The sequence below is a fragment of the Phyllostomus hastatus genome, unplaced genomic scaffold (assembly GCF_019186645.2).
Source record: "Phyllostomus hastatus isolate PE091 unplaced genomic scaffold, TTU_PhHast_1.1 phas_scaffold_501, whole genome shotgun sequence".
NCBI lineage: Eukaryota > Metazoa > Chordata > Mammalia > Chiroptera > Phyllostomidae > Phyllostomus > Phyllostomus hastatus.
In genome coordinates this window covers 37530950-37675128 of record NW_025334033.1, presented here as the reverse complement: position 1 = coordinate 37675128, position 144179 = coordinate 37530950, and the positions used below count along the sequence as shown (strand labels likewise).

At 41.4% G+C, this 144179-nt stretch overlaps 1 protein-coding gene across 7 annotated transcripts; it reads right to left on the bottom strand.

Annotated features, from left to right (window-relative positions):
* Positions 1-50403: 50403 nt before the first annotated feature.
* Positions 50404-107344, bottom strand: TMEM260 (transmembrane protein 260). Of its 7 annotated transcripts, XM_045823224.1 has the most exons (17): positions 107050-107344; positions 101695-101726; positions 100811-100962; positions 84747-84924; positions 83469-83582; positions 77331-77510; positions 75798-75838; positions 72759-72842; positions 71465-71579; positions 69797-69966; positions 67489-67660; positions 64384-64532; positions 58215-58391; positions 56818-56871; positions 55188-55278; positions 54231-54334; positions 50404-51334 (listed from the first exon to the last, which is right to left on the bottom strand). In XM_045823224.1, exons 1-17 carry the CDS (start codon positions 107207-107209, stop codon positions 51130-51132), a joined length of 2178 nt encoding a protein of 725 aa, XP_045679180.1. In that variant the 5' UTR covers positions 107210-107344; the 3' UTR covers positions 50404-51129. The 7 variants fall into 7 exon arrangements, 4 of the variants coding, with proteins under 4 accessions (XP_045679180.1, XP_045679181.1, XP_045679182.1 ...); XM_045823225.1 differs by lacking the exon at positions 54231-54334; XM_045823226.1 differs by lacking the exon at positions 54231-54334 and having other exon boundaries at positions 50404-51304.
* Positions 107345-144179: the final 36835 nt, after the last annotated feature.

The following is a 144179-nucleotide window of genomic DNA, read 5'->3' as shown; positions in this document are numbered from 1 at the left end:
ATGTCATCGTTTAAAAAAAAATTTAGTTTGTTTGAGTCAGAATCCAAATAAAGTCCACACACTGCAAATAATTGATATGCTTATGTTTGCTTTTGATATTGTTTTTCACACATTGATTCTGCTGAATTGGCTATTATAAATGTGTTTGTATGTAACTTTCCACTAAAGGATTTATAAAAAATGTAATGAAGGTTTGCAAGGCCACGTTCTGTGATTATATTAGAAGTTAGCTTGATATAGTAAGTCTTATAAACAGCTAAATTCTGTCAAAGAAAAATCCACTTTTTAATGCATGATTGAATATTGATAATTAATGGGAACTATGAGGAAGTCATATGCAAAGATTAATTACCAACTGAGCTCTGAGAACGTTTTTCTTCCTTTGTAATCTTACCTCCTGAGAGAAATAGTCTATATTGGTCCTAGAGTGAATTGACAGATATGTCCAGGAAAAAAAGCCAGACTTTAATCTTTATTGGTCATGCTTAATTGGATGTACTATTATTTTTTATTTGCAGAGAGAATATTTTGCAGTTAATTCTTTCTGTTATGCTGCAATGGGGAGGTTGGGGGTGGTGAGGTCCTTTTCACTGTACTTACTGGATGCCTGAGGTTATGAATTCTGGGATTCTAAATATTCCTCCTTTTTTGGAAGTGTTTGAAATCAACTTCTTACAATGGGAAATCAAATGGTGTACATCCAGGTCATCCTCCACAGGCCGGCTCTCTTCACAGAGGTCACTGAACACGGGCAAAAAAGGATGCCCTTCCCGCTTTAGAAAGAACTTGAGTGAAACTGACCCCTGGAATGAAATCCAAGTTTATTAAAATGAGGAAAAATATTGTGAGTCTATCAAATAAGAAACCAGACAAGTACAGCCTTTGCACCTGCTGGTGTGCGTTGCCCTTGGGCACCTACCTAGGCTTCTAAGAGGCATCCACAGGCCACTCTGTGGCTGGCGGCAGCTCCGGTTCAGTTTGCAAAGGTGGCTGGTAGCCGGTGGCTAATTGCATGTTTGATGAACTTGTTGTTAAGACAATGCCGCATGTATCCTCCCCCAGCTGCAAATTGCCAGGTTACTGGAGAGTTTCCTGCATGGATACTAATTATACCTAATTTGGTCCTGAGATTTCTGCATTTGTCTTTCTGTCACAAAGTTTGTGATTATAAATCGCTCATGTTGATTGGGAATGAGGCTAAATTTATGATGGTTGACACATGTAATAAAGCCATTCATGAGACCAGCAGTGTTTAGCCGTCTTTACAAAACACAGAACATCCACGGTTATTTGCATCCCTGAGAAAAGTTTGCTTTCTCTAGGTATTTGTTTTCACAAGGAATTAATTACCTGAAAACCGTGGACAAAGCTTCCAAATGTGACATTGTGTAGAAAGGACAGCCACATGCTCCCTGGGAAGGGACAGCCATTACATTCTTGAGGGGTGTGTATTTAACCCACGCAGGCAGGCAGGAGGGACAACCTCGTTCTCCGGAGGGGGCGTTGGGCAGATGTCACCCTGGCCCTGGGATGCCCTAGAGCAGAGTGCTCACCCTGAGTACCAGAAACAGCAGGCAGCTCCTTGACAGCAGCTTCACTAACCAGGGGTTTTCCCAGCCAGGGGCCCCACTGCCGGCCGGGTGCCTGTCTGTGGGAGCACAGGCAAGAGCTGGGGCCCATAAGTGGGGCTTGGGCCCTCTTGCTTCTCTTCATATTTGCCTAAAGGCTTTGCAAGGAGCCTGGTCAAGACACTGACTCTCAAATATTTTTCTCCTAAGACACTCTAACACTTCCTCTCCTCCCCCAAAAGAGCCTGGTGAGTATCCCTGCTGCTGCCGAGAGGATGGAAGGCCCTGGTTACAAGCCTGAGATGAAGAGTGGTGAGGGAGGGAGGTGAGGAAGCATCAGGGGAGAGCAGAGGTGCAGATGGTTGGCCATGCTGGTGGAGTTTTGGGGACAGGGAACAGAGGCAGAAACGGGGGTGAGAGGGCCCTACCAGAGCTGATCTGGCTGCAGGGAGGGTGGACAAGTTGGAGCACATGCTGTAATGCCACCAGGGAGAAAATAGTCAGTTGAGAACTGCTCCAGTCCAGGTCCAGGGGCCAGATCTGCTCTTTGTCCTTGCCAGGTCCATGAGCTGGGCCTCGGGTTTTCCATCTTTATCCATCTTCAGTGAACTGCAAGTATCTGGAAACAGAGCCATGAACTAGAGAGCTGCTTCTGAGGACAACCCTGTGTGCTACCTTCCTGTCAACTCAATCTCTAGGTGCTTTGAGAGAGATTTTTAGTCAGTTAAGTTGCTGTCAGTTTGAGAGACAGTTTTGTTTGTTGAGTCGCTCTGAATTGATTTTATTTGTACTTACAGGGTGGTCTGCTCACCCAAGAGATGGAGGTCGCCTTTGTGGCTCTGTCCAAAAAGCCTTCTGTGTGACCACAAAAGTCAGAAATCAGAGAGGTCCAAGGTGTTCTTTCCCATGTTAGCATAACCAGAAATAAACAGCTCATTTGTTCTATATATGTAGTCTCTCTTCCATAGGTGGTCATAGATCCATACAGAGTAACTCAAAGCATCCATGTTACCCTAGAGGTGAGGAAACCAGTCTGGTTAACTAATAGCACAGAGGTGTTCAACTTCCTTGACTACCAAGATTGGTCAAGCGGCTACTCACAAACCCATGGAGAAAAGCTCAGACAACCTTGTCTTCCCTTAAGAATGGCAAGGGTTAGCCCTGGCTGGGTGGCTCAGTTGGTTAGAGTGTCATCCCATGCACCAAAAAGTTACAAGTTCGGTCCCTGGTCAGGGCACGTACCTAGGTTGTGAGTTCAATCCCTGGTCACGGTGCAACTGATCATTCTTTCTCTCTCTTTTTCTCCCTTCCTCTCCTTCTAAAATCAATAAACATATCCTCAGGTGAGGATTTTTTTAAATTAAAAAAAAAAAAGAATGGCAAGGGCCAGTGACTTTAAAGTCTGTAATTGTGTCCCTCTCAAAAACTTGCCTGACTCTTGCCTAACCCTTGCCTAACTAGGGTTAAATATAAATCATAATTATAATAACATTAAGCAAGTTCAAGCCACAGTGGCCTTCTCAACCACTGGGTTGGAAATTCCGTAAGGGCAGAGACTCTTTTTTTTTTTTGTACCATTGTATTCTTATTTCCTGAAACAGTTCCTAGTACATAGTAGATGCTCAATAAAGTTATGCATCAATGAAATGAATGATGTGCTGAAAAATAGTGAGGCTTAGTGATGCCAATACTTACAAGTAACCTGACTATGTACAAGTTTTATTATTCCACTTAGCCTCAGTTTTTAAACTACAAAATGGAAATCTTATCTGCGGGTTGTGAGAATTAAAATTAAATGGGGTTATTTTGTAAAGCCTCTGGTCTATAATGGCTATGCAAGAAAAGTTTCTCCCTACATGCCCTCCACTTTGATCCTTAGATAGTCAAGGCTGAGTTCCAGCTCTGATCTTAGTGATTCAAACTATATTGTCAGTTTCATCCAGCTTCCCATGAAGGAAAAGGTTTTAAATGTCAGAGAATTAGTTTTCATGGTAAGAATTGCATCTTATTTTATTTTCTAAGATTTTATTTATTTGTTTTTGGAGAGAAGGAAAGGGAAGGAGGAGAGGGAAAGAAACATCAATGTGTTGTCTCTTGCATGCCCCCTACTGGGGACATGGACTGCAACCAGGCATGTGCTCTGATTGGGAATTGAACCAGTGACCTTTTGGTTCACAGGCCAGCACTCAATCCACTGAGCCACACCAGCCAGGGTATAACTGCATTTTATAAAATGCTTTGATAATGTAAAATAATGAGATTACTAAGGACAACTTCAGAAAAGAACCATATAACATTTTCTAAATGCAAACAGCACATAGTAAGCTTTTGATAATATTTGAATATATGAATGGACAGTGAGATAAATCTAGCCTTAAAGTAAAGGCTTTCCTAAATCTTGCCCTTGATTATCAGTAAATTTCATTTTAATCAAAGTATCCTATCCTGTTTTCAAGTGCTCTCATTTTGTCATTGGGCTTTCCTTTGATCACACTAAAATGCAAAATTTACATTTTTGCATTGAAAAAAAATTTCATTCCAAATTTCTTTAATTTTCCACGCAAAAACGTTAAGTCCTTAGTAATTATGCATGAGGTTTAAGCCCTTCAAACATCCTTCATTCTACCCTGTCTTTTTTGTGTGGTTCTATACTGCACAGAAGACATTTCTGTCTACTTACAAGATTTTCAATAGTGCCCAGGGAAGTTCTGGGCATGGAATAAATACAAGGAAATGGTGCCAAGAGGAAGGCTGTGATGTTTGCCATCAGTAAGGGAATAACAGTGTGCTCAGGAGAGGCTGCGGGAGAAGCTTCTTGCGTCTCAGTTCCAGAAGGGAAAATTGAAGACTAATTTTAAAAGCTGCTTCTGATGCAAGAACTTACCTCCAGGAGGTTGGGGGTGAGTGGGTAGGGCTCTACTTTGAGATTACTTTCCTAGGGCAAATGGACTGTGACTCAAAATCTGTGAAAAGGAAGAGAGACAGACAGACAGCACTTCTTGGCTTGAGACATCCCATGCCAAATTTCTTCCCACTGCAAATTTTCATGGCAAAGCCAGGAAACAATGGCCCAGCCTAAGCTGTGCTATTGAAAATAGCAGCCTGTGGAAGAGAACTACAAAAGCAGATTCAACTGGGACAGGTTGGGGGGGCCATCCAGAAGCAGTGCCCACCCTGACTGGTCTCCCTCCAACCCACCGACCCTCACCTTCACCCACATGTGTGCATACATCCCTGTCCATACCTCTTAGTCTCCGAGTCTGCTCTATGTCAGGTCAGGCCCACCAGGAGAGGCAGCAACCTGCTCCCTGAGAACGTCTGCAGCTGTAGGCCCCCTGCATCTTCCACTCAGGAGAACTTGGACAGGCCTGGAGACTGAAGTTTTCATGTGGAATGGGCCTGGAGCAGGTGGAGAGACAATAATAATATCTTTAAGGAACATCTGTTTTTACAGGCGATGGGCTTAATTCTCTCTTCTGCTGCAGGACAAGGATACAGGGCATCCCAGAGATTTCTCAATGGGCAGAACGAGTTCGAATGTCTCCCCAAGGGATCACATCTGGGAAGCAGGGCTGGAGGGAGCAGCTTGCCCAGCTCATTCATTAAGTTCTGATGGCCTCAGTCTGGGAGCCACAGGGTGGTAACAGTTTCCTTACACTTCTTATCATGTAATCTGCACAAGTCTCTGAGGCAAAAGTGGTCTTTTACATGGATTAGGGAATCAAACACATGGAGACTTTTGGATGCTTTTCCCCAATCAAATAACTAGTATGTGGTAGAAGATCCTGGAATCAAAACGCAATGCCCAATTCAGGCTCCCAGTGCATTTTCTCTCCCCATCCAGCAGATGAGAAAACAATAGATTCAGCAGGGTTTTCAAACAGAGAAGGCCATGCCAGGTCATCCAGTAACCCCTGCACCTTCCCCACTCCCTCCAGATGTATTAAATCCAAAGGAAAACTCAACAGCAACTTTGAGTTGTGTTTTTTAAAGAAAGCAAACTTGATTCTTGCTGATTTAATTCCAATTCCAAAATTAACCTGGAGAAAACACATATCCCCACAGAGCCATTACGTTGGACAGTGGTGAGGAGATGAAGAAAAATAAAGCAGGGTGAGGGGATGGAGAATGGAAAGGTAGAGATGGCTCTCTCTCTCCAAGTCAGGCATCTCTAGCAGTGTGCACAGTTACCAATCTCTTTCTTGGATGAGAAGAGAGAGAATGTGTGGGAGTGCCTGTAGGCACATATGTGGGTGCCTGCACTGCATGGAAAGTTGTTTGAAAGCTGAGAAGAAATATATCTGTCAAAATAGACTTCTTGTGGTTAAATGGGCCCAAATTCATAACCCTAGTCTAGCAGCTATTACTGACAGAGGCCTCTTCATGCTCTCTTCATTTTGGAAACAGCCACAGACTAAGTTTTCAACCTCCTGTACTAGGTATGCTCCTGCAACCTAAGTCAACCACTATAAGGGAGTTCCTGGTTGTGTTTGTACCAATGGACAGAGACTTACCCTTCCAATCAGAATTGCATAACTATACCTTCATTTGCATCTATACCGACTAATCAGAATGCAAGATGCCGACCAATCAGAGCTGTATTTTGGAAACATCATTTGCATTAAATGTACCTAATTGGGAACCTGGGCAGGAGCTTTCCCTATAAAAGACAGCCCCCCTCCCCTGCTTTGGCTTGAGGAAGTATACTTTCAGTTTCTGCTATGAGTGCTGCTTTTCTCTGGTTTGCAATGTCTTTCACCGGAAGAAAGTCTCTCTGTTTTCTAATATTCTTTTTGCAAAATTTTGTTGACGGCTGGGAGTGAGGACAAGGAAGAGTGGGGTGGAACAAAGGATTAAGCAAAGTTTGCAAAGGGCAATTGTTCCTTGGCTTCCCTTTCTGTTCTCTTTCAATTCTTTAATGATCTCCCAGCACACCCAATTTTTCTTGTCTGCACCTGCGACCTTTGCTACATCCTCTGCTTCCTGGGCAATTCTGCCCTGAAGATGACAGTCCTCACCTCCTCTCCCCCCACATCCCTCAGATGTCACCATTTCCTTGCCTTGCCTCCTTCAGAATGTACACATCCTGTGTTTCAATCCTCCAGGGCCCATTAAACAACCAGATAGCCAGTTTTTCTCTGAACCAAGTTAGTGGACTTTGCATTCGTGTTACATTTTGAGAGGCAGCAAATGTGCCCTCGTGGAAGTGCCCCGAGACCTCTTTGTCTCTTCACGCTCACCTCCTCGGCACTCTCGCCCAGTTTCAAGGCTTTAAATACACCCCTGAACGGATGGCTCTAGAACTTGTGTTGCATGCAGACTGCTCCCTGTGCCTATCCGACTTTTCCACTTTTCCACTGAGAAGCCTGATATATATATCAAAATGGAGACTGACCAATCCTGGCTTCCGTCTTCAGCCTTCTCCATCTAAGTAAATGGCAACTCTATTTTTCCAGCTGCTCGGGATAACACGTGTGGGGGCATCCTTTACTCTTCCTTTATTCTCACACCCTGACAGGACTAGTTCACCTTTGAAAGAATTTAACCTTTTCTCACACCTCTGCTACCACTTGGGTTTAAATCACCATCAGGCCTTTTTTTTTTCAGATTTTTTTTTATTTTAAGAGAGAAGGGAAAGGAGGGAGAAAGAGGAGAAGAAACAATCGATGTGTGAGAAAAAATATCCACTAGTTGCCTCTTGCATACCCCCAACTAGGGGTCCTGGCCTGTAACTCAGGTATCCATCCTGACTGGGAATCGAACAGGCGACCCTTTAGTTAGTAGGCTGGTGTGCAATCACTGAACCACACAAACCAGGGCCAAATCACCACCATGTCTTGCTTTAGCTATTCTAACATCCTTCTAACCCTTTCTTCCTTTGGTCTGCTCTTTGCTCAGCAGCCAGACTGATCTTATTAAAAAGCAAACCTGATCACCTGGCTTTTCATTTACACCGCCCAGTGCCTCTCACCTCACTCCGAGGAGTCGAGCTGGAAACTCTGCTGCTTTGGAAAAAAAACAAAATAAAAGAACACACCCTGTCAGCTCTAAGGCTTTTTTCCTTTTGTTCTCTCTCCTTTTCTAGAGGAGTGTCAGGGCTGCTGATGTTCTCAGGGCCACACCTTGGCTGCAGACTTACCCTCACGTGCTAATGAGTCAGTCATTTTAAAGTTGGTCAAGATTAGATATGCTAAAAAATGTCTTTTTCTGATATATGAAAAGTCTCCCTAGTAGTCCCGCAAGAAAAAACCTTCAAGTGGCCTTATCTAATGACGGGTGACCTTTCGTCCCCACCCTACAGGTGTCACCACTGTGTCACCCTCAAGGCGCTCAGCCCACACCTATGGGAAATGCCCATGATTTGTTTCCAGTAACATTGAACCCAGCAGCTTTCTTCTACTTGGGCCTTCAACCACTTTTCCCCTTTTTTATGTCCCTTTAAGAAAACTAAGTCCATTTTAATTTTACGGGCTTCACAGAACTAGGACAATAGGACAATGTTTGCTCGGATCAAGTTTTTTTTGTGCGAATTTTTCTGGCAGAATCAGTGTTTGCAAGAAGCAGATAAAACTTGACTGTTGGAGAACCTCGCTGTAGCAGGCAGCTGCCTGCCAGCAAATCTCCAGTCAGCAACGGAGCTGGAGTCATTGTTAGCCAGGTGGGAGAGACGGGGGGAAGAGAAAACCCTAGAGCTTCCTTGTTAGGCTCCAAATGAAATGAATCGTTGTTTAGCAATTACTGTAAGACAGCAGACCTGGGTACATGAGCTCTCTAAAGATAACATCTCAGCTTGGTTTGCCCTCCTTACACAACGCAGGTGCATATGCATCGAGGAAGCCCCACAGCCCCAAGATATTTCATTCACCTCACACTCGAAGGAGTTCACTGACGAGAATTCAATAGAAACGGTTCTCTGTGTGAAAGTAATTTCAGAAAGTAATCTAGTTTATGGAAATGAAAGGCATCAAAACACAAAAAAACACTGTTTCTCTACAAGTGCTTTGCCTCAAATATTTGACATGGAAATTTGTATAATCCCTCTGGGGGCACGTGGGTTTCACCAGTGTTAACATCTTTTGAAATGAATTTCACAAATGTTTATTTGCCGTGCCAGGCTGACAAATAATTTAGAATATTGAGGCAGCTTACCGGAATCAAACTTAATGATATGGATCTCGGAAGATTGTGGAGGTTAAAAGTGTGAATTTTAATTGGGTGTGTGGGGTGACTTCACTTTCAAATACTGCACCTCGGGGAGCAAAGGTGCCACCTGGCTGCCCTGGGCCCCCAAGTCTCCTTGCTCTGCGATACACCTCAGAAATGAATAACAATGGATGTCCACCGCTACTTAATTTCTCACGTCGGAAATAAGTCTTACTGCACCTGTCTGGAGGGGGGAGGGGAAGAAAGTGAAGCCATGAGCAGGCTCAGGTGCGATGCAGGCACCTAGTGACATGGGGAGGCCGCTTCTCACCACTCCTTAAGAGTAGGCACAACATAAGCCCTTAAGAAGACAGGCTCTACGTTAGAAGAGAATCCAGGAAGAGCAAGAGCAGGAAGCTTATGTTTCTCATTATCTGAACCTGAGTGCCCACGGAACCCTCTCTTTTCTTCCTTTGGAGGGAGTGCTTTAGAGAACCCCTGTGCTTCCGTGAAATCCTCATGAGGAGGGTCCTTCCTGGGAGCCATGGCCCCAGTCCAAGTCGTTGTTTAAGCACCCTTCTTTCACAGAGGTCGGCAGTTTGGCTGGGTCTGCAGGGGGTGTGAGGAGGAGGTTTGCTGCTCCTCGGTCCAGCATCCTCCCTGCCCCGTATTCACCCTTCTCAGCCTTGATGGCCACTGAATGCTGGGGGCTGTGCCCAGGCACGAGGGAGGTCTGCCGTTGCAGGGAGTCATAATACTACTTATATAAAACCTAAAGTGGGGGTGCTCAGCCCCTGCAGGCGGTGGAAACCACGGGTGGGATAGTGGGCTTTTCCACACTTCCACCTCGGGACCTATCTTCCGAGTGACTGCCGTCCTGCTTTCTGGAAGCCTCCTGAGCACCTCACTCTTCAGCTGCCACCCGAGCCTGTTCCCCTTCCTGGAGTTCCATCTCGGTTTATGACACTAGTCATCAAATCTAGAAACGTTATACCTCGCTTTTTACTCTATCTCAACTCAATCACTTGCTGAGTTCTATTGTGGAATCTTCTATCTTAATAGGTTTTTCAACAGGTCATAGTGGATAGGATAACTCCTCACTGTGTGGGACTGTCCTCTGCGTCACAGGTTACTTAACCTGGCTGACCCCTGCCACCCAATGCCAGTAATGCCCCCCAGTCCCCGTGACAATCAGAAACAGCTCTAGACATTCCCAAATGTCCCCCAGGCTCAATGTCATCCTTGTTGAAGAACACGGGAACTTTTCTTCTGGTTTTCTGTCACTAGCCTGGATTCCGGCAATTTACTTTTCGTCTGAGATTTTGGATTTGGGATCATCAAACTGGCCCTCTCACGCCTAATCTCTCCTTTCCCCAATCCGTTTTGCACAAAGCTGTTAAGTAACGTTTCCAAAGCACGGCTCTGATTGTGTTACTCCCTGTTCTAAACATTTAGTGGCTCCCGGCTGCCTCTGTAACAATCTCACCCCTCGGCTTCGAATTCAAGACTTTTACAAATTGATTTTAATATTCTTTACTCTTCACTGCTTCCTTATGTGCCCAAAGGAATGATGAGTGACTATTTGGTATAAGCACTGATAGCTCCTTGCAAACGGAGCCTACAGCAGATGATTTGCGGGTTTTCTGATGAACTAATGCTGCAGCGTAAACCACCCAAAACTCAGTGGCTGAGGACATCAACCATTTTCACTTCCATGATAAAACTTTGGGTTGGGTATTTGGGCAGTGTTCTGCTGGGCAGTTGTTTTTCCCATGTGGTGTGAGCTGGGGTCCGTGGTGGTATCAGCTGGTGGCCGGAGTGGTCTGGGGGACCCAAGATGACTTTATCTGTGTGTCCTGGCACCTTAGTGTGAACGGTTGACAGGTTGGACTCAACTGATTTCCTCTCCTCCGTGTGGCCTCCAGGCCTCCGCAGAGAGGGGGTGGAAGTTCTTCCATGATGGTCCAAGGCTCTGGAGGAAGGAAGAACAGACTGTCAGTCCTCTTAAATCCTAGACCCGGACTGGCAGAGCAGCTGCAGAGCCTGCCCAGGCTCAAGGGGGTGGGGGGCACAGACCACCTCCTGATGGCAGGAGTCTCAAGAGCTGGCAGCTGACTCCAATTTCCACAACGGGGTAGATTACACTGTGTGGGTGACATAATAGCATGAACATCACTCTGCGGCTTCCATCTTTACGATTCTGCAAGTTTCTTTCAGACATAGCCCTGAAGTGGGAGAAAATCTTTGCTTCTGCCTTACTCTACCTCTGTCCTTTGCCTAGTCTGAGCTACTCTCCCCTTCAGCTTCGGAAAAGCTTTAATCAATGAGGCATCATGGCCACACTCCGGACTGCCACTGGGCAGCAGGGTCTGGAGCAGCTCCATCCAACAGAAACGCCATGTGAGCCACGTGAGTTACTCAGAATTTCCTTGTAGCTACATGAGGAAGTGAAAAGAAACAGGTGTATTAACATCTTTTTTAACCCAGTGTATGATGAAATTATCATTTCAACATATAGAACATAAATACTATTTTTAAGATACTTTACATTTTTTCACATGGAGTCTTTAAAACCCAATGTGTAACTTACACAACAGAGCCCAACTCCGTCAGTCCAGTTGGGTCCAACTCGCTCTTGGGTGCTCAGCAGCCACACGTGGCTAGTGGCTACCACATTAGACAGTGCTGGTCTAAAGCTGTTACCATTATTCCCCTCTTTACCACGCAGGTGAATGCTGACTCTCCAACTGGAGTCCTGCTAAAATAACCACATAGGCATCCTCAAAGCGGACAGGCCACCCAAGGATGTACAGGTGAAGGAAAATTCTCCCTTGTCATTGAGGTGGGAGTGGGATAGATCGAGGCCTCTGGTACAATTCCTAGCGCTGCAGACCCCTCACCTTCTTCCTCAGTGGTTGTCTTTCCAAGAAGGAACCCTGAGTCTCTCCATCTTAAGCGAAGCACTCTACATAAAAATGCAGATTTGCTAAGGAGCTAAGTGACTATTCAATTTAAATAAGCTTCTGCTTCAGAATTGCTTGAGCCAGAGCATTCTGCTTGTGTATGTCAAATAAATTCATTTATTTTTAAAAGATCTAATCATATTTCACCATCACCCTTTAAACGAAATAAATGATCCCTACACATGAAGTTTTCCTAGAGTTCACTTTGAGGATGAGCTTGAGCACAGAGAAGGCGTTCTCCTAGAACGGTAGGACTGGGAGAACACTCGGAGCTCTCAGGATCGAGGCCCGGGATGGCCAACTCAGGCACCTGCGCCGTCACTCCTCATGGCAAACAGCACGGTGCCTGCCTTCCTGACAGTCCAGAGCGGCTCCAGACATCTCTACCCTTCCTTTTGGGCAGAGGCTGCCAATACCCCCGAAGCAGCAGCAGCAGCATGCAATCTGCTAGCGCTGTTCTTACAACAGGCAGGGCAGCTGGGGCATTATGTGCTGGGCCCCACCAGTATTCTGGAATCCGCCCCGGCCCCCAGCCAGGGTTGGTTAGTTTAGAATGGGCACCTGACCTCAGCTGAGCCAGCGAGGTCATTTAGGAGACCAGCTCTGACATTTAGGAGACCAAGTGTGTGTCCGGCCACGAGCCTCTCTGCTGGCTGAAGCTGTGAGATGGAAAACTCAGAAGCTGTCTGGTTCCGTTTTATCTTCAGGGTAGGTCTAAAGGAAGAGCACGAAGCTACTGCCCTGAGGAGACCAGAGACGAGAGAACAGAGTCCCGGGCACATCTCTTGGGCCCCTCGGTTTTTCGACTGCCCCTTGTTTTCCACAGTAACAGCATAACTGCTCACTAAATTTATCTTTTTGTGGAAAGAGCGTGACGTGGCTTCTCTCATTTGTAAACCCAGAGTCATAAGTTAACACACAGGGCAGGACTCACAGGCATGAGACCTAGCCTTTCACCCAGGCCCTGGGCTCAGACCCGCATTGCGCTTGGGCTAAGGCTCTGCTGTCACCATCTTGAAATTCTTAATTTCTGGGGGCCCTGAATTTTCACTTTGTTGTGGGCCCTAAAAATTATGTCATTGGTCCTGCAAACACAGCTTTACTGAGGAGGGAACAGACTGAGGAGGTGACAGTAATTCATTTCAAGTCGCAGAGCTGGGTACAGAATTCATTTTCAGTCGACTCCGGGTCGGACCGAGAAACTGACACACACAGGTGAAAGGAGGTGGGGGATAGTTTGGTTTCTGTTGCTACTTCCACCACACAGACACTCCTTAACTGCCCACCTTAATGGCCATTGTTTTGCTTCTCCATTTTTCTATGAACAAGCAGGAGAAAGGGCAAGTGGAAAAAGGCTGGCTGGTGTCACAGAGCAATTGTTCTGAGAGAAGGAAACATTTGCCATGTTGCCAAAGCCGGCCTCATTTCCCAATTTCCCAAAGACCCAATTTCCCCAGCTGCTTTGTTGACATAGCAACAGTGAATTCTGAAAGGGTTGTTATAATATTAATATGTGTTTCATGGTGGGCTTTCCCTGTGTTCTTCCCTAACCTTGTGATCCCGGTCTGAAAAGAGGTGCTTTTGGCATCTGGCCACTGAAAATAAGAAACCCGAGGCCCAATTCTCCGAGTGGGATAAGAGGTAAGGAGCAGGTGCCTCCATCAGCACGTTCAGACAATCGGTGGAAAGGTGGAGTACCCAGGCGCCCCAGGCTTCTCGGCCCTCCCCAGAGTGAAGGGGCTGACACAGATATTTTAAGTACAGGCTGCACCTCAGGGAAACATTTCCATCCTCCTCCTACTCAGGGTGTTAAATGTAGCACCTGTGAGCTTTTGCTTAGAAAATCAATTATACCTTGGGCCCAGTGATAAGAATTCATCCCCCCTGAGCTCAATTTTCAAAAGGCTTCAAAAGGCCTCCCACCTCTTTCCCTTTTTCCAATGCAAATGAGCAACACTCAGGAAATTTGCATGCCAAATTCCAACAAGGGTTTCAAGCGAGTAAATGGTCATATTTATTAGTGATTGCAGTAGTAGATGAGTAAGAGGCATTTAATAAATGCATGTTGAATGTATAGCATTTCTACAGCTCTTCACAATTTTTAAAGCTTCCCCACCCTGTGCATCATCTGTTTGATTCTTTTTAAATGTAATTTATTGGAATGACATTAGTTAATAATAGATAGTTATATAGATTAATAATAGTTAGTTATATAGATTTCAGGTACATAATTATGCAATACATCGTCCGTATACTGCATTGTGTGTTCACCCCCCTAAGTCAAGTCTCCTTCCATCACTATTTATCCTCCATGTACCTTCTCCTACCACCCTCTACCCTCCTTTCCCTCTGGTAATCACCAGACTGTTTGTGTCTATGAGTTGTTTCCTTCTTTTTTTTTTTTGGCTTAATCCTTTTACCTTTATCACCCAATGCCCCAACCCCTCTCCCTCCACCCCCCCCCCCCACAGCTCTCAGTCTGTTCTCTGTATCTATGAATCTGTTTCTACTTTGTTTGTTAGTTTATTTTGTTCATTATAGTCTTCATATGAGTGAGATCATATGGTACTTGTCTTTCTCTGCCTGGCTTATTTTACTTAGCATAATATTCTCCAGGTCCATCCATGCTGTCCCAAGGGTAAGTAAGATTTCCTTCTTTTCTTTTATGGGCAAGTAGTATTCCATTGTGTAAATGTACCACAGCTTTTCTATCCACTCATCTACCAATGGACACTTGGGCTGCTTCCAAATCTTAGCAATTGAAAACAATGCTGCAATGAACTAAGGGCTGCATATAGTCTTTCAAGTTAGTGTTTTGGATTTCTTCAGATATATTCCCAGAAGTGGAATCACCGGGTCATAAGGCAGCTCCATTTTTAATTTTCTGTGCTAACTCCATACTGCTCTCCACAGTGGCTGCACCAGTCGGCATTTCCACCAATAGTGCACTAGAGTTCCCTTTTCTCCACATCCTTTCCAACATTTGTTTGTTGATTTATCTATGATAGCCATTCTGACAGGTGTGAGGTGATACCTCATTGCAGCTTTAATTTGCATTTTTCTGGTGATTAGTGACATCTTTTCATATGTGTATTGGCCATCTGTCTGTCCTCTTTGGAGAAGTGTCTATTCAGGACCTTTGCCCATTTTTTAATTGAATTGTTTTTGTTTTTGTTTTGGTGTTCAGTTTTATAAGTTCTTTATAAATTTTGGCCATTAACCCCTTATCAGATGTGTCACTGGTGAATATGGTCTCCTATTCAGTGGGCTGTCTTTTCATTTTTGTGATGGTTTCCTTTGCTGTGCAAAAACTTTTTAGTTTGAGGTAATCCCATTTGTTTATCTTTTCTTTTGTTTCCCCTCGCCCAAGGAGATAGATATATCAGAAAAAATACTGTTTAGTGAAATGTCTGAGATTTTTATTGCCTATGTTTTCTTCTAGGATTTTTATGGTTTTGAGTCTTAACATTTAAGTCTTTAATCCGTTTTGAGTTTATTTTTGTGTATGGTGTAACTAGGTGGTATAGCTTCATTTTTTTTGCACGTATCTGTCCTATTTTTCCAATGCTACTTATTGAATAACCTATTTTACCCCATCGTATGTTTTTGCCTCCTTTGTCAAATATTAATTGACTATAAAGGTGTGGGTTTATTTCTGGGCTCTTTATTCTGTTCCATTGATCTGTATGTCTGTTTTTATGCTAGTACCATGCTGTTCGGATTACTATGGCCATGTAATATAGTTTGATATCAGGTAATACAATTCCTCCAACTTTGTTCTTCTTTCTCAATATTGCTGTGGCTATTTTGGGTCTTTTGTGGTTCCATGTAAATTTAAGAAGATACAAATAAGTGGAAGAATATACTATGTTCATGGACAGGAAGACTTAACATCATTAAAATGTTGATACAGCCCAGAGCAATCTATAGATTCAACACAATTCCTGTCAAGATACCAATGGCTTATTTCACAGAACTAGAGCAAATATTCCAAAAACTTATATTTGATTCTTAACCAAGCACACAAACCCCAAAGCCCTGTGACCAGGGCAGAGGGGAATAATATTATCCTCATTTCTTTGATGAACAAAGTAAGGTTCGAGAAAGATTTTATCTTGCCCAATGTCACAGCTGGTGCAATAAGTGTCAGTTATGACAAGAACTTGAACGTGCCTCCAGCGAGCATTGCCTCACAGCTGTAACGCACGGCCTCACGGCCTCTCAGAGGGGACAGAAGGACAAAACAGGAGCGGCATCCAGCTATTGCAGGAAAGTGCAATCAATAATGATTAAAATGTATTAAAGGCTTACTATGTGCCTGTCATCAATATTAACTCATTTAATTTTTCACTAAATTTTTAATTTGAGATAAATGTCCATTCACATGCAGTTGTAGAAAACAAGAGGAGAGAGTCTACATCCTTTACCTGGTTTCTCCCAGGGGTAACGTCTTGCAGAAGTATATTGACAGGTTGCTGTCAAGAAACACAGTATTTCCATCACCCGCAAATCCCTCATGTCCTTTTAGAGACACACCTACTTCCCTCACCCCCTCACCCCTTCCTAACCATTGGCAGCCACTAGTCTGTTTTCTATTTCTATAAATTTGTCATTTCAAGAATGTGATACAAATGGAATTACACAGTATATAATCTTTTTTGTTTTGTGCCACTTAACATAATTGTCTGGAGATTCATTCAGATTGTTCATGCATCAGTAGTTCCTCCCTCTTTATTGCTGAGTAGTACTCTCTGGCATGGATGTGCCACAATCTGTCTAACCATCCACCTGCTGAAGGACATCTGCCTTGCGTCCAGTTTTTGGCTATTACGACTAAAGCTTCTGTAAACATTTGTCGTGTACAGGTTTGTATGGGAACATAGTTCATTTGTCTGGGATAAATGCCCAAGAGTGTAACGATTGGGTTGTATGGCAGTTGCATGTTTAGTTTCTTAGTCAATTGTCAGACTGTTTCACATTCCCACCGGCGATGCATGAGCAATTCAGCTTCTCCACACACTCACCAGCATTTGGTGTTTGTTGTCAGCTCTTCTACTTCAGTCTTTCTGATAGCTGTGTGCTGATAATTCACTGGAGTTTTATTTTACATTTCCCTCATGATGTAAAACATCTTTTGATGTGCTTATCATTTGTATATTCTTTTCGATGAAATATCTCTTCAAGTCTTTTGTCCATTTTCTAGTGGATTATTGTTCATTTTCTACCATCCTTTTGAGTTTTATATAGGCATTCTAGGTACTAGGCCTTTATCAGATACATGACTTGCAATATTTTCTCCCACCATGTGGCTTGTTTCTTCATTGTCTTAATAGTCTTTTGCAGAGAAACCTTTTAATTTTGATGAAGTACAGCGTATTGATTTTTCTTCTTTTGTGGATCATACTTTTGGTGCCAAGTTAAAGAACTCCTTGCCTAGCTTTAGAGCCTAAAGATTTCCTCTTATGTTTGTTCCTAAAAGTTTTATAGTTTTCCACATTCTATTTAAGACTATGAGCCACGTTGAGTTCACTTTTGTAGAAGATGGAAGACTGAGGTCTTTCCTCCCACTCACATATCCCCCGTGGATATCCAGTTGCTCCAGCATCAGCAACCCGGCAAAGCCCATTTTCCTGTATTGAATTCTTTTTTTACACCTTTGTGGAACTGCAGTTGCACGTACTTGTGTGGTTCTATTTCTAGGTTTTCTGTTCTATCTTGTTTAATTTTTAACAGCCCTGCGTGAGAGATGCTATTGCTAACTCCATTTTACAGATGAGTAAACGGAGGTGTCAAGAGCGGAAGCCTTGCTTCCATGATTCAATATTTGCTATGGTAAAGGGCAAGCAATGAACTGTAGCAAACATTTCTGTTTACAATGAGAGAAGTATCAGTTCAAGATGGGCTCAATTCCATTAAAATTTATCCTATCAGGAGTCAAATCAGAAAGAAGCTTCTATGATTCCTTTAGAGACAGTGTCACTGTTTAGAGACATCCTCATTCAGCTTATCAGAAAAGTATCAAAAAACAAAATAACCTATGACACAAAGTGACTACAGAGTAGATTTATTATTTTATTATGCTCAATAAACATCACTTTGTTGCCCTGGTGACCTAATGAAGACCATCATTGGTTAAATAAACTAACCATCAGGTGACAGAAACACGATCAACAGGGGCCCTTTACCTGCTGATAGACAGCTGTGATGTAGAACCTGGCAGCACATCTTGATTACTTGAGAGTAATCAAGTTGATTGGCTTTTAAAAAAACACAGATTCCTGAACCACATACTATGGCTACTCCAGCCAAATCCCCAGACTTCAGATGGCAGAAGAGAACGAACCTGGATCCTTGATGACATCTTTGAGCTGCTGACTCTACCTGCTCTGGAACTCACCATACCTCTTTCGTAGCCAAAAGCACCCTAATGATAAACTATGGCTGTTGACAAGGCAAGATTAAACCTTCTTCAGTTCTCTGAAACCACAACTCTTGTTGCAGAGATATTTCCAAAAGCTCAGTTTCTCATTTAACAAAGTGAGAAGCTGAATTTAAAATAAACTGATGTACAAACTTGCAATTGTTCCAAATGCCTTATAGTCACTAAGTCTTTAAGACTCCGCTTAAGCCAGTGAGAGAATCTGCCTTCCACCTGCGGGGATGACACAGATGTGCTGAGCCTTCCTGGCCGCACGGGGGGGCTCAGCCAGTGCAGCTCACTCTCCCATTGAAGTCCTGCCTCCTGGCCCGCTGGGCTCAGGATCTCCCCAAATGGAATGCATGGATTTTGCAGGAAAATCTTACAGTTGCACATGGTGTTTTAGACAGAAGATAAGGGAATCTGAAGAGAGCTTGTTGGCACCCCAGGATGCCTTTCAAAACGAGTTTCTCTTCTTGATGCCAGTTTCCCATCATGGCTTGGTCTTATGTTATGTGGAGTCCAGGTAAAGTATGTGCATTGCTTCAGTCCAAAGTGGTTCTCAAACTTTATGGAAAAGACCTGACCCTAGAGCAATCCCTGAAGAAACGTCCATACAGATGCAATGACACCTAAAGGATCAGCCTGGGAAGGCAGGAAAAAGGGACCAAGAGGGGACCAGCTACTGAGTAGCCGGCAGAAGGGGCTCAACAACAGTAAAGGAGGGGCACCATGGAAAGGGGGTGTGCACGACCAAAGTGGTTTTTCTATGTGAGGGGCATTATCCGTTTAAGTTTTTCTTCTTTACTTCCCTGAAATTTCACTTAAAATTGTTCAATTTTTACGTTGCATTTTGTTTGTAGTTTGAGGGCTATAGATGGGGTTTAGGTAAAGAGTGAACTAGGATGTGTGCTATGGGGCAGCCGTGGTTCTCTTGTATTCATTCACTCATTCATTCATTCACTCCATTCATTTAATTCAACCATCAAAAACACACTTAGTGTACCTACTGCACACCAGACACTGCGCTCAGAACACAGCTACGGAGAGAGAGATACTGCCCCTGAATTCGTATAAAGGGGAGACAAACAAATAAACAGGTCATGACAACCGAATGTGATGAAGCCTTTGGAGATGACACCTCGACAGCTAGGGGAGCTCAGATGAAGAGTCCCCCCCACCACCCCATTTATCCCACGGCACAGAAACTCCCCCTGTGGAGATGTACTGTCTCAGGTTAGGGGAGCTTTTTAAGAAGTTCTCTGTTGGAAAAATGTCTTACCTTGGCTTCTCCCCAAAAGGAGAGTCCAAGATGGGGCCTGGGTGCAGGCAGTTTATTTCAAGAAGGGAACTTAGGGATCTGGAGTGAGGCAACCAGGGAGAATGGAACAAGGAGGCAGGGAAAGCCAGTCAAGGGAGTGTCGGGGCTGGTCACCACTGCAGGCTAGTGGAGTTGGTCCCCTGGGGCAGCTTCTCAGGAACCGTGTGAAAGACAAGGGCAAGGGGAGTCGTTCTCATTGGCTCTTGTCTCCACTGGTCAAAGTCTGCCCTGGGGAGGGCTGACTGCCCGCACCCCCAGGATCGTGCCTGGGTTTGTGAGCAGGGCTGCGACAGGTCCCACAGGCAGTGGGAGGAGAGCGGCCCCGGGCAAAAAGTGTGGGGAATCGGGAAAAGTGCTATAGTTGGGCACAGGTGTGGCCACAGTAACAGCTGGAGCTCCAGGGTGGCCTCCGTCCTTGTGAGAAAGGGCACCAAAGCTGTCTGGTGCAAATGTTCTCTGAGGGAGAATGCCACTCTTCCCTTAGCCTAATGTCAGTCACTGAATACATAAATCAAAGTCTGATCAAGCTTTTATTGAGCTGTCTACTTGAGCGCCAGGTTTCTCCCTCAGGGTCCTTCCAAGGAAATGGAGCAGAAGATAGGTAAATTTTGGTAAGTCAGTGGGAGGTGAACCATTTGGGGGCAGCAAGTGATGGTGGAGAGGGAAGTTACACAAGGCCTACTCAAGTCACCAATACCTGAGGACGGTGTGGAAAGAAGTCTGGGTCACTGGTGGAAAGGAGGAGAAACGCACCCTGGCAAATCCGTCTGCTCAGGGGGACTCCCTCTAAGAGGAGTTCAAATCTAGGTTTCTAAAGACAGGAGGACCTTCGGTACTTCGGGAAGAAGTGGGTTGACAAGTGTGTGAGCGGTCTGGGAAGTCTGCATCCTTAGCATGGTTTCTGAGCTAGCTCTACATTGCCAACCCAGGCTATTACACATGCTTGAAACATGAGACATGTTTGCCCAGAGGCGAGGCCAGATTCCATAAAGACTGGTCATGCTGGATAGCCTTCTCATTGCTTCACCAAACTTGGGTTTCATTGGAATTGAGTTACACTTTGCTGCTTTGAGCATACAATACTCCTCAGCTGGGAGCTAACACACACCTCTGTGGCCATAACTCTGCACTATAATAGAATAGCTGTCAGAACCACTAGGCTTCAGTTCTGACTCCTCTTTCCTTATTGGTGTTGAAAAACACCTTAGATGTGTTTAAAAACAAATGCCCTGATATTCTATTCCAGGAGGCCAAACATAGCTTGGAATTCCTCAGGCAACCTGGGCCCTTGCAGACCCCACTCGATTTCTTTTTTGCATGTGCAAACCTACAGTCACAAATATCCATATGCATGGGCTGCAATGCCCAAACCAGGGGAGGATAAAAGGGCTCTCTATATCCAGAGATTCAGATCTCAAGTCCTCACTATATAAACTAGAGCTGTGAGTCCTTGCAGGCTTACTATGTGCCTGACACCCCGCACACCATGCAGTGATCTCATTTAACCCTCACAGCAACAGCACCAAGTAGGTGTCAGTTTCCCCATTTTACAATCAAGGACATTTGCTTAACTTGTCCAAGATCACACAGCGTGAAGGGGAAGTGCTGGGATTTACATTTAGGTCTGATTCTGAAGCTTAAGACACTGAGTGGGGGAAAAAATATTTACAAAAAAAGAATAAAAACACCCCCCATGGAAACACTGCTCCAAAAGGATAAGGGTTGAAACGTTTCTAACAATTTGTTGTAACTGCACCACTTTCTTGGATTCAGGAGCAGAGATGATACCCTCTTTCCTCCTAGCTTGTTCTGCAAAACCAGACCAACCAGCCACCCTCTCCCCCAACCCCCCAGTCCTACACACTCTTGTTCATTACACCCAGTTTTTTAGGTCCTTTTGGAGACAGAGGGAGACAGGGGGACCGGTTGGCTATACAATATCTTTCTTCTGTGAATATTCCTCTCTGGGGCTGAAGACTCTTCTTGGCTGCCCAGAACTGGGAACTCGGTAACGGCCCTGAGCTGGGTAGAGGGACTTTATCTTCCTGTTTGACTCTAAAGATGTTTGATTGCATCCCCTGGAGCCGAAAGGAGAACAGACTGGGCAGATTAGTTGTCAATTTTGATTCCTGTCTCTGGTTCGGCGGTGGAATGATTGATTCGCCTCTCTGTATCACGGAGACTTCCTCTTTCACACACATGGATGCCTACTGAACCCTTCAGAGGCCACTTGTCAAGTAAAATGAGGCACTTGAAAACAACCGAATGAACAACCTCCTGCTTCTTAAAATTTTAATCGATTCTTTCATTTTGCCCTTGCTCTTGGTGGGTGACTTAGCATTTTAAATGCACACCTTTTCTCCATTATGCCCTCTTACCTGCTCATGGTGACTTTCACCTCCTTCTTGTGGAGCAGAATCAATACTCTGTTATTCGCTGTCACTTAGATGTTACTTTGTGCAAACAGTAGTTTAAAAAAAAATTATGTCAGGAGCTCTGCTGCCTCCCAAATCGACAACAACGGGAAACAAGAAGTGGATTACTACCGAAATCCTTTTTGTTCTAAATTGTAATCAACTATATTGGATGTGAGGTTTGTCCATTTTAAAAATTTAATAATGGGGTTTGGTCCTCTTGGTTCTATAAAAAGGGCATTTATAAATATTAATATGGGATACCAGGGAAAGAACAATACATAACAATAATGAGAATCACCAAATCCCATCACATTTGACACTGTCATATCACCAGCTTAAGGATTAGCAGGTTAACCTTAGAGTTAAAAATATTGCTTCATGATTAAAAAAAAATCACAGAATAAAAAAAGCTCCTTGTTGCATTATATATTCCTTTTGGCTTCCTCATTTTTCTTCAGGTTATGGGATCACTGCTTCGATTAGCATCTTTGGGGAGAGTGGGCTGAGGGGAAGGTGGTGGGTTGACTTATCTGCACTCTTTCCTTGCCCGGGTCCCACTGTGCTCGGCTTTTGTCTAACTCCTACCCCTGACACTGCTTGAGTCAAAGGCCTGGTGACTAATACCCCCTTTTAGCTGCTTCTTTTTTTATTCACTCGAAGCTCCATTTTAAATGATAAAGTTACCCAAGGTGTCAGTTTTCACCAGTATTTCCAAATACATCTAGTAAAAATGCAGCAATTTCATAGAAAATCCAAGCTATTGAGATCTAATCACTGCTTAAGCTGTGGCTTTATTCAAATCTGGATCACCAATATGGCTTAAGATGTAAATGAAGTGCAGAGAGAAATAAAGCAAGAAAATCTCCGATGGCCTTTCTCTCTGCTATTTGATGCCTGGGCCCTTATCAGTCAATTAATGCCGTTAAACTTCAGTGCCAGCATCCATGTAAAAGCCCAATAGCTGCTGTCCTCCTCCAGCCTCAGCCAAACAAAACACACTTTCAGTAGCCTTAATATGAAACGGAAAAAAAGGTCAAAATAGACGGGCTTTGCCAAATAAATCCCGAAGATCCATTCTAATTTCCACCCGTGGATCTTTTAAGTCCTCCTGGATGCTCTTTATGATACGTTGATCCACACTTAGTTTCATTAAAACTTTGTGACTTGGTATTTTTCAACCCGATAGCTTCACTAAACTACTTCTCAGAGTGCTCGCTAAGCCGCTATGCAAAAAACTACTTTGCTGTCATGGTGGCTTCTAATATCACCCAAACGCAGGCAGCAGCCATTCTGGAAATGAACCTGATCTACATGCATTCCATCTGAGCTCGGAATTACTCTGCCTTTGCTTTTACTGGATGTCTTATGAGGAAGAGGTGCTGTCCTCTGCGGCCCCCACCCTAAGCCCTCCTGAAACCGAATGCTAAATTATCTACCACCCGTGTTTGTTCTGGAAGCAATCTACACAGAACAAGACTTTTATCTGCTAAGGTTTCCAACTGGGATTAACAGATGCTAAAACATTTGGGAAGGAGGGAGAGAAGGAGGGGCCCAGAGAAGAGAAGAGAATTAAAATTAAGGTCTCTTCCGACAATGGTATGGCAAATGCACAGGAGATTCAAACTAAGCTAAAAAAGCGAGAGGTTTCTCAGAGGGGTGCACCAAGAAACTGGCTTTACTAACATAAATTTTAAAATGATAGAAAGGAAAAAAAATCACTCTGGACTCCTGGCTGTCCTGAATTTGACTCCCAAGCTGGTGGGGTCTCCGCGCTGACAGAGGCCCAGTGCTTCCCTCCACCCTGCGTGTGACAGACCCTTTATTTCTTTATCAAGTGCTGTGGGCAGTCTACATTACTGCCATCAGCAGAACTAGTGGCAAAGGGTTTCCAGAGGGGCAGATCACTTTTCTAGGGGAAAAGGAGATTAAACATGAAGTAAGTCAGCAAGGAATAATAACAAACGTCCAGCCCCAGTTGAACGGCAGTCGCCATGTGTTAGGTAACATGGTGTCCCCGAACGTTCCACCCAAACTGACAGGTGGGCAGCCTTGCTCAGCAGCCTCTCGCTGGGGTGCAAGGTGGGAAGACAGTCCTCACTTTAGCTGCCCTTGCTTTCTCCATGAGCTTTGTCTGAGGCATAGGGGTATATAGGCTAAGATCTGACACCAGGCCTGCATATACACCTACAAACTGCCAGGCTTTGCAGTCAAATCGACCTGGATTGGCCCCATGGGTACCTTCCTGAGAAACTGAGTCTCAGTTTCTTCATCTGTGAATGGAGATGATAACTATGCTCTCTACCGGAGTAGATTAGATAAGTTATGTGAAGCACCTAGCCTGGTGCCTGGCACACACTTGATGCTTAATACATGACAGTTAATATGATGAAACGTTATTGTATTATGACTCTGCAGATGCAGAGAGCTGGGCTGAGCATGACTGTTCACTGGGCCTACTGAACAAAACCAAATACATCCTGAAGCATAAACCTTCACTTTGTTGTTGAAAGCCTTTCACTGTAACCAAACTGCACCTGGATGCCTCCCATTAGTTGGGAATCAAGGGTATTTAATTCTCCACTCTCCACTCCCCATCCCTCACCTGATTGTATATTGTAGAAAGATGTGCCCACCACAGGCAGGCTTGCATTTACAGGAATGTTGGGGGAAAGTGCAAGGGCCTTTAAGAGAACTTGGAAAGCACAGCAGGCTCTGCTTGCGGACTGTAACTCCACCTGCCTTACCCTATTTGCTCTCCCTGTGACACCCCAGCCACCCAATAGCTATAGAGTGTGCTCAGTTCTGCTTTCCTGGTTGAGAATCAGTAATCTCTGTGAACCTTATGGTGAGAAATCGATGGGTATAAAAATCAGAAGGTTGGAGAGGAGTCAGCCATGGGGTGTTTCCTGGAAGAATGCAGTGCTGAGGTGTAGCTCTGGTTCCCAGAGAAGTGTGCGGACCACCTCTACGGATGTGTGGGAAATGATTTTGTCGTCTCCTTGTTGGCAGCATCAAAGCTTCTGGCAACTGGGGTGCTAAGGCCTCCTTCAGAGTCACAGGTGGAGAAAGCAGTGGGCTGAGAGGTGGGGACCCCACCTTGGCTCTGCCACAGAAGCACTGACTTCACCTTTCTGAACCCTAGTGTCTTGAAAATGAGGTGGTTGACACCGTTAAGAGGGATTATCTCTGAAGGGGGAGATTATAGGGAGAGCTTCCACTCTCCACTTTCAACCCCTCTACCTGTTTAAAAAAAATTTTTTAACAACATAGAATACTTGTATTACATTTATAGTAGAAACTTGTCACTGCAAATGAAACTAAAAGGCCAGAACTAAATGTTTTATAAAATCCAGACAAAAGGGTGGGTCTGGGTCATAAAAGGGGCTAGGGAAAGACACACTCTGGGGCAGCTGAGGTAGTCTCTGAGCTCTGGTCGTGACCAAGGCAAGACAGGACCTGGAATCTTATGTCCAAAGTCATCAGATGAAATTGAGCCTGTGAAACCCAGATTCTACAGAGACCTGCTTCTCACAAATGGGTAGTCACATGACCCACTTATGCCCTGCCCTAATTCTGCTGGTCCTTTTGAACATTTCCTGGCATCACAAAATAGGCTTCTTTGGGGGAAAGAGAGCTGCCCTGCAGTCTCTGTTGGTTTGAAGAATGGCCCCTATTGCACAGGCGAGGTTTATAGATGATCCTTCAAGGTGAAGTTTTGTCTGTACTTTGCAAAGAGTACCTCTGCTTCCTAACAGCTTTTGTCTGTGCCTGAAGGCCATGGGCTTACTACCTTGTTACCAGCCTTTTCTGGCCCAAGGTGATCCCCACGGGGTACCCAAGCCTTTCTCCCTACTTCATGCCCGTGTCCTTTCACCAAAAAGTCCCCAAATGGTTTAGATCAGTAGTTATGCAAATCAAACCTGGCTGCATGTCAGAAGCACCTAGATGGTGAGTTGACACATTCCTGAGTCCCATCCTAGGAGGTTCTGGTTTCATAGGTCTGGGTGGGACCCAGACACCCTCATTTATTATGAAGCACTCCAGGTATTTTTGATGTCACCAGGCCAATACACTGATATCTACTGTGACCCATTACCAGATGATTTCTTTAAGGCTTCCCCAGCGCAGTGGTCTGGGCCTGAAACACAGTCACTTGTGGACAAACCATTCAGACAGGTGAACGTAAACACTAATCCCAACCTGCCAATGCACCGTGTGCAGGTGGGTGTTAGCAATGGGAACTGCACCGGAGGCTGTGCGTGTTTTGACAATACTGAGAGTGCCTCCCCCTACCCCACCCACAATGCACTTCTTCCCCCTCTGCCCTCCCGCCTCCACCCAATGGCAAGTTAATGCGCAGATGGAACAAACCTCCAAAAACAAGAAAATCTCTGTATAAAGCATCTTGGCTTCCAGAGACCTCAGTCCAATTTGCCACCAATATCAAGGCTGGCTGTTGATTATGTTGATGATTAGGACTGTAAACAAAACAGCCTTTCTCTACTAATTAATTCCCTTCGAAGAACTCTAAAGGTCTTTAATTACCCAGTTTGAAAAGCAGCAGCCACCCGATCGGGCCTATGGGCCTGTGCGCTCCACTCTCTGCCCACCTGAACACAGCATTTTCTTATTCTCACCGCTCCACACGCCTAGGATGGGCCACAGCAAATCCTGTCAACTAAACACCTGACAAAAGTGCTCTGATGTCAGGTATAAAGAATCCCACCTACAGCTTAATGTCTGAAAAAAAATTCTGAGGGCTGCACACAATGAAGGTTTTTGTCTTCTTAATGCCCAGTATGCAATCGAGTGGAAATGCTACTTCCATCAGTAATCTACAAATGAAATTAAAGTTGTTGAAAGACACTGAGTGAACCAGAAGCCTTTGTTTCTTTGCAGAACAGGAAAAATTTAAACCACTAAATGTTTTAGCAGATTTACTAAATTTCCAATTAAATCGTGAAATCTATTATGGCAGAGCTCTGAGAGGGCAATGTCTTCTCTCTCCTCCTCCTGCATTTCCCCCCCTCAATACACACATGATATCAGCAAACCAGCTCTGCCCTCCCCACCCCCGCATTTAGCCTCATTCTATTCCACCTGTGGGAAAATTGGGGCGCAGAGAGGGGACACACCAGTGTGAAGGGGAATGAGGCCAGCTCAGCAGTGATTTTGCAGCATGGCTTAGGCTAGCCTTTGAGGGGTAAAAAAAAAAGCAATTTGCCCCACATGAAGGTTCCAGGGTCCACAGCGGGTGGAGGCAGCCTGGCTAGAGCATTGTGGGGAGGGAGCCCGATCCGCTATACAAGAGCACCCTCTGTCAGTTGGCACAGAGGGCCGGCTGGAGAGGCCTGTGGCCCAAAGCTGGAAAAAGGACACAAGAGTCTGCGTGCAAAGCCAGTGGGGCTGGGGGCCAGGCAGGAGGGAGATTCTATCTTCAAAACTAGACAGAACACTCACCTCTGGAACAATAGCCGGTGCAGGCAGGGGCGATGCTGATTTTCCAAGGGCTCTCCATGTTAATCCGCCCCACCAAATCCAGCCACTAGGAGCCTGAATGGTCCTCCAGACACCCATTCAGTAGAAAATGACGGGTGATTTTTGCCCTTGTCTCCGGAGATCTCCGGTGAGCACCGCTACTCTGGCTGACATGTGTTTATAAAGATAAAGCACCAGGCTACTTTAGGGGCCCTCCCAGGCTATTACAAAGAACAAGTGGTGCCAACTCTGTCTCTGCATGGTTTTTTAGAATTGAGCTGTTAATTTTTTTATATATATGCACCTCCTTCTGAAAAGGATTTGAAGCAACTTACTATAAAGGCAAACATAATAAGTTCATTCAACTAAAATTAGAAAAGCAAAGCCATGGAAAGAGGGAAGAAGCCAGCACTGACTGTGAAGTGTAATAGTTATTGTGATTTAGCATCAAATTAGATTCTGAGCTTCCTGGCAGCCATGGCAAAAATGACACTGAATTAGTCCATACACCCTAATAGAAGGAAGCAGAATAATTCTCCAAAGACATATTTTTTTCTGGCATTAAGAGTTTCTTTTCAGAGACTTAGTATAGTTACTCTGAAAACATCATACAGTGTGTTTGACAATCATTTTGTATAGCAAATGCAGAGGCTATTCTGATATAGCTATTTCTCACTATAATCTTTGGTACTTGTCACAGGCGTACAAGGGGGGACTCCCAAAACCCGGAATTAATTAATTAATTATTAAAAGATTTTGCTTTTTTACTTTTAGAGAGAGGGCAAGGGAGGGAGAAAGAGAGGGAGAGAAACATCAATTGGTTGCCTCTGACACAAAGGAAATGAACCAGTGACCTTTTGGTTTGAAGGCCAGCACTCAATCCACTGAGGCACACCAGTCAGGGCTCAATGGTAAATTTTAGTGAAAGAAAACAGCAAGGGATGGGGACTAGCTAGGCAAACGCAACTCAGATTGTAGCTCTTTGGCATTTTAGTTATTCAGGGTACATTACAGTTAAGTGCCTAGTAAATGTCAGGTTCTAGATGTGGAGGTTCCCCTTGAGGTGCGATGTAACAAAATACTTTGAAAAATTTTAGTATTTTAGAAGGGTGAGTGGATAGCAGGCAAACCTGCTTTAGCTTAGTTGCTAAATAAGGACAAGTATAAAAGGATGCTTTCAGATATAAGTCTCAGAAATCCCACCTTATGTTGCCTTCAGTAAGAAAGAAATGTGGTTCCTTTTGGTTCAGCAGCTCAACAACCACTTTCTCCACCTTCACTGCTGGCTTCATCCTCAGGCTTATAGCCACATGGCTGCAGCAGTTCTGGGAGTCACAGAGACATGGCAACCTGCGGAGCAAGGCGGGAGACCATTTCTTTCTGTGGCCTTCACTTGGGGTGGAGGAAGTAATCAGCTCACATGCCCAATCCTGATCCAGTCTTGGCAAGGGGGATGGGGTCACTCTTAGGTCAATCAGGCCACCCCTGGAGCTGGAGCTGGTGCTGGAGCTGGTGCTGGAGCTAGCTTCCCTGTAGTACTTGGCCAGGTGGAGAAGAGGGATACTTGAGCAAAATTGGGGTTATGTTAGGCAGGAAAAAAAGTAGGCTGGGGAAATAAAGGAATGCTGGACCAGGCAGCTAACACTGCCATTTTGGTCTTTAAATATCGCTTCCCTGGGATGTCAAGGTTAGTAAAGGAGGTGAACAGTTGTCAAGGCTGTTGGGGAGTCTGTTTGCTTGGTTTTCTCAGAAAAAGAACATTCTTACTAGTGCCTTACTTTTTGAGTTACACTTACCATTGCTCATTCCTTCTGCCAGTTTAGGTCTTCACTGCCATTTGTGCCATTAAAAATACATTCACCTAACTGGTCTTCCTGTCTCCAGTTTTACTCAAATCTAATCCAGCTTCTACATTGTTAGTACATTCTTCTTAAAAATATATATACGGCCCTGGTAGGTGTGGCTCAGTGGATTGAGTGCTGGCCTGCAAACCAAAGGGTCACTTGTTTGATACCCAATCAGAACACACGCCTGGGTTGCAGGCCAGGTCCCCAGTAGGGGGTGCTTGAGAGGCAACCACACATTGATGTTTTTCCCCCTCTCTTTCTCCCTCCCTCTCCCTCTTTCTAAAAATAAATAAATAAAATCTTTAAATATATATATATATACACACACACATATATACACACGATATTACCCCTCTGCTTAGCAACCTCTTTGATTTGCTATCGCCTATAGTATAACATTAACAATCTTCACATTAGCACACATAAGTGAAATATTTATGTGTATATTTAACAAATATATACAAGATCTATATGAGGAAAATAATAAAAATACTCTGATAAGAAATCAAAGATCTTAAAAATAGAGAGATATTTATGATTATGGATAGGAAGACTCAATATTATTAAGATAGCAGTTCCTCCCAACTTGATCTATAAATTTAAATTAATCTCAGTCAAAACCCCAAGTTATTTTGTGAATATATGCAAATTGATTAGAAAGTTTATATGGAAAGGCAAAAGACCCAGAGAGTCGACACAATATTGAAGAAGAATGAAGTTGGAAGACTGGTACTACCTGCCTTCAAGACGTACAATAAAGCTACAGTAAGTTGAGATAGTGTTGTTTTGGTGAAAGAACTGATTAATAGATCAATGAAACAGAATGAATCCCCCACCCCCCAAGGCAGACTCATATAAATATAGTCAACTGATCTTTGACAAAGGAGCACAAGTAATTCCATGGAGAAAGAATAGTTTTTTCAACAAATGGTGCTAGAACAAGTGGACAACCACGTGAAAAAAATGAATCTAGACACAGGTTTATACCTTCATAAAAATTAACTCCAAATGGATCATTGACACAGGTGCAAAATGCAACACTGTGGAACTTTTGGAAGATAACACAGGAGAGAACATTCAGGCGACCTTGGGTTAGGTGACGGCTTTAGATACAACACATAACCTATAAAAAATGGATAAGTTGAACTTTATTAGAATTTAGAAATTCTGCTCTGGAAAACATACTGGTAAGAGAATGAAGACACAAGCCACCGAATAGGAGAAAATATTTGCAAAACACATATCTGATAAAGGACTTGTATCCAAAATACATGAAGAGCTCTTAAAATACAAACATAAGAAAACAAACAGCCTGATTAAAAAATGGTTGGAAGGTCTGAACAGATACCCCACCAGAGAAGATATATGGGTGGAAAATAAGCATATGAAAAGATGGTCAGCATCTTTTGACATTAGGGAAATGATAATTAAAACAAGATACCTCTACATGCCTATTAAAATGGCCCAAATTCAGAACACTGATAATACCAAATACTGATTAGGGTATGTAGCCACAGGAATTGTCATTCATCACTGATAAGAATGTAGAATGGTACCGCTGCTTTGGAAGACAGTTTGTCAGTTCCTTACAAAGCTGAACATAGCCTTACTATATGATCCAGCAATTGAGTTCTTTGGTATTTTAACCCAAATGATTAAAAACTTTATGGCCATGCAAACTCAGCTGTATTTATAGTTGCTGAAAACTTGGAATCAATCAAAACATCTTCCAATAGGTGAAGAGATAAGCAGAGGCACGCCCATACAACGGAATGGTATGCTATGATGAAAGAATGAACAATCGAGCCACGAGAAGGCAATGGGGCGGGGGTGGTCCTTAAATGCATGTTGCTAAGTGAAAGGAGCCAGGCGGAAAAGGCTACCTACTGTATCATTCCAGCTATACGACATCTTGGAAAAGGCAAAGCTCTGGAAGTAGTAAAAGGACCAGTGATTATCAGGGATTTTGTGGGGAAGGATGGATAGGTGGAGCACAGAGCACTTTTAGGGAGGTGAAGCTATTTTGTGTGATACCATAATGGTGGGTACATGACATCATGCATCGGTCAAAACCCATCTAACATACAACACCATGATTGAACCTAACGTAAATGATGGACTTCAGTTAATATTAATGTATCAGCTCATAGATTGTAACAAATGCACCACACCAATGCGAGACGTTACTAGCAGGGGGAACAGTGTGCTTTGCAGGGAGAGCAAGGAAAGGAGGCAGAACAAGGAACTCTGTGCTCTTTCCCTGGGAACCTAAAATGGCTCTAAACAGACTAGTTTTCAGCAGGACTCGACGGACATGCTCTGTCTGGGCAGTGCCGTTCTTCCCAGCTTCTGCTGCACAAATCCTCTTACACAGCCTTCAAGATTTTGGACTTCTCCTTGTCCTTGAACATGCTGTGCCATTTTTTGAGTCTACATGTACTATTGTACTTTGCTTATGACACCGTTTTCTTTACTCATTGACTGGCAAACTCCTATTCATTAAAGTAAATATTGCTTGCTGGTCTGCTATGTGCCAGACTATCTAAGTCCTTATCTCAGAGAAGCCCACAGTCTATGGGAGAGACAAATCAGACAACCATTATAAATGTCTTACTAAAGTATTCAGCTTTACTTGGTTTTGCTGATAAGTCTACAGTGTCAGAATTATCCTTATAGTTATAAGATGGCTTCTGGAAGCTTCCATGTTTCTTCAGATGGCAACACTGTCACTACTGGATGGAGGAGGGATAAAATGGATGTGGGAGGGTCAGCCACCACCTGTATTACCAATGCGTGAATCCCCATGCAGGCAGGGTGCCCATTCTGCAGGGTAGCAAGTGAGGCTCAGGGAAGCTCAGGGATCTGGGTAATACTGCTCAACTAGCAGAAGGCAGAGTTGGTATTCAGACCCAAGGCGTTGGAAGCACCGTGGCCTGGCTCCATGACCTTGGGAATAGTCAAGCTGTCGCTAGAGCTGCTCTGGCCTGAAAGCGAGGTACGTTCACGATACCGGGCACCCAAACTGAGCCTGAATCAGAGCTTGAGCCAAAAGGGGAAATAAACCAGCTAAGAACCAGGGAAGGAAGGGAAGAGAGTCGGAGGGGAGCCGCTGCCGAACTCGTGGACGTGCGTGCAATGGCGATGGGCGGTGACTGGGCACGTAACGGTGGGCCGGGGGCATCTCCTTCATCGTGTGATTCTTCAAACCTCTGCGGAGCAAACATCACTGGCCACATTTTACAGGTGAAGACACCGCCGCCACTCAGAAAGGTTAGGAAACTGGCTGAAGACCCCCAGGGGGCAAATGAGATGGGAAGATGGAATCTCAAGTGCCCAGGGCTCAGAGCTCCAGCCCCTGACCGCGTGCCGCACGCCAGCCCCTCACCCTGGGACAGTGCTTCTGGAGAGGGGGGCCGTGAGACGCAAAGCCTCAAGGCCGGGGTGGGCAGGCTCAGCTCCAGCGTGAGAATCAGTGAAACACGCTATCATCTCAAGGAAGCAAACAGGTTTGGCGGCGCAACAAAAAAGGCGTGTTGGGTAACAGGCTCAGCGAGGAATGTTTGAAGGCTCGGTGTGGTTCACTGACCTCCCCCAGACACATCTCAGTTTACAATAAAATTACACATTTCATTCTAAATGTGTAAATAGAAAGCCATGTGGGAAGCTTTCTGCCAGTCTCTGAAGGCGAAGAAACAGGGCTGTGGCCAGAGAGCAGTGCTTTGCCGAAGGAAGCATTGCTCTGTGGGGACCCGGGGAACTGCCGAGGCCGCAGTGTCCTGCCTCGGCCGGGGCCAGCCGATGAGAGAGAGGAAGGCTGTGTACAGTGCAGCGAGCACAGGGCCGGGGCGTGGAGAACCTGGGAGCAGTGGGGCAGCGCCGTGAGCCTCCAGCACCCCTGCTTCGATCTAAGACAGAAAGGCCAACCGCATGTGAACAACATAGCAAAGGAAACAGTATCAGGATGCTGAGGTCTCCTTCTCTTTTCTCCTATGAGGACCCTACAGACGGGACCTGCAAATACTTTGGAAAGATGGAAGAAGATGAAATATTTTCCATGCCTCTAGATTAGGGATACATTGAAGATCAAGCCTAAGTTAACAGAGCCTAAAAATATAGTTCATCCTCGGCTGCCATGGGCAGGAATGAAGAGGGCCCTAAAGGTGTTGCCACAGCCCTGCCCCTGCATGGGGGGTCACTGTTCAACATCCTGGGGGGTGGCCCGGACAGAGAATCTGGGAGAGTCTGAGATGGGAAACTGCTCAGTCACCTCGCAGCTGAGACCTCCCAATCTCGACAGCGGGCTGTGGAAAAGCACAGGCCTCTCACTATGCACCAACACTTGGCCACCATTTGGAAGGTGAACACTACCTTTTCCCCTCTGTGCCCTTCTCTTCTTATAAGGACACCAGTCATTGGGTTAGGACCCACCTTATTCCAGTACTGTTACAGAACAAACAAGGGGGGCCTGGGATGACATACTGTTACTGAAAGAAGCCCCCAGGTCTATTATGTCCGCCACCCAAGGAAAGACATCTCTCAATGCCAGAGATTCGTGAAAAGGAAAGGAAATGTTTATTTAATGCTATACAGACTTAAAGTAGTGACCTAATGTCTTCACCAAAATCCCAAAGTCCCTTAAAACACCCACAAACAGACACAGTCCTTCCTTCCTTCCCCCCTTTGCCCAGTCCAGAGTACCATATCTCAGGAAAGGAAATAGAAGTCCATGGCTCAGGCAGTCCTCTGGTTCTTCCCAGTTAGTACTCCATCTCGACTGGGAGACCTCCCTGGGTTCCCGGCACCCTCAGCTGAGTCGCTGGGATCTCTGCTAAAACCAGGTGGTGGTTCCCCCTTCTAAAGCTGTGGGGGGTCCCCACTCTGGCAAAGGCACGTGGTCCTTTCTCCCAGGGCCACGGGAGCCCCCTTCTGCCAGAGCCGCGTGGTTCTCTCTCTCAGGGCTGCAGTAGTCTCCACTCTGTCAAGGCCGCGTGGTTCTCTCTTCAATGCTGTGGGAAGGGGGAGTCCCCACTCTGCCCAGGCCGCGTCTGGGTTTAAATCCCCACGCCAATCTTCTTCTGTAGCCCCATTTCCGACTCCTCCTACACTCGGGCATACTTGCCCTCAATCTGCTGTCTTCTCCAGCTTTTCTGGTTGCCATCGTGGGTCTGGGCAGGTGTGACCCCGTGTTCTGGAGCCAATCTTCTCCGAGCTCCCACTCAGGCACTGTAACTCGGGGGACCTGTCCCCCAGTCACATCTTGGGGGGAGGTCCCTTTCCATCCCCCTGGCCTTGAGCATGGCCATAGCTATTTAGCATATCTAAATGACCAGCCAAAGGCTATAGGTATGTTAAATGACCATGCCATGGATTAGCTGCAAAGCTGCCCTGCATGTTCTTGCTCTGGGTGCCCTTTCCCCCAACTCACACCTGTGCGGGAAGGGGTGAAGACACCTTAAAATCTTCTGGACACCTTGAGTTCTGGACCCCATTTCAAATGCCCATTTGGGGTCCCCCCTCTTGGTTGCACCCTCTAACAGTACCAACTTGTCTTAATTAATTACAGCTACAAAGACTATTTCCAGATAAGGTCACATTCTGTGGTTCTGGGTGGACATGAATTTTGGGAGACACTATTCAACCCAGTGCAAATGGTAAATCCTTCTCAGGCAGATGGAGCAGTTTTTGCGTTTGGAGTGTTTGGGGCCAGTGTGCCTAAAGTGCAGGTTTAAGGAATAGAACAGAAGCAGGGGATGTGGGAGAAGCAAAGTCAGATCACAGAGGGGAGAGGGAGAAGAATGAGACACCAACGATGTAGACACAAAGGGACCTAGAGGAGCAGGGTCCTTGAGAAGGTGGCCGGCATAGGGTTTCAGGGGTGGCTAGTGACTGGGGGAGGGTTCAGCTGTGGGGAAGGGGAACACTGATACAGGAGCAGGTTGGTCTGACGGCAAGAAGGAAGAAATCCTTTCTAATGGCTTTCAGTGTTTCAACTAAACAGGAGATGGCTAAGAGGTTGGAGGAACAGGAGCTGGAGTTGGGATTTGAGAAGAAAGCTTGTGATGGTTGTCCCAGGGAGCAGAGATGGTGCTTACCAGGACCTTTTCAAGTCTCGAGGTTCGCTGGAATATGCCCACCCTTCCTCATTTCCAGTCAGTTACCGGGCTCAGACCACAGCGTCCCCTCTATGTGACGGCGACCACCTCCGACTGGTTTATCCTCTTCCTGTGTTGCTCCTACTCATAGTCTAGTCTCTATACTGTGGTCACCCCGGTCATGTGGTGTCACACCCCACTTTAACACACTTCCAGCAGTTTCCTATTGTGGGCCAGATGCAACCCAAATTCTTTTTTAAATTTTGTTAAAGTTTATTTTTCAATACCATCAATACACAACATTGTATCCGTTTCAGGTGTAATAACCCAGACTCTTCCATGTGGCTCCGAAGATCCTTGTTGGCTGGTCCCCGCTTGCTTCGTAGGTGCACTTCTGGCCATTTTCACTTCAAACTCTGCCTTTCAACCACCAGAATTCCCATCAATTCTTGGAACTCGCTGTAACCCCTCTCCACTCTGGGGCTTTGCACTGTGATTCCCTCTTCCTGAAATACTCCTTCTCCTCCTACCCCTGTCTCCTCCCCTGCCTGCCTGGCCAGTTCTCCCCTTCACCCCTTACTGCAGCTTGGTCTCCTCCCACCCCCCAGCCACCACCCCAGCTTTTGGGACATTTCCCCCCTTTGAGTTTGGGTAGGTTTCCTCTATGTTTTCCTGGTTATCAGTTACTACACTATAATGGAAGTGCTTTTTATTTAGATTTGGCCCTGATAAAACAATGATGCCCCTGAAATACCACACCTTTTTTTATTTCTGACATGGAGTTCAGTAGATATTTAAAAAATTCTGTTACAGTTACTTTCTGAGTAAATGAGAAGATTAAAATAGTTCATGTCTACACTGCAGGCCACTCAGGGCAGTAGAGCCGTTGACTCTGCTTCCCCTCAAGGTGGTACGATTGAATGGGGTGCTGGTGACTCTGGTGGCCATCAGGACCAGCTACTGTGTCACGCTCGGGTCCGCAGCTGGGCTTTGACTTTCCACTGGAAGCTGCAGGAGGCTTCGTGAGGGTTCCCTGCAGGACAATCTCCGCCATGGCTCTCTGCTCCTCCCTCCTCCAATCTCTTCCACGATCTGTGGCTTCTGTTATTCAGTTACAGGTTAAGTTTTTCTTTATAAGTCATCTTCCAGCTTCTAAAAGCCTTGGAGTAATGCATGTATTGTAGATTCTTGGTTCATTTAATTTTGAATTTCCAGAAATTCTTTTTTGAAGCTGCTCTTTAGCGTGAACAACTTTGTCGCAGTCCTGACACTTGAGTGGCACTTCCTACTCTGCCCTCCTGCAGGGTCCCAAAGATACGCTGCACCCACGCCCAAAGGTCCTAAGATGGCTCTCAAGTGGCAATAAAAAGGCAGAAGATGCACTGGTTTGTCTTGTTTCTTTCCTACTGGTAGGCCCTCTGATCTCTGTGGAAGCATGTTGATTCCATTGTGCACGCATGCAGACCCAGGTCCTGCAGACTGACCAGACTCACTGTGCGCCTTTAACCCATCCCACTGATGATGCAATAGTTTCCTTTCTCAGTTCTTGACTTCATGGCAGGGCAGTCCCCACCAGCTTTTGTGTTCTTAGCGGCTAAACTCAGCCCCCTTTTGCCCTTCTGCACCATGTTCTAATCATGTATTGATTAACATGCTCTGGATATCCCACAAACGGATGCCATGCATTGACCTTTGCAATTTCCTCTATTGCTAGGATGGATGAAATAAAATAATTCCCATCCTCCCCTTTTTGTGCCAACCTCAGGTCCTACAAATTCTTTAAGCAACCGGGTGCTGCTCAAACCTTGTTTGGCCAGGGAGGGAGTCGTTGACCCGGCTCTCTCCCAAGAACCCTGTGGCAGACCCGGCAGGTGCCGGGCCTGGGGCTGCAGCCTCTGTGGTCCCGGGGACCTTATTGTCCTGAAACACTCTCCTTACCGTCTGGTTTTTCAATGTCCACTACAATTTTTGGTCTCCTATCTTCATATATGCTTGGGTACTGTTGTCTGTTTGCTCTGTTCCTCCGTAGATTGGCTAGGTTTTTCTCCCGTGTGTAGGGGGAAATGGGACCTGCTTCCTCCTAACTCACTGCCATCTTCCCTCCAGGTCCATTCTTGTTGGGATGGTTCTGCATTACTAGTTCGTCCATTTCTGAATGCACACTTGCTTTGGTTCAAAAGAAACCATTGGCTCTTGTGTACAGGTTTTTTTTAAACATTATTTTTAAAAGACATTTCTTGAGAGAAGGGAGGGGGAGAGAGAGAGAGAGAGAGAGAGAGAGAAACATCAATGTGCGGTTGCTGGGGGCTGTGGCCTGCAACCCAGGCATGTGCCCTGGCTGGGAATTGAACCTGCGATACTTTGGTTCGCAGCCTGCACTCAAGCCACTGAGCTACCAGGGTTTGTTTTTTTTTTAAACATGTTTTCTTCTCTTTAATTTGAAGTGTAGCAGATAGTGCATTGATGTTCAACATTTACTCCACCCACCTTCCATACCACAGAGGCTGGGAAATGCAGACCGGGGTTCTGGCCGTGAGAACAGTTCAGCCACTCAGATGCCCTCATGAGGGATTTGGAAGGTGGCAGTGAGACACAGTCCTCATCCCTGTGCTTTTTGCTGGTGAGCACAGTCATGACGCGCATGTAATTTTGCTGAGTCGGATCACTAGCTTTGTGTGTATTGAAAGCAGTGGTGGGCCAGCCATTTGCTGGTGTGGATTCTTGTGGGCGTGTAGGTGGTTCGGGCTATAGCAAATGCAGGAACTTCCTGACCATGGTGGCTTTCCGAGGGTGGCAGTGGTGTCATGGTTCTGGAGTTGGGGGCATGAGCAGCAGCTTCCCGTTTTGGCACAGAGCTCCCTGGTTGTACAAAAGGAGGCCACAGCTCCGTGGGTGACTGGGTTCTGCAGGGTAGTGTTGGGGTCATCCTGGAAAGGGTCAGCTCAGAGCTTGTCTTGTCAGCCCTCCCAGTAATTCTGTGAGCTGTCTTCTGCCTTGTAATAAGTCCCATCCTGCTGAAACTAGCTGGAATAAAATCTGTTCATTGCAACAGGACCCTGACCGATACACCATGAGAGCAGTTACTTGCAATATTAAATATAACTTCTGGTTACAAAGATTTTAAGGCAAGAGAATCAGCTGTTAGAATGTACCAGGACCTGGAGGACCTAAGCAGCCACCCTATGCTAGACAAAGATGGTATGCGTCACCAGCTAAATACCTGACCTCAGATTACCCATTAACGGAAGAACTGAGGCATAGCCGTGGGCATCCTGCCGGAAACCAGCTGAATCCTCGCTACCCTTCCCTGCTCCCTTGAGCTTTTCCCAGAAACAAGGCCTATAAATCTCCCAGACTTTCTGTCCCTGAATCAGCCATCCCTAATCAGAGGACACTGTCTCGCAAACACCTGTACCCTGGACACCTGGGGCAGATCAGCAGGGTGACCCATGCTGTCTGGGTGTCTGCTACACACCCTTGAAAGCCCTTCTGCCCTTTTTCTTGCTGCTGCCGACGGCTTGGACTCAGCCTGCCTGATGGCAGTGTCCCGCCTTGAATAAAAGCCCTTCATTGTACCTCTTTGGCTTCCGATCTTTTCTTAAACACCTCGGCTACCTTACACTATCCAAGATGAGAGGCAATATTTGTACTTTGTATGGGCAGCTCAGCTGTGTAGGAGCTAAATTGTGGCTTTTGCCATTTTGGGTACATATACAACCTTCTGTGACACTACTACCAGTAGGACTTTGGAGGGTTGGATGAGAGGCAGAGCTTTGGAAACCTTAACTTTCACATTAAACTTGAACTCATCCTCTGATTTCATCCCCTAAAACTCAACCCTTAACTTTAAAAGCCTGTAGGTCGAATTCTTCTGCCACAACCCTTCTGATGACGAAGGGCTTCTCCCCACTCTCTCCCTGGTGTCTCTCACAGACCCTCCCTCCACAGGCATCCTTCAGCAACCCCCCCCCCCCCCCACCTACCACACGCTCGGGGGAGGAGTGCATTTGTAAAGAAACACTGAGATAGGAACAACCAAGGAGCTAGCCTTTCAAAGGAGCAGTGATCAAAGTATCTCCAGTAGAGTAGGGTCCTGGAAGAAATGATCGTTATTCCACTGTGAAAAGCAGGAGAGGGGGGAAGGGACACACTCGCGTGGTGGGGAGTGGGGTTGACCACAGGGGCAGGTCCAGGAAAGGGCAGGCCACACTTTACCCGTTGGTCCAGGGTCCATTTCTCCACAATTTTTGATTGGGCAGTACTTGCTCATGGGACAAAATTCAGAGCTAGAAGGGGCACACGAGGAAGTTCCTGCCACCTCAGAGCCCACATGCCTGCCCCCCAGCCCCCAGCCCCAGAGGACAGCTCTGTGGGGAGTCTCTTCCCCAGCTCATTTTCCCAGTGGGGGGTGTCTGATCTGGGGCTTGTGTGGAAGGCTCCAAAATGGGGGGTGGGGAGCTAGGAAGAGCCCCAGAGGGGAGAGTCTGTGGTGGGGGCAGGGGCGGGATGGGGGCAGAACAGCCAGGACTCCAGCCCCACCTGGCTGGTGCCTAGCTGAGGGTCCGATCACACAGTGCGGACAGGACAGTTCCTGGTTGCCCACTCCTGGCCACTCGGTTCTCAGGAAACAGCCGGTTCCCTGGCAGGAGGCAGGCCTATGACTTTTTCTTTAGGATTATTGTCTATTAAGCTTTATGATGTTGTAGTTTACTTCCACAGCTTTCACTTCAGCTGCAAATTGTAGTGCTTAGGGATGAATGTTTATATCTGTCATGTTTCTGTCCTTTAGCATCCAAATATGCGCATCTGAGGCAGGAAACTTGTTTGTTTTATAAACTAAGTGGAACTGCCAAACACCCTTTACCTAGACTGTGGAAAGTTGCCCTATAAGGAGTTTACACAAGAGAAATCCATGCCAGAGAGAGACAGAGAGAGGAACCTCTCTAATCCGTTGGCAATTCTGAGTGTGACACAGATTCTCTTCTTTCTTAGTTAGCATTTCTGTGCCTTGCTCTTGACCATTTTAGGGTCTGCTACATCTCTTGCTATGAGAATTAGCATCAGCAGCTTTCAAAATGACTTACCAGTTAACCCCTCCAGAAATCTTAAGACATTATTCTTTTCTTCTCCAAATTTCCCATCTCTAAGCCTTCTAATTCTTCAAATTTCCATCTCTAAAGTTAATACAATCCAATAAGAAAATAATGTGCTCTTGAGACGTTGACATGCTCAGAGCCATTTTATCCTGCCCTGAAGCCTGGAAAGTTTGAATTTTCCTTAGGATAAAAAAAGTCAGAAATAATAGAATAATTCACTGTACTGTAACAACAATTAAATCCAGCAATTTAACATCGTGCATTGGTAAATATAATGCTCGCAACAACCAAAAGTCTCCCACGTATTGACAGACAAAACCAAACTTATAAATCTAAACCTCCTATTCTGAACCACATTCCTAAATGTAAATAAGCATCCAAGCATGTTGCTACATATCTTTACAGAAGCAATTACAAACAAGCCTTATCAGCCCCCAAGTCACCGACGCACACAACGCTTATCTGCTGTGCCCTCTGCTGGATAGAGTACACAAGGCAAGCCGCATCATTTCCAATTAATTTTTGGCATCATCACTCTGCATCTGCTTTAGGAATGCAAGGCGTGAAATTCATAGTAGCAGGTTTAATATTCCATTCAGCCAAAATTATTTTGCTATAAGGACTTACCTTTGGTGGAATATTTCAGATTGGCATTTTTTTGTTTCGTTTTTGGGGTTTTTTTTGAATATGTAGATTGCTTCTCTCCTTCTTGCAACCCACTGTCCAAATTCTCAAGCTGTCACCAAACTTAGTACGTGGCAGGGATAATTTCAAGCTGAGGAAAATGTGTTTAATTTCACATCGTGTAAGAATAATTACTTAACATAATGCCATTTAAATGTATTTCTATCTAGAAATGCTAATGAAGCTACCAAAATGAGACTCATCTTTGGAAAGAATTAGGGTATCATGGGTGCTTTGCCTTCACCCCCTCTTCTCCTGCAGTGATGGCTCCAAGAGAGAAGCCCAGACCACAGGAATAATCCGAGACAGATCCCGCCACTTTCTGGCTGGGTGTGAGTCCACTGGCTTTGCGGGGCATTTAATCCCACGGACCTTTCCTGAGCCTCCACAAGGCACTGGAAACACAGCCCTGGGCTCCCTGGAGATGTCCGCCCTTGGCCAGGTCCCACTGGACAGTCACGAGGAGGGGGCTCAGGACCCAGCCAACAAGGACCACTCACCCTAAGCAGCACTGGGGGCAGGCCTGTGGCCTTTGGCCTCAAGCAGCTTGTCTCTTTGATCGTCTGTGCGCCCAAGTAATAAAGACCACTGTTGTATCTCTTGCTCACCTTGGGGCTTACGACAGTCAACAAAGAATGACAAAGAGTAAGAGGAAAAAGGAGCATTTTGCCTTTAACATGTTTTTAATAAAGAAACTCTTTGATTTTGAAATAATTTTAGAATTACAGAAAAGTTGTAAAAATAGTTGAATGCTTACTCAACCTTTCCCCAACTTCCCCTAATTAAGTACCTTGCATGACTCTAGTGCAATGATGAAAACCAAGAAACTACTGGCAGTAGGACACTACTAGCTACACTGCAGACTCCGTTCTGAGCTCACCAGGTTCCTGCCGGTGCCCTCCTTCTGTTCTCAGATCCCACCCAGGATCCCGCATGCAGGACCCCGTTTCCATTTGGCTGTCCTGTGTCCTCAGCCTCCTTCAGTCTAGGACGCTCTCTGTCCTTCCTCATCTTCCACGACTTTGACACTATTCATTGAAGAGTTCCCATCAGGTATTTCATAGAGTGTCCCTCAGTTTGGGTTTGTGTGATGTTTTCTCGAGGCTAAACTGCGGTTATACATTTTTTGGCAAGAATTCTACAGATGCATCGATGCCTTCTCATCGCTCTGTGGAAGTGGGCCCCGCTTTTCCAGCAACGAGGGTCAGCAAGGGTGTGCGACGGGGCTCATGAGTCAGGACGCCTCTAGGAACCGAGACTTTAGGAAGAGCACGTGACTTGCTTTTCTCACGTGTATCTTCCTTTCTCTGTAGCTACGGGTGGCCGTGGAAGAACTGAGAGCCCTCTTTGCTACAGGTGGACGGTGAGAAGTGCTGTTGTTGTTGTTGTTTCTTTCCTGTGCTATTCAGATCAGCACGGGAAGGCGGAGGATTGCGGACGCTGGTGCGGAGAAGGGGCGAGGGGAGGGGAGGACCAAAATGACGTGTCGGTGAAGTGACCATTCCGTGGCGCAGTGCAGCCCTCTGTGGATTCAGGGGGCTCTAGATAACCCAAGAATGAGATGCAGACGTCTCTGTGGGTGGGAAACTTGTTAATTTGTGGTGAGGGGGTGGTGGCCAACCTCCTCCATCAGCATCTGTAGCAATGAGAAGGTGGATTTGGTTTCTTGCACAGGGTGAACCACGGTGCTACTGAGAGAAAAATCTTTGGGCAAATTTTTAAGACTTGCAATTTGGCTCCCCCCCCTCCAAAATCTGGAAGCTCCTTAGGGTCAGGCCCTTGTCTGTCTTGCTTCCCCTCTCCCTCTGAACCTAGTACCTGGGCCTGCCTTGTTGTAGGAGCTCAGGAAATGTATACTGCTTAAATGAATAAAATAAGCAAGTGGATGGGGTGCTCATTTACAAAGCACGTTGATGGGCACTCTACTCATGCCCACTTGGAAATCTAGGGCCCTGTCCTCCAGCATGGCTTTGGAAGCCTGTCGGTGGCCCTGAGGTCAGGACTCCAAGCTTTCTGTCCAACGTCAGTCCCTGAAGTGCCCAGACAAGCTGTGCTGGGAGGAGACTATTTTTTGAGAGGTCTCTGGGACCAACGGAATCCACGCTGTTTAAGAAAAGATACAATCAGATCAAATATACAGATGGCAAAAAGTAAGCGTGGGGAGGGGAGGCAAACAGTGATGATGAAGCCTCCTCCCAGCTGGGCGGTGGCGTGAGGAGGCCAGCAGAGAGGGACGGGCAGGCGCTCTCACTAACTGTCCGTGGAGTGGAAGTTGTGGGTGCCCATGCATGAGTGCAGGCTGACGTGTTTACTGATTGATTGGTTGGACTGGTTTCTTCATCTGCTCAGTGCTTCTTGTTACTTTCTTGTAATTGCCAGGTTTCCACGTAATTTAAATAACGTAATTGTAATTACCATTGTAATTTAAATTGAATCATATGTTTTTCAGACACGTATTTAGTGAGGACTTTTTTAAACATACAAGAGAGAAGCAAAGCAGGTGGCTCTGAAAACTTTTTCACTCAGGTGTTTAAAGCAGATGAGAACTGGTTTCACAGGCATATGAATGAAAACAGTCAGCAGTATGAGTTGTTACGTACCAAGACACTGTTCAATGCACTTTCTATGTATCAACTCATTTTATTCTTGCAGACACACCAGGACGTAAGTCCGTTCCTTATATCCCCGATCTACAGAAAAGGAAATTAAAGCCCAAAGACACTGCTCTGAGTTACCCAGCCAGCAGGTGGCAGAGCTGGGAGTCTAGCACTAACCAATACACAGGACTTCTGGGGGTACTTAGAAAGGGGAGGCCTGTGCTCTGTAAAGAGACTGTAACCAGGGATGGGAATGGGAGGGGCGGGAAGGCCCTGGTGCCTGCTCTTGGCTCCTTTAGGGACCAAACAAGTCCGAGAGCCACACAGCCTGGAGTGTTCGTCCTCATGCAGGCAGCGAGCACTGCTGCTGTCCTGCCCTCAAGGGCAGACTCCGGCGAGTCCTGCGGGAGCAGGCACTCTGTCCTGGGAGCTTTCAGGACGCACTGAAGGTGTTTGCTACGGTACTTATTTACTCCACCAGCACTGTAATAAACAAGGAACATAGACTCTGTATCTCATCAACAGTCTAAGCAGTCACGTGTCCCACATGACAGGGCAAGCACAACGATTATGGAACCTCTTGGCATGGCTCTAACACAAAGCTCTGGTTTTGTTTGATTCTTGTACAGGTTTACACATTTACCTCGACAGATTAGCTCACAGTAGTCAACAGGTTTGGGCTCTGTGCATCAATTACGCCATTGTTCACAAGGGGACACGTGAAAGGAGGAAAGTATCATCACGCGAATGCTAACCCTGTAAGACAGGCCATCTAAACAAATGCTCATGCCGCCAGCCATGTGGTCTGCGTCGGGAGTCACTGTCCGGCGAGCGACCCCACGTGCGCGCGCCTCCCAGAGACGAAGGGCCAGAGCACTTCCGACCCTCCCAGCAAATGCAGGCAGTTTAGGACATTTTAGACCATTGAAGCCAGTCGGCAGACACTGAGTGGGATTAGTTGTTGCAATAATAGTAATTATTGTTATTTTTGTGTATTTTTACAAATCACACATATGACTCAAGAGCCAAATTTAGAAGCCATTATCACTCAAACATTGAACTGGTAAGGTTCATGATTAAGAAACCAGACATTTGGGTCTTCAGAGCCCTCTGCCCCTCTGGACACTGTTAAAATTCTTTAACAGAGTGGCTGAGCCAGACAGAACCATCCCGAACCGTGGCTCTAGCTGGTCTCGGATTCTGGGAGGAGAAGTCGAATCCCCAGCTCAGTGAACATTCCGGTGGAGCTGGGACGCGTTCCGTCTGCGAACCAGAAAGGCTATCAAGTTTTGAACCCTGCTCGGGATGGGGAAGGAATACATCAACAAGGGCGGCCTTTATTTCTTTATTTTTTCAACTACATGTGACATATAATGTTATATTAGTTTATATTAGTACTCGGAGACTTTAAACGACAAAGCTGATAGTAGGACGTAGCTGGTTTCATTTAACTGTGACAGAAGCGGGGAAAGTATCCAGATAGAGCCAAGAACCCTGTGGTAGAATCCTGTCAGGACCAGCTGTGCCACTGCCTGGCTGTGTGACATTCATCAAGTCATTTACTTGGTATAGGGCTCAGTTTCTTCATTCACTGAACTAGATTAGTCACGCTAGTTATACCACATGATCCCTTACCAGATAACCTTTTTGGCATTAACATCCAATCAAGGTGGTTTAAGTTCTCCTAGGCCGGCATGTCATATGTGTATGTATAACATGTATACTGTGTGCACATATAGTATGCACACTATACATACAACCACACATATATATGAAATAAGTTACATGAAACAGTAGTTACCCTTGTTACCTCAGATGCATTATTTTTTTATTGTGTAAGAAAATCCGTTCAGTGTGCACTAAACTGACTCAGTGACCGAGCCTGACGATCACCACAGCTGGCACAACCTGCGCTGCGAAGGCCTGCGCCCCGGGGGCGCGGGTGACGGCAGAGTCCAGCGGTCCCAACTCTGGGCGCCGGAAGGAAATGAACACTGTGTGCGCAGCAGAGCACGTGTTGAAGGAACATGCCCCAACTGCGGTGACACGTTATGACCCAGTGAGTAACCACCACTGCTCAGCACGAGTGCTCCCCATCGCTGAGCTTGCCTGTTTTATGCTCCGTGTGAATAAGCCCTGGTCTTCGTTCCTCAATCAAAGGAACCCTGTGTTTTGATAAATGTATCATCTTCCGTTTATAAACAACTCCGTTTAAAGTGTCTGTAGTTTTTGCTAGAGTATTTTAAATGAGCCTTTGACTTTTTGAAATATTAACTTTTAAAAGCACTCTTAACAGTACAACCATGATGTTTCCTTCCACTTTCAAAACCTGTTCTGAGGGAAGACACTGTAAGAAGACTGTAGTCCTCGCATTCTTCACCTTGTCCTTGAATCCTCCTTGGCACACCAGGGTGTTACCGGGATTTCCTGTGTCTTAGATGATGCTCAAGGGTCTAGGGCACTTCACTGATGCCCCATCACACCATAATCCAAGGATGAGAAAACTGGGTCAGCCCTGGTGGTGTGGCTCAGAGGACTGAACTGAAAGGTCTCCAGTTTGATTCCTTGTCAGGGCACAGGCCTGGGTTGCGGGCCAGGTCGCAGTCAGGTTGAGGGATTGTGAGAGGCAACTGACTCAATCACAGTGACGTTTCTCCCCCTCTCTGTCTCTGTCTTTTCCCCTCTCTCTGAAAGTAGGTAAGTAAAATCTTAAAAAAAAAAAAAAGAAAAGAGAAAGAAAACTGGGTCTGATTTCCTGAGCAGTGTTCCCTCTTTTACTTTAATCATACACACTTCTGCATAAAAGCAACAACCACAATGATTAGGGATGCTTCCAACGGTTCAGCCATTGGGAATATTTCATTTAAGTAAGGAAAATCTCAAAAATATCTTCTTTAAAAGGTTAATTACAAAATAACCGCTTTTCAGGCAATAGTTCTAAGTAGAAGATAATTATGGTCTGTGTGTACATTTAAAAAATAGCATACAAGCTCCATATATTAGTTTATAATATAATATTTAATAAACATAACAACACAAGGATTATACTCCTTCAGTTATACTTCCCCCCATACTTTTTATGCAGATTTATAAAAATTCTAAACAATTCTAAAAGGGTGAAATATTAGATTTGGCTTATGTCTATTTATCTTTCATTAGACCTTTATCCAGCACCATCCCCATCCAATCATCCAATGGCACCTATGTACAAAACACCGGGATCCCGTGGCTGTTCTGTGAAGTTGGTTGGCTGGGATGGGAACGTGGTCCAACTACTCGCCTGTGTATCTTTGATCTCTATCTTGGAACCTTCTCAACCTTCTCAACTTGACTTTTCTAAAATCATCACAATACTCGTATTTATATCACCGAAAATTAAGCCTCAGCAATAACACTCGGGGTTTGTGCACAAGACTCAGTTAACTCCACACACGAAGGTGAGCAACTGTGGGTTCCATGGTTACAGTCCTGGCACCTTTACCCATCCCCCCATTCTTTTGTTTTCAACAGGACATAAGCTAACCTTTCCAGTACATACAATTTCCACCACACATATATGTTACATTGTTGAAAAGCAACTGGATTTTATTTTTCTGGAAAATATCCCTTTCCCAAGATATGTTCCATTAGTTTACTTTCCTAGATCCAGGTAAGCACATCGTGGTCTTCCTGAGGGTTTTTGTTTTTATACCATCCACGCTGATCCGAATCAAACAGACCTTTAGAAGGTACTGACAATGACGTCTTCATTGAATATGATTGCTGCCTAAAGCTTCAGCCCCCTGTTTGCTCTGTAATGCTGTGCCAAGATCCCGGCCTTCAGATATTCCCAGAACCCCTGGAAACGTTACTCAGTTGTTTGTGAGTATAAGCCTTGGAATGGTTTTCTATCCACAACAAAATATGAGGAGGAACAAAGCAGTGTGAATCTATCACTTTCTTTACTTACCATGGGACTTGGAGCCAGCTAGAAGAACAGAATTTTAAGTAATACCCCACTTTGTGCATTTTGAAAACACACCAGAATTAAAAAGAGTAAAAGGATTTGCTGTAACAGGATCTGTTCTTTTTCAACCTTTGCAATTAACCTTTTTCCTTAATATTAAAAGTACTAACACTATTAAATTCTGAGGGATATTGGTGGGAACAGATTAAGGATTCACATTATTTAAAATTTAAAATATAAATTAAAACAACTACTCTGTATATCTTAGCCTGATGCTTTCAAGAAATCGCTAGGGTATCGAAAATAACCCTGGCCCTGAAAATGGGCTTTATTTAAATATGATAAAGGCTAAACATCATGCTTCAATGATCAGCAAATCCTAAGAATATGGACAGAAATCACATTTCATAACTTTTCTTTGAAGATTTTAAAACAGTACACGAGTAACTGATTCCCTTCTATTTTGGCTGCATTTTGAGTAATAGAACAAAAGAATTTTCAAAAAAATGGTCCTTTCAAAAAACAAAGACAAGAGGAAAGTTAATAGCCAGAGCCCAGCATACCTCCCATCGGCGGAAACAGGGCCGGGAGGTTCGCTGGAGATCACGGAGCCAGGCGGCCCCCTCTCCACGGCCCCCGGTGTGCGCCAGCCTCGGGGCCGGGCAGCAGGGCACAGCAGCATGTGCACAGGCAGACAGCGTTGCTGGCTCCCACTTGTTCCTCGGGCCAAAGTCCAGGCAGAAGTCAGCCTTGTGGGGTTCCTGTCGTCCTGCCAACCCCTGGCACTCCAGGGACTCTGCTAGGAAAATGCTGGCCAAATCCTGCATGAGAAGTCACCTCTTCACATTCTCTTCCATGTCAGGGGGTTGGACTAAAGGAAGCCCTTCTGTCGGATGTGGTGTTTGTTCACTCGCCAAGGAAACGTAAGAGAAAGAAGAAGAAAGCAACTTTTTAAACCTCACACAATAGAAAGGAAAGGATTCTTCAAAGTAGTTGACCTGGGAATGATACCCAACATCCCCAAATCTCAGCTCAAGTTTCCTATTTTTTTTTCATTTACCAATGGTTTTCAGAAATTTACAAGTATGATTCTATCTACTTTGGGCCATCATATCATTGCTTTCTCAAAGGCAGAGTGGTCCAAAGCCAATGTTGGACAAATACAGAATAATCTGTGCACCATTTGACGACAGTCCATACAAAAGGCACAGTCCAATGTGTGTGTGTGTGTGTGTGTGTGTGTATATATATCTCCACAGTATAGACAAGTTTAAAAAGCAGATATTCTCAAAAAGACATCTTCATCGGCCATTAAGGGTCTAAGTAGGAAAAGCTACTTTTAGTAAGGTCCCTCCAACCCCACGTGCACGCGCAGATGCTCAGGTGAAGGGCACCACCGTGTGTGTGCAGGTGTTCGGAAACAAACATGATCCTCTCAGGGATGCAATCTCTTCTCTGACCAGTAAAGACAGTGCATTTCTAGGGAATGTTCCCATGATTTTTATTCTACTTTTCAAAAAAGAAAAAGGGAAATCACAATCTGACATAATTTCTTTCAGATGGATCAACTTCAAGAATTTATCAATGCTTCCTTAAGTTTTTACACCACACCGGACTCCGACAGGTTTTTGTTTTAAGGTAAACCAGGTTTTCGGTTCCTCCCTGTGGAGAAGTTACTTTCAAGTCAGTGAAAGTTCTTGGCCCGTGATTAAAAGTCTTTGCCAATTAGTACTCAACAACTTCAATTCATTTTTTTCTGGTTCAAGATGAGTAGGAGCCTAATAAGGCTGTGATAAAAGGGCAAAAGGCACTGAGAGCCAAAAGCGGATTAATGAGCTCCTCCATTTATTTGTCTTCCTAACAGCTGAACTGTTACAACTATTGACACTCTTCAAAAGGTTCCGCTCTGAACCCTGTCCAGGCACTGCAGGCTCCAATGGACATCTTCAAATCCAGAGAATGGAGGGGCAAGAGCTTCCCCTGTGTGGTGCCAAAACCAACAAAGCCCCATGGATCAGGTAATGAAACTTCAGCTTTTCCCCCTTTGAGATTTATTTACTGGCAGCTGACAAGGGGCAAATGCAGCTCGAATTGTGCAGTCAAGGCCCTGTCAAGCTTTTAGAGGCACCCTTGTCTTGAAGCACCTTCATGACTGGCATTTCACTCAAAAGCCCTCGGCCCTGGTCCTTAACAGCTTATGACATCACAAAGGACACTCCAGACAGATGCCTACATGGCATCCTGCAGCATTTTAAAAGAGAATTAGTGGTTTTAATTATGGTCGTAGTATGAAAGGGAACCATGCAAGCTCCACAGGAGACCTTTGATCAGACCCTTTTGCTAGTACAATGCCACGGAACTGTGACTATTCCTGGTAAGGGGCCTTTTCTTGCTGAATGACTCACCAGTGATCTTTGAATGCAGACAAGCTTCTAGCCCTCCCTCTTCATTAGTGAGCATTTCTATACAGGGGCCTATATAGTGCTCGGAGTCTAGGAGCTATACAATCGGGGGGAAAAGAATCCCTACAGATTCGGGCCTCTACTTAGGAAGTGCTGAAGGACTCTGAGTGACTTTATTCATTAAAACAGGTTGCTATTAATTAACTGTCATAATAAAATAAAGAACTATTATTTGCATTTCTTACTATGTTCTCTTTAGTAATATGTATAAAAGATGCTTGTAACAGAAATGAATTTATTGAACCACCTCCCCATTTCCCCCCTCAAATCCCTGTTCCCCCCCTCTTTTGCATTTTGGCAGCAGGAGCCTACTAATTATTGGGCCCAGATTTATGAGCCCAAATAGAAGGAAAACACAAATATAAAATTAATTAAGGAACGACAAAATCCTTTTACTTGCCAATCAGTTTATGCAACTGAAAAATGCAACAACGAATTAGCTTTATTTTCAGTGCTTCCAGAGAATTACCTAAGACAATAAAAACACAATTTTCTTCAAAATATCACCCGGTTGGTGTTAGCTTGAAGCATGAGATTATGTAACAACCACAGCTTAAAAAAAAAAAGAGAGATTCTAACTTGCAGTATAACAAGATTCACTCTTTTTTAAAAAGTTCACTTTTAGGAAACAGAACATGTCTTTGGTCTGATATTGTTTGAAGAATTTAACCTACAAAACTGATCCCAATAGGTAGGGCCCTTAGAAGATTTATAGTGGATATTTTAAGTATATGAATAGAGTCCATTCTCTTTTAAAATCTAATCAAACAAAATTATTAGGTGAAAGACTGTGAAAGTAGGAGGAATGTTCAAAAGATTCTCACTGAAATGCTAATTTGGGGACACGGGATAAACAGATTTTGCATAAATAGCACAACTCAGTCACTAAACCCCCCACGGAAAGCTACTGCTACACTGTGTTACTTCTATCTGGGAAGTGACTTAGTCTTCAATTTTTTAATCCAGTTTCTTTTCTTGGAGGAAGAAGTTTTGGACCTCGAAATTTTAGAAGCAGGATGACAAGCAGGTTCTCCACGTTTTGCTGTCTCAGACATTTTTCATATTTCTCAGACTTTGCAGTTCTTTTCTGAGGTGCTTCAGAGCGACTGAAATATCAGCCAGCTGGGGGTCGCTCGGCACCTTCTGCGTGTACAGACGTAGGTGTCTGATGGTCTCCGACAGCAAGCGCTCGGGGTCCGCGCCTCGGTCCCGCAGGTGCAGCATCCGCTCGCAGGCGATGGCGTAGTTCTTGTGCCAGTTCGCTGGGTGTTCCTTTTGTAAATAAACAATCTCCTTATAAAGCTGGAAGGCAGCAAAAATGTTGGTATTTCATTATTAAACCTGGACTGTTCTTCAAAAATCGGGAAACACAGACAAATTAAAAACACGAGAAAAATGAAAGTCCCAAGCAGCCCATAGTAAACGTCTAATCGTTGCTAGGCCGTGCAGAAAATGCGGGGATGCTGCTGTAATTACTGCAGTAGCAGCAGGCGCGTGTGCTTCATCTAAAACTGCTTCTGGGGTTTTTCAGATGGCGCAGAGGGAACCTAGGACACAGTGTGTCAGGACAAAATGCTCTTCCTCCAGAAAGATGTTCTGGGAAAGGGGATTTAGTTCTAATTCATGGAAAGCTATTTACTCAATAGGCAGAAGGTTGAAACTCTAAATTTAGCTGTTGGAGGAAAAAAATAGCTTTCTTTAGAAAACTGCATGGAAAAAGAACTTGAAGGAATGTAAATTTAGTCCCTCACGTTCACATGAATTTCTCCCTACATTAAAAACAACAGTAATAATGACAGTAACAGTAAAACTCGAACAAATCCAGCACTGACAAGGCTGGGCATGATAGAATTTAAGAGACATCCTTAAAGCAAGATATTAAAAATCTTCATAGTCTCCTATAATTACAATTTTGGTAGTGAAAACTTTGCTCACATATATTAGGAATTTTATTTCTCAACATCGGAGACAGTATTAATTGGACAGACTTAGAATTTTTGATACAGAATTTTCTGGTGGAAAAACATGAAAATTTAACAGAAGTAGACACGTATCTGCAGAACGGGAGGCTATACCTGGTCATTTGGGGGTTTCACAGCCTTCTCGGGGACTGCCGAGTTGGAGACGGAGCCACAGGCATTTGAGTTTGCCCGTGGACTCCATGAGAGCGTGGAACAAGCAAGGATGCTTTCTCTAGGGACAGTGCTTTTTCATTAGAGATGTATTTGTCCTATTATTCAATGGAAAGGGACCCAATATATTATCTATTTCCCCAACACCTACTCCAGGGCAGACCAATTCATATCTAACTTTTTAATTTTAAATAGCACCCATTGAAAATTTCTACAATCCTTGTTTGGTATGCCATTTTGATATTTAATAATCTTCCTTGTTTAAGCTGTCTTTTAAAGCAATTTTCCCGTAAGTTTCCTTCACTCCACAAGACAGGGAAGTCATCTTGTACTTTCGTGAATACATTTTCATTTTAAAATACTCTAAAACCAAGAAGTGAGCCCCCTTTCATTCGCTTGGTAAAATACTGTGTTTCTCTCCCTTTCCTCACAGTCTTTTCCCTCTGCCTGTTGCTTGTCTTCCTGGGGCTCCCTGGACAAGGACGTGTAGGACGTGCCTGGCGTGCCGCCCCGCACACAGCAGGCACTCAGGGGCCGCTCCTGTTCTTTATTTCCCCACATTTTTGAAATCCTTCTGAGGTTTTGGAGTTCAAAGCCTCGGCCAGCACCTCAGTGAGCATTTCTGTAGTGGCTCCCGAGAACGAGAAGCTCAGTCATGACCCCCTGCTATGGTCCCCAGACATCAGGATAACCCTACACCCTTTTCCAGGACACTCCTCTACTGATGCATCAACTCATTCTGGTGGTCACATGTGCCATACCTTAAGAAGCCAGTCGTTTCTCCTCACATGGAATGATGTTCCCTCCTGTGTGTGTGTGTGCATGTGCGTATGTGTGTGTTACTGTTGACAATAGTCTTGGTGGACTGTATTCTCTTTATTGGGGAGATCTTGAATTCCTCAAATGTATTCCTAAAGATAGCAGGGATACTCTGTGCTCCCCCACTACACCTGAACTTAATGTCCCCTGAGCTTAATAATTCTGCGTAAGCTACTGAGCAGGATAATGTAAATAATAACAAAAAATATATTTTACACCCAACAAGAATGTTTTTGAACAATCAGTACTGGAGGATGGATTTGTGTCAGTCCATCAAGTATTGGGCCTCATTTGTCTTTCAAACAATGTCACCCATCTGGAGACACACGCTAAGGAGATACCCATGGATTGCTGTGGATTCCTGTTAATGCAAAAGAGGAAATCGTATGGGCCCAACGGGACAATAAAGCTACCAATTAGCTTCAGCAGGGGCCTAACAACTGACCGTGAAACAGACTGCCGATGAGAATATGAAACATTAGTAAGTCTCAGATTTCTCCCAACTAAACACTGCTTGTTTTTCACAGAATCACAGGGTACTACTGATGAACAGGATATGATATGACCAGGATATGAGAAGAAATCTCTAAAGTTTAAAGCCCACTTTTTTAAAAAAGAAAAGAGGGCTGGAAAGGGTAATTGACTACAGGTGACAATCAATGGTAGAGTGAGCCTTGAACCTGGACCTCCGACTACCAGCCAGAATTCCAGCATGCTGTCCCCTATAATCCGTCCCTTGCTGTCCTTAAGTGGGCAGGCACCCCAAGGGTTGGGCCTCCCCCCCTCTCTCACTACTCTCTGACTAGCTCCTTCTGCTCTTCAAGATGAAACTCCCGAGGCATCTCTGCGGGAAGCCTCCCAGCCCTTCCCCCCCACTGTCCCTTGCAGGAGGGCGTGCTCCCTGTCCCCACAGTACCTCTGCAAATGTCTCACATCACTCACAAGAGTGGACTTAACTAGGGACTTCATCTCCTAGCTCCCTCTCTAGCTTGCCACCTCCTTGAGAGCAGGGCCCATGCTCGATCATCCCCGCCACAGTACTTGGTGCAGACTGGCTGCTCAGTAAATGGTCTGTGAGTGGCGACTAAATGAATAAACAGTGGACCAATGATCACAGAAGTTGGAAGTAAAATTAGTCATACTGACTGGACACCATGCTATTTTGACTTAGCACCAAACAAATGCCCTGGCTGAGCGGGCCCATAGCAGCCTCAAGACAGGACAGGAGAAATGCCTGGGTTGCTCACATATGTAGCTCCTGGGCTCTGTTCTCATTGGCCCATGCCAGCAGATCTGTTTCCCATATAGCAGGCTCCAAAACTATCTCTGAAGGTGTCTGAAGAGCCCAGTGCTAAAAATCACAGAAAAGAGGGGACTTGTTAAAATAGTTTGAAAGCAAACCTCTGTTCTGTACTCCCCTTTCCCATCAGAAAGCACTGACCGTGCAAGAGCCTTGGTGCGGCTGTGTCTTAAGGATCATGACTTTTGCAATAGAGGGCAACCTGTCAGAACATCTTTTTTAACTAAAGCCATTATATTAGTTTCCCGTTACTGTTGTGACAAATCACTACAAACATAGTGGCATAAAAAAATGTAAATTTATTATTTGATACTTTTGGAGGTGAAAAGTCATCGAATCAAGGGGTTTGTAACACGGGCAGGGCTGTGTTCCTTCTGAAGGCTCTAGAAGCTGTGTCTCTGCCCTCCCCAGCTTCCAGAGGCTGTGTATGCTCCCTAACCCATGGTCCCCTCCTCCAGCATCCAGGCCACACACACAGCATCTTCAAATCATTCTCTCTGACCTCTGCCTGCACTGTCCCTTCTCCTTCTCCAACTCAGACCCTCCTCCTCCTCCTTTATAAGGATGCCTTGATTACATGGGCCCGCCAGCATGTGATGCGGTATAGTCTCCCCACCTCAAGACCCTTAATCATATCTGCAAAGCCCCCCTGCCGTGCAAGGTCACATATTCACAGGTTCTGGAGGTCAGGACATGGACATCTTTAGGGGGACCACTGTTTGGCCAACTATAGCCATTTACTTTAGACATACTTGTGATTCATATGAGTATCTTCCCACTTACACCACTTTATAACGCCAAATCCAGCCGGAAACAAGTCAAAGCTCTACTGTGTTGTACCCTCTCTCCAGCAAGCACCCCCTCTCCCACCCAATACACTGATATATGTGAAGGTACAACGTACATCATGCGCGTGAGTGTAGAGCTGAGCTTTCACATTTGCAGGCATGTTCGCAGTCTCCGCCAGGTTAAAGATGAAGAATGGTGTTTTCATCCTGCAAGGGGGGACTTCATCAAAATCATGTTGTCAGTGGCATATTCAAAGTTAAATCTGCCAGACTTTTCCTTTGATAAGGAACATATAAAACCCTTTACTGCATTATTTTCGCTTTTCTCACATCCATAGACGTTTTCTCTGGACCAAGAGCATCCCCTTCTTCCCCTACTGCCAAGACACTGCTTTCACACTGACTTCCAGAACAAAGCTTCAGAACAAAGCTTATGTTCATCATCACCATGACACATGATTTTCCCTCCAGATGTGCATTATTGTTCTGCAAGAGCAGCTGGGAACTGGGAGATCTGCCGAGTTTGTCAGCACGTCCCTGAAGGTGCCCGCCGCGGCGGCTCACGCCGTGAGCAATCAGCTCCTCAGAGGTGGCTGCACTCTGACCACGTGAATGCAGCCCAGTTGTATTCAGCACACCAATTCACTAATACCTGCCCAGACAGCAACCTGCTTTCCTCTTCATGGGATTGCTCCCCTGGCCTTCCCACAATCAATCACAGTGAAGAACTGTGTGAACACATGGTACATCTTTGTGCAGGTCTTCAAAGCAAGTTTTCGTCTCTATACCTAGGCTGATAACTTGAAATATGCCATTTCTGACATTTTCAAAAACACTGCTGCATAAACTACAGTATGCATATTTTTATAATTGTTATTTTGGAGCTATATTTCTTGACAATTAAAAAAAGCCCTTTTAATACTTATAAGTAAACCCTTTATACACCATAAGTCAAGGCTCAGTGCAATGCACAGTCCAATGCAATGGCCCAGAGTGGGCTTCCTTCCATTGCTGCAGGAAGTACATCTTACGTACACGGTACCCCGCATCTGTATCATTTATAACTTGTACATTAACATTTAGGGCAAAGTCTGTTAGCATTAGGTGCTTTAAATATTTAAAAATGACAGAAACCTAGAGAGTCAATAGTATCTCCATGAAGTATTCGGACAGGAACGACAGAAAAGTACAGCTTCTAGCACATTAATACTCAAGTCTCCTTTAACATGTGTGATCGCTCCCTTAGTCTGTGAGCCACTCACGGGAAGGAACTTGGTCATGTTCATACGTGCAGTCTCCATGCCTGGCACAATGCCCGGCCTCCAGGAAGTACTCAGTAAGTGCTTAACTAATCAACTCGCACAGTACACATGGAGACAAGGCAATTATCAACTTCTCCTCAATTACGCTCACTTTGGTTCAGCTGAGGCAGGAGGGGATCGAAGTTACGAGTGTTCCAGAGTCAGACTCCATCCTCGTGGCTATGTGGCCTTGGACAAGTGACCTCTCCACCTCCAGTGCGGTCTTCGGTAAAGCGGAGGTAACACTAACTTCTTGACAGGTTGTTGTGAGGATAAAATGAGCCTATTCAGTACAGTGATTAGTGTACTACCTCAAACAAAATGATTGCCCGTGAATGTTTTTTATTATCACCCACCACCCCTACTCCCGAAATGAAAAGTGCCACAGGCTACTTCTCTGTCCTGTTAGAAACAGATCGAAAACACGAAACTGTAGAGTAGTCACCTTGCTTGCCACATCTCCTCATTGGCCACAGATTCCCAAGACGATGGATCAAACCTGTAGTTATAAGAAAACAGTAACTTTTTTCTGCCAGCTACATTTATTGCTATGGATATGTAATCTTTGTTTTATAATCTTACAAGGCAAATAAAATAGACTGGACCTTGAAGTACTGATAGAGATCGAAATAAAACTTTGCTAGACAAGTTGGATTATTAGTAATTTGAAGTTTTGGCAAATGTGTTCTTAATCTGCATAATGAGCCCCAGTGCCTCGTGGGAGCAAACAAAGGACTGGCGAGAAGAGGCTGGAGGCTTCTGGGGAGCCAGCTGTTCTAAGAACTGTCAGGCAGGCAGAGGGGCGAGGCTCAGGCCTCGCCTGCCCTACAGACACAGCTAAGAGCCAGCGAGCCCGGAGGCAAGGGGAGAGGCCTGACCGGGGCGTGCTCCTGGCTTTGCTAAGGCACTGCTGGAGCAGGATGCTCCTCAAAGGATGCTGGCTAAACCATTTGTTAATTTTTTTCCTTCTCTTAATTAAAATTTCTCTTATGCATCTATTCTGACTGAACAAAGATAACGAGCTGCGTTGTGTACTTGTGCTGTCATCAGCTCTTTACAGAACAGGCTGTTCTCTAACCTCTGATGATGGTCTCAGAGTGCCCTGTGCAGACAGACCTACTTTACTTATCCATCTCCGGCAGGTGCACAGCAACAGGTCCATTTGCTCAATTTCATTAACTCTTTATAGCATTTTTTCATAGGATCATGTCTGTTGTCCATGAATTAGAAGCAATAATTATCTAATCTTTAAATAATTCACATTTTTAAACATCGGCAGTGGAGGCACCTTTCTTTAGACGGAACTCATTTTCCATGTGAGAAGAAGTTCCTTCAAGCAAGAAGACTAATCAGGCCCAAAACAACACAACCAGGCTGATGATAAACTATTGTGAAGAAAAAGCTCCTCAAGTCCCAGTCTTCCCTATAGAGAATTTATCTACCACTCTTTTAGGAAAGAAAACTATGAAAAGTGCATGACGTGGAGATTATCACAGGCAACAGAGTGGCTTTTAAAGCTCTGCTGCTGTTAATGAATCTATTCCACCTGAGGGCACGAGACAGGCTGGCGGACAACACGCACTACAAGACCGGGAAGTGGGAGTCCCATGGTCCAACTCTGTGTGCGCTCAGCCACAGCCTCCCTGCCCTCCCGTCGCCCACTGCCCTTCAACCCGAGGACAGGAAATTCCCATTCTCCTTCTCTATTGTGATACTCTGTGGGCAGCAAATGACAATATCAATAACAAAAATATCCAAAAAATGTAAAGACACCTCAAAATTTAGTGTTTTTAGGCACACAAATTGTTATATACTAGTGAAAAATATAATTGTTATTCATACCGTCCATATTCTTCAGTCCAGTTATAGATATTTCTTGTACGTTTAATCCATTCCTCAGGGTTGAATACAATCTCTGAAGAAACTAATTTGTCACAAGAACCCCACGGCCAAAGTGAATAGCTTTTTTTCCAGGTTGGGTCACCTTCATGAATTCCTATGCAAGCAAATGTTTCTTTCCTATTGAAAACAGAAAAAAAAAGATGTATTTTCCCCTTAAAGTTCTAAATGTTAAATAAATGTAACTGATGAAGGTCACTTTTGACCCTTTAAAACTATTCACCAATAAGTCATTTGCAAACATTTTGGTCTATTTAAATCTGTCTGGAATAGACTGTTTGAAATTAGTGTGAAAAAGCTGTTTGGGGGACTGGGCAGAAGTATACAGACATAAATGATAAAACCTATGTGTTTGTAACATTATAAGAAATCACCTGTGGGACAAAACATTCATACAATCAGAATCCCAAACCAAGAGAAAAACTGTAGAGCAGGAAAAATGTTATTTTTGGAAAAGACACACCTTACAGATTCAAGAAACTCAGTGACAAGTTAAACTCAAAGAAATCCATGCCCGTACACACTGTAATCCAACTTCTGAAATCTAAAGGCAAATGATCTTGAAAACAGCCAGAGAAAAACCACACCTTTTATACAGATACAATGATTTGTATCTGTGTACAAATCAGATTTGAAAGACTCTGAATTTCTCAACAGAAACCATGCAGGTCCAAAGTATGTAAAATAACATTTTTAAAGTGCTGGGGGAAAAGAAAAGAATTATCAACTTATTATTCCATATCTAGGAATGAAGGTGAAATACATTTTCAGATCAAGGAAAACTAAGAACATTCACTGCCAATAGTCTTGCTCTAAAAGAAACACTGAGGGAATATCTTCAGACGGAAGGGAAATGATACAAGAGGGAAACTTGGAACATCAGGATTGAAGGGAGAACAACAGATCTGGCAAATACCTGGATTAATATTGTAGATTATTTTTTATCTGAAGTGTTACGAATACACGCACGACAGTTGAAAATGAACACGATCGCGTCTGATGCGACACACACGATGACACAATCGAAGGGGGTGGTGAAAGGGACACAGGGCAGCGGGCTTTCTGCATCCCACCCGCAGCACTGAAGCATCCACCCTAAACAGGCTGTGAAGAGTTAAGTGTGTGCGCTGGAATCCCAAGAGCAACCACTAAAAATAATTTACCAAGAAACATAGTAAAAATCCCAATAAATAATTTAAGATGGAATGCTAAAAAAAATCAATTTATCTAAAAGAAGGCAGGAAAGGGGAAACAGTGGAATAAAAAATAGAGGGAAAAAACAATAAGCAAATAATAAATGGGAAACGTACATCTGAAAAAATTAATATTTATGTTAAATGTAAATGGTCTAAGTATACCAATAAAAAGTAGACACTGTCAGAATGGATAATAAAACCAGACCCCAAGTGTATGATATCTGTAAGAAACCCACTTTAAATATGACATAGGTGGTTAAAAGCAAGAGGACAAAGAAAGATACAAGATGAAAACACTAATCAAATTAAAAGCAAGCAAGAACCCCAGAAGGATTAAAAAAAATAAATACAGAGAAAGGCACAAAAGCAATTCAATGAGGAAAGGATAATACTTTCAACAAATAATATTAGGACAATTTGACACTCATATGCAAAAAAAGCCCCTTGTCCTAACCCCTGTCTCATTACAAAAATTAATTCAAAATGAATCATTGGTCTGAAATCTAAAACACAAAACTATAAAACTCATAGAAAAAAAATGAGGAAATCTTTGTAACCTGGCATTAGACAAAGAATATCTAAGATATGATAAGAAAAAGTATGATTCATATGAGAAAAAATGATAATTGGAATTCATCTAAATAAAAAAATCTTTGACCTTCAAAATACATTTTGAAAATAATAACATAGCAAGCTACAAACTGGGAAAAATATTTATAAATAATATATTGGCCAATGGATTTGTATTTAGAATATTTAAAGAACTCTTAAAGCTCAATGGCAAAAAACAAACAATCCAGTAATCCCACTCTAAGGTATGAAAATATATTCATGCAAACCCATACATAAATGTTCACAGCAGCTCTATTCACAAATGCCCCAAATTGGGAACACCCCAAATGTCCTTAAGAGATGAAGAATACATAAATGGTAGTACAGCCACACAGTGGAATACTGCTCAACAGTGAAAAGGAATAAACTATTGGTACACACAAAAACTTAGATGGATCTTGAGGCATTATGCTAAGTGAAATATGCCAGTTGTCAAAAGGTTACCATATTTTTCGGACTCAAGACGCACCTAGGTTTTAGAGGAAGAAACCATAGGAAAAAAATTTTTGAAGCAAAAAATGTGGTAAAATATTTATAACATAAATAACATAATATTTCACCAATGTAAATGTAAACAGAACTCAACAGCAGCATTAAGAACCATCATTCCTCCCAAATTTGGGGGAAAGAAAAAAATGTGTCTTATAGTATATGAGTACATTTATGTGATGTTCTGGAAAAGGTGAAACCACAGCATCAGGGAACAGACCAGTGGCTGCAGGGGTTAGGGCTTCGGGGACAGCAGGACTGCACAGGGACAGCACACGGGAGTTTCCGGGGGGCATGGGTCTGCTCTGTGTCCTGACTGTTGCCAGGGTTACACAAACGTATACACATGTTAAAATTCATAGACCTGTACACCAAAAAAAGGGTGAATTTTTGCACATTAAAAAACCAAATAATAGGTGTTCAATAAATATTAACTTTCTTCTTTTTAAAAAGTACCAATTCAGAAAGCTTTCATTTAATGCCAATAGTCCAATGCTTCAGGGGGGAAAAAATCTGTATTCAGTGTCTTTCAATTGTTCATGTCTTCTGACTTAAACTTTTACTTCTGAGAATTTACCTTAATAATTCAAATTTCCACCTCCTCCACAAGAAAACTATATACACAAAGGCATTTGTTGTAGCCTATAATCTTATGATGGGCAAAATTAAGATATCATATTAACTACCTACAAATAATTCAATTCATCTATGATTAAATAATAGTACATGTACCCACTAAAAACATTTTAAATGATTTGTAAAAAGGTTAAGAAAATAGTTTTGTAATATTCAATGCAAAAATAAAATTTTTCCATATTGTGATTTCAACTTTGTAAAAAATATGCATTTTTATATACTTGTTATTTCTGAGTGATAGAATCATACTTTTTCTAGTTAAAAATAATTTACTATTCTATAATAAATACATACTACATTTTAAACTAAAGACTTTATTTTAAAAACTGATACCATCCTCTTCATACCTGTCAGAATGGCCATCATAAACAAATCAACAAACAAATGCTGGCGAGGTTGTAGAGAAAAGGGAACCCTAGTGCACTGGTGGTGGGATTGCAGACTGGTGCAGCCACTGTGGGAAACAATATGGAGTTTCCTCAAGAAATGAAAAATGGAACTGCCTTTTGACCTGGCAATCCCACTGCTGGGATTATATCCTAAGAATCCTGAAACACCAATTCAAAAGAACCTATGCACCCCAATGTTCATAGCAGTGCTATTTACAATAGTCCAGTGCTAAAAACAACCTAAGTACCCATCAGTAAATGAATGGATCAAAAAACTATGGTACATTTACACAATGGAGCACTATGCAGTAGAAAGAAAGAAGGGACACTTTCCCTTCACAGCAGCATGGATGGAACTGGAGGGTATTATGCTAAGTGAAATAAGCCAGGTGGTGAAAGACAAATACCATATGATCTCACCTTTAACTGGAACCTAATCAACAAAGCAAATAAGTGAGCAAAATAGAACTGAAGACATGGAAGCAAAGAACAAACTGCAGTAACTAGAGGGAAGGGGAGGGGGACAATGGGGGAAAGAAGGGGAAAAGTCAGGTCAAGGAACATGTATAAAGGACCCAAGGACAAAGACAACGGGGGTGGGAGGTTGGGGGTAGGTAGGGCAGGGGAGAGTAATGGGGGAAAAGTGAGGACAAATGTAACTGAATAACAAAAAAATTAAAAAATAAAAACCTATACCAATAAACAATATTTATCCTGTGGCCTTGCTTAGTCAAAAATATTAACAAAAATTTATGGGCCAGAATGTTCATCACTATGCTGTATTACAATAGAAAAGATCTAGAAACAATAACAATGTCCAACAATAAAATACTTGTTAAGTTATCATGAGTCTACTGGAGAATATTATACAGCCCAAAAAGATGTTAAGGAAGACTTTTTATTGAGTGCACAGGAAAATGCTCATAATAAGGTATTTGGTGAAGAAATAATTGACAGGAAACTGAGTATTATTCCAGTAATGTAAAATATATTATGCAAGGGTATATATGTGTATATATAAAGAAACAATTTCTGTTAAAAATAAATAGAATCCCAAAAAGTTTCCTAAAGTGTCAATAGTGGTTGTCCTCAAAAGACAGATGATAATGATGTTTTTTATACTTGTCTGTATCATCCTAGGGTTTTCACAAGGAGGGTGAGATACTTATTTCCGTAGGAGGAAGTGTGGGGAAATGCCTCATCCGTGCCTACAGAACAAATCCCCCCATGCCCTGGGGCCCACCATCTCGCCACACTCATCCCCTCACCTAGCAGCCTGCTAAGCCCTGAGCTTTAAGCACACTGGGCCATCCCAAGTTTCCCTGGAGCCCAGCACATCCTCTCCATGACTTTGCACATGCAATTCCCTTAAATCAGCCTTCTCCCACCCACTTGAAAAATGCTACTTAGTCTTTAGGTCTCCAACATTTTGTACATACTAACATCATCACACTTAACAGATGATACTATAATTTATCTGTTTCATAGTGAAGATAACACCTGAAACCGTATTTAAAAGGAGTAATAGCAGGGATCATGTCTATGCAACTGTGGCTAGTATAGTTGTCTGGATTCTTTGGACACCCAATACTTATTAAATAAATGCTGAATGAATGCCCCAAGGCAGAATTAATTGCTTCCCCAACCATGCTCACAGAACACTTGGATAATACTGTCAGTTAAATCCTCCATTCAGCAGACACACGCTGAACACTTACTGTATCTCACACTGTACAAGGCTTTGCTAGTATAGAGCTTATCTCATCATATCATGGCCAGCTGTATTCATATCTGTGCATACATACAACTGGATTGTGGTCCACTTAAATTTGGAACTGACTCTCATTATATTGCCGGGGCCTGATATAAGCTGGAACATGGTAGAGTCAATAAATTTTTGTGAGGCTGAATTAAACACAATTAACACACACATACACACAAATGCCTATTTGGGGATGTTAATGGTTCTTGGCATTTCATTCCAATACAGGACAATTATGTGCTATTCTCACAGCACATTTATATCCATTGCCTTCGTATTACTTCCTAAGCCACAGTAAACTTCAGACTCTGAACACCAAAGCTATATTATTATGTTCTTAGTAAGGGATAATTTAACTTTGCAATTCATAAAAAATTTCTTAAGTCCCCTTTATAAGATAATAGAAATTATGAGATAAGTTTTTCTTCCTCACACTCTGGACAATCCCAAGCATTTCGTGGACAGGAGACATGTTCAACACTATACTATAGAAGGAGTTACTTATTCTTGATCTTAACTATGAATAATTTAAGTTCTTAAGCATAGAATTTACAACTCTCACATGTTATCTCTCAGCCAATATAACTGTAGGTGTTTTTCTTATTTATAAAAATGCCTTATCCTTTATTTAAAAAATCCTTAAGCTATTTTTATGTAGTGATTCTTCCCGGAAAACATTTCCTTTAAAGGGGGCATAGTGTTGATCAGGGGAACTAGAATTGCTTGCAATCTACCTGCAATGACTTCAAGTAGGCAGGCACATCTCCAATTTCTCTGAATTATACTAAGATCTTATTTGCTATTCTTGCTAATCTGTCTTTATTTTTCCTTTACCCAGAACAATAACATTTATTTCTGCCTGGCCTTATTTATGCACAGATATTCAATTTAATTACAAAGATAATCTCACCGGTGACAGGAAAATAGGTGTAGAAAATTGGTCTTTTGGATGAAGCACAGCTGCCACATAAACAATTTTAGAACAGCTTAAGATTTTAGAAAAGCTATTATATAAAAAGAATGCTTACTGTTTATTTGTTTCAAGAAAATGATAAAGATTAAATGTGACCATTCCACTAGGTAATATTCCTTCCACAGGATTCCACCGGTTCCCAGGAAAGTTGACACCGGGTAAATGCTTTGCCATCTTGGGTAAATACCACTCATAAGTCATCATCTGACAGAAAAACAACATATGATATCATGCTTCTATTATACTTCTTTAAAGAAAATCAAATTCCGCAAGTACAACAAAAAAAGTTCTAAAATGTAGATACAGGCTCATCAAGGTATGTGGCACTGATCACTCTTGTGATGTCTTAAACCTTAGATTTCATGTCTTAAGTCATGACTGTCATTGGTAAGGTCAGCATCTAGTTTCATTCTGACTCCATGCATTTCACAGATTATCCAGAATGACCTCCCCCCTTCTTAGACCTAGAGAATGTGTACGCAACTTTCAAAACCAACTTAAATATCACTTCTTCTACGATGGCCTCCCCAGCTTCCACAGCAGAATGGTATGCTCCTGGGGCACTGGTGCCTCCTCTACTATAGCTCCTAGCCCATTTCTGGCTACACTGTGAACTCCTAGAGGGAAGGGACTGCTTCTTCTCATCCCTGTGCCCCTGCACCTAGCACACTGCTTGGCATAGAACAGTTCTCAAATTATGTTCGCTGAAGCTGATGTCTTTGATGGTGAGACTAGACAACCTAGGCAAAATGAAGCTGTGTCATTACTCCATTCTTTCATTCATTCAAAAGACAGGAATGCTCACCTCATGAAGAAGATGCAATCCCTGCCCCGCAGGGACGCTCAATCATATGATCATCTAGGCTTCAAAGATAAAAACCTTTTTGGCTAAATTATCTGAATCTATTAGTATCTCCAAATTAATTATATATCCTGACATTTAAAGTAAATCATTAATACCAGAAAAAGTCATTTTCTTAGTTCTATAGTTACCTGCAGAAAAGCTGCCCCAGACTCTGTCACCATTGAACTGTTTAGAGTATCCCAATGCCAACTACCTGCAGACTCCTTGTTATTTGAGATTAAAAAACTCCATAGACTAAGCTATTCTTAATCAGGTATTTTGTTTCTTGCATTCACAAGCATTCTATCTATATGGTGATCATTTCAATTTTATAAATAAGAACGCAGAGGCTCTGAGAAGACAAACCTTAGCTCCCTGTCACAGAGTCAGGAAGTGACAGGATGAAGACTTGAATTTGGGTCTAATTAACTCTGAAGTCTATGGGGGAGCTGGGGTGGAGATGGCAGAGGGGACGGGGGGATAAATGGTGATGGAAAAAGTACAATAAAAATATACAAAAAACCCCCAAACATTGAAATCCATGCCTTTCAACTATAGTATCTGCCATCCCAAACAGTATTTAAAAACATACTGTGATACCATATTATCAACAAATAACCTAGCTTTTGTCAGAAACTAGCCTGCAGATCAAATTAATAGGTATACTAGATATAAATGTAAACTGCTTATAAAAACGTGTCATTTGTAAATTTCCCTAGATTTGCACATGTGTTTATAAAGTTTTATCCAAAAAGTTTTAGCTGTTTATTAATTCAACAAAATCTATTAAATAAATATTGTGCCTTATGATTTACTCAACCAAACTAATCATAGTATTTTTTTAAGTTTAAAAATTTCTCTTTTCCTGGGGACTGCTCTAAAAACAACTGAGCATCAAAAAAACAAATAATCCAATTACAAAATGGGCAAAGGACCTGAACAGACACTTCTCCAAACAGGACACACCAATAGACATATGAAAAGATGCTCAACGTCACTAATCATCAGAGAAATGCACATTAAAACAACAATGAAATATCACCTCACACCTGTCAGAATGGCTGTCATTAATAAATCAACAAACCACAAGTGCAGGTGAGGAGGTGCAGAATGTGGAACCCTTTTGCATTGTTGGTGGGAATATGACCCGGTGAAACCACTATAGAAAGCACTATGGAGACACCTCAAAAAATTAAAATGAAACTGCCTTTTGTCCCAGTGATTCCACTTCTGGGAATATATCCAAACAAACCCAAAACACTAATTCCAAAGAACATAAGCATCCCTAAGTTCACTGCAGTTTTATTCATTAATCACCAAGATATGGGAGCAGCCCAAATGTCTTATCAGTAGATGAGTGGATAAAACAATTATGGGACATTTACACATGGACTACTACTCGGCCATAAAAACAAAGAAAATTTTACCCTTTGCAACAGCATGAATGGACCTGGAGAACATGATGCTACGTGAAACAAGCCAGTCAGAGCAAGACAAATAACATATGATTTCACTCATGTGTGGTATCTAATGAAAAAACTGAAATAACAAGGAAAATGGAAACAGACTCATAGATGGAGAGCAGGATGACAGCTACTGTGGTGGGGAAGTTGGGGTGAGGGATTGAGCGAAAAGGAAAAAGGACTCACGGACACGGACAACAGTGTGGTGACTGCTGCAGGGAGGAGGGTATAACAGAGTTAAATGGTAATGGAAAAATAAAATAAAAAATTTTAAAAAATCAGATTTGTTCCCTTTTAAGTATTTATGGTTTAATAATAAATCTTATAATTTAAATATAATCAGTTCCAGAGATTGTTTTAATAAACTTCAACATTTTCACAAGCCTCTCCAACAATATTTTTTCGATAAGACAACAAAGTTTACACAAAAATTCTATAGCAGAGTTGTGGTTAATAATAGCTATTTTGAGCAAAATGTTTACTTACCTGCAGTCTGACTGATTTTATATTCAACCTAATTTATTTTAATCCTTGGACCAGTGGGCAATGTTAATTTGAATGTAACAAAACCGTTTAAAAATATTTTCATGGTTTGTCATGCGAACTAGGGACCTAGGATATTATTCGAATCTAACATGAAACACATTCTTAAAACATTCAATTTAAATAATGAAAAGATAACTCATATGACTTATATCATTAGTTAAAATTAGCAAAAAAATGTAATATACATTCTACCTAAGAGTGATTATGGTTACTGTATCCATACACTATTAAAAAGTTTTTTTAAACAAATTTTTGAATGATTATAATTCCTATATTCTAAATACTAGTAGATTTTTCATATACTTACTTCTTGATCCACTAGTGAAATGTCTGGCCTCAGTCCCTCACAATAATGCATGTAACGGAGAGAATTTCCTGGCAAATCTCCTCTGAGTAAGATAATTGCATCAGGAGGCATAGAGGCTAGGAGGTTCTTTGCAAATTTATCAATCACATAGTTGGTCTTTTGGTCACAAATGCTAAATAAGAAGATGAAAAACACATTAAAATAGCAACACATTGCTTCAGTTTTAATAAGATAGGGCTTATTTTCTGCCCCATTCCTTTCCCATCATACAGTCTGTATTTACTGCTTCAGAGTATTCAACTTTATATTTTCTAAGAACATGCTTATATTTGAAAAGTGAACACTATCATGTGGGAAAAAAGGAGCTAATTGTGCAATTAAAAAAATGTATTGTAGAATTTATAATTGTTTTCATCAAAAGGAAATCATTTAGTGCTCAAGAACTTTATTTTCCTAAAAGTGTATCCAATTCACTAAAAAGACATAAGGTTTCTGATTCCACTTAGAATTTAAGGTAATTTCATGTTAATTCCCTTTAGGAACATTCAGAAATGCAAAAAGAGCCCTGGCCAGTGTGGCTCAGTGGATCAAGCACCCGCCTGTGAACTGAAAGGTTGCCAGTTTGCTTCCCAGTCAGGGCACGTGCCTGGGATGCAGGCCAGGTCCCCAGTTGAGGGTGTGTGAGAGTCAACCAGTTGATCGATGTTTCTCTTGCACATCAGTGTTTCTCGCCCTCTCTTTCTCCCTCCCTTCCACTCTCTCTAAAAGTAAATAAATATAATCTTAAAAAGAAAAAAGAAATCTGCCAGTTTCTGGAAAACAGGGTGACATCTAATTCTTGCAAAGTTGATCCTTTGCACCACTCCCTCCCTTGAGCCACAGGCTCCCTGTGTTCCTCACCCCCTTCCCCTCCCTCACAGACCAAGAAGTCGTTAGGGAATGAGACCAATGAGAAGGGAGGCAAGCAAGAGGGGGCTCGGTTGCTACTTCTCTTCAGGCATGGTAACAAAAGCAGTCCAACTCCCTTCAATGATTAAGTGCATGTTCTACTTTCAAGAAAAACTAGCGTGGATTCTGAGCACTTCCCATAAAAGAAGACCAAAAGAGTAAAAGTTTAAGAAAAAACTGAACAAGCCATGTCCTTCCTGTTCTTACCAGGCCCATTACATTTAATGGTACTGAGAAACACAGCCTAGATCTGAATCACCAGGGTAGTACCACAAAGCAAACAAACACTTCCAGGGACAAAATACTATCCTTGCTTTTGTAACCGATGAAACAGTTTCCTCATGGGAATCCTCACTTTGCAGGGTGATGCGTCACATTTCACCAGCCGGCAATGTTCCTATCTATTCCAGCCACCAGCGGCAAATAAAAGAATCGAAACAAGATCAAACCACCCAGCCTGTGCTGACATCCCTGGTCTTGAACGTGGACTGCCCTGAAGACCCGAGCCGGGTGGAGACTGGGATGAGGAAAGGTTGGGTGAGCACACACTGCAGGCCTGGCAAACCCTTCTCGAGGGAGCGAGGGAGCGGCTGCGTTTGGGGATCCCACTCGGCCTCTCCTGGTGACGTAGCATTCCTAGCACTGGCTCCACGCAGGCATCACAAAGAACATCAGCTTTTTTTAGAGTTAAGTTGGAAGAGGAAATTTAACCTTGTAAAATACCAATCAAATCTTACTATAACAAAATTCCAATGGACTCTTCTTCCTCTGCAATGTTTACTCAATACTGCTGGAAACAAATGAACTGTCATTTAAAACTCGGACATCTTTTATCATAGACTGAGATTTTTCGTTAAAATCGTTATTTAAAAGATTTTGAAAAATACACAGAATACTAACGATGCCTAAGGGTTAAGAAACTTTTAGAACTTTATTTCAAAATAATTAATATTCACTACTACAGATGAACTAGCTAGGGACCAGGTACCACTCAGAAGATGAAATCCTTGAAGCACAGAGTGAATCACCTGTGGGCATACAAGAAGCCCCAGATATCTTTACTCTCCATCTAAGTGGTCTTTTACATGCACTGCAGATTCCATAAGCTATCTCTAGGGCTCCTCAGAGGAAAATATACAAACAGTGCACATGCAGCCCCGGAACCTTTGTTTGCAATGCCCTGAACCACACGACACTCACGCTGGGAGTGCGGTTCAAAAGTTGAAGAACCACGGCATTCAGACCATGCTGTCTCCCTTTGAAAACCAGTGGAAGTCAGAGATGAAATAAAGTCCTAGAACCTAACTATCCAAAGTCTCTAGCTTGAGTGCTTCCTTTTGTAAAAATAACCACTTCTTACCTGTAATTAGAATATATTTGGTAAATCACAAAAAGAGCTGCTGAAAGCCATTCCAGACACTGAAGCCCCTTGGTGTTCAGCACTCGGTTACTCTCAGACACAAGTGCAGCCAGCCCGATGCCAGCGAGGACGGCCACCACTGCATTGCTCTGCATCCAGAACCGCTCCACCTGCCAAAGGGGCACACAAACAGTACGTCCAGTTGGCTGGTTTGCAAACAATCTGGTACTTGTCTATTTTTAAAATACACTGTATACACCTAGTTGCTTATGGCTGCTGTCACTCAGGTCTTGTTAATGGACTTCCCCAATCCAGCTTTATGTTACTTTAGTTTTCGATTTTCAAACATTCCTTCTTTCCAGTTTGACATGTGAATCTCTCTTTTTGGATCTATACATTCTTTTCAGTACTATGGACTTCACATTGAACTCCTGCAATATGGGATCCACAAAGCAGATCCTTACTCCTGATGTTCCCTTCCATGTGCAGAAGTTCCGCTGGTTTAACACCCCTGGCCTCTCGCTCTGCCCTCTCACTTACTTCTTCCTGTAGGACTGCAGGGACTGAGCTGACTGGGCAGTCTGGGAGCTGGGACTGGGCCTGCATAGCCCTCCTCTTTCCTCTCTCTTTCACCTGGGAATGAGCTGCCCACTGGAAGCACTTGTCCACTGGAAGAACCAGTGGGGTGGGGAAGGCTGGCCCTGGGCAGCACTACCTGTGACTACTGGGAAGGTCTGCCTATTCTGGATGCAGGATGAGGAAGCCCTCTTGCTCACAGACATAAACCACATTCTCCAGTCTCAGCATTATCAGTAATAAAGGTGGTTCTCCCACTCGTTGTACTAGTCTACCTTGTTTCTTAAATGATTCAGAACTCAGGTGACTAAATAGGCTATTTTACCAGGCCACTTGAACACCCCAAAAATTGTTTCAGCTGTCAGAAAAGAGCTATCTACATTTACAGAGTTTCTATTATAAGGAGAACCCCAGAAATGGCAGCCAGGAAGAAACAGAAATGTGACCGCTCTTTTGCATGGGCCTGAACTGGTGAAGTAAGAAATAATAAGTACAATGTGTTGATAAGAACCCCTGATTACAATTCATATTTCTTTGCGCTTTAAAAAAGTTTCAGTTGAAATACAGTAGTACCTGTATCTATCTATAAGTACACACATAAAATGACTAACTTAAATCTACCTTACATGGATTTTTCTATTTAACTATTGTGTTACCTAAACAATACATTTTTTTTTCCCTAAAAAGAGGCCTTTGCCTTATTGGTTCAGTTTAATTTTTAAAAAAGACTGTATTTATTTATTTTTAGAGAGGGGGAAGAAAGGGAGAAAGAGAGGGAGAGAAACATCAGTGTGCGAGAGATACATCAATTGGTTGCCTCTCAAATATCCCCAGCTGGGGACCTGGCCCACAGCCAGGCATATACCCTGACCAGGAACTGAACCAGCAACTTTTCCTGACCTGCACAGGTCAGGACTCAATCCACCCAGCCACACCAGCCAGGGCATAACATTTGATTTATAACAATGTATATGCAATTTTAACTATTTCTGAGATAACCTTCCTTTCCACAGGATTTATGAGAGACAAGAATCAAATTGGTACATGCTTCACAAACTTTCTGGTCAAAGGATATATCTAAATAAAACTTACCACACCCATGAAAAGTGGTTTTGAAATATCTAAATTTGCCCTCCAAGCAAAAAACAATGAGTAAATGCAAAACATTCCAGTAAAAAGCCATACTAATGATGCATTCTGTCTGTCCCTATAAAAAAGGTAAAATATGTCCAAAATTATTTATGTACATAAATATCACCAATAATATTACATAGTTTTAAACTATAGGAAAATATTTAAAACTTTCCATTTTTAAATAGGAATAACAAAGGATCTCAGTTTTTCAAATCTGAATTGGAATAAATAACTAAAATATAGTGATAAACTAGACTGTATATGTACTACAGACAACAGAAAGTATGCAGCAAAGGTATAAAGTTAAAATTTGCAGAAGATATACAAATGATTGATCTGGTTAAATTTAAGATACACTTAACACATGCAAAACAAAAGGATAATTTTATGTATCGAAATAATACAATGACAAATTTCAATATTGTCGAGAATAAGTTATATAAAAATGTATATTGATATGATATTTAAGAAAAGTAAATTTGATACTTTACATCAAGAGCCTTAAAAATATTCACATTCATTGACTCAGTAATTTCACATGTATGCATTAATCTTTACATAATAACCAGAAAAGTGGATAAAGATTAATCTGTAAAAATGCTTTGATATCACTTACAATAGTGAAAAAAAGTAGAAGCTATCTAAAGATCTTCAAATAGAATGTTTATTTTCTTAGGTTATAAGATGGACTATTATACAGACATTTATGTGATTTTAAATGTTTTTTATGATATAGGGAAATGCTTAAAATATAATGTTAAGTATTAAGGAAATGAAACTATAAATGTATATATATGTATACATTTACATAAAAATACATTTGACAGGCTAGAAAGTAAAGGAACAAATCAATGCAGGTTAATAGTGCTATTTTTTTTGGTTTTCTTTTATCATTGGAGGTCACTTTTACCTTCAAAGAAATTCAAATAATTGTTTGCTTCTTTTGCAAAGCAATAATAATAATTGGATATGGGCAGAGTAAGGGATCAAACCAAAGTTTAAGATATTAAATGACTTTCCTAGTTAAATTGTATTGTGTTGTAGTACTTGGTTCAATCTTTCAAAACCACCAATTTGTAATCAGAAAAAAAAAACCTAGCAAGAAAGTAATACATATTTGCTTACGTAGAAGTGGTTAGAGTCATTTATTTGGAATATAAAATACTAGTGGTAATGTTCTACAATAACATATTGAACATATTAATTTAATTAATAAACATAGGGAAAATAATGGAAAAAATATATTACTTACTTTCTTACTAAGCATATATTAGCCCAAACTGCAAGGGCTTGAATGTTGAATGAGAGTTCAGTCCTCATATTTGTTGCTTGAGAGCTGTAAAAGACAATCCAGGTTTTTGTTTGCAGAAAACAAATTTGCTTATTCCAAATAAAACTTTCTTTGTATAATACATCAGATTATTGAATAATAATCTGAATAATAATGAATAATATTACTGAATAATTTTAAAGGTTGAAGTCAGACTTGAAAATTATTTTGTCTTCTTTCAAATTCAGGAGAAAAAGTGCCATAAGAAAGAGTTAAAAAGTTTTAAGATGTTTTCCAGTTGTAACATTTGGTCACCGACTTGTATAATTTGGGATAGCATCAAAACAAATAATTCTTCAGTGTTTGTGATACTGGGGTACACCTGACTGGTTTGATAAGAAGTCATCTGAAATGGGTTTGTGAACTTCACAGCCTCCAGGGTTAGTAACTGAAGACAAAATTAATTCAAATCATTTTTTGGAGATTCAATCATGAATAAAAAAAGAGAAATGATCTCCAATCATTCTTTCCTGGGTTACCTTCTTCCTTAAAAGGTTTCCTTGTTTTCTATATTATTTGGTTCAAAAAATGTTCAAGGAATCTCTAAGAAATGTATCCTTTATTCTTTACAATTAAACTAAATTCTTCTATTAGGAGCTCCATAAACTAATTAACTAATGAGCATGTTCCAAGTGGTATCTGAGTTCTAAGATAGCTCTAGCAGTCTCCATTTTTTGAAAAAGAAATGATTCTATACACCATCTCCAAGAACTTTCTTCTCCCTACCGGCAATTTCACTGGAGAAAATGTGATGCCGTAATTATGGAAGCCACACAATGTGCATTTTACTAATGGAGACTCATCTACTATGGGAAGATGTCCTTACTCATTTTCAAATACACTTGAAAAATTGATTCCAGAATGGGGCCCATTTCCGGCCATTCTTCAAAAGGAGTGAAGTCAGTCTCAAAATTGATTCTTGGAGATCTGTTGCTTAAATGTAAGCTCTAAAACACGGTCACTGCCTAGGGTTAGATTCAATAATTGCCTTGTACAGGATTGCAATTTAGAGATACGCGTGGGGAAAGAATTTAATTTGCTTGACTGGCAAAGGGTAGATGATTAGGCTCCATCATTTTGAAGGATTTTCTAGTAAGTTAATTATGAGTTCCCTTTCTCAACACTCTTGTCCACCTGAAACAATTAGACATTAGAGATTCTCTCACTCAATCAGAGTGCAAAGATTATGCCTCCATTTTCACATTATGATTTGGTTCAAACAAACAGTGAGTGGTCCTCATTTTTGTTCGGTGTTTTTTCTAGGCATGTAACCAAACTGCTATTATTTCAATGAAAAGGAGACCTCTACTTCCCCAATAGATGACTTTTAAGTGCAACTTATAAAAGTTAGATGTGTGGTCTAGGATTGCTCTCGAGAGTTCTTTGGAGTTCATGTGAGATTTGTGAACGTAAAATACACCAGCCATCCCGAGTGTGATAGCAACCCCAAAAGGCAGGTAGAACAGAGCAAAGTCCCTTGGTGTGGAGCAAAGCAGGACAAAGTAAAAGCCCAGAGGCATTGGCAAATCTGCCTTTGTCTTTCAAAGGGAAACTGAGCAAGATGCTACCTTCTCCGGCAAAAGAGAAAAAGAGGACATAAAGGTCTCCATCAGACATACAAAGAAATATTTAAAATCAACTGTGAGAACCACCAAAGGTTAATAAGAATAAATTGGTGGCAGGAACATATTTTTCTTATAAGATACAGTATAAACTAAAAAACAAGAGGCCATAAATCATCTGTGTACTGTGGGCAAATGTAGGTTTACAGTTGTGAGTATACAAAACAGAGTTTACTCTTACATTACTATTTATTTATTATTTTTCCATACAAAACACTGTAAACTTACTTTTGTCCACCTTTGTATATTATGATTCCATTTTTAAAAATAAAAAATATTAAAAATATTGAAAGAATACATAAAAACCTTAATGGATTAATAATAATGGTTATCTCTGCATGTTGAAATTACAGTAAGTTTCATTTTATTATTTTTGCTTAACTATATTATTTAAACTTTTCATAATGAGTGTATATTCTTTTTAAGGAAAGAAGGGGAAAAGGTCATCTAAAAAGAAAAGAAGGAAAGATGGAAGGAAGAAAGCAAGCTAGCAAATAAACAAGATAGAAATTGTGAAAACCTATAACTAATTCATATATAGAGTTGAAATATTCTTCCCATATTTTTAAAATGGTTTTTGAAAAGTCCTGAGAATTCCTAATTAATAATTAGATATCACTTTAGTGTTGTAGAAAACTATTCTTCCCTAATTTTATATTGAAAATTACTATACAAATATTACAGGCTTGGTAAGGATATTTTTCAAATTGTCTTGATCTGTGTAGGTTTAAAAAAATATATTAACCCATTTTCCAAAAAATGCTCGCAGATCCTATGGATGAAATATATTTTCTTGAGCTGGCTTTCAGTAAGGTTGAATGTTAAAAATCTGTGAGTCAAAAGAAGAGCTTAAGGACAGCCTAAAGGAAAACGTTTAAGAGACATTTAATCAACTCAGCTCTAAGAATTAAAAAAGAAAGCACAGCCAATCCAAGATACCAAGAAAATAATTGTTCGAGTGAATAAATACCATGTTATAAAATGTCTGTGGAAGAAAGAAGATACATAAAATCAGGCTAAGGCATAATTTTTTTATAAAGCAACACTACATTGGCTAATTTTCTATCAAGTGAAACTTGAAACATTTTAGTTTTGTAGGTTCTTTGTAGTCTCCTAATAGCCTCACTTGCTGTTGCATTTATTGCTCATTTTAAGTTTTCTCTTATTGAAGGAAATGGTAGAATATTTGACAATATGCAAAACAACTGCTAGCTGTATGGCTAAAAACTACTCACAGACACACCACTTCACAAAGACAGAAACTCAGAAACCCCGAAAACCATTTAAAGAAACAAATAGAAAATTAATTTAAAAATAGTTTCAAATATTTCATACTCACAGTAAAATTTTAGACATACTGGATCCTATTTCAGATTTAGCCTAAGCATAAATGAAAAAAGTTTATTTACATAAGCATTACACTAAAGCTCTGTTGGGATAATGTATCTATCTTGATTTAAAAGGTAACATGCTTTAAATACATAATGCAACATCTCTCTTCATTCAAAGTCTTTACTTCAGAGTCTTACTGAATTTTTAAAGCAAAATCAGTGCAAACTAAACATGGACATCCTTTAGGAAGAATTTCAGAAATAACAGTTGGCTAAAAATCAGTTTAACTATTCCAGAAGAAATGATTAACACCTTACTGAATTGACAGAGTTCACACTTTTGTTAGAATCTCTTTAAGCTCTTTTTGGGGCACTTTGATTAGAGCTCATTATCACCTGTTAGTCTATAATGTCACAATTATGTGTCAATTATACAAATTTCAAATCTGGAATGGTCCTCATGCAAAACTTTAATGGAATGACCAACATAAATAAACAAGAATATACATTTAAAGTGTCAAACTCTTAAGTAAAAAGTAATTATCCTTTTATTACCCTATTTTATTATGAAGCATTTCTGACTTACAAACAACACATCACTTAAAAAGTGATAGTTTTAAAAACTCTACAGACCCACCCTCATTTAAGAAGCAGAACTGCACGAGGACCACAAGGTGCCCCACGCAGCCTTGCCGGCTTCATCCCCCAGCGGTAACTGTTACCGTGAACCTTGTGTGAATTACTCTCCTACTTTCTAAAATCATACAGTTTTACTGCCTTTGCATGGCTTAGAATTTTGTATAAATGGTGTCATTTAATATGCACTCTTCTGAGATTTGCCTTCTTAAGACACAAAAAGCATGAACCATGAAAAAAAAATCTGGTACAACTATCTGTATTAAAACTTTATTTATAAAAAACCCAGCTGTTTATCCTTTTATTTTTTCAGATAACCTTTACTGCAACCACTTTAATGTTTTCCCCTAATTTATGTTTTAGGGAAAATAAGCGCCTTTGAACTTCTAAACTTTAGAACATACTAAATTCCACATGTTTAGTGAAATTACATTTTATAAAGCATTTACACATAGGAATTACACTAAACACTAATATGAACACTATTCATCAACTATGTGAGAAGAAAGTTTTGGTCAAGGTAAATTAAAGATTTTGAGGGTTTTTTTTTCTTTAATCTTTTCCAAACACTTTAAATCCAAGACCGAGAGCTCAAAGAGACACCCAACACCGCGGAAGGGCTCCGAGGGCCGGCAGCAGTCTTTCTAACACTGGTCATCCTAAAAATACATTCACAATACACGACAGTGTGATGTCAGGTTAAGTGACTCTATTTTTTTCTTGCATATATTAAAGGCCACATTTCAATGGGATAGTTTGTTACATAAATAACTGAAATGAAAATTCTACATACTGTCATTAACAAACTTGTTTTCTTTCTTTCTTTCTTTTTTTCAATAGAGATCCAGGCAAAACACAGAAATTTTGGCACTTATTCCTTAAAAGGGATTTAAATATAAATTTACCAGGTTGAATGTTCCATATTCTTCTCTGAGAAAATGAGTCAAAAATCCCAGCAACGTCGTCTGGTCTCCCCAGGTCCAGCGGGCTTGGTTGAGGTAGGACGAGACGGGGAGGTAGACATAGGGCAGCAAACCCGCAGAGAAGTACAGACTCAACGTCACCAAAGATCCCAGGGACAGTTCCTGCATCAGAGCACATTGTGTTGTATGTCAATGTTTATCCTAGTTGACTCATCCTGGAACTTCAAAAACACATCAAGAAAACTATCAAATATGTTTACTCAGAGCTGATCTCTCAATTTATATTAAGTCACCACAGAATACTATGTTAAACCTTCTGATTACCATGGATTACTAGAAAATTGCATCAGCCTGAACGCCTCTGCATGGCACATAAAATCTGAATGAAGCAAATATTATAAGCAAAGACTCATAAGTACCATGTTTACTGCACCTTTCACATCTAAAACCATGTCACAATAGCTGCACTGAACAACTGAGAGGACCTGCGTGGAGGTGATGAAGCCGTTCGACTGATTTTGAATATGCCCAAAATACTGTCCTAACACCAACTCGCTTCATCATCTCATCAGGAATAGACTTTAGCTCTATTATGATTATACATTGATAATATAATTCTTCCTACAGGAGTTTTGGGCATTTCATGGAAATATTTGGCACAAATGAAGCTAACTTTTAAATAACCTACTAACTTACCTAAATGCTCTTTATTCTCAATTTACATTTAGAATGGAGTACTAAAGGCAATTTGTTGTTTTATGTAACAATGTTGTCTCTATGAGAATATATTTCTCATCTGCACATTTCTAAGACAAGGGATAATATTGACAAATTCTTATAAAGGTTAAGCCCAAAAGAATTCTGATGTACTACTAGAAAGATTCAAATAGTGGTCACTTTAGTAATTGGGAAAGGGGGTCTCTTACAGATATTATCATTGGAACTTCCTAATTTTTCCTTTAAAAAAGGGAATTCACACGTGACAATAAATGTAAGAACCAAGATTCACATTCACCAGTTGTAGGATAAGCAGTTGCCTTATATTAGCATTTTCAAATAAACATTCTTAATTGATTATGGAGTGCTTTTATTATTGTACTGATTTCATTTGATATTTATAAAGTGGTAATGAGATGCATAAAAATGATGGCATCAAAAGAGTGTAAGAAATAACTAACCAAACAACATGCCTTTGCTATTCTTAAAAGTAGTCTTAAAGAAAGTGAATGTTTGTATTTTGGCAGTTTATACATATTATAAAAATCAATTTAGAATGGGAAGAAGCAATTGCTGCAGGATTTTCCTTTTGCAGGAAATAATCAGGGAGACAGTTCCGTGCGAGCTACTTCGCAGGGTCCAGGAGAATGCTTCCCAGCTGTACGTGTACTAGAACCACTGGAAGGGCTTTTCAAGAGTATCAATGTCTGGGCCTCAGCCCGGATCAAGTCAGAATTATTTTAGGGTGGCATCACACATACATATATACACACATATAAATACACATACACAGATATATACACACATTAATATATGTTTACACATATCCACACACACTTTCTTTTTTAAAGCTTCCCAGATAATTGAAGGAGCAGCCAGAATTGCAACCAGCTGACTCAGGACTTCTTCCTCTGCCTCAGATCCAACTACCCTGTGACATGATGGGTGGGCTTTCTTTTCTGGCCTCTATTATTTAAAGAATAGAAAGAAAAGGTCCTTTGAAGAGTCATACTTCCGAAAATGTCATCCTTCACTAGTAGCTGACCTCAGTACAAGGCCAACAGGCTCTCAAAGCAGCCTCCTAACTTGTCAGCTCTGAGTCCTGCATGTTTTATACAAAGCATACAGGCCTCCTCTCAATCAACTAACACAAAATACTTGGCTGTTAGGTTCTTGCCAGGGAATGCACTTCTCTGACATCTGAATGTACCTTCTCCAATGTCAGAAGCCTGGCTAAGAGTGACACCACTCAGCCAGCAACACAGATCATTCCTAACTTCCACCCTCCTCACAAAAAGACCAACCAACAATGATCCATAGATGAAACACCGTTGTGAAAATACCGGAATCCAGGGGGAGGCGGAAGCACGCCCCTGGAACACAGAGCCTGAGAAGGACGGCATCAGAAGTGACTGCATTGCACCTTCTCCAGCCCAGCACAGCGCTGCACAAGGAGGGCACCTCTGGGGCTGTGGTTTTTGCAGGGGGGAAAAAGAGCCCAGGGGGACATCCAGCTCCTCCAGCATTGAAGGACGCTTTCCAGGAAGCCCACTCTAGTGTCACCTCATGGGAACCACTGGGAACATTTGCAGGGCTGAACCACTGAGGATCAGACAGATAGAGAAGGGAAGCTGGGCTTACAAAGCAACTGGTGCTCCGATCTTGGGGAACTGTATTCCTGCATACCTGAGCAGAGATTCCAGCCAGCGAGATTCCAGCCAGCAATTCTGCCCATCTGCAGAGCACCCTAAAAAATTCTGATTTAATTGATCTAGGGCAGACCTTAGCACAATACAAGCCATATACGACAAGTCCAAAGCTAACATCACACTCAATAATGAAAGGTTGAAAGCTTTTCCTCTAAGATCAGGAAAAATATAAGGGTGCCTGTTCTCACCACTCCTATTCAACATAGTATTGGAAGTCCTAGCCAGATTAATTAGGCAAGAAAAAGAAATAAAAAAGTACAAATCAGAAAGGAAGAAGTAAAATGGTCTCTGTTTGCAGATAACATGATCTTACATATAGAAAATCTTAAAGACTTTACAGAAAACTGTTAAAACTAATAAACAGATTCAGTGAAGTTGCAGAATTCAAAATCAACATGCAAAAATTAGTTGTATTTCTACATACTAACAATTAACTACCCAGAAAAAAAGAAAATGATCCCATTTATAATAGCATCAAAAATAATAAAACACTCAGAAATAGAATTAACCAAAGATATGATAGATCTGTACACTGAAAACTCTATGACACTGATAAAAGAAATTGAAGAAGCAAATACATAGAAAGATATCCTATATTCATGGATTGAAATAATTAGTATCATTAAAATGTCCATACTACCCAAAGCCATCTACAGATTCAATGCAATACCTATCAAGATTCTAATGGCATTTTTTTAACAAAAAAATATTAAAAAGAACCCTAAACTGTATACGGAACCACAAAAGATCCTAAATAGCCAAAGAAATCCTGATGGAAAAAAAAAACAAAGCTGGATGCATCACACTTCCTAATTCCAAACTGTATTATAAAATTGCATGGTACTAGCATAAAAACTGACACAAAGACCATGAAAAATGAGATATTCACATGCAAAAGAATGAAATTGGACCCCTATCTTACATTCCTCAGAAAAATTACCTCGAAATGGATCAAAAACTTAAATGTAAGTTCTGGAACCATAAAGCTCCTAGAAGAAAATGCAGGAAAAAAGCTCCTTGACTCTCATCTTGGCAATGATTGGTTGGTCGTGACCCCAGGAGCACAGGCCGTGAACGCAGAAACAAGTAAGTGGGGCCGCATCAAAGTGAAAGAGCTGTGCGAAGAAGCAGCACGTGTCAACAAAATGAAAAGGCAGCCTGTGGAGTGAGAGAACGTATTTGCAAACCACATATCTGATAGGGGGTTAACATTCTAAATATATAAAGAACTCATCAAACTCAACAGCAAACAAATGAACAAATAAAAACAAATAGTCTGACTAAAAAAAAAATGAGTGAAGGATCTGAATAGACATTTTTCCAAAGAAGATATTCAAATTGCCAGTAGATATATGAAAAGGTGCTCAACATCACTAATCATCAGGGAAAGGCAACTCAAAACCACAATGAGATATCACCTCACACCTATTATAATGGCTATTATTTAAAAGACATGAAATAACAAGAGCTGATGAGGACATGGAGAAAAGAAACTCTTAGGCACTGTTGGTGGGAATGTAAATTGATGTAGTCACTTTGAAAAACAGTATGGAGATTCCTCAAAAAATTAAATATACCACTACCATGTGATCCATCAATTCCACTTCTGGGTATACGTGTGTATCCTAAGGAAGTGAAATCACTACCTCTGCATGCTCCTGTTCATTGCATCATTATTTATAATAGCCAAGACATGAAAATAACCTCAGTGCCCACTGACAAATAAAGGGATAAGGAAATATGGTAACTATATCTCTATCTATATGCATACACATTGGAATACTGTTCAGCCATAAAAAGAAGGAAATCTTGCCATGTTGCCACACAACATGGATGGGCCTTGAGGGCATCATGCTCAGTGGAATAAGTCAGAGAGAGAAAGACAGATGCTGTATGATCTCACTTGTATGTGGAATCTAAAAAACTGAACTCCTAGAAACAGAGTAATTGGTGGTTGCCAGAGATGGGGGTTATACAGTGAGGGAAATAGATGAAAGTAGCCAAAGGGTACAAAGTTCTAGCTATAAGATGAATAGGTTCTGAGGATACAATGCACAGCATGATATATACTCACCGATACTGCACCGTATATGTGAGAGATGCTAAGAGAGTAGATCTCAAAAGTTCTCAACACGCACCAATACACACATAATAGTAACTGTGAGGTAATGAAGTTGTTGTAATCATTTTGCAATATATACATATGGTAAATAATCACATTGTGTACTTTAAAGTTACATCATATCTCAATAAAGCTGAAAAAAACGAAAAGAAGCCTGGCTGAGATTACTGATATCAGGATGTCAATGCATCCCTCTCAATGGATCCATCAATTCACAAGAAAAATGTATGGGCCTCCTGAAGTCTTTGCTGAGTTATATTTTTTAATTTTATATCTTCACTTATTTATCAAGAGCTTATATAATAAAAGACCATAAATGGAACTTGCTGTACTCGATAAGACCATTATTAAATTACAGTGCTTATTACACTGTTTACTATCCATTACATAAAGTCTTATACAATTCACAATAAAATTCAGTTCCAAGAAGTTCATCTTTCCTGTTATGCTTCCCTTTTATTTCTTTTTATCATATAATAAAAATTTTATAACTCCATATTACTCTTTTTGCTTTGTTGCCAAGAAGCTAGCAAATAAAATGTATTAAAGTACAATAAATACAATTATCTAAAGCTTTGATAGAATTATTTCCATCTTTCTGTATAATTTATTATATGTGTTTTTCTAATATAATTCTGATGATAGCTGGGTGTATGTGACAAATAATAAAATGATCAAAGTGCCTGAGGTATAATTAACAAATAAGCAATAAAGTAAGTAAAATCACTCCAGCACTAGCTTTGTACATAGACTGTTTCAACCTCTGGGAGAAAGACAAACAGAATAAAGAGCTTCTCTCTTTCCGAGCACTTGCATCTAACTCAGCTCCCTCTCTTCTCTTTACCTACACGGCCCATGCCCTGATGACGTAACTTTTCTATATTGCTTTATACCGCCATTTCTTCCAGAGAAAAAACTAAAATAATCATTTTAATTCTAGGGAAATCTGAGAAAACAGAATAGGTATTTACCAGAGACTTATTATTTATCTCACAATAGTAGTGATGGGTCTGTTTTGTTGGGAGCTGAATCTCTAGCACCTAGAGCAGCATCTGGCACACAGCAGGCACTCAACAAACAGCTGGATGAAAGAATGCGCTGTTATTAATACACTATCCATTGTCTTAGAATGTATAATAAAACAGTTAAGAAATTTTACTTTCGGCCTATTTTCATCAAAGGGCCATTCAGAATCCGCAAGAAAATAATGAAATAGGCTAGATGCCATTGCAATCAATACTACATAATCGTCGTAAACCTTATTTTTTTTTTAATATATTTTTTAAAATATTTTATTTATTTATTTTTAGAGAGGGAAGGGAGGGCGATAGAGAGAGAGAGAGAGAAACATCGATGTGCGGTTGCTGGGGTTTATGGCCTGCAACCCAGGAATGTACCCTGGCTGGGAATCGAACCTGGGACACTGTAAACCTTATTTTTAAAATATTGTTAGAGCCTAACATAATTTATGTAATATGTAAAACTGAAAAAAAATTAAAGCCCCATGATATGTTATCCTGGGCCTAAATAAAATATTTTGAATTTTTAATTTTACAAAATTTCAAAACCTACCTTCTCTTTTAAAAGTCGAAAGAGAATCCAAGGTATTATGCACAAAACATAGAGTACTATTGTGTGCTGATTACATAAGCTAAGGCCACAGCAGAAAGCACCGATTTTAGCTATCTGAAAATAAACAAGCGAAAAATCAGGTTAAATGCTCACCTAAAACTCTAAGCAAGCACAACAGTAAAAGGCCATTCTTTATAGTAAAACCAGGCATACCACAGGGCAGGTTAAAAATAAATCGCTTAGATGATTTACCAGTCACTAATATTTATCACCATTATTTTTTACTAATATTTTTCATTCTCATCAAATTATTGCGATTTGACCTTAAATGACTGTCTTCCAACTGAATTTCAGAAAGTCCCGTATGATAACTAGATAAGTCCTAACAGTAATAGGATATTGTATAATTCTTATTCAAGCAAAATCTGTAACTAAAATTCAGCAATTCTTTGCTTTACTTTTTCTCCTATTAAATTAAATAAATGAAATATAACACATGTAACATATTTAGAATCTGGTTACTGATGAGTAGTGTTTTCACTTTTTTTGAACATGTGTTATTTTCATAATCAGAAAAAAAAATTTACTTTAAACAAACAAATGAAAACCCTCGAAGAGCAGCACAGACCTGTCTCCAGAAACTACAGACAAACCACAGTGGTTTTTGTCCCTACATTCTCTGATGGCGCGGTGCTGCCTGCACTAAGGTGGTCTGGCACGGCGTGGACTGGAAGCTCTCAGGAGACAGGTGTCCTTTGTGTTTCAGAGTATCTTGATGATAGGGCCTGCCTTAGAATTTATTGTCATCTTTTCTGAACTACTTTATTTCACATTTGATATCTTCCTTTAAAAAGTACAAATGTGTTTTGTTTTTGTTTTTTTTGCAACTAGGGAATAAGTCAAGGTACCATATGGTATATAATTTAAAGTGGTTAGTCTAGAGCTTGGCATCTTACGATCACACATGCACACGCACACACACACACGTGGAGGAGCTAACCAACAGGCCCGTCTTTCCCACAGGACTCAAAGGGGGTTTGAGAACCTCTGATTCTCCAAAAGACTTCTGAACTCCAAGGGGGGAAAAGCCCATTTTTATAAAGTCTCTCATGGTTCACGGTAAAAGACCTGTGAATATTCTCTCTCCCAACATGCCTAAATTACCTTGACAGTAATCAGAACACATAAACAGTTACCTAAAACAAAGTTAAAAAGAAATTCAGCATGTATGTAAAAGTTAAAACAAAAAGTGATTTCATTTTGATCAAAATAGGTTACCTTTGATCTCTCTTGTGCAGTTGCTGCCTCCTCAAAGTGTACAGTAAGAGCCATAAGCAGCCCCACAAACAGATTGTTTAAGCTAAAAACCTCTGCTGCAATGGACCACTGCCATGTTAGACGAGAGAATGAAAACACCCCCGCAGCAAGGATTCCTCCAGCATATGAGCCAGAAAGCCTGCAAATACAGATAACATGAAATCTTCTTTCCCAACAAAAAGAACTGACTTTATTTTCCTTTTTATAAACTGTAGCAGCAGAATTTATGACAGTCACCCAGCACTCTCCCAACACATTACATGGCTAGTACATTCCTTCATGTAATAGTATTTTTCAACAGATTTTAATTAGGGAGTCCATATATTAACCTATTAACAAACAAATGAACAAACCTGTTTGGTGTCCTGTGGATGAAATGAGGTTTAGTTCTCAGATGTAACCTCTAGGATTCAAGCCAGTTCAGAAAGCCTGAAGAGATAGTAGCTAGAGAGATAACAAACCTGTGTCATTTTTCTTGCTATATCCACAAAGACTGATAATCTGGTTAAGACTGAAATGTGTTTAATTGTAAAAATGAATGAAATGCCAAAATATCAATTCAGGAACTCTTCATTCTCACTTCCTGGGAGTGTTTGGACCTAGGCACTTTCTACACTCACCTCCCAATGTATGGCAAAGCATGTTTTGGTCACAATATTTATGACCAAATATTCGGTGAGTTTAAGATTTTTGTTAGCTAAGTTCTTAATTTCTGATGATTTCTTTCTTACACAGAGTTAAAGTTAAAAATGATAATATTTTTTGAAAACAGGAACAGGTATGGGAATTTAATAATACAAAAGGAATCAAATGCTACACTTGGAAACAATATTCTCACTCCCCCAAATGCCAACCAGAGCCTTATATTTCAAATCTGTCAGGAACCTAGATTTCAATTCAGAGACAGGATTTGAAACTTGGTAACATGGTTGAATATACTAGTGCATATCAAAACAAAAAAACCTTCCTATTTCATTATGAATCTAAAGCTATGGAAATTAAAGCTATTACAAATATCTTTGTCTAACAAGTGTTATGAAATTCAGCAAGCATTAGTGTATCTAATAATTATGATATTATATGGCTCCACGGCATTACTTTTTAATTGTATTGTTTTGTATAAAAAGTTATGGGGTAATTCTATGGTTCTTAATTAACCCTTATAGGAAAAAAGTTAAATAAAAATTTTGTTATCACCAAACTTGTTTTTCTTTCAGTTTCTCTTTGCAACTTGTTTTCTTTCTTTAATAAAAATCATCATTTTCTTATTTCATCAGTGTCCATTCTCCCAGTTATCCTGATTCAAGAAACTGAAGTCATTTCTTCCTACCAAATTCCTTTCAATTTGTATTCCTAAGGACTTTCACTCAATTATTTCATTTTATTTTTAATATTTTATTTATTTATTTTTAGAGAGAAGGGAAGGAAGGAGAAAGAGGGAAAGAAACATCAATGTGAGAGAGAAACATGGATAGATTGCTTCCCGTACGCGTCCCAGTCAGGGACTAAAGCCGCAGCCCAGGCGTGTGCCCTGACTGGGGAGTGAACCGCATCCTTTTGCTTTGTGAGATGACACTCCAACCAAATGAGCCACACTGGTCAAGGCCGACTCAGTTATTTTAAGAGGTATCTAACTTGTCTTGTTTTTCTATCTATTCTGCAATATTACATCAGATTAAACTTCCTAAACATACTCTTTATTACCACCTGGCCCCCAAACTTTGGGACTCTTCATTGCCTGCAGGATAAATTTTTAATGAGTTGGCCTAAAGTCCAGGCTCCTGATAAACTGAACTCCACCCACCTAGCCACTAACTATCAACATTGTTTTCTCCACCAACTAGTCAGTCTTCTCAGAATTCTCTAGTGAAACATGCCTGTTGACAGTGTTATACCTTTGCTCAAGCTGTACCCTTGAATGGAAGCTATGTCCTCTCTGCTCCTTTGTATTTATTCAAACTCTATTCTTTTCTCAAATTTCTCTTCAATTCCCAGGTTTCTAGCCCATATCCGAACAGTATTTAATTGTCTGTAACCATTATTTTGACATTGTTTTTGAAATGTGAATTGGAGCTCAACTTCACCTATATTGGGAGCATCTAGCCCTAAACACAGACAGGAAACATAGTGAAATGAGAGAATGAATTATTCTTAAAGTATTAATACATTTTTAAAGGAACTTCTACAGTTCATCTGTTAATATTACTTTGGAAAGTCAATATAAGATACAAGGTTCCTTCCTCTACTTAAATATCATTTAGCATCTTCGGAGAAGTGGCTGATTCCAAGGCTGGGGTAGCTCGAGTACAGAATGAACCTGAACCACCTTGTGCCAGAAAGAAAGGGAGTGCTCGGAGATGTAACAAGGGACACGGGAGCCAGCTTAAGGTGGCTCCCACTAGACAATTTGGGAATAATTTGAGCATCAAAATAATTACAGTAATAGATTGTAATCCAATGAATAGATAAGACTCTATGAATGTATAGTGATATACATAAATGGGAGAGGAGAGAAAGTCCATAGGATGCCAACTAATAACTGTATAAGAAACGATGAAATTAGAAATCAGCATTGCACAACCATAATACTAATCAATGCGTACTAAACTAGTGGGTAAAGTTTTGCAGTGCCAGAAACATGTGCAGAGTCTAAAGGTATCCCCCCATAAACAGACTAATTATGAAAGGGAAAATGTTAACTTTACAGGGGCAGACGCCATCTAATCCACAGGATCACAGTGAACAGCCCAGTAATGGGACAAACAAACGACGTGTGCTTCCTGACCTCTTCAAGGAGAAGAATGCAACAGTGTATCTACGATGTTCCTGCCAAAAATACTTTACCTGAGTCTAACCAGGAAGGAAAAGACAAACTCAAATTGAAGGACGTTCTATAAAATCACTGGCTTATATGTATCAAAAAATGTAAAGGTCTTAAAAAACAAACAAAAAAAAACTCTATGAGGAACTGTTCCAGATTAAGAATTAACAGACACAACAATAGAACAAAAGGCAAATCTGAGATGTTCTTCTATGAAGTGCGTTGTTGGGACAACTGGCAAAATATGAGCCAAGTCTACAGATTAGATAATAATGTCATATCAATGATCATTCCCTGATTTTGAGAACTGCACTGTGGATATTGAAAAAAATAATCTTGTTTTTAAGAAACATACCCCAAGCCCTGGCTGGCGTAGCTCAGTGGATTGAGCGCGGGCTGGGAACCAAAGTGTCCCAGGTTCAATTCCCAGCCAGGGTACATGCCTGGGTTGCAGGCCATAACCCCCAGCAACCGCACATTAACATTTCTCTCTCTCTCTCTCTCTCTCTCTCTCTCTCTCTCTCTCTCTCCCCCTCCCTTCCCTCTCTAAAAATAAATAAATAAAATATTAAAAAAAAAAGAAACATACCCCAAAGTATAGTTATGGGTAAAAGAGTAGCATCCACTGTAGCTTACAAACAAAATAAATCAATGATGAAGAAAGTGCAGTAAAATATCACCATTTGGGGAACCTGGGTGAAGGTTATACAAAAATTGGGCCATTCTTGCCACTTCTCTATAAACCTAAAATTATCTTAAAAATAAAAAGTTAAAAAAATAAAATCAATAAATTCCTCAGATAATTTGCTAACATTTATTGACTTTTTTTGCCTGCCATGTGCCAGGTATTGTTCTAAGTGCTTACCATATATAATACCATATAATTTTAATCATATTCCACGTAAAGATACTGTTGATTTATTTTCAAATGAAGAAATGGAATCCCAGAGAGGCAAAGCGATTTTTCCAAGGTCCTATGACAATTAACCAGGATTCAAATTGTTAGTCTAGCTATTTAGTACCACTGAATTATAGGGTAAAAGATGGTCATTTTAGTTTTAATGTCAAATAATTTATTCTGTATTAATGATATAAAGTACTTTTATTTGGTTAGATATGCACCCCCTGGAGTGAAGAACAGACTAGAATAAAAGTTATGTCAACTATTAGAATTGTGTTTATTTCTCTCTTATCAAAACAACACACTATCTGCTTGAATTGTGTTCAACATTTCTCAAGACTGGTTTTTACCTTTCCCTCTCCCGCCAACCCAGGAAAGAGCAATCAGTCAAAATTTAAAACCACCAGTTAATTAAAGAGAACTGAAAGAGGTGACAGTCCTGAAACGTATGAATTCTCAGGAAAAAAAACTCAAGACTCATTAATCTACAATGATTTTTAACACGTTATTATGCTCAGGAAGACATCCTGAAGTGTTTGAATTGCTGGCATGAATTATTGGAATTAACTGCCTTCTCAATTATTTCATAAGGTTTTAAAAATTGAAGAGTAAAGTAAAATGATCAACTTCAGTGACAAAATTTATCCAGTCACCTTAGACTATTAGTTAGTTGCATACATTAGCATTTTATCGAAGACTAATCCTACATTAGCAAGGCCTATAATCTGAATCTCTGCCCATCCCCCATGCTAAGGTCAGGATGGTCTTGCAAAGAATAATTCACAGATTCTTACAATTGATCTTCCTTGATATCAGCGAAATAATTTGTTAGACTGCTGAGGAAAGTTATAGAAGAGTGGTAACTGATTATAAAACCATTAATGGAAATGAAAGCTATAATCTTGATCTTTTTAGCATCTAAATGAGCTTGCTTAGAAATCAAAGTAAGTCTTACAGGAGCTTGTACTGTAGTCCTAATATAAAGTAAAAACAAAAGGGTGATCTTTTGTTTTTAAACTTTCTGCTCAACATTCATAATCCCTTTCTATGCTTGAGGCATACCCAGCTTATAAGGCATAGTACCCTCCTATTATACATGCTGAAAATACAACATACCATCCAGCCTCCCTTGCAGCTACAGCATGAGGTGTGTGACCTGGGCTCTGCCTGTCAGAAGCACCCATTCCATTCTTTCAACTGGAAACTGGTGAGGCAAGGAAGCAGGTATGGGGATAGTATACAGTCAGACATGGCTGGTGGCATTTCTATAACATTTCCATAGAAAACAATGGCAGCACTTTCAGGGCAATGTTCAGAATCCAGGTAACCTGGGGGCCTGGTGCCCAGAGATGACAGCCCGTGGTGGTTTCACTAGAACATACCTGCCTAGGACTATAGATGTTCTAGGCTCAGAGACTAGTAATCCAGCCCTTTTAGAAATTCCCTGGGCTCTCCAATTTCCCTTTTTCTTTTTTTTAAATTCTAGATTTGAATGTTTCATTTTGTAAAAAACAACTTTATCGAGATGATTTATATGCTATATAATTCAACCATTTAAAATGTACAATAAAGGTTTTTAGTATATTTTATAAATCAAACTGTGAACGTCCCTTAAAATGCACCTACTGCCTTTAAAGGTTTGCTTTATGCTAAGATTCAGAATCCACCGACATTTACTGACCGTGTAACATGTACAGACTAGTGGATCAGGAAAAGTCGAGATGCTCTGAGACACCTGTTGAGGGAAAGCTCCGCAAGCTGCAGAGGGATACACAAGGACTTGATGGTAGCCCTCAACGCTCAGCAGAGGCAGGAGACCACAGGGACTGGACTGTGGATGTGGAGTGGCCGCATTGGTCTGCATGGCTGTGGAGAAGTCAGCAGCAGTCTGAGCCTAGGTTAGGGGCTTCACCAGGTAGGTAAGTCAGAATGACAAGAGGGGAAGGGAGCTAAAGTCATGAATCGTGGGGCCTGCATTGGATAGAGAGGGAGGTAAAACCACAGGGGGCAGATGGAGGAGACAAAAAGACTGAACAAAGCATTCTCGGTCTCAGTTAAATGGAAGACAAGTGGAGGGGCATCTAGGAAATGCGTGAACTGAAGGCCGAAGTCATGCAGGGAGTGAAAAGTGACTGGGGGAGGGGACATAGACTTGAAGGGTGCAACAGCCCTGTTAAACAAGACTGGATGCTTCTACTGTTGAAAGCAGTCCGTGATAGAAAAGAGTTTAATAAAGCTGTTCTCAAAATCTTAAAATTTTCATTAAAACTAAGTATTGGTCCTGAAGGACAAGCAGTAAACCATACATGAATAAATCTTCAGGGTGAGTGCCACGTAGGAAGACAGGTGTGCGGCCCAGTGCCAAGACATCACATGCATTCTAACAAGGAGGTGTGACGCCCCATGTCAGTGCTCAGCAAGCTGAGTCTGAGCCTTGCTGACAAGCCAAAGAATGATGCCAGCAGTGGTAAGAACGAGGACTATCTGAAGTCTTTGGAGAACGCCTTCAAGTCCTTCATGGACTCTGTAGGTAGCCAGTCCCATTATATTGTTCAAGGCATGTTGCGCTATCTGAGCATGCTTCCTTTCACTTTACTGAGTCAGAGATAAGTGACTACAGAGCAAGCAGATGTCAGGGTGCTTTCACAAAGTGAAGTTTCAGGGTCATGGCTAGGCACAGTGTTAGCCTCTCATGGTCCACATCAGCAGCCTCTATACTCTGTTCTCACCATAGCACTCTATTGATTTGCTCTTGCTGAGGTCCTCAGTGGCCATCTAACAGCCACATACAATAGGCTTTTGGGGCCTCTCTGCTGTGTCCATCACAGCCTTGGCCAAGCTCCACTGTGTTGACATCTGGGACCTCTCATCCCTCCGGTTTTCAATCTGTAGCTCTGGATCTGCCTTCTGTATTTTCTCCGAATGGTTCCTCTTCTTGCTTCAACCCCTTTAAAGCCAGTGCTTCCCAAGATTTCACTCCCAGGCAATTGTTCTCCTCACTCTACTTATTCCGCCTGGGTGGCTTAATCTACTCTCTTGATGTCAACTGCCAGCTACAAACTGAAGAAACCAAATCTGTCCCTAGCACTGCCTCTCCCTTAATTCAGGACTTACATGTCTCTGACTGACGGCTGTACACCGGGCCACAGAGCCACTCCAGCTCTGGATATCCCAGACAACTGCAATGTCAACACGTGCAAAATCAATTTCTCATCCTCTTTCCTGAAATGGCTCCTGCTCTTATGTTCTCTTAGTGATTTTCATCACCTGCCTAGTTGCCTAAGAGATCTAGGAGCCACCATTAAAGATCCCTTCCCCCTCTCCCTGTTAACACATCACAACCCGCCAATTTTACTTCATAAATATTCGAAAAACTCATCTTCTGTTCTCCACCCATACCACCACTGCCCTATTTCAGCTGCTATCATCACCCCAGGCTCACACCAATGCAACAGCTTTGTACACTGTCTGCCTCCAGAGCAATGGATCTAAAACATACCTGATCTTGTACTTTTCTGCCTCAGACCCTTGAATGACTCATTTTTCATTATAAAATACTACAAGCTCCTCATCACCATAGGCAAAACCTTTTATGATCTGATCTCAGCCCACCTGTAGCTTCATTTTTTAATGTAACACATCTCAGACTTTGTGTTTCAGCAACACTAAATGACTTCCAAGTCCCTGTACTTAAAAACTGCTTCTCTCCCTTTCGGGACTTCTTTGCATATGACGTTCTCTGTCCAGAACTGTTTTGCCTTCACTTGGGCAATTCCCACTGATTGTGTATAATTCGTCATAAGCATCACTTTCCCAAGAAGTATTTCTTACTTTTGCTAAGACTAGCATGGTTGCCCCTGTTCCAGATTCTTATTAAATGTATTAAATGGGTACTGAATAGAAACGGGCACCCAGAGACCAAAGTGTAGTGGCTTTTTTTTTATTAAAAATGACATAATTGGAAAACACCATTGTGTTTTCACTTGGCAATCCAGAAGTCCTACCTTCAATTTTCATTTTATTGTTTTAAATAAATGTGCTTAATTATTGTTTTTAAAAAAGCAACCAAGGAATTAATGTTTATTTATTTATACATAATGTGTAGAGTGACATCTTAAAATTAAAAGACACATATTTTTCTACTTAAATTGATGAAACTACTTCAATAAAACTAATAGTTTGGGAGAAAAAGAAGAAAAATTCAAATGAGATGGTAAATAAATTGAAGTCTTTCCACCAGAACTCACTACTAAATTGCCAAATAGTCTAAACTATCTTCCATGGTAATTTAAGAACACTTATGATAAATTAGATACAAGATGAGAAAAAAATGTTACTATTCTCAAGCTAATTCTCATAGAACTTCATAGGAGAAGATCAAAGGAGACATTTCTTCAAATGAAGTACAAATTTTTTGTACCTAACCTGACTTATAGAGATAACATCTAATGAGGCTATATAAAGATCACACATCAAATACCATTACTATGATTATTTTCATAACACAACTATTGTACTGTAAAAGACAGTCACACATCAACACTAATGATCAAAATTGCAGTTTTACACTATCACCGAGGCATGCTCAGTTTTCAAGGTCTCATACTAACAGAGTAAATCAATGATATGATGATTCAAAATAGCAATCCAAAGTTTATTAAAGTATCTTCTATTTTATATAAATAAATATTTTACATTACATATTTTATTTACTACTTATTTATTTTTAAAGTATAAAATATATTTTGCAGTATATTTACAGTAAATACATCTACCTAATTGCTTTTTACTTGGGTTGACACTAAAATCTTGTAGCTCATATTCTATAAGATATGGTTAATCAGTGAGGAAAGATACACCCTAACTGTAATAGCTAGTATGGGAAGGGTGATCAACTATTTAAAACTCACCCAGACAATGCAAACGCCAGAGATTCTCCACTGGCAGGAGAGCAGGGTAAGGAATATGCAATATTAAGAGCATCCCAACAAAGGTGAAGCTCAGAATTCTATGGTTAACTGCCTTCTCTTCGGTCCACAAAATCCATGAGACCTAGATAAGATTCCTTATAAAGGTACTGTACATGCAGTCGTTTTCTCACTGATAGAATACTATTCATCTGTTGACACAATGGATAAATCAAGAGGTTGCAATTTACACCATTGACACAGCTTTGCTATTGACGATAAGGTATATTTTTCTTTCCACTACACGGTATTTGATTTTCATGTGTAGTCACATGTTTGTCTAACCCTCCATCAAAAGACAAATAACAGAAACCTGAAATTCTTTCAGAAAACACATTTGACGTGCTTCATAAAATCCATGAACATATCTGCCTTTGGTGTTGCTTGCATGCAGAGAACCCCACATGGAGAGCACACTACCTTCCTTCTACATGGAAAATTCCTTGAAGTAAGTGGAGTCCAGCAGACAGGCCACAGTGCAGCACCCAGGCACGACTGTTAAATAATTACTGTTAGTGTCAACTCTAATTGACAACTTAAAAAAATGCAATGGATGACAGTGTGGTGACAGCAAGAAACAATTAATACCAAACGTACCACCTCCATCCTCCCAATTCTTATCTTTCTGGGCCTTATTCATGAAAATTATATAAATGTTACCTTCTAACTCATTCACATAATTAACACTTATATATTTATTTCTTCAGTGTACCTGCAGAATGGTCAAACTGGAAAGCCAACCTACTGGAAAGAAAGGTGCACTGCTGGACCTTTCTCTTTTGGTGGCAATTAACTCAACACTCAGCAAACACACGCTGAGCATCTAGTATGTACCAAGTGCGCTGTATGCAAATTGTAGTTGCTGGCCATTTAGAGAGTAGTAGAATCTAATTTTTCAGATCTAATGAACATAAATCAATAACTTATAACTTTAATATACTGTGTCTTATCTATTTCTGAAGCCACCAATGACTGCACCTAAAAAATGTAAAATATTTCCATCTTTAATAAATTTGCAAATAAGTCCGTATTTTATAAAGATTTACTTTCACTCCAGATACAATCCTACCAAGGTTTGTTCTATTTCATGAGTGTCAATCAAAAGGAAAAGAATTGTTCTACCTTGAATTTTCAGCTACATAAATATCAACCACCAGTACACTAAAAGGAAAAGTACAAAGTAATATTCCTGATTTTAAACCAGTAAATAAAACGGGGTAGGGGGGACTTAAAAGCTTTAAAAAAAAAAAGAAAAAAAGCACCACTGAAATGGAGGAAATAAGATTATGAATAGCTTCCATAAATAAAATATAATCACACAATTTCCATTACAAGTAAGATTTATACATTAGCCAATAAATGAGAAAGCTATTCATAGTTTAGAACAATTCATCTTATTATATCCCATCAACTTATACCTGAATATCCAACAGAAAAACACTGAACTGGGCTTTATAGAAATCACCATTATTTACATTTTACTAAGTTCTCATAGTATGCCAAATGACTTGCACAACGGGGGCATTATCTTCTTAAGCACAGCCCAGTTTAAAATAACTCCCAAATTACAGATTTTCGTCAATATTGTTTGAAATGTTTAAAAACACACAAGACCTCAGTATTACTCAATTTTGACAGTGTATTTTGTATTCAGGAGCAAAATCAAAATTGGCTGAAAGTCTATTCCAGTGTATTATTCTCAAAGGCACTGGCCAAGGCAGCACATTAAGTCCTTCTTAACTCAAAGTTAGAAAATGCTGCATAATTTTTAAAATGTTAAGATCCTAAAGGTATATGAAGTAAACTTAAGATTGAAATAACAAAAATCAATAAAGTGAGAGTATTAAATTACTTTCATTAGTAACCCTAACCAAATTAATAAACAACAGAAAATTAGAATTAAGTCGTCTTGTTATGTAAAGTTATGAAGTATGTCTTAGTGTCATGAAGCCTGTTTTCTATTTCTATAGGAGGTATGATCTATAATTTTATTTGAAGGTTTAAGAAATATATGCATTTATTATTATAGCCATAATAACTGATGACTAGTTCCAGTGGCAAAATCTCGGCAGGAAACAGATTTAGCAATTTAAATGTTTCATAAGTTTTTGTAATTGAGGAAACTTTTCATAATCTGACATTTGTTAAAACCACTTATTAGAAATTATGCAGCACAGTAGCTGTGGAAATATGAGCTAGCTTCACAATTATAAAGTCAGCCTATGTAGCCCTTTCCCATTGTATATAGTGGCATAAACCCCACGGCGGCCTATCAGCTAACTGGCAGGCAGGGGGCTGCTCTATTCAAAGTGAGAGATACAAGCTGCAGGGCAAAAACCTGGCAGCTCCCATCTGACCCCACAATCCCCTACTGGTGACAGCTCCAAGCTCCATGGCAAATTAGGCCTTCTCATATTACAATTGGAGAAGACAGATTCCATTAGCAGTATCTGAAATTGAGTGGAGAGCTGCACTGTTATCAGACTTGACTCATAAGCACTGCTATTAATCAGAGCTATGATAGCATTTATATATTTCAAGCTATCTGCTGCCGCTGTGATATTCTGCTACAAAGGGTTGATGGGACTTAGGAAAGTGAACAATAGAGCTTTCTGGGAAAAGCAGAGTAAATCAAGAAAGTCTATGACTTCCGCACATTCTGAAGGGATTGTGGTTTACATAAATTTTCTCCCAATTGGAGATTGAGCTCTTCCTCATCTTACACATGGGATTTAGTTGTCACTCAATGGTAACAGCTGTGAAAAGGTGAAGCGGCCCACCGCTCAGAATATTGCCTTGGCTTTTAAAGCAATTAACCCATGAACAGGAGGATACCTGGTGATATCAAAGGGATTAGGCCAGGCAGTGCATTATTAACATTTCCTTGAACTAATTCTAACTCTGACTAGCTGTCAGAAAAGACTCTACAGTCTTAAAAAAAAGAGTTTTTGCCCTGCTTTTTTCCCTTCAAAATGAAGTGCTCTATTTGAGCCTAATATGTCCCTCTACTTATAAGAAAATGCAAATGAACCAAACTCTTAATATGCTTAACCAGTCTGAGTCAATGCAATTTTAATACAAGTATGAGAGAAATATATGATCAATTAACCATGGATCAAGACAGATATTCTCTGAAGGGAAATCAAGGCTCCAGTACTTTCCATCCTTCTTCAACTGCAAAAACTTGGTGACTATTTGTTACCTCTGAAATTAGGCCGGGCTTCATATTATTCTCTGTGGTAATAATCTAAAATACTCTTTGAGTTGAAAAATCCAAACGTTCCTTAAGCAGGAGATTCTACATTCTCTAAGGTATGTCACTTTTCTGTTCATCATTGAATGGACTCTTAGCTGAAGTTACAACAGTAGCAGATACAGCACTCAGAATCAAGTGTCCCTTTTCCGAAACTATCATCAAATTAACTTTTAGCAGCAGCACAATGTTTAGAAATATATAACTTACAAAGAATGAAATACCCCATAAATAAAATACTGGCCTAAAATAATCCTTGAGAAGATATTTAAATATTACTAAAGTTGGTTGCAGGTTCTTTGGAAAAAACAGACATAGTTTCAATACACTTTTAATTATTATTAATACTCATATATTCTAGGTAAACTGCTTAACATTAAGAGATCTGATTTCTTATTGAACATCAGTGGTGTTAGAAGATTTTTTATGCAAGTTTCCTAAAACAGTGCCTTTTAGAAAAAAAATTTGAAAAACTGCTTAGGTAATGGTTAGTGAATTTGTCTTTCTTTAACATAAACACTGAATTTTGATTACAAAAGCTTAAACAAGTTTACTTTCAATTCACGTGGGTGCTCAACAAACACTGCGGAATGAATCCTTCTGTAGCCCCAGTTGGCCTCTGGGAGTCTGAAAAGGACACGCTGCCTCTCGGGCCTGGGGAGGTTGTATTCCCTGCCTTGTCACAACCGAAATAAATGACCAAGTACGCCCTCATCAGAGATCAGAAACAACTGAAATCCTTCCCGAGGTAAAGGATTTTTATGCAATGCTATCAACACCATCCCCTTTCAGCGCTGCCAGCACACGGAGTGTAAGCCCACTGACGTCTGACGACAGCGCTCTCAGGGCTCCCTCCTCATGCAGCACAGGAACCCACTCTGGCGGTCCTTAGGAAGTCTGAATTCAAGTGCAAGGCATGCTCAGTGCTATTCCTATTAGTGATTTACATTATAACTTTTAGTCTGCATTAATGGGATTCGTGAATTTCAAATCTAACCCTTTAAATGTCATACTATCAGACTCAAAAATCATTTACTTTAATGACCTTAACAGAGAAATTCCCATTTCCTGTAAAACACTAACTGTATTACAGTCTTAAATGCACAGATGTACACATTAATAAAATGAGTACTATTTCACATAAATTAAATGTACTACATTAAACTCCCTTAACATAAACCATGCTTAGTACTACATAAATACAGAAACAACTGGCACAGTCTTACTACTTTAAATTCAGTAAACTACAGTGATACAGATAGCTTTCAATGTGCTGTTTTACTCATACACTTTCCCCATTAGGGCAAAGCAAATATAAATGAGTTCTTGCCAACCATTAGGAAAGAATGACAAAAAATGCAGTGTTAATGACATCTGACTGCTTTTAAAAGCAAGAGATAGAAGAAAAACAAAAATTACATGGTAATTAGAAACAATGAATAAATCGTTTTATCTAAGTCATGTTTACTGGAAAAAAATGGAGCTTTTAACACCAACACATTTAAACAGAAATTTGCTTCTGAAATACAATCTTTGTTTAAAAGGTACAGAAGGTCTTTATGTCCACCCCAAGAACTAAATATAGTGAATGCTATGTGAACAATTACCTGAAAAAAAACCTAAACCTGTTAAAAGAATTAATTGAATGCACACCAGTCAGCATCAATCCCACATGTACAGTAATGTTTTCTTAAGTGGTGGGGGAAAGAAAGAATAAAACGGTTTTGTGAATTAAAACCCTTCAACATTCAACAACAAAACAGAATGACGATCTGGTGTGTAAGTGAATAAAGTAGTAAGACGTCTCCCGAACGCATTCTGATAAAGGAGTCCACCTGCAAAGGGAGACATGGCTGTGTGCTGGGACTACGAAAAGCCGCCACTGTAATGGCTGCTCAGAAACTGTCCTGCTGTTGGGTTTACAGTCACAGAAGAAAGGTTTTAAAGGTTAAGTTCAGGTCATACAACAAATGAAATTGTAACAAGCCAGCTGACATTGTATAATGTCTTCTTCCACTCAATCAATAGGCTACTGTTAGTCCTATTACCATAGAGATGGCTTGCTCTTTCCTGAAGGGTGTCTATTGTTTGACAAAACAGATTTGCCACTTGAACTAGGCTGTTCCCAAAGGACGTGTACCTTGTCAATTATTTGTATTCAAAATAATGAAGTATTTTCATATTAAAATGTGTATAAGAGATAATATTGTTAGATTCCTTTTCTGAAAGAAAGCAACTTTTCCAAAGTATTATATTTCTAAAACTACTCAAATATCCAGTTTAGTCATATTAAGAGTTTTTTATTTAAAACATGTATCAGCAAGTATAAACATTTATTATTAAGACTATATATTAAAAGAAAAGGGTTACAGGCTAGTGTGCTACTCTACAACCCATTACAGTCAAGAATAATAATTAATAAGAGCTATTTTAAAATATGGAAAACTCTAAGGGAAACAAACTATTGTCCAAAGGTATTTAGATTCTATAAAAATAAAGATTTTTATATATGACTTTTATAGTGGTTTTCATGTGGCATGGCATCAACAATTAATATTCTGAAAAACATGGAGAAGTACTAGAAAACAAATCCCTTATTTGCATAAAAGCTATTTATATCCACATAGAATTCAAATATATGTGTATGTTACATAAATGATCTTCTAAAATATAAATGAAATATCTAAATACAAGCATTTTCTTTAAAGGCCTTTGTCTTAAATGTCTTGTGAAAATTAATAGCTCACACATTCAGGTAATGTGTTACTTTTAGAACAGGAAATTCTAAATTTCAACCTAAATATTTAAAAATAAAAAAGTTTTCCTATCGACAAAAATAATGACAGATCCTTAATTACAAAAGATTCAGAAGAAACAATTCTTATAAAGATTATTCTAATCATTAAGAAAAAGAAAACATCCATAACATCCACAACAGAAATCACTCCAAGTGGAGACGTCACTTTAACATTTCATGCTTAAAAATGTGGCTACCACTGAAAACCTGTAAGACTAAGATAAAAACAAATTAAATAATATTGATAATAATTTAGTCAACAGCCAAAAATTATAACATCTGAATCTGAAAGTTTTCTACAAATAGATTTAAAAGTATATAGAGTCATAATTATGTTAACCTTTACCTTATTAAAAATAATTAAAAGAGAATTTAGAAAAGAATTTAGCTTAAGGGCAATATTATGACTAATACAAATAAAAACACTGGCATCCAAAATGACATTTGATATTATGTCTACTCAAACTACCCTATATTTACATATTAAAGTTATTTATTTTATAATCAAACCTGCAATAGCTTTTGAAAGAAGTGTTTTAATTTGGTTTTCCCTTTATAGGAAGTATAATTTGTATTTTTCACTTTAATCCGCTTAGGCATAGGTCAGATTGAGTTAAGAACAAAGGAAACAGAAACAGCAAAGACAAATGAGTTTATCAATATCCTAAACAAATGACCCATTTTTTAAAAGCAGGGGAGCCTTCAAAACTCAGAAAGACTTCCATCAGTGAAATAAGTGGGGACTAATTTGCCTATTTTCCCCACAGCTATACTGGAACAAAGTGAAACCTTACTAAAACCACATCCCAAATTGATTTCCTTAGTTAATAGCCTCATTTTAAAAAGTATACAACATGTGCATATTCAAATATGATGTCATTAGGTATTAGCTCAGAAACTGATAGGCAGCTGCCTATCAACGATACTGCGTGTAATTAAAGAATATTTACCATTTACTCAAAGATGAACTTCATATTGTTGAATTAAATTGGCCCATCTGCATCTTCATAAAATGACAAACCTTATTAGTTCTGCCTAACCAGAGAATTGTGATAATGAACTGGTGACACCTTCGCTCCACTGTATGAAGCAGAACCAATTGTGTTATCACTTAAGGGGTCAAAGGCATACGGAATTACTGTAAATTAAGAAAGTGAAATCACCTGAGTGATATTGGAAACCCATTCAAACAACAACAAAGATCATTTTTAATGTACGTATTTGGGCTGTAAGAAAACTACATCTCCAATTAGTCAAAATGGATCTTAACTAATCAACTACTTTACCTGAAAACGGTGAAAAAAAGGAATGAGGCAGCTACTGCTCCCAATAAGCCACACAGAAGATTGACTCGGTAGGCAACGGAACCAAAAGGAAACAGTGTAATTGCCAGTTTAGCCACCAATGTGAACAAAGGATAGCCAGGAGGATGGGCAACCTACGGAAAAATTCGCAACAGTTAGAAGGAATTCATCTATTAGTAAAGGAAGGATCACACTGGCTTTAATTGAAAAGTAGTCCTTTCCTCGGGCAAGTATAAAGATTACGAGCCAATGACTAACTGTTTAAATAGTTTTCTATTGTAATCCTTTTGTGCCAATACAAATAAATATTTTCTTTAGTGGATTTGGGAGCGGCCTCTATCACATGGTGTGTCACCTAGAGAAAGGGTGACATATTTCATTGTCAACTCTTAAGCAGTTTGTTCTCTGGGTTCACAGTACATTAGGGTCTTTTAAAAGGCTATTGAAAAAAAAGCAGGTTCTGAAATATCGCACTGGTTGGGAAGCCGAGAGACCACACTGCTATCGGATTACCGCCATGCTGACAGTCCTAAGGTCTTGCCTAAAGGGATCATGTGCCATAATAAAGTTTATTAAATAATAAACTTATTAAAACTGTTAACCCGATTTATTTTATTCTCCACAGCTTATACGAAATTTGGGGTGATAATAAGCCAGCTACTGTATATATAGTAAAGGCTTTGCTTTATAATTTAGTTTAATTGGATTTAAAACTTAAAGTAAATTGTCACATACTGTACTTATAAGTTACTAAAAACTGGGGTTTAAAAATAAATTAATCTACTTTATTCCATGCTTAATTAAACTTTCTTAATTCCTAAAACTGTTAATGAGAGCATTGATTAAACAATAAAACTAATACTTACTCCAAGCTCATGTGCGGCTGTGATCAGTTCCCCTGTGAAAAAATAATGTAAAACCAATAATTACTATTAGAAAATGACACTCCTCCAAAGTTTTCAAAATCCAAATGCTTGCATTGGGGTTTTGCATTAATTTGACTGGATAAAATGGTAAATCTGCAGAGATTTAACAGCATGAATAGTCTAAGAATATTTTCTACCTTAGGTCCTATTGAACAAACTATCTTTGGTAGCTTTTAATAACTGGTCAGTAAAATATATAGGTGAATTCTATTTTTACAAAAATGCTTATTTCCCCTCCTAAAAGCTGTAGACACTTACAAATAGATTTTTAAAAACTCTTACAGAGCCTTAGTATAATATGCTGTGTTACCTCTCAACAGTTTAGTACAAAGCTGTCTGTGAAGATGGGACCTTATGAAATGTATGCTGTGCAGACTCCGAGGTTCGGACGCTCCCAACAGTGTGCGTGCTGCCCTAAACCTGACATTGGAACACCATCTCTGCATTAATTAGGCCGGATACCTCTACACAATTTCCAAGTGGGTCTTTGCTCCAGGCTATTTTGGTAAACTCCAAGTATCATGACATATTTTTTCAAGCTATTATGTCATTATACTATTTACACGGTCCTTTATATTCCTAAAATTATAATGCATTCATTCAATGTCTGTTTGGTTAATATTTTAAGTATCCAAAACATAGGGACTATTTTTGGCTCATCCCTATACACTGTAGTACAGTACAATTTAAGAAATCAATCAATATTAATTGATGATTTATGAATGTTATTATCTATTAGGACATGTATTAATGTCCACTTGCTATCCCTAAATGAATACCAATACTCTTACTGTTTACTGACTGCGCCAGCCACAGTGCAGGCCTCTACCCTCTCTGGCCTGGACTGTGGCAGTAGCATTGACCAATCCTCTACTTCAATTCCTCTTCATACTGAAATCACTTACGCCACCCCATAGTCACTCTCTTACCCCCCAAAAAGGCCAGACCGCATCTCTCGTCTGAAACTTCTCAGTGGCTGCCCTCTGCTTCCTCAGTGAAGTTCAGATTCCTCAGCATGACAAGCAAGCCCTCTATGGCTTCAAGTTCCCTTTATAAGGGTCCTAGCCGTGAAACCCACGCTCACCTCGGTCAGACATGATTACCCACTGCCCCTCTGGAATGGTCCTCTTTTGTGCCTCTTGTCACTCCTTTTCTCACCCAGTATTCTGTCCTAAATCCTTCAAGGCCCAGTTCAACTGCCACCTTCTCACTGATAGTTTCCTTACATATACCCTCTCCCAAGCCAATTTCCCCCCAAAAATTGATCACTTCTTTCATAGAACCTGCTTGAACCTCTCTATTTAGCCCTTAGATTGCCTTATATCCCAGCTACTTGCTTTCCTTCCTGCCTTCTCCATTAAGTTATTTAAAGATATTATCCTATCCATTTTGGGATCCTATTAAGACATCACCACCTCTCCCTCCTCTGACCACAGACTCTAATTCAAGCTCCGAACAGGGGCTGGCAGAAAGACATTATCACATTGTCATCTTGCTACTCACACACCCCTCTTCAGTGAATGACTGCTTCCATCATGGAGCCCCCATAAAGGCACGCACCCAAAGATAGCTTCTGCTCCCCTAAGTCAGTTACTTAAGGGCATCTTTCAAGTTTTCTGGAGGTAGTCAAGAAAACCATAGAAACCAAAAGTACTTTCTGTATCTTACATATTTTTTAAAGAAATTATTTATGGTCTAAAAATGTTTAAAATAACTGTTCCCTTTGCAACTACTGTCAAGTACAGTCTTACTCTAGAATGAGATAGCTCTTGTGTCTTCAGTCCAAAACTGTTTTAATCAGTTTCTTGTTCTTAAATTTCTGTACGTGTGATGAAGTACAGTGAAGTTCAGAATTTCAAAGTCACAAGTCACTCTCCTCCATTTAACAAAAATAGCCCATTTACTCTAACTTCTTTTTACCATTAAAAAGTCAATAGGTTGTAACTCTTTGCTGGAGTTCTGTTAGTATAAGGATAAATCTGGAATGTGACAAATTTCCATCAACTCTTATAAAATGTTAAACTAAAATTTATACATAGATGTCACTACTATTCAAAGCCTATAACTGCACCTTTGATAAAGAGCTAAATGGAAATATTACCCTTAAAATTGAATATAATAAAGAGAAGAGGGCAAGTGAATAGTGAAACATAAAGACAAGGGCCCCCTGGGCCCTTGCTTTCTCCCAGCCTTTTACACTAGGATTTCCTGAAACTGAAGTCCTACTCCCATCTGCAGTCAGAATTATCTGGGTGCTTTATACAAATGAGAATCTCCTGACTACACCCCAAACCCACACCTACACTAGGACCCTCTGGCATCAGGGCTGAAGTTGCCCAGGTAACTCGGAAGTACTTTCCAGTTTATGGACCACACCTTTTCTTTCGTCTGGGACACAAATGGATGGCAAGCTCAGAGTTGTTAGCAGAGGCTTAACATTTCAAAAAAAAAAATTAGGTTCCTTTATACTTTTTATAGTTATTATATTGTCATATATCAAGTCTGTTAAAGACGGTATCCTAGTGTGAATTTCCTTTCCCCAAGAATAACAAACTGAAGCGAAGGCCTGATTCCCACCCTTTCCTCCCAAGGACTACAAGCACTGCTGCCCGTAAATCAACTGTGCGCATCCAGTCGTGCAAGACTCTGGCAAGGCCACACAATGTGATGGATTCATGGAGTGTAGTTTAAGACTCATCAGTTAGAAGAATACATGCTTTATATTGGTTTTGAGATGGGTTCTGTTTATTGATAGAAAATATATTTCATAAACACAAACATTGAAGAACAGTCCATTCAACATACACAAAATCATCAAGATATGATTATACACATTTTACTGGGGATACTTGGACTAGTTTATTTATCATTCCCCAAAATGAATAAACATATTAGAAGCAACCACTATTTACAGTCAAACTATACAAATTACAGCACCTCGAAAGTTTGGTAACTCAAAGTAAAATAGATAACTTTATTCTTTTGGAAGAAATTAAAACAGTATTAATAAAGACAAGGCAACAATCATAGATTTTAAATACCACTATATATGTAATGATGGACTTAACAATTTTGTGAAATTCTTTCACAGAGAGTAGAGGTTCAGAGATTGTGTTTTAAAGCCACTCTTTTTGCATTCTTTCCTTCACTGTCCCTACTTTCTAGATAAATGATTCTAGACAAAACTTAGTTTTAATTTTGTCATCTACAAAAAGAAGATATTGACAGTACCTACTTGACAGGGTAGCAGCTGGGGGATTAAAATAACAATCCATGCAAAGCACTTAGAACTGTGCCCGGCACATAGTAAGTGCTCAGTAAGTGTTAATTATTGTTCAGCCTACCGCCATACTTCAGGCTCCGTCAACCATGGTAATTGTCAGTAGTTTTCTTTTTGGAAAGGTGCAGAACTACCCAGCCTCTGACTAATGCTCTCCACTCTCAAAACTATAAAACCTTGGAAACATGGTAACTCTGTTCCCTACTAATGAAATAATCCTCCTACATGTTCAATAGGACCTGAAATAAAGGTAATAGCATGAAAATGAAACTTCAAGGATCCTCAAACGTGGCAGGCAGCCTTGAGGATGACTCCTAATGATCTCCAACTCCTGGTTTTCTCCCTATCTGAGTGTGGGCTGGAGTTACTGAGTAACTTCCATGACTCAAATAGGGCAGTGGTATATCACTTCCAAGATTAGGTTACCAAATGACCAAGGGGCCATCTCTTCCTCCTGACGGAAGTTAGCTCACCCAGACCCACTTGGCAAAGAACTAGATTAAGCTTAGAAGCAAATCCTCCCCAAGTTGAGCCTGGAGAGGACTGCAGCCCAGACCTACACCCTGATGGCAACCTTGTCCTGAGAAAGAGCACCCAGCTAAAGGGCACCCAGATTCCAGATCTACATAAAATATGAGATAATGAACGTTCTTTGTTTTAAGCCACTAAATTTGGGAGTAGCTTGTTATGCAGCAAAAGATAACTAGTGCCCTCAGCCTTGTCAATTCACCATCGGAAGTTAGGGTGCTGACAAAATTCCTGGCCCTTATTAGGCTTCATTGGATGGTCACTCAAGTTGGCAGCAAAAAGAAAAATCTGGACCTTGTTTCTCATACCAAATACAAAACAATAATGTATGTGATTTAAATGGTCCATGAAGCATGGCTTTCTTTTTAATAGAAGTAGCTTGCTTTAAGCCATGACCTGACTTTCACTATTTTAAGTGTTCTCTCCCAGGTATTATGCAAGGCTGGTTCCTTCTCAACATTCAGGAAAATATCACCTCTTCAGAGGTCATTCCTGACTAGCCATTCAGAAGGAGCCACTAGATAAAAAAGCTGTGGTACATTTACAGAATGGAATACTACTCAGCTGTACAGAAAAGGGAGGGACGGAGGCACGGAGGAAGAAAATTTTACTCTTCGAAACAGCTTGGATGGACCCAGAGAACATTATGCTAAGTGCAGTAAGCCAGTCAGAGAGAGACAAATGCCATATGGTTTCACTTACATGTGGAATCTAATGAACAAAATAAACTAACAAACATAAAAACAGAATAGATACGGGAGAACAGACTGACAGCTGTGAGAGAGGAGGGGGTTCCAGGGCTGGGTGAGAAGGGTGAAGGGATTAAACAAACAAACAAAACCTCACAGACAACAGACAGCAGTGTGGCAATTATCAGAGGGAAAGCAGGTTGGGGGGAGATAGAAGAGGGTAAAGGGGGTTTAAATGGTGATAGGCGACTTGACTTGGGGTGTATTATAAATGATGTATATAATTGTATACCCCAAACCTTGTAATTTTATTAACCAATGTCACCCCATAAACTCAATAAAAAAGGGAAAAGAGCTACTAGCCACCCCCTTCTCAAACACATTTCCCTGTCAACATTAATTTATCACCACTTAATATGCAGCAGTTTATTCAGTAGCTTGTGTATTGTCTCTACCAGCTCTGGAATACTCTCCTCGATCCTTGTTCACCACTACTGTTCTTTTGTCCAGAGCACATCAAGCACGAAGTAATACATGTGCACTACACGGACTGAAAAGCAAAACTCAGGTCCAGAAAAGTGAACTGGGGCAGTGGAGAGGTCGGCGAGTCCCATCAGACGAAACTAACAAGCCCCATGTCAAAAGCCTGAGAACTAGAGTAATCAGAGTTGGTTCTGGAACGCAGAACCCTGGGCACAAGGAGGTGAGCTGGATGGAGGGTGTAAAGTGACCAGACCTGGTGAGAAGAGTGTGGACCCGGGGAAAAGGGTAGGACAGCCGACCCTGAGAGTACTTTACCCGAGTCTCCCCCCGGCACCGAGGGGGGCAGCGTGTGGGTGTACACGGCGGCCACAGCGGTGAACACAGCGACAGCGCCGCACAGGCCCCCGGAGCTCCGCGGCCCCACTCGGGCTGCCCGCCCCGGGGCCGGGCCCCTGCCGCCGCTTTGCAGCCCCATGGGCCAGTGAGGCTCAGGAAGGGGCACCCAGGAAGGAGGACCCGGGAAGGAGGACCGGGTGAGCCCTAGGACTCCGGTCAGTCTGGAGCTTCCCGGGCAAAGTGGGAGGAGGACACAGTCCCTGCAGCGGTGTGACTTCCGGGTTGGTTCGCGAAAGGTAGGGCCGCACCATTCTCCGGAGGAGCAGGGGGAGCAGAAAAATGCTAGGCCTCACAAGAACCAGGCCTGGGGAGCTTTCTCACGTGATGAAATTTAAAGAATTATACTATGGCTTGAGAAGATTCTAGTGGGGATAAAATTTTTCTTAAGAAAGCAAGCCTGAACACAGGGCTGACCTCCCTTGACAAATCCCCCTTTCTTACTGACTTGGTAGAGTCTGATAGAGACAGAAGCTGGGTCGAAAACTGCGAGTGAGAAAAGGCTGCTTCTGCCTCCTGTGGCGCGGGGTGGAACTACTCATGAGGACCAAGATTAGGAGGCCAGAGCCCAAACTGCGTTAAAGCAAGGGGATATGTGCATACAGTATGTGCAAGTAAGTAGATAACTACTTTGATCGCATGTGTTTACTGTGAGTAATTATAAACCCGTGTGCTAATTATTAAATCGCTCAGTAATCTGTAGGGAGATTGAAATAAGCCAATTGGACTGTTTTTTTTTTCTTATGGCATGAGGAAATCTCAGCAGATGAGCTGAGAAAGGTGAGTTTCTGCTTTAATAGAAATAATTCATATCCTTATAATATTGTCTCCTACTTTAACGAAGACGAGTGTTTTGAAGGAGTTTTGACCACAAAGTGGTGAATGAAATACACTGTACTCTCCAACTAGCAGCAATGGAAAAGAGAATGGGGACTATTGCATGACCACATAGCACACTCGGATTTTTAGGCTTACATTTCACATTATTGTAGCAATTATTCTGGAGTGGATGGGGAGGAGGGCAACCTCTGTGAAATTCATCTCAAAGTGCACTGGAGATCAGTGACCAGCTAAAACTTGTTATAAGCCATCTGACAGGAGCCCATTGTCTCAGCTGGAGATGAACACACATCTACATTGATTGGCAGTCATTGTGCCAGCATACCTTAGTCTTTCTCAGGTACCTGCACAATGCTTTCTCACCTATACTGTGCATTCCTGGAGAGCAGGAGCTGTGCAATAGGCTACTCCTAAAGTGGCTTCCAGTGATCCCTTACTCCTAAAGTGGCTTCCAGTGATCCCTTACTCCAGTGATCCCTTTGTGTAACTCCTACTGGTTGTGGGCTGGACCTAGTGACTCCCTTCTATCAGTAGAATAACACAACAGTGATGGCTGTCACTTTGGACTGACTTTCATCTTGCTTGCATGTTCTCTTGTGGTCACTACATCTCTTGACCTCTCACTTGCTCACTCTGATGAAGCAAGCCATCTACCATGTTGTGAGCTACTTTGTGGAAAGGCCCACATGGCAATGAACTGAGGGTCATCTCCAACTCACAGCCAGTAAGGAACTAGGGCCCTCAGTCCACCAACCTGAGAGGAATTAAATCTGGCCTGTGCCATTTGAAGGAGGTAGGGAATGATTCCCTTCTCATATGAGCCTTAGATGATGATAACTCCTTTCAAGACATTGATTGCAGCTTGTGAGGATCCCACAGATGGCTCTCCTATAGAAACTAGGTTTGGGGGGGGGGCGGGAATCACTGCTATTGTTTTAGTCCACTAAATATTGGGGTAATTTATTATTCAGCAGTAGATTACTAAGACAGGCTGTATCCTATTTATTTTCTACAAGAATATGCCAATGAGTAATACTGACTGGGCCAAGCATATATTTCTTTCCTTTTTTATCCATCTCATCTTTTTCCTGCTCATGAACTTTATAAAAAGATAAATGTTTAGCATGGCAATTACTTTCAAAAAGGCATAATTCTTTGCCTGTGTTTGGGAGATGAAGGTCAGTACTGGAAGTATGAACTTGGGAATTGTTCCTGTAAGGATGATATGAATGAATATAAGAGAACAGTGGAAGAGAGGGATGCGTCACAGAAGCGAAGGAAGAAATAATGTCAATGAAATATATGTGGTCAAGTTGTCATGGAGAGGTGAAGGACGATGAAGAGGAATGACACATCTAGGTTTTATGGGGCTTGAGTTTATACCATTTGGAGAGCCATCTAAGCAAAAGAATATAAAACTACAGATACAAAATTAGGTACAGATGTTCAAAGGAGCCTGTGCTAGTGATCCTCTGTGAAACTTAGGCTTCATTAATTTCAGTTAATTTCCTTTGAGGATGAAGAATGGCCAGTTCCCTGTGTCCAACTCCCTCTCAGTAGCATGCTGACACTCGACCCCTCTCTGGAGCCTTCCTCCTCCAGCTTCAACGACGGCATGTTCCTTTGGCCTTCCATCCCCCCTGGCCTCTCCACCCGGCTCTGCCTCCGTCAGACCTCCAGTGTACCCGGGCTGAATCGTGGGCTTACCTCCTCTCTTTCTGCCTTCTTTCCCACAATTGTTTTAGTGAAACTGTAACTAGTAACCACAGGCTGATAAGTCTCAAAAGTACATACCACCAACCTCTTCTTTAAGCTACAACTTTTTTTTTAAAACCCAACTGTGATTTCTTTATTCCTATGTCTAAACAGCATGTCAAACCTGGAAGATTGTATCTATCTTATTTCCACTGTATACCTGTGTCTAAAGTGGTACCGGGAACAAAATAGTACTTAAATATTTATGCACTGAATGAATAGAAGAATAATAATAGACCATTGTTGTACCCATTAGGGATCACATTTAGCTACTAGCTACTAGTAACAGAGACCCTGCTATGGTGGTTTAAACATGCAAGTGTTTATTCCCTTATGTAAAAGAGTCTGGAGGAAGTCAGTCCAACACTGACTTGGCAACTCCTTGATGTCATTCAGGACAAAACTGAGGTCTTTATATCTTCCTGCACCATCCCACTCACCGTGAATCTTCAAGGCCATGCCCTGAATCCAAGATGGCTGCTAATGCTCTAGACAATCCCCCTTTATCTGAGGAAGGAAAAGATGGGAAGAGAAGGGCATGCCCTATCCCTTTTAACAAGCACTCTAGAAATGTCATTCCACAATTCTGCTACATCTCGCTGGCCACAATTGAGTAGGCCACTTCCAGGGGCAAAGGCAGCTAAGAAATGTACCTTTTCAGCCTGATGAATTTCCAGGATTCTATTACAAAAGGAAGAAGGAGAGAATGGATATTGGGAGGTAACTAGAAGGCACTGCTATAGCTACATTTGGTGACATGGAGGTATCTTAACCTTGAAAGTTCAAGAGATCAGTTTCAAAAGAGTAGTAGATATGGAAACCAGGCAATAGTGGGTTAAGAAATGAAGAAATGACTTTGGCCAGTAGCTCAGTTGGTTGGAGCATCGTCTCCATACACCAAGGTTGTGGGTCCAATCCCTGGTCCAGGTACATACAAGAATCAACCAATGAATGCATGAATGGATGGATAAACAAATCTTTCTCTTTCCCTCTTCCTCTTTCTCTCTAAAATCAATTTTAAAAAACCCTCAAGTTAAAACAAAAGTAAGGAAATGAAAGAAGAGAAAATAGAACACATTTAAAAGAAGTTTTGGCAGTGAAGGGAAAAAGAGATATAGTATGGGAATTCACAAATATTGAAGTATCAAATGAGGTTTGTTTGCTTTTTTAAATTCAAGGGAGTGTCTGGAGAGTGATAGTGATTGAATAAGCATGTACAGGAGACTGGAGAGTATGTACCCCAGGCAGGAAGGAGAGAAGGGATGAAGGTAGAGACTGCAAGAGAGAAGAGGGAATTTTAAGTGACACATGATAGTTGATCCTTGGACAGAGCAGTAAGATAGGCAAGGAATATTTACCTATTTTGTATGCTCTGCTTTATTCTGCAGTGAGTTAGAAACAGCTATTATAATACATAGTTTCAAAGGGGAAAATATGCATATCATTTAGGATTCAACCAGAGACAGAACTAGTAGGAGATATTTATCACAAGGAATTCTCTTGTGTCACTGTGGGGCTGGCTAGGCAAGTCTGGAGTCCCCAGGGCAGGCCACCAGGAAGGGCAGGCTTGAGGGGGGGTTGCCAACCTATTTAGCACCTGATCTAGGATTCATGAAGCAAAAAGAGCACTCAGGGGACTCACCGTCATATCGCTCTTCAGGTTTCAAGGCCCCTATCTGGTCTGCCTTCTTCCCTCCACCTTTCAGTCCTATGTTTGTCTCACACATAATGTCCAGGGCGTTTAGTTGTACTTAGCAGGACTCACTCCCATTTGTGTTATTCTTTTTAAAAAGTATTTTACTAATTCATTTTAGAGAGAGGGGAAGAGAGGGAGAAAGAGAGGGACAGAAATATCAATGTGAGAGAGAAACATTGTTTGTTTCTTACATGCGCCCTGAATGGGGACCAATCCCGCAACCCAGGCATATGCCCAGACCGGGAATCAAACCAGCGGCCTTGCACTTCACAGGCCTTTGCAACCAACTGAGCCACACTGGTCAGGGCCCCTTGTGTTACTCTTTTTGAGCATGTAGATAAACTTCACAGACATTAATCCACTTAAATTTGACTAAAAATTTGTCATTTAGAAGTCACTATCCCCCCCCAACAAAACCCCACTTGAAATAAAGTCAAATGTGCATTAATCTTATGAATAACTTTGAAGTTTTAGATTAGAAACTTTAGATTAGAAATCAGATACCCAGAATACTATTCAATAAACCATCTACAATAGGACAAGAAGACACAAACATCCCTGTTAAGTGCCTTATCACAGTAATGTTACACACTCAAATGTACAAATAACTAAAGGAATTTGAAATAAAAACAAAGAAAAGCCACTTTCACCTTTCTGATTGTCAAAGATATTTAATATTTATCAAGTGTTGGTGATAAAGGAATTTGATATAACATTTTAGAGGTTAATTTAGCTATATGTATCACAAATCTGAAAAATATATAATTTGACTTAAGTTGTCACTAAACATATGAAAATGTATTCAACTTTATTGGTAATGAGAGAAATGCAAATTAAATCCACAGTAGGATACTACACACCTACCAAGTTAGCAAAAATGAAAGCCCATGTGTAATGCCAGCAACTGTGTGGGACAGTGGAAACGTTAGCAGGAGTGTAAATTGGTCAATCCACTTTGGAAACAGACATGTTTTGGGGGAAGACAAGGATGGCCCAGAGCCCATAGCCCAGCAGTTCCACTCCAGGTTTGTGCCTAGAGAAGCTGGAAGGTGGATACAACGTGTTCGTAGCAGTGTGGTTCACAGCAGTGGCAAATAGAAACAACCTCAAACACCCATCAGCAGTGGGACAGAGAGTATGTCATTCCTGGTATCTATACAATGAAATACAACAAAGACAATGAACAGACTACAGCTTGCTACCATGGAACAATAATGACTGACTTTCACACACACACACAGAAAAGTGACAGCCCCGGCTTGGTAGCTCAGTTGGTTCAGCTGGTTGGAGCATTGTCCCATACACCAAAATGCTGTGAGTTCGATTTCTGGTCAGGGCACATACCTAGGTTGTGGGTTCAGTCCCTGGTTGGGGCACATATGGGAAGCAACCAATCAATGTTTCCTTCTCACATCGATGTTTCTCTATCTTTCTTTTTATTCCCTTCTCTCTAAAATCAATAAAAACATATCCTTGTGTGAAGATTAAAAAAAAGGAGCAAGTGATAAAATAATACATACAGAATGACTCCAGCATTTACAGTGGAAAGATAGTGAAACTAAACTATATTGTTTAAAGATGTACCCATAGAATTTAAAGCTATAAAGAATATCAGAAAATCATCATCACGATGTCAGGATAATGGTAGTTCCCTCTGGGGCTGAGTGGGGCTGTGACTGGGGAGGGAACTGTGTGAGCTTTTGGGTGCTGTCAGTGTTTCTGTTCTTGACTTGGGCTGTGGCTACATCTCTATAAATGTTTTATGCATTCTTCTATCGATATACTATCTTACAAAAGTAGTTCACTAAAAAAAAATAGACAGAGAAGGCAGATTATTGAGCAGTTATTTAATATCCATTGGGCACTTTCATAATGAATGCTAACCAGAATGTTACCCTGAGTTGGCATGAGATAAATCACAAATTTTCCTGCATCTTTTTAGTTCCACATAACATAAGGGATTATATGGAGGTGTTTTATACTCAAGGAAAGTAAATTTCAGCATAAAAGTAAATTTTCTCTCAAAATCACTCCTGGCGATCCAGTGTAATAGATTATTAAATTCCCTCCAATGTAGTTTTTGAACATAAATTTTGTGAATGATGCTCCAGATGTTCAGAAAACAAACAAACCTGGTGTCGTACTCTGGTGTCTGTCAGCAGTCCACAAAGTTTTAACAAGCCCATTTAAAAAAAAAAAGCTCACTGATATCACATAAAAAAGGAATATTATGTAAAGGCACAGAAGTAAACAATTAGAAAAGCTAAAATAACAACTTTCAAAGTCAGAAGTGGAGGTGAGGATTACAGCAATGAACTCAGTGTCTTACATTGACAAATTAAGTTATAGAGGCCTATTATTTAGGGTGATAAGTATGAGAAGGACTAAAACCAGAAATGGTTGAAAGTGCCTTTGAGAAGGGAGACCAGGTGAGGGGAGGAGCAGGATGAGAGGTATTGCTTTCATCATGAGTGGTTCTGTATGATTTTTTAAAAAAGATTTTATTTACCTATTTTTAGGGAGAGGAAAAGGGAGGGAGAAAAAGAGGGAGAGAAACATCAACTGGTTGCCTCTCACTCTCCTGCAAGCAGGGGCCTGATCTGAAACCCAGGCATGTGTCCTGACGGGGAATCGAACCAACAACCTCGGTCTGCAGGACGACACCCAACCCATTGAGCCACACCAGCAAGGGCCGCTCTGTACTATTATATATTTCCTTTCCATATACATTATATTCCTTTGATAAAGAATAGGAAAATATTTGTGAAGGAATGATTGAGAATGTTGTAAAAAGCCCAAAATTTTGAGTTAGAGATTATAATGTATAGGAAGAGCCGGAAGCATAGAAGGAGCAATATAAATGTTTGTCCTAAATCGGTTGTCTCCTGTTTGTGTTGCATTTACAAAATTCTCTTATTTAGCCATTCTGTTTTAACTTGCAAATGTAATTTTATCCATATAAAATTTTATCAATTCAAAGGTTTGTATGACTTGTGCTTTAGAGGTCACTGCCTGCAGAGTGGAGAGATAGGCAAATACGAATATGCAGAGGGAGGAAAAGTAGTTATGGGAAATTGCAGTAGTAATCTATGTGAGAGCTGACTTTGGTCCTATCCAGAGTAATGGTAGTGAAGATAGATGAGAAAAATGGAATTAAATGCATTATAATATTTGTATTTAAATGCAGGTGCTTTTTTCAGGCAATACGTGGAGGGGGGTGGGAATATGTTGTTACTGCTAAGTACTGCCTGAAAAAGCAATTACTTCTTTCATCCTACCTTTTCCTTCTGGGCTCATTTCCCCCTGAAATAGATCCCTTAGTATTTTCTTTATTATTATTATTATTATTATTATTATTATTATTATTATTTTACTTTTGTTCTGTTACAATTGTTCCAGTTTTTCTTAGTTGCTCTCCACTGCCCCATGCCTCCCTCCCTGCCCGCCCCCCCACAGTCAGTCCCCACTCTATTGTCCACGTCCATGGGTCCTTTATACAGGTTCCTAGACTAGACCCCTCCCCTCCCCTTCCTTTCCCCTTCTCCCCTTCCCCCTTCCCCTCTGGTTGCTCTCTCTTCCTTGTTTCCATATCTCTGGTTCTATTTTGCTCATTTGTTTGTTTTGTTCATAGGTTCCTCTTATAGGTGAGATCATATGGTGTTTGCCTTTCACTGCCTGGCTTATTTCACTTAGCATGATGCTCTCCAGGTCCATCCATGCTGTTGCAAAGGGTAGGAGTTCCTTGTTTCTTTCTGCTGTGTAATATTCTGTTGTGTAAATGTACCATAGTTGTTTGATCCACTCATTTATTGATGGATACTTAGGCTGTTTCCAGCACTTGGCTATTGTAAATAATGCTATTATGAACATAGGGATGCATAGGTCTTTTGAATTGGTGATTCAAGATTCTTAGGGTGTATTCCCAGCAGTGGAATCACTGGATCAAAAAGCAGTTTCAGTTTTAGTTCTTTGAGGAAATTCCATTCTGTTTTCCATAGTGGCTGCACCTTCTGCATTCCCACCAATATACTAGGGTTCCCTTTTCTCCACAAGCTCACCAGCACTTATTGTTTGGTGATTTATTAATGCTGACCATTCTGACCTGTGTAAAGTGATAGATCATTGTGGTTTTAATTTGCATCTCTCTGATGGCTAGTGATGTTGAGCATCCTTTCATATGTCTATGGGCCCTCTGTATGTCCTCCTTGGAGAAGTTGTCTGTTCAGGTCCTTTGTCCATTTTTTAATTGGATTGTTTGTCTTTCTGGTGTTGAGTCATATGAGTTCTGTACATATTCTGGAGATCAAACATTTGTCTGAGGTACCATTGGCAATTATATTTTCACATACAGTTGGTTCCCTCTTCATTTTGATGATGATTTCTTTAGCTGTGCAGAAGCTTTTTAATTTGATGTAGTCCCATTTGTTTATTCTTTCTTTTATGTCCCTTGCCCTAGGAGGTATATTGTCAAAAACATTGCTGCCTTCCTTGGTAGTTTCTGAATCTTTGTATGTCTGAAGTTGTCTTTCCTTTTGCCCCTTTTCTGAATGATGATTTAGCTGGGTAGACTTTTACATTCATCATTTTCCCCCTCAGCACTTTTATGAGTATTTTTTTTCCTGGCATCTATTGATGAAAAATCTGTTATCAATTGGTTGTCATGCCTTTTCTCTCTGGCAGCTTTTGGGTTTTTTTATTTGTTTTGTCTTCATTGTCTTTAATTTTTTGTGATGTATCTGAGCATAGATGTTTCTAACTTTATTCTTCTAGGCACTCATTGTTCTTTTCAATGTGAAGATTTGGGTCTTTTAGTTTTGGAAAAATATTAGCCATTATCTTTTCCAATATTGCTTCTCTATCATGTTATCTCTCTTTTTCATCTGAAACTTCATTTGGGTTTCTCCTTCTTTCTACATCTATTACATATTTTCTATTTCTTATCTCTCTGAGCTACATTTTGAGGTATTTCCTTAGTTCTTTCTTCCAATTTACTACTTATCTCTTCAGTTATAAAACTACGAGTTAGCCAATCTAATGAATTTTAAAGGTGTATACAATTATATTTTTCACTTCCATGATGTCTAATTGCTTCTTATTTTTTATTGTCCTATTCTTACTTAATAATTACAAGGTTATTTTTTTCTTCTTCATTTTTCTTTCACAATTGCTATTTTCTTCTTAATATCTTGAGGCTTGCTCTATTTATTTATTTCCTGAGCTGTGGATTTTCCAATTTGTTAGATCTGTTGATTCTTATTTCATGCCGTTGGCCTTTATTGATCTTGAGGTCATTTGCATGCTTATTTTCTGCTGTTATATTTTCCCCATTATATTCTGGGACTATGTCGTGGTGGCTTCCACTTTAACACTAAAGGATACATAGCTTCAAATTAGGTCTTAATAGCCCAGTGTGAGGCTCTTACCATAACACTGTGTGGCAAGTCTTTAGTCTGACCTTATTTTGTGACTCACCACTTGCCCCTGGAAGTGTGTTCATTTCCTTCCTTCTTGCCTTCCTATTTAATGTGTAAATTTTCAAGCATACAAAGAACTAGAGAGAATAGTATAATATAATAAAAATTAGAACCCATCACTCAGCTCTAACACATCAATATACAGCTAATCTGGTTTCATCAATTCCCCTCCCCTATCTTTTGATTTACTGGATTATTTTAAAGAAAATCCCAGACATGATTTCATCCATAAATGTTTCAGTTTGTGTCTCAGAGATATGGTGTTTTTTTAAAAAACGTAAGTATATTACCATTATAACACCTGAAAATTAGTGATAATTCCTTTAAAACATCAACTATTGTGGTAGTGTTAAATTTCTCTGGTTGTCTCACAATTTTTTATAGCAGGTGTGTTTGAATTAAGGTTCATATAAGATCAGACACTGCCTTTGGCTCAGATGGCCTCTAAGTCTCTTTTAATCGATAACATTTCTCCCTTCAGAATGTGGGGAACTTTACAGCACAAGAAAAGAAACTGGATACTTTATTCTCTAGGGTTTTCCAAATTCTGGCTTTTGTTATCCTGTTCATGTGGTATCACTTAATGTTTATGCACTGCTCATCTATTGCTTCAATAATGCTGTGCAACAGAATACTACAAAACCTCAGTGGCATACAACAATGAGCGTTTGTTAGTGCTCATGCATCTGGGGAAATTGTCATGGTACTCTGCTGATCTTGGCTGACCTTGCAGATGGCTTTGATTGGGAGGATGTAATTCTCCACATGTCTCCCATCTTCCACCAGGCTAGCACAGTCCCGTCCTTCTCATTGTGATGGGAGAACAGAAAGACTGTGCGGTGTTGAAGACATAGGGGTTTAGAAGGAAGGCCTTGTGAGAGAGAACTCTTAGGAGTAGCTGAGTCCTGGAGGAACTGGCTGATTAAACAGGGTAGTAAGGTGGAGTCTGAGAGAACAATGCAGAATACAGAAGCAGCTGGACAATAAGATAAAGGAAGAGTCCCAACATAAAGCAAGAGCCTCCATTTTGGATCCTAAATAAAAACTGAGTCAGAATCAGGGTAAACACACAGATTTGCTTTAAATGAATATTTAAGGAACTCCTACTGTATGCGAGGCACTTCATCAAGAAGGTTACATGAGTTATAGAGTGGTGGCTGGTTGGAAATCTGCCCCCAGCAGTGAAATGTGTTAATTCCTGTGCATTGCTCACAACACTGCCTGCTGAATAAATAAACACTCCAGAAACGTTACACATGATTTCATTGTACATCCTCAGCAACCCTGTGAGCTAGAAAACATCTCTGTTCCCATTTTACAGATGAGGAAAGGGAACTCTGGAGGCTAGGCACCCTGCCCCAGTGACATAGCCCGTGAGTGGCAGTGCGGGAGTTCAGACCTGCTCATTTCGTCTCGGGGCCCACACAGGGACAACGATGGGCCCCCCTTCGTTTTTTCACTGAGTCCTTGAGCTAGTTTTGGAAGTGCCCTTGTCTTGGGGTAGTATAGGCCCCGTAGCCTGAGTATGTGGATGTGTGGGTGGGGGTGGGTGGGAGGGACTGGGTTCATCCTGAGAAGTGGCTTTAGTGGTGGGGACTAGCTGAGTTGTGGGGACAGGAAATGCAGCAGTCAGAACGGTATGGGGCTCCCAGTGGAAAGGGGACCTGAGGACATAGGGGAAACAGACGTGTGTTTACAAGGCCACAGATGCAAAGGAGGATGCCGTGAAATCCCTCAGGAAGGAGTAGAAACGTGATGCAAGAGACCAGGGGTGGATTTGAGAGGGATTTCTTTATGCAGGATGAGAAAAGAGGCGTCTTAGAGAAAGACCGAATGTGGCCATTTTCTAATGTATTTCCTAAACCTGGCTGATCATCAGAAATATTTGGCAGAGCTTTTTAACATTGTGGATTCCTGGGCCCACCCTTGGAGAGTCTAATTAGTAATTCTAGGTAGGTTCTGGGTATCTGCACATGCTCAAAGCTTCCCAGGTGATCCTGTTGATTAGCTTGGTCTGGGGACCGTTGATCTCAAGTAACAGCCCTTTAAGCCTGTCATTTTACAGATAAGGAAACAGACACCAGGGAGGCTAGGAGAATGTTTTGCACAGCATAGATGTACCCTGGCAGCCAAGGAAAGTAGACTGGAATGCACATACATGAACAATGATGACCTTACTGTACTAGTTAGTGGGGGCGGTAGACTCTGTTGAGTGGGCTTGTATACTGTGTGGCCATCAATTCAAAATGACTGAGCAAGTAGAGCAACATATCTGCATCCAATTTTGCATTAAGCTTGAACATTCCTCCATGGAAACTATTTGGATGATTCAGAAGGCTGTAGCTATGGGCAACTGGTGATTGGCAGCTTCATCACAACAACGTGCCCACTCATGCATCACGTCTTGTGCAGAGTTTTTTGGCCAAACATCAAATCACCCAGGTGACTCAGCTACCCTACAGCCCAGATTTGGTGCCCTGCAACTTCTGGCTTTTCCCAAAACTAAAATCACCTTTGAAAGGGAAGAGATTCAGATGGCTGATGAGATTCAGGAAAATACGACGGGGCAGCTGATAGCGATTCCAACGAAGGACTTTGCAGAGTGTTTTAGACAGTGGAGGAGATGCTAGGAAAACTGTGAGGTCCCAAGGTGCCTACATTGAAGGCGACTGAGGCATCATTGTCTTATGGACAATGTTTCTTGTATCTCGTATCTTCTTCAATAGAGGTCTCTATGTTTCATAGTACAGGGCTGGACCCATTCTGGACAGGCCTGATATATATAATTTATATATTTCCAACTCTCCCACAGTACACTTAATAAATGTCAGTTAAATGACTGCAATGATTTGAAAAAGCCAACATATTCTATGACATGTTCAGTGGTGAAAACTCTATTGTGGTAGGTAAACATTTTTGTGTCAATCAGATTTTTTTTCCTTTTCCAGTCTGTCAAAACTCTGTTGCTTTTAAATTACACCTTGCTTGGCAAATAATATAAACCCAAAATAGAGCTGTGCATCAGTTCCTTTTTGAAGGCAGTTTTGACGAATGAGACTGAGTCGAGCATCTGCAGATGACCAATCAGTAAGTGCACCCAGCTCAGTGGTGTCCCTGCCCAAGTGAACAGCACTGATTTTCCCTTTGAGGGTAGCAGGATGCCACATGAAGCCCGGTTCTCATACTACTTCTCTTTAACAACAAAGGAAACAGGCCCAGAAAATTTGAAACCTCCCCAAAGACGCGACTGACGAGCAGAGGAACTTAGGACCTGTGCTGTTTCTACAGGGTCAGACAGCTGCCCAAGTGAGGAGCAGACCGCGGCATCTGCATTTGTTTTTTTCTTTCTCAAAGAGCATCTGCAAATCACACAAGCACAGGGGCTACAAGAACTTCAAGAGAGCAAGAGGAGGGTCAGGGTCAGTTTGGCGGCTTTGCTATCACAAGCCATCTTTATGGTGTTCTCAGAAGCCTCTGATGTGCCACAAAACCAGGCATTCTGGGGGCTCCTCGTCCTGATAGAATCTCGGAATCAGGAGTAGGACAGATGGTGCTCCTTTGCCCCAGAGGGCGAGAGTCCAGCAGGGCTGGCTCCTCTGAGTTCCTGGAAAGGGAGCTGCACATGAGCCATGGTTCACAGATGTCTGTGCGGATGGGGCTCTGTTTGAAAGCTGGAGGGTCCACTCATTATGTCACTTGACTTAAAGCTATACTTACCTAGCAAGTGCACTGCTTTTATTTAGAGTCTGCTGTTGGTGGGGGGCATAAGGTGGATAAATGGTAATGGAAAAAAATACAATAAAAAATAAAATAGTTTGCTGTTATATGAGGTGGCTTTGAAAGGGGCTAGGTGATTTATTGTGTGAATAGGGGGGCCCTGAAATCTCTCAAGCCACGTCTTCGTGTCTCCACTGTGCAAGGAAAACCTTCAGCTGAAGAGCATTCACCATCACTGCCCAGCTGAAACGGGGGCTGGAATGCTGCGTACCCTGAATCCAACTGAGGTTCATGGGAATAGAGGAGCACAGAGTTGCACACAGGTGGTTACTTATCTATTGGGAGGGGGAGTCCCTTCAGGCCCATGCAGGGGCAAAGGAAGCCCACTGCCCTGGGCCACCTGAGATGGCTCTCTGGGCCATGGTCCCTCTAAGGCCAATCTGCTTCCAGGTGGCTCCCAGAGCTGGACCTAAGCCTGGGCCTCCATACTGCCTCCAGCCAGCTGCATACTCTGTGAAAGTGGTCTTGGAATACCTTCTGGTCAGAAAGAGATTGTGAGCTCCAGAGGTGGTTGTCTCTGAACTCTACGCAGACACAGTTTTAGAGCTCTAGGAGGAAAAGTGGTTCCAACCTCAAGGACCTTATTTCAGTCTCTGCTGGAGCAAACATGACTCATGCCAGGAGAAGAAAGTTACATTCTGCCTGCAACTGTGGGAAAGCCCAAGAGCAAAAGGACCCTGGGTCACTGGAGATGCTGGGAGGGGCCACGGTGCCTGGAGAGAGTCTCAGTGGCCTGCTTTCTTCCAGAGAGGAGGAAAGAGGAAAGACAGTGCTCTGTTTCAATAGAGGGCTGAGGAGGGAGAAGGTGCTGCTAAGACATGCCAGCATCACACTGCTGAGCTCAGCACTGCCCCCCCAGCATGACCAGCCTCCAGTGCAGCTCCAGGGACTGTACTCTTGTCACTACCCCCCCCCATCACTGCCCCTGACATCCAGGACAGGGGTAGTGGTCTTCTGTCAGGGACTTGAGTGCTGCAAGGGCAACAGATACTCCAGGAGTTCCTTCTTCCCAAGTCACCCCACCGCGCATTCATGCGCTAGGGCCACAGCGGCACTCATAAATACAGTAAAAGGGTCATTACCTGAAAACATAGCTCATAGGAGGGGAAGTAATATTTCTCAGCACCCCATTCAAGCTAAGTGGAGCTAATTCAACCACAAAATGAAACTCACCCAAAATATTATCAAGTGTTGACATTGAAGGTAAAGCCATGAACCAAATCCAGTCTTCCCAAGATACTTAAAGGGACGGGTAATTGCACAGAAAGATGCTTTTCTAGGCATTTCCTCCATCTACTGTGCCAACATCTAAAGAAACTCTGAGTCTTATGGCACTAGAGTACACTCTAGTGGTGGTGAGGCAAAGCACACACGGCCCCTGTCCTGGAGCGCTGGACAGCTGCTATTCCTTGTTTGGGCAAAAGGTTAGGCAGGCTTGCCTCAAAACAGCAAAAGAAATTAATAGGATATTATATGATGACTCCAAGCCTTATAATTCTTTAAGAACAAGGAAAGTTCTGTGTTATTCAAATGCTCAATGCCAAGAACAAACAAACAAGAATTATTAAAAATCTTCAAACAATATAAAATTCCAATCCAGTGAGATTTTCGGAAAGCTTTTGGTTTTTTTTTACTCTTAAATCCAAGCTACATTCAAACTTTCCCCTTGGAAATTCCATCTGAAGAAGGGAGAGGAAGCAGATAATAGATATAATACCTAAAACAAACTCCCGTCAGCCATGACAGTGTTATTACAAACTCGAGTGAATACCATTATTGCAGATAAATAAAAACAATGGACCAGAACCATTTTTTTTGCATAAGGAAATATCATTCCATTTTTTGCAAGCCTTGGTGAAGGCTTTTCTCTGGCCTATCAAGTCATGGTTAACACAAATAAGAAATTTGTCTTTGGTTAAAAATAACACTCTTACAAAAGCACATGTGTATGTTTAACCACGTAACCACGTAGCCATCTTCTGTGTGTGTGTCTGAACTGAAGAAAACATATTCACTTGGGTCCAAATGTAAATTATACTCTTAAAACCAAACTAACACAAGCTAAAAGAAAAAAAAAATCCAACAACACACATTAAAAAAAAACTTTTTTTGAAAGCCAGCTTTGTATTCTATTGTGTTTAGACTTAAAATATAGAACTATTTAGAAAGAATTAGAGATTAAGTTTATTTGATTTCAAGTTATCACAGCAAGAAACGCATTTTTCATAGCTCTTTGGGAGAACAGCAGGTCAAATGACACATTCGTGAGTGACTGTTTGAGATAGTTCAGCCACGCCGCAGGGTCCGCCTGACCTGAGCACCGTAGATTGAGGGAACAAAGGCTTGTGTTTTAAATGTTCCTCTAAGAGCCTTTCTGGGGAGTGGGGAGGATGAGGGAAGCTGTCACAGGCCTTCCTTTTTATTTTTATCTTATGACACTAATCAGTTTAATTCTATTTCTAACCCACGACTTAGGCTCATAATTAATTCTCCCCAATGCAAACATCATATAGCGTAATTCTGCAACTTTGCAAGAATAATAGTTCGTTTCAAAGTCACCCACATCCTTCAACTCCAGAGTTTCCCAGTATTTGCAAACTTGTTCCTCTGTTTTGAGTAGGTTTTGTTGTAGAACCTGCCCAGTGACAAAGGTGTGGCTTTGTTTTCAATGCTAAAATGAGAAGCAGAACAGGTTTGTTAAACAGGAGATCTAGGACCTGAAAGTGATTCACTTTATTACCTGACTAAATGAAAATCACACGTTTATGTAAGCTTAAAATGAGGCTGTAGCTCGCTCATTAAATGAAACAATATTGTACGTGTCTGAAGATCATGCTCGAGAGGAACTCCCTGAACATTTTTTTAATAGTAGTTATTCCAAAGCACAGAACATAACCCTAGTTTGGGGTATAAGTTAATAGAAGGACTTGTGACTCAAATACCAAGTGCTAGAAAACTACAACCTTTGTTTGTGGCCTTATTAAAGAAATTCTCCCATCTCTGTGTAAAGGGATAGATTGTCAAGGCCTAAATAAAATGCCAGAACTTACAGCAAAAATGGTCTGACCCCACTGCTACACCTGACACTTCCAATACTGATTTCCTCCAAGCTTCCCTTTCTTCACCTCCTTTGCCCCAGGCTTTCATAAGCCAGAGAGATAAAAATGAATTTCACTTCCCAAATGCTAGGATTGCTGGTGCAGAACATAACTAAATATCAGTAGCTGTGCCAAGGCACCTGGGGCCATTTGAGAAAACCGAGAAAAGACTTTGTTATGAACAAGATCGGGGTTCTCTGCTTGTCTTGCTTTCCTGTGCTTTTAGAATGGTGGGGAGAATTGCAGCTATGCTCTAGGATAGAGGGAGGGAGGGAGGGAGGGAGGGAGGGAGATAGAGAGAGAGAGAGAAAGAGGGAGAAATCCTATGTGAGAAATTCCTAGGAAAAAGAGGATAAAACAGATGCTCCCAAAGCCACAAAATGAGACAGAAGTAATGCCAATAATACTGTTCATGAACACTGCTTCCAAACTTTACTGTATAAATGTATCACACAGGATCACTTAATATGCGGGCTCTGACTCGGCAGGTCTGGGTGGAGCCTGAGGTTCTGCAGGACCTTGGTGTAGTTGGTCTGAGGAGCACGTTTTAAATAACTAGGGCTAGAGCCATTCACTGTCTTTCAAATAATTTGCCCCCACCCTAATTATTATTCTAAAGTAGTTTCATTTAACATTTGCTACTTTACAAGAGATTTCAGGAAGACAAGCACTGTGTATTCTGATTCTCTGCTACATCCCTTAGCACCTAGTGTGGCCTCGTTATATATAAGAACAAGAAAGATGTAGTGCTAACGGCAACAGGGGCAGACCCTTTTCGGAGGTAATGGCAGCACAGCTGTGAGGAAGGCTTAGGTTCAAGGACAATTACACGATATTGGCAGAAAAGGTGTCAGAGAGCCTGTATAGTCTGCCATGAACAGTGGGAGGATAATCTCTGGTCTATCTCTACCTGTCTGTTCAGTGTGTGAATCGATGCTGCTGTCCTCCCAGAAAGGCAGCTAAGGGCAGCAAAGGATTGGGTTTGGGGACAGGCCAACTGGATAGACGCTGTGACCTTGATTTAGCTTTAAGGCTCACTGTAGCTTGCTCACTTCTCAACAGGGAATGAGCACATCTACCTGCAAGTTGATTTCAGGGATTTGAAAGGATTCGTAGAAAGCACTCAGCATAATGCCTGGGGGTAGTAGTTGCTCACAAAATATTAGGTTCAAAATATTAGGTGCAATCAACTCTCCTTCTGGGCTTACTCTAACCCAGGTGTTTTTAACTTTGGCAGCCACTCATTAGAATCACCTGAGGGAGATTTTAAACATCCTAATTCCCACCTCCCAGGTCACACCCCAGATCAATTAAATGATAATCTGAGGAGGTGAGGGGGTCATTTTAAAAGCCCCCAGGTGGTTCCAAATTCAGCCTCCATTGAGAACCACTCCTTAGCTCCTAGTCTAAGTGTAGCTAAGGAGCATTACTTCTTTGGGGCCTAGCAATAGGCACCAGCTAATTAGCCTCCCCCAGGGGTGGGGGGAAGAAAGGAGGGTGAGAGGCTTCACACCCCCCCATGCACCCCCACCCCCCAGGCTTGTCTTCCCTTTCTTCACCCCTGCTGGGAAAGCAATCTGCCAGCTCTCTGTGCTAATCAGTTTCTTCCTAGGGACTGATCTGCCTCAGGGAACAGCAGCACAAGGGCCATCCCTCCAGATATTTGAGCTTGGACTGCTTTGTTTATTTGTGATTCATGGTTATTTGCCTTCTCTTTAACTGATGGTATATTTTATTGTCACCCACATTTTCTGCAGTTTCACCAACAGTAAGATCAAATGGTGTCACATGAATGAAATAGGCACCAGAAAAGCTCACCCTGATATTTAGCTCCTGGAGAGCTCACCCCATGGTGTGAAATTTGCTGGGGAAGTGGTGGTGGTGGGCGGCCTCACGTGTGTGCTCCAACAAATGCAGGCAGCTACCATCCTGATTCTGTCACATGGTATCTGTGAGGTCAAACTACCTCAAAGGACTGTGACTAGTAAATAAATAACTTGGTAAAGTCCATTGGCCTAGTGCTTGCTGTCCTAAGTCTCACTAAGTTTTTGCTTCCTTTTCTCCCTCTGCCCCAGGCGTAAGTCCCCACCTAGTACTTCAGCAGCATTCTGCCCTTTATTCTTGAAATGTTGCTACCAAGTCAGGTTCCCTCTTCCGGGTGGGCCAGCTGCATTGGGTCATCAGACATAGCTGAGTCTCTCTGCAGGGAGTACGACTGAGGCCCAAGCTGGAATAGGAGAGGAGCAGGGCCTTTGCTGGTACTGGCTGGCACATAGCCATCCACACCCTCCTCTGGTACCAGCTGCTGAAGAGTTGCCCAGCACCTATTAGGTCATTTGGGAGCTGATGGATTCCAGACCCAGTCCTGTCCTCAATATGTTCTTTTAGAGGAGATACAGGATATGGAATCCAAGAAGAAAGGTTTATTTGATTTGAACTCCAAAAAGAAACATGTCTGCTGAGATGGACTCCCCATGGTCAACTGAGGGCCCAAATTTTGTGAATAGTTAGAGTCTAGAGATCATTTGCTGTGTGGCTTCCCAGGGTACAGAGTACCCTGGGAAGAGCCTCAGACTAAACTCTCCTCGTCAGGCACCACGCGGGTCTTGTTTACACCCGCTGAGTCAACCACTGCAGGAAAGCCCTGGTTTTGTTTTTCAATCAATGGACTGAAACCTGCCCCGCCCCATCAGAACGGCACAATCCTATCCTTATTTGCATCTATACCAACCAATCAGTACTGTTCTATAATGACCAGTCAAAACGCACACTATTAACTAATCAGAACTGCATGATCCTGACCAATTAAAACTGTACATCCGGAAACCTAATTTACATAAAATTAGTCCAGTTGGGAACCTGGGTGGGAACTTCCTCTATAAAAGGCAGCCTCCTGGGGTCTCTGGAGCGCATTTTCAGTCTTCAGAGGGCTGGTGCTGTGTTTTGCAGAGTGTTCATCTGAAGCTCTCTATTTCTCTCCTGTCTATTCACCTGAAGAAACTCTTCTCTAGTGCCTTTTGGCGCATTCAGTTTTATTTAAATGAGGCTAATTAAGAATACTTTTAATGACTATAGGAAGTCATGGAAGAAATGGATACTGGAAGTTAGCTAAATATGAGCTAAATATGAGCAGAAAGACTGTCGACGAGATGAATCGAAGCAAATGTGCGGAAGAAGAGTACTGGGGTGCGAGGGGACCGGGGTTATGAGAGCCGTCAGCGTGAGCCGTAAGCAGAATGGCGGTGCATTGCCTGGAGAAAGTCTAAAAACATCACCTGAAAGTAGTCCGCTTTTTATCATCACCAGCAATTCTCGACAAGAAAACACTATCTGGGTAGTAGTCCTTTCTTGCCTTAGTAATCTTTTCATAATGCTGTCAGCTGGGTGCTTTATATTTACTCTCAGAAATAGTCTTTTTGTCTCAAGTGTTTGACCACCTCCTGTCAAATAAGATTTGTATTTTTAATTTTTACTTGATATCATTTGAAGAGTCTGGTACTTTTGGGGTTCTTTCTGGAAATTACAGTGCTTAATAAAAGTCAGTTTATTTTAATTTAGGATGAAAATGGGGCATCAGAAATGGGGACTATGGGCAGAAATGGTTGGGGGGTGGGCAGTGGGTCCAGCATCCTAGAGCTCTGCCTTCAATCTTTACTTTTATGACTCCTGTATAGACCTGTGTCCCATCCAAAACGAGTCTTCCCTTGGCTTCATGGGTAGCTGAAGTTAGACCTTGGAGGTGGGGGAGTCTTTGTGCTACTCACCACTGTACCCAAATGCCCGAGATTGGTGCAGGGCCAGAGGGGGTGCTCAATAAGTACTTGTGTCAGGGGAAAAACAGTTCAGGTGTTTCTAAGAGAGGGCAGGTGAAAGGCTTTATGCAGCTGATGCAAATCTGGACCTAAAGCTCTGGAAACTCGAAGATGATACAGTATTGGGATCTTCTAGGTTGAGAAGAGAGTGGGGTGTGACTTTGTGGTCTGGCCCAGGTTGCAGTTTTCTTTATCTCTCTCGCTGCTGCACAATTTGCCTTGCAACAATCAGTTGGAGATGGCTCTGGGCTTTCACTACTCTTGCTGGAGATTGTTGGAGTAATCTCATTCCAGAAACTGTCAGAACGGTTCTTTCAAGAGCTGTTTTTGTAAACTTGGGGGTTGTTTGCTGGTCCAGGTTCATGGGAGGGGGCAGGTGGCAAAAAAAGGGATAGGGAAGAGAAAACAGGGGAAAAAGAAACTGCAAGGAAGTAAAGACTGAAACAAGGAAAATAAAGTCTATTTAATCTTTTTATAGTCGAATGAATGAACAGGCAAATTGCCTTTTCTTCCCCTCAGTTATGTATCTGCACTTGTGAAATTACTAGAAATATTTGTCATGTTAATTTTGTTTGGATACACACACATATCCAAAGTAGCTGCTGCCGAATGTCCCCCTAAGAGCTCTGATCTCACACAGGAGATTTGTCAAAGCCTCTGTTTTAGCAGCCATGGTGAATTAAAATCAGATTCACCAGAGATAACATGTCTTAAGTGATGAGACTAAGACTTAGGGTCCCCACTGAACACTTCTAACATATAACCAAGGTAGAAATCAGCTAAGTTCTACAAAGTTTTAAATCCAGTCTACTTCTGTGCTTGTATGTAACTTGGATCTGTTCTGGGGCCATCATCTTGGAAATGTGTGCCTTGCTCATAAGAGACTCGAGAAAGAAGGGATAGATCAGGGTGAGTCTATCACCACCCCTGGGAACAGCACCTCAAAGATATTGCTGCTGCTATACCAGTGTTGTCACCTTAAGTGCGAAAGGTCCTTTAAGTAGTTTCAAAGATATTTGATTTATAATTATGACTCTGCTTGAATTTGGGGTTGAAGAGGGGAAAGAAGGCAAAATGCTATTTTACGTCGTAGGAGGACTCCAAACCATACCATTCCTTCTTTCTTTCTTCTTCTTTTTTTTTTTTTTTTGAAAATACTTATTGAACTGAATGAATCTTCACCATCAGTAAATCTCCCATTTGGTGGTGTCAGAGGAGCTGGCTCACAAGAGCCAATTATGAGCCTCTGATTACAATTTCACATGCAATGATATGTTAGGTTGGTAGCTTTAAATTAGCCAAGGGTGAGAATACTTATACAAATTGCAAGATCAGGCTCCCCTAGCCCAAGAGCTGGTTTCCACCAGCATACCACTGACCCATCCATCTTCCACGAATCAGTTTAGTGTTCATTTCCTCAAAAAGCTTCAACTGACCTCTCCAGCCCAATAATGACTTCCTGCCTGTCACGGCTGAGAGTGCTCACATGATCTACTCCGCTTATTCGACACTTAAGCAGTATGTGATGGCTTAGCTTGTTGACTTTGTGTTATTTTAACCTGCCACCATTTAACCTTTAAGGATTCTTCAGGTAGATTGTAAGCTCCATGAGAGGGAGAACAATGCCACACCTCTGTATACCCTGTGGGTTTGTCAGAATGAAAGCCAACGGCAGGAGTCAAAATAATGTGTTAACGAAATGCATCACTGAGCAGTAGTTAGGTGCTGGGAAAATGTAGGCAATTGGAAGGAAAGTAAAATATGTTTTGAAATATGTAAAATTGTATTTTTGGAAAGTAATTTAACTACATATCGCTGCATGTAATGCCACTTCGGAATTGTTGCTAATTGTGAGCTGGCTTATGGTTTTGGAGACTTTGACATGCCTTTTGTGCTAGTTGTCGTGAAAGATGAGTGCAGATGTCCTGTCTGCTCCTGCCGGATGGCCTTCAGCACTGCAGTCGGGCATTCGAAGTCAGGGGAGCAAACTCCATCACAAGGTGCCCTCTTTTCAATCTGCTGTCTCACTAATCAGTTATTAAATGGCCATTAATCTTTTCTCTGCTACTACTTGAAAAAGTGATGTGAGTAACAATGTGTTCCCTACCCAACTTCACACAATCGTGATTTCTACTAAATGTGTTTGGGATCGGGGTATGTCTTAATACCAAGCAATAAAGCTCCATGCATAATGTACCAGTAATGGATACACATGTTTATAAATATTTGTTTTAATACTAATGTCAGATTATTTGGAGCCTAATCCATTCTGTTGATTGGAACTAGTATAAATGGAAGTATAAAGAATTCTATCCCTACATTAACACATTTTATGGGTTGCAAAGCCACTTTTTCTCTGCTAAAACATAAGGTCATGAACTAATAAAATCCTCACTTTCTGAGGGTTTGAGTTGACTTAAAAAAACAATTTTAGAAAAGATTAATCTGCAAAACAGGCTTGTAGAAGTCCTGGGTAAATTAGATATCTGAACTTATGAAATGTTGCTCTCAAACCAAGGTCTGTTTCTCAGAACATTTAGTAAATGGAGTAGAAATAAATGTTAAGAAGCACTCTGCCTAAAGCTATTAATAAAAATGTGCTGTTGTAGATTAAACTTAAGTGACTTAAGGTAATCTCCCAAAGAACAAACAAAAGACTAAAAGGAGAGATTTCTTCATATCTTTCCCCCTGAAATGGCTAAAATTTGTCTTAATGGCCATCAATAGTTGTAATACTATGACTTATTGTTGCTGAGTTCATTGTTCGCTTCTCTTCTCCCTCTCTCACATGAATGTTCTCTATGCATCTGTTTTTACATCAGTAAATGACAATTCTGTGAATTTAAAAAAAGCAGGACAACCACATACTTAGCACTGTTTCTAAAAAACAAGATGGTATCGCTACTTTGTGCTCACTTACCGACAATCTCTTGCCTGACATGAAAGAGTATTCTCTCCCTTTCCTTCAAATTTCCAGGTTTACACTATATTCTACTAATTTCTTGTGTCTCTAGGATGGTCCATTTACTTGTTCTCTGGGGCACAATGAGATAAAAGTGCTGCAGACCAGGTTTGAGCCAGGTGATCGGACCCTGTTTCACTCACTTGTCCTTTTTACCTGCTGCCTAGGCTCCTGGCTACTGATGCAGGACTCAGGGCCTGGGGCCAGCAGATGGTGTCCATCTCCCAAGAAAACCTGCGATCACCTGTCTCTTTGCTTGGGATATTTGTTTTGAATTGTGTCAGGATGAATACCCTACAAGGGTGAGCAAAAGCAGGTGTACAGTTCATATGGAAAAATGCAGGCTGTGACTATAATAACACAAAAATAAACTGTTTCATGTACTCACAATTATAAACTTACTTTTGTTTTCTCTTGGATTGCAAACGTTTTCCCTCCTAAGTAAGAAAAGGCTACTCCAGAGCTGGAGTAGGGGCATTCCCAGAGCTGAAATGAGTTTCAGGTGCCTAAGACATTATTTGTCCAGCAGGAACTTAGGAACCACTGGGTTTTAGTTTTTAAGAAAATGAAAACTCTTTGAAATTTTAAAATATTCTTTTCTCCAGTGAAACAGTGGAAATAAAGAGACACCCTTGATTTGTCCGGGGAACTTTGAATTGCTTCTCTTTGAATTGTGAGGTAGCACAAGTGTTTTCTTTCTGCCCACAGGGCATCATTTAGCATCCTTTTCTTTCCATTCCAGGGTGTTTCCTTTCCTCTGCCCTGATTGGACCATCTCTATCCAGTCTCGCCACATTCCAAACCATCCTCCACATAGCCACTTGTGGGTCTTTTCAGACAGACCTTGTATTACGTTATTCCACTTTTTAAAACTCTTCAACATGTAAGTCCTAGCTCCCTAAAATGGCCATCAAGGGCCTGGTGCCTTGAGAAAGTAAAAAGCATCCCAGCCAGCTAGCCTGTGGTGTCCACAGAACAATGATCTGACAGCTTCTCTCCACAACCACATCTGGAGCAGATGAAAATACTCTAAATTTTTTAAAAAGTGACTACATATGACTATATCCCAGCTAACATGGAAGATTTACTATTGACAGTGCTGGCTAGTCCTGCTGTAGTCCTTCCTTTTCCCAGATAAAATTATTAAATATCCAAGTACCAAGTCACCCCTGTTCTTGACAGCACTCGATCTAGAAGGGGCCTGCACTTTCTTTTTTCATTTTTTCTTTTCTTTTTTTTTTTTTTGCAGAGGGAAACAGGCTTTTTCTTCTTGTTTTGAAGTTGTCTTCCTGGAAATCCAAGAGCAGGAGAGCCTGGAAACAGGAAGCAACACCACTTTGTTGCTGAAGTTAATTTTATCTCACCTTCAACCCAACCCTATAAATACCCATTTGCGCGCTCAGTTCAGCCCCAGGTACCTTCGATCTTGTTTCCTTTTTCAGAAAAGGAAATAACTGTCCGTTCTTGGAAACACTTTCTGAAGCGGGGCGGGCTTGGGATGGTGAGAATTCTATGCAATGGTAAGTTCAAGTGCTTTGTCATAGGTAAACAGTTGTTTTTTGAAATTATATTTTATTATGCTATTACAGTTGTCCTGATTTTTTTCCCCTTTGCTTCCTCCACCCAGCACCCCTTGCTCCCTCAGGCAATCCCCCTGCCCTTGTTCATGTCCACGGGTCATGCATACAAATTCTTTGGCTACTCCATTTCCTATACTGTACTTTACATTCCCAAGGCTATTCTGTAACTACCTATTTGTACTTCTTAATCCCTTCACCTCTCATCCATTCTCCCATGCCCACCCTCCCATCGCTTTATCTTTAACCTTTGGCATTTTAATTATGATGTGTCCTTAAAGTGGGCCTTTTTGCATCCTTCTTGTTTGGGACTCTGTGCTTTCCTGGACTTTGGTGAAGGAAACTTCACCAAATTAGGCAAGTTTTCTTTCATTATTATTTCAAATAGGTTTCTCATTTCTTGCTCTTTCTCTTCTCCCTCTGGCACCCCTATGATGTGAATCTTAGAACCCTTGAAGTTGTCCCAGAAACCACTTACACTATACTTGGTTTTTTTAATTCTCTTTTCTTGTTGTTCTGATTGGTTGTTTTTTGGACCCTTATGTTTCAAATCATTGATTTGATTCTTGGCTTCATCCACTCTACTGTTGTTTCCCTGTAAATTGTTCTTTTTTTTAATTAGTGTATCCTTTGTTTCTGACTGGATCTTTTTTATATACTGTTAAGATCCTCATTAAGCTCCTTGAGCTTATAACCAGTGTTTTAATCTCTGCATCTGATAGATTGCTTATGTCCATTATGTTTAGCTCTTTCTGGAGTTTTGATCTGTTCTTTCATTTGGGCCATGTTTCTTTGTCTCCTCATTTTGGCAGCCTCCCTGTGTTTGTTTTTATTTATTAGGTGGAGCTGCTTTGACTCTGTCTTGGTAGTGTGACCTGATGTAGTAGGTGTTCTATAGGGTCCAGTGGCACAACCTCTGCTACCACCCAGGCTGAAAACCTGAGGTGCACCCTTCATGTGGGCTGAGTACACCCTCCTCTTGTAGTTGAGCCTTGAGTGCTGTTGGCATGTCAATAGGAGGGATTTACCCAGGCCAGTCAGCTGCAAGGACTGGCTAAGACCATTGACGACCAACCTCTGCCCTCCATGCAGGATCATCTGTGCAGGGGCAGGGTGGTGGTGCTCCGATGTGGTCTGTAACTGTCTACTGGGTTCGCTGCCCTGGAGTTTTCTGGGTGGTGCAGGCCAAGGTCAGCCCACACCTGTGTTTTGCCTGGGGCAAGCCTGCGTGAGTTATAAAGTAATCTTAGATGGCTCCTACTTGTGCTGGGCTTGGAGATTTCCAAGCAAACCCAAGCTGTGAATCTAGGCTGGCTGCTGGGGCTCACTGAGGCCAGCTGTTGCTAGTTTGAGAGGATTTAGGAAGTTGTGAGGCAAGAGCCAAGACCTTGTGGAAAAAGAGCTTAGGTTGGCCTGTAAATCAGGTGGGGCAGAGTCTCTTGGGGTCTCCAAGGTGGGTCAAACAGTGTTAGCCAAGTTGATGGAATCTCAGATACAGCACCAGCCTGCTGACTCTATGGGGGGAGGGCCCAGAAAAGGGACAGTGGTCTCTGCTGCCTCGATGCCAGACACTTCAGGCTCCCACTGCATGCCTCTGGTGCCCCTCAGGCTGCTGCCCCATCTCTGGAGCTCAGAAGGAGTGAGTCTGAGTAGGTGAATCCGTGTGTGGGTTCTCTAAGAGGAACCACCTGGGGGTCCAGTGGTTTCTTCCACCTACTCAATCACTGCTAGGTTTTGCAGTGAGAAGTCGTGGAGACTTATCTTCCTGGCACTGTGGGGGGCCTGATGTGGGGCTGAGACTCATCATTCCTGAGATATCCTCCCAAATTTTTATCTACCACATGTGGATGTGGGACGAGCCCATTCTGTGTCTGTGTTCATCCTACCAGTCTGGATGGATGTGGTTTCTTTAATTTTGTAGTTCTCAGACTTCCATTCAACTCAGTTTCTGTCTCTTCTGAGCAATGGTTCTTCTATATTTTAGTTGTAGTTTTGTTGTGGTTGTGCGAAGATGTGAGCCATGTCTGCCTATGCTGCCATCTTGACCTGAAGTCTGGCCTGCACTTCCTTAAACACTGCTTAGGAAGACCCAGCAAAAGCCCCAAACCTGTGAGGAGCCCTTCCCAACTCCGTTTTACTCAGCTGCTCCACGAACCTTCTGCTGCTCATTCCCTTGCTAAACTTATCTTTTTAAATGTTTTTGCCTAGAAGCAGGTTGATAGTTTTGATCAATTGACTGTAACATACCTTTCCCCCCCACATGCCATTCCCTTGACTTTTTTCAAACAACTTACATGTCAACTCATGTTAACACTTCCAAGAACCTACACACTTTCTTGGGTTAAGTTTCCAATTTTCTGAGTTAACTCTGAGCTAGATCCTGTGATGTAGAGGCTCAACATCTACAAATACTGAAATCAGAAGACCAGGTTCAAGTTCTGGCTAGGTAAATGCATAACCTTGAGAAACTTACTTATTACCCACATCAGGATTGAACCAGCAAATGTCATACTCCTGACTAATTCTATTTTCATCACTACACATGGACACTTGAACAATCCCAAAACCAACTGCACATACATTCACAGTCCTGGAGCTTAGAATAATATATTCTTTTTTTCTTACTTGGAGCTTATTAAGACAATGCCCAAGATTACTAAATAAACCATGCCCATTTCCTTTGCCTCTTTGCTTCTCTAGTTTGTAAACTGGGACTTACCAACTCATTTTATTTTAGAGCATGGTTGCAAAACTTTTATGAAGAATTGGCTCTTAGGGGGCAGAACCAGCAGAGGGTCTGAGGAACAGGTGCAGGTCCCAATGCTCAGACTCTATCCTGACCCCTTGAACCAGCCAGACAGTCTCTACCTGAAAATTTGTGACAATACCATCTTCCTCTGATAGTTAATGGGATAGATGTATAGACTCTCTAACTCAGTGGTTTACAACCTGTGATGCACATTAGAATCACCTAAGGAGCTTTAAAAACATATGCCTGTGTTGCATCCCCTCCAAATTCTGGAGTGGGTCTGGCCTTTGGAAATTTTAAAGAAGTTTGGTAGGTGATTCTAATAGGGCAGAACATCACTGATCTAGTTCTTGGCAAAAAGGAACTTTAAAATCAAGTTACTCTCCAGTACTGCAGAATGGATGAAAAAACAAGCATGGACATCTGTCTAATAAATGATGATTGATAAGTGATCAAATTTTATGAAGACCCCAAGCACCCCTTCACAAGGGCAGGAATCCTCCAAACTAAACAAAAGTAAGTGATAGAAACATTTACAATAAAATCAAGGCTGTAGAAATTAAAAACATGAACTCATTTGGAAATGTATACTGTTGTACAGATCAGGGAATTTGGAAATGAAATGGGGCCAGAAGCTAATTATATGGAAATATTCTATTTGCACATTTCTCCAGAAGGCAAAGTAGAGATTGCAACAAATATATCCACACAAGTGACAAGAATATTAAGTTTTCTGTCATCTCCCACTACACTACCTTTCTCAGCATGTTTTCTGTCCTAGTTCTTGTGAAGGTGAGAATAATATCAAACTCATTAATTGTCTACATTTTAGATACGATAAGACTTGAGCGGATGGTGTTAATTAAACTACAAAACAACTCGTCTTGCTGTGGTGTGCATTCCAAGTTAGAGCAATTAATTCACTCACTTAAACTGATCAAGATTTAATTACCATCACTCTGTGCAAATTACTCCATAATTAAAGTAATTTGGTTCATTCCACTTGCTGACGGTGTCATTGAACAGCCATTCACAGAACCAAAAGAAGTGATAATTAACTTAAAGAATAGCTCAGGGCAATTTTATATAGACAAGTTCACTGTTAGTTATTCCTAAAATACCTAGAATGAGGTAAGGTTGAGGAGAGAAAATTCTGGGAGAATTCTTAAACAAAACTGATAAAAATAAACAAGATTTTAGGTTTTTTTCCCCCTGCCCAAAATAAGATCCCCGACAATTTAAATAATTGTGGTAGCTATCATTATAACCTAACCATAAATTAGTGTCACGGGCAAAACAAATAGAACTTGAAAAAAATTAAGCACTTAAATACTGGTTAGGGCTAAAAACACTGCCGGGGATTACTGCCCACGTGGGGGTGGTAGGTATGGTACAAAATATCCTGGTACAAAAGGAATACTCAGGATCTTCATGGAAAAACCCAAAAGGTGTTTAGAGAGACTCCCTCCCCTCCCCGCCCCACACACACGTAGGGGCTATGGAGATGAACAGTTGTGTGTACTTATCTGTGGAATCATTGTTTTATAGAATAGTTAATTGATTAGCTCTCCAACCAGAGAAAATGGAGAGGTTAGCCTAGGAAGTTGAGACAGCATTACTGGGAAGTGCTGGAACAGATCACAGGGGATGTGATTTGCCCAAGATCATAGGTCTAGAGAGTGGAAGACCTGGGGTTGGAACTCTCCTTCTAGAAGGTTCACTTAAAGGCAAATTACATTGAATTGAACAGAACTGAATTAGATTGCCCTTCAGGGAAAGATCCAGATGGAATTTAAGCTGGCCTCCCCACTAAAGGGCCACATGAGTCCAAACACACAGGTGATGGTGGCTCTGTTGGGATCCAGGGATCCTGGGAAGTTTCCGAAAGCCATGCTGCTGAGGAAAATATTCTGGGAGGCAGTAGCTTTCCATTCCACTCCGAGGAAAACAGCTTCTGAAGGGCAGTCCTTCGTGTCCAGCTACTGGATCTGAGGCTTCGGGCAGCTTCTGAACCCTGTGCCTGGACCTGGGAAAAGGGAAGGGGCACCGCATCCTCCTGCTCCTTTATCAACATTTTTTTTTTGATACCACTTTGAAATTTTCACCTTTAACCACATTTCCCATGAAGCCAATGAAAAATTCCAAGAGTGAGGCCTCCTTTGAGGTGCCGTGGGTGGTCCACACTGGGGGAGCGGGCCCAGAACGGAGCCCTTTTGGGAGGCCCTGTGCATGTCTTCATTCTTAAACTGGTAAGGAAAGTAGTTGAGCTGAACAGGTCCTTTCAAATACTGAGAATTAGGGGGTAAAGGGACCTGCCCAAGATCACAGGTCTAGCTGGCACCACACCCGGGGCTGGAATTTCTGCTTGCTTACATCATGCCATTTTCACTGGGCGCTGGCCAATGCAAATGGTGGCACAAGAGACTCTCCACTCATCAAAACACAGCGTGTTGCCCCACTCGTGACACTTCCACGTATGTATAGAAAATTTAGCTTGATGCATTGCTCAGCCTTCTGTCTTAGAAAAATTCCTCCTGAAATCCTTTTTCTTTACTGATCCCATTGGGAAATGTGAGAATGGGATGTTAAAATGTCACCCAAGGGATAAAACATCTACCCTCAGGAGATTCTTTACTCACAAATTAGTCAGTCATCAATTTCCTGAATATAAGGAAAAAGATTATAATAAGGGTCTACAGACATTTGAATTAAACATAACATTGACATTAACTTCATCTTTTTCTTTTTACTTTTTAAATGTGGTTTCTAGTAAATTTAAAACTACATGTGTGGCCTGCATTCTATGACTATTGGACAGCACTTCTATAGCATGTTGGCAAAAGGCTTTACTAAAGTGGAAAGGGGTAGAAACTTTAAATCAGAAAGTAATAGAAATCCAGGAGGGGAATGGTCACCTGAGTATGTGTATGTACACTTTAGGAAAAAATGTGTAAGAGTTATTAAAGGTACGGGTATACAGAATACCTTCCTGTTCAATGCCCACTAAGAACATATAGATTGAGTATCTCTCATTAATGTAGTAAGTAGTTACTGAGTACCAGGCATTGTGTTTGACACTGGTTTCCAAAGCGGAACCCTTTCTCCTTACCTCTCGTTGTCCAGAACCGGGCTGCTAATGCCCAGAGGACAATAGGATCACTGCAAATCTGGGGGGAGAATCGACCTTCCTTGAAATCAAGAAATCTCTGCCTATTACCTGATCACAATCTTGTTTGTCAGGTTTTTAGAAAGTATTTTTGTTGTTTTTCAAATTCAGATTGTTTTTTTTAAGTAGAGAATAAAGCTGATGTGCCCGTACGCCAGAGTATGTGCCACAGTGTCCACACTTAAAATGAGTAGGTTCACAGCACTCAATGTTACAGATCTCTTAAATTAATAACTAAAAATATTGTGAAAAAACAATTGTTCAGGACCATTCACATTCGATCATCAAAATTCAACCACAGACATGACATTTAGTTTTGCTGACAGGGCTTTAACAGCATTTCATTTAGACTTAGGAAAGAGAGTGGTTTCACATTGAAAGGTACACAGAAGGTGATGGCCCTTTTTTTATCTTTATTTTTAATGCCAAGGAACTGGGTGTACCTTAGCACTGACTTTTCTTATTGGCAAGTGGAAGGAAAGGTGGGGAAGCTCAAAGCTTTCATAGAACACAGATTTTCTTGGATGCAGTATACTCATAGTTATGATTACATTTGTAAAGATGTAGAAGAAACCACCACACTGTCATGTCTCTCTGGTGATAGACTCAGTTTCGCAGCCACTTTCAGCATGGACTGAAGTTCAAATTTATATTATTAAACACCTGTTCATAGGTGTAGTAACCCATCTTTTTAGGGCTGCTGAGAAGGTGTTTTACAATATAGAAAAGAGGATTCCACTGAATTGACTCAATAAGCTTTCTGACAGAAGAATGAGGCACATCTAGTGATAGGTAGATGTGGACATTATTCATTACTAACCTTGCACACTTAATACCATTAATTTGTCAAAACTAATAATATTAATTCATTCAAAAATGAGATTAAACCGGGCACCCCTTGCGGCCATAATCCATGACTGATGGCTCTGTGACATGGCCAGCACAGCGCCTCCAGCAGAGTGAGCGGTGCACGTGTGGCAGATTACAGTGAGAAACCATCTAGTGTCTCCTGTCTTCAGTTAAAGCATCTTTAAAAAAAAAAACATTGCCTGTCTCTCTGCACTCCTTGAATGTTATATTTTAGCTGCCAAGCAGACGATTTATATTTAATGCCACCAGGGCAGAGCCACACAATTATTTTTCTAAATGGCATTTAATGGAAATCAGCAGGTAAGAAGAGTCCAACCAGGCTGACAAAATGATGGTCACCGCGGTTGACTTTATTTCTGGCCATGTAAATTAGGCATCATTAAATGCAGCCAACCAGAAATGGTGCAACATGGTGTCAATCTGAATTGTGAAGGATACCCATCTGTTTCTTCTTATTTCCCTCTCTTATTTCTTTGCAATATGTTAATATACCATACCTACTCCCCCCACCCCCGCACACTCTTTTCTCTATTTTTATTTATTTACTGAGTGCCTACTATGAGTGAGGATCTCGACTAGAACTGGGCATATGAAGATTAACAGGAAATGGCGATCTTTCCCATGGAGAGCTTTGCCTGTTGAGAGGCATTGTGGTGCATGGAAAAGAGCATACAGCTGTGCTGGAGTCTGGCCACTCCAGCTTCTAGTTCCAGCTGGAATTGCAATAACTAGCTGTGTGACCTTGGCCAAATTACTTAGCCTCTCTGAGCTTCTATTTCCTCCTTTGTAAAATGGATATAACTACCTAAATGCTTATAACATTGTCATGAAAATAAACTGAAAAAAAATACATAAGACAATTAGTACAATGCCTAGCAAATGGTTCTTTTAAAAATGATAGCTAACATTCTGTGAAGATGAAGTCCTTTGGTTTTTTTCTTGTCTGGGAAGCTCTTTATCTGCCCTTCAATTCTAAATGGTAGCTTTGCTGGATAGAGCAGTCTTGGCTGGAGGTCCCTGCTTTACATGACTTCGAATATTTCTTGTCGATCTGTTCTAGCCTGCAAGTTTCTGTTGAGAAGTGAGCTGACAGTCTTATGGGAACTCCTGCTTTTCTCCTGCTGCTTTTAAGATTCTCTTATCTTTAACCTTTGGCATTTTAATTATGTGTTTTGGAGTGGGCCTCTTTGCATCCATCTTTTTTAGGACTCTCTGTGCTTTCGGGACTTGCATGTGTATTTCCTTCACCAAATTAGGCAAGTTTTCTTTCATTATTACTTCAAATAGGTTTCCAATCACCAAACCATTATTATATGAAATGTTAAAGGGAATTATTTAAGAAAAAGATAAAAACTATGAACAATAAAATGGCAATAAATATGTATCTATCAATGATTGAATCTAAAAAACAAAACTAAGCAAACAAGAACAGAGACAGAATCATGGATATGGAGAGCATTTTGATGGTTGCCAGATGGGAGGAGGTGTGGAAGAATAAATGAAGTGAAGGCATTAAGAAGTACAAATAGTTACCGAATAGCCATGGGGATGTAAAGTACAGTATAGGAAATGGAGTAGCCGAAGAACTTATATGTATGACCCATGGACATGAACAATGTGTGGGGATTGCCTGAGGGAGTGGGTGGTACAGGTTGGAGGGAAGCAAAGAGGGAAAAATTGGGACAACTGTAATAGCATAATCAATAAAATATAATTTAAAAAATGATAGCTAACATTGCATTTGTATAAGGTACCCAGCAAAACACATGTGGGGTAGACAATAAATATTCACTCCTTCCTTGTTATTTAAACTAATTTTCTGGGCACTGGCCTTAGGGAGTGCTGAAGTGGAATAGTATTATGGGACATAATTTGGAATGGGAATAAATGAGAAAAGGTAGCTGAAGGTTGAAAAGACAGATTGTGGTCTCATTGTTAAGGTCCTTGTTTTATCAGGCTAAGGGGTCTGGATGTTGCACCGTGGCAATGGGGACCAGTTGGAAGTGTTCAAGACAAAGTCAGAAACGAGCTCTGAGTTTTGGACCACCTGGGCAGCAAAGTGGAGGGTGGAGAGAAGCTAGGGGGCTGGAGACACGGAGACCCCAGGAACGTGAATCTGATGGACTCCTTTAGACACACTGAAGACCTGGATGAGAACTTGCACGATGCACGCGAAGAAGAAAGAATACATATTACAGCACGTTTTGGAAGTAGTAATGTCGGGGAAGGGGAGGCAGCCTACTGATTATTGTACACTGATTGTAGATCATGAAGAAGGCTCAAGGACAGCTCAGTTTCTAGGCCAGAGATGGACATTTAATTTCACCTCCAGTGCTGGGAGGACTTCACGTGGACCGCTGGCTCAGCGAGCTTGCTGCCGACACGGGAAGAGCGGCAGCAGCACGTTCGCCAGGTGTTCGTCATCCTTTCCAGACTAGATGAGTGGTTTGCCCCGTAATAGGCCTTTATCTTAGAAGCAAATTCATGTGATTATCTAATAATGATGATTTTATCGGTCACCTTCAGCTTGAATACTGAAGATCAGAAGATACCAGATAATACAGAACATACCAGATAATACAGAACCAACACATAACCAGCTAAAAGCTGAGCACCATGGAGTATATGACCAAAATTAGAAAGTATACTACATACAGAGGTACAACTAAGCTTTTTCAGACAGTGTAAATTTCAGAAAGCTTAGAGACAAGTCCAAATTCTTCCAGATATTTTCTTGAAAAATTGACTATAAAATTCTCAAAGTACAGACTCATGCTGTTTTGCTCATCTCTTCACCTCATGGGTGTGAGAGAGGGTTTTTCACAGGTTCCTGGGTGGAGCTGAATATACACAGTGGTCAGCACAGATGGGCTAGACCACAGTTTATTTGTCTCATGTACTTAGACTCTGGGGGAGGAAGGCTCCGCATGCCATGCAGAGCTATGAGGAGTTGCACTTGGGAGCAGAGAGAAGCAGCAGGGGCTGTGGGGGGCTGGCTTTGCAGTAACAGGTGAGTGGTTGACCTCTGTTTCCCAGAGGAAGATGTGCCCGGGCGTGTTTGATAATTCCACAGGCTTGCAGAGAGGCGAAACTCACTGGGTTGAGGACCAGATGGGGAGCAGCTTGTCTGACTGCTAAGGAACTCTCTTTAGGGAGCCTTTCCCCCCGGCCAGAGCACATCTAGCAAGAGCAGGGGAACTCAGAGTTACGACTTGAGGGTCCCCATGAACCTCCAAGATGCCAACACAGCACATGAAACTTTAGGCCTTACAACACAGCTATCTAATATGTTAGCCACTGGCCATGTGTGGCTATTGAACACCTGAAATGTGGCTAGTCTGCACTAGTCTGCACTGCGATGTGCTGTAAGTAGGAAGTATGTACCAGATTTTAAGTAGTTAATACAAAAAAAGTAAAAAAAAAATCTTTTTGTTACACATTGGAATGATGATACTTTGGATATATTTTGAGGTTAAGGCTAATATACTTAAAAGAAAAAGGTAAAGACCCAGGTAAAATTAATTTTAATGTGACTACTAAAAACCTTAGTTACATATCTGGCTCCCATGTGTCACTCACACTGGGCTTCCGTTGGACAGCGCTACACAGCCCTTCCCCTAGAAAACGGAGGAACTGGAAGCACCTGGGAGTCGTGGCATGAAATCTTCACAGCATGGAAAACTCTTACTCTTAACTGACCAAGAGATTCATTTTGGCTGTTCTAGTTACCACGCCTCAAATAGGCCTTGACCAAACCTCAACCTTCATTGGCTAGCATTCTAAATTTGTTTAGCTAAGGTTCAGAAAAAGTTTTACCATTACATTATTGAGCCTACTGATGGCAAAGCAACGAAAGGACAGTATTGCCACAGTATTGCTGCTGTGATGTGTGTTGCCAGGGTTGCCCTAAAGCATCACACAGGATATATTTTTAAGCCCCTACTATTGATTGTGCTGGACCAAAGTATTAATAAGCTTCAAATAAAACTATCTGACAGGTAAAAAAAATGCAACAACTGATCATCTTGTCCACAAAATTGAAGCCAGGAGACCAGACATATCAGACTAAATAAATCAGAATTAGGACAATTCCATATACTCAGGAGGAAGAAAATGAAGTGCTATTTTTGGAGGCAATAGCCAGTGGTGTCCAAAAATTGTTTCTTTGGTTTTTAATTGAAATGTGCTATTAGATTCTAATTTTGCAGTTTGCTGCTCAGGAATGAAAAGTAGCCAAGGGTTTGGTTTCACTCTAAGCAAAGCAACAGCTTGCTGTCCAAGTATTAGAAAGAGCTAGTACGCATTAGCAATGAGCTAGAAAAGTCTTCTAAAGTAAGAACAGAGGGACCCCGTTTTTGGGTATTGACTCTTATAGGCCCTCCTACTTAGGGTAAGGGTCCTCATACAGCTGCGCGCAGTTAGCTGGCTTCGCCCCAGTATGACCTGAGCACTTAGCCCGACTGACAGTCCCCATCTCAGCGAAAGCTGGGCTCTGCTCCTTTAAGTTTTGCCAGAGACAAAGAAATACTCATTTCAAACTTATTAATAAATAACAATAACTGCCAAATACGACTGTGAGTCAGGCATTGGGCTAGGAATTATACATACATTAACTAGGCTTTAGAGCAAATCTTCAGAGTTGGTGAGGTTCAGATCCCTGGTCTGCAGATGAGGAAAATGAAGCTCAGAGACATCGTTTTATCCTTCAGAAGTGACTTTGGGTACAAATAATAGAATAGGTGACAACTGATGGCTTAAGCAAGTGGGAGTTTATTTGGCACATGTAACAAGACATCATGGGAGGCGGTCTAGGGGTACTGTATGGGCTCAAAGGTCTCAGACACCCAGCTCTTTGTCTTTCCATTCTGCCATTCAGGGTGTGGGGGCTTTTTCTTGGATTAGTTATTGCCACGTGGCTGCTAGACCTCTAGCAGGAGAAAAAAGGACAGAGGCAAAAACCCCTGTCAGCTAAGGCTGCCCTTCTTAACTAAAAGTTTCCCAGAATCATAGCCAAGATCTTATTGGGCAGACATGTCTCATGGCTACCTCGATCTGCAGGGAAGACCAGGAAACAGTATTTCTTACCTGAACAACAATGACAAAAGTCAAAAAACCAAAGCTGGAGTTTTTTGCAACAGTAAGAGGAAAATGATGAGGCAAGTAGCTGCAATGTCTATCACTCTGGAATCGGATTTGAGGGTGATGTCATTTCAAAATCCATGCTCACGTCTTAAATGCTTTGCAGACTCCTACGGACATTCTTATTTATCACATTC

Excerpts from the sequence above, each read along its gene's own strand:
- TMEM260 (XM_045823224.1), bottom strand. The coding sequence starts at position 107,209 with ATGGGGCTGCAAAGCGGCGGCAGGGGCCCGGCCCCGGGGCGGGCAGCC. Across the intron at positions 71,580-72,758 it reads AATATATGCTTAGTAAGAAA|GGACAGACAGAATGCATCAT; the intron begins GTAAGTAATATA and ends CCTTTTTTATAG. Across the intron at positions 51,335-54,230 it reads AGAGCCCAGGAGCTACATAT|CTTTATAAGGAGATTGTTTA; the intron begins GTGAGCAACCCA and ends GCTGCCTTCCAG.